Source organism: Anguilla anguilla, chromosome 6 (assembly GCF_013347855.1).
Source record: "Anguilla anguilla isolate fAngAng1 chromosome 6, fAngAng1.pri, whole genome shotgun sequence".
In the NCBI taxonomy this organism is placed as follows: Eukaryota; Metazoa; Chordata; class Actinopteri; order Anguilliformes; family Anguillidae; genus Anguilla; species Anguilla anguilla.
Window position 1 is genome coordinate 30,068,882 of NC_049206.1, and position 144,179 is coordinate 30,213,060.

Below are 144,179 nucleotides of genomic sequence, written 5' to 3' on the forward strand. Positions count from 1 at the left end.
GAAGAGCTTGAAAATGAATATGATAGTGTGTCCAAAAAGGCCTGTGAATTTTCATCAGAAAAGAGTGCATCAACACCTCACCATGCATACGCAGGACCCGATGCCACAGGGTACCAAGATGCATTGAGGCCTACCGCTCCATCACGCTATAAAAATGAAGAAACACAAGAAGAAGATGATGATCCAGTCTACAACAGCTACTACGATATAGACAAGCCTCCAGTAAATTACAGAGAAAAGAGAGCCACTGCTAGACGAGATAAGAAGGCACACAAGAAGCTGCAAAAAGAAAATAGTGAAGGTCATAAAGAAAGACGCACAGTACAAGAGACATTAACAGGCACTCTACGCGTCAAAGTGAATGACCATGATCCAGATCCTCCCAGCCACTCTGAAGGAGAATCAAGTGATGAGCACTTTGAGTGGGAGAAAAACAAAACATTTTCCCATCCCCAGCTGCGTACACTAAGACCAAGCTACACCTCAAGTGGGTCCAGTCATAATCCTAAGTACTGAAAAGGTAGCAGAAGCTGAAGCCCTCCACCGAAATGCTTTAGAAAATTTGGGTGTGCCCCTCGAAGAACTTATGAGCCTAAAGCAATGAAAAGACAATGTTGTGAGCGTACACGATGCCCTTCTCGAATCAGTCAAGAAAGGACAGCTCCGCAGAAGCCACCGCCAGAGACACTCTCCAGACCGATACGATGTCTTCATGTACCCCTTACAAGTTGTGCCCCAAACAGGGGGCGAACCATCACTCACCAGATACATCCCATGGACTGCCATGGATATGGAAAACATGGTTAAGGATCTACCCAGAATCACTGAAGGGGCAAGCCCCTGGATTGCAAAGGTCGAAAGCCAGACAACTCATCTTGCCCTATGCCTGGGAGACATCAAACAGTTGCTGGCCAGATGCTGTGGATTGCAGACCAAAGACTTGTTTGAGGAAGTGTAGCTGGCAACCATACTTACCACAAACTACTGTGATGGCGACTTAAACAGACACAGACGTGCTATCTGGAGAGCTCTCAGAACTTTGTGTCCCCACATGGCTAATCTAGGACAAGTTGTGAATTCAGAAATAAAAGACAACAAAGACATCCATGATCTCCAGAATGCAGGAAACTTGGCTCACTAATATGGGAGAGCCATTTGATTCTTCAAAGGGGTCCCAAACCCATGTTCTTCCACATGCTGGTCAAAGCCCTACCACCTTCAGTGAAGAAGGCCCTGGACCAAAAGCCCTGGGAGAAACAAAAGACACACATTATTCACCATATGCGCCTGCACAAGAATTCACTTAAGACAGCTGAGGGCAAGAATAAGAACCTCAAACAAAAATTACTCTTGTTACAAATCTCTGAGAAAGAAGGAGAAACAGAAGCACCCGCTACTCCAGCAGCAGTCATCCAGCCACCTCAACCTCAACACTCTGCCCCGATGCAGCCCCTTGGACCTCCAGCTCAACTAATGAAACCAATACCGATGCAGGCAATGACACCTGCACAGCTGATGGCTCCACAGTGGAGACCACAACAGTGGCAACAACCCCAGTGGAATATCCAAAATCAATAATGTTACACATGTGGCAAGTTTGGACATTTAGCCCGAGAATGCTGGTCTGGAGGGCAAGGAAAAAGAGGCAGAGGAAGCAGATACCAAAACCAAGGAGGGGGTGGAGGGTTCCCACCACAGCGAAGCCGCAATGGCCCACCTGCAATGCACCACAGGGAAGAGATGAAGGTTTTCCGAACTAAATGATCCAACAAACCCAAGATGGAGGGCAATGGCGTATGGGATTCGGTCCCCAATAGGGTTGCCCCGAGAGCCCTGAGACCCTAGGAACAGGGGAATCTCAGATGGTCTCTATTTCATTGTAACACCCTCTAATTGAGCCACGCGTCAACATTAATATTGGAGGAAAACAGTGCAGTTTTCTCATTGACACCAGTGCTACATGCTCTTACATTTGCTTGGATGGTACACACCTGCCATTGACTGAACAACACATCAAAACAAGGGGTTTCTCAGGGGTTACCCAAACTGTTCCATTTATAGCACCACGGACCATAACTACTAGAGACAGTTCAATCGAGGCAAGACTACTGTTCACTCCAAAGACACCTGTCAACCTACTAGGAAGAGACTTAAGGCTGTTTTATACTTCTGCGGAGTCTGCGTAGTTCACATAGTTCACGTAGTTTGCGTTGTGTGCAGCACTCGCGAACGTGCAGATCATTCATACTTGTGCGGCAAGTTGTACGGTCTGCGCAACCTGCACCTGTACACGGTGGCGTATTGAATGAAGTCCATTGAGTCATAGGCTATTGATGAAAGTTCATTTAAACGCCGATTTAGTTTTCCCAAATCGGGTAGAGAACGACTGCTTATACAATGGGAAGTTTAGAGGCGATTGATGATGAGAAGGAGGAAGCACTGTGCTTAATGTTGCTTCGGAGAAATAGAGAGAAGAGCCGCAGGAGATGGTCCATGAGGCCCCTCAACACTTCAAGGGACAATGAGGGAGAATACAATATCTTAGTGAAACAAATGCGGGGCCTGGATGAGGAGATACATTTCAGATATTTTCGCATGTCTGCGACAGCCGCATATCAAGCACCAAACGACCCACAGTGCTCCCATCGACGTCTCCCACAGATTGGCGATCACACTGCACACCTTGGCCTCCAGTGGTTCTCAAAGCAGTGTTGCGGCGAGCTATAAGATGGGATCTTCAACCGTTTCTTGTATCGTTTTGGAGGTCTGCAGAGCTATATGGGGTGCGCTGAAAGCCGATTTTGTCTCCCTTCAGCATCTCAATGGGCGGATATTGCGCAAGACTACTGGTGCCTGTGGAACTTTCCAAACTGTGTCGGGGGTGTGGATGGAAAGCATGTTCAGATAAAATCCCCCCCTTCTGCAGGCGGTGATTTTTTTAATTACAAGGGCACACACTCTATTGTTCTCATGGCCGTGTGTGATGCCTGGTTTACTATGGTGGATGTGGGAGCATACGGCTGTGAGAGCGATGAAGGGGTGTTTCAGGCCAGCCGATTCGGAATGTGTTTGCTTCAGGGAAAACTTGATTTTCCACAACCTGCGAAGCTGCCTGGCACAGAAATTACAGTTCCGTATGTAATTGTTGGAGATGCTGCTTTCCCCCTCCTTGAGAACTTGATGCGCCCCTATCCAGGTAAAACTGTCATGGTTCTGTGTTTCTGTCTCTGTTTTTCCTTGTTGGGCTGCCAGATGGCGGCACTTCTCTTTTGTGTCCTGCTCGTTCCCCTGTTAATTGTATTATTGCTTTCAATTAGTTTATTATTGTTTCTGATTGTGCCTCGTTGTTCCCACCCTGTCCTGGTTTGATTGTTAATTGTGCCCTCCTGTGTCTTGTTGGTTTTCAGTCTATTTAAGTTCTTTGTCCCCTTGACTCGGGTGCTGGTTCCTTGTGTTTGCCACCGACTTGTGTGTTCCTGAATACGTTTTATTTGTATTTCTGACTTTGTTTCTGCCTGTGGTTCTATATGTCTTTCTGCCTTTTGTGTATATGCCTGTGTGTTCCACCTGCCTGAATTCTGCCTGTCTGTGTTCTGTTCTGTGTTTTTTTAGTTAAGAATTTGAGTTTGTTGTTTTGCCCACTGTGGCCTTTTCTGTTCCCTGTTTGTGTTTGCCCTTTTTTGTAGTAAAGTCTTTTATTTCCCTTTACATTACATTACATTACATTACAGGCATTTGGCAGACGCTCTTATCCAGAGCGACGTACAACAAAGTGTATAACCATAACCAGGAACAAGTATGACGAAACCCCTAGAGAGAAGTACCGGTCCAAGTGCAGGGAACAACCGCATAGATCAACTTGGACCCTGAAGGTTAAACTGATTAACACTAACAACCTTTACCTCTTGAGTTCCTGTGTTATTTTTCCACTCCGCGTCTGGGTCCTACCTTCCCGTACATGACGAAAACAAGATCGAAAAGGTGGCAGTTTAATGGGAAATGGACGCTATCCTGATAGGTAGAAACGGGGAGTGACATCGAATCAGCTGTCTGTCCGCTACCCGTAGACTACATGGCTCCTTTTACATCATGCATATCATTACATTACATTACATTACAGGCATTTAGCAGACTCTCTTATCCAGAGCGACTTACACAACTTTTACATAGCATTTTACATTGTATCCATTTATACAGCTGGATATATACTGAAGCAATTTCGGTTAAGTACCTTGCTCAAGGGTACAACGGCAGTGTCCTACCCGGGAATCGAACCTGCGACCTTTCGGTTACAAGTCCAGTTCCTTACCCACTGTGCTACACTCCTACACCCTGTGCTACACTGTACATATCAATGTACAAATGCATGTTTATTCCACAAAGCATATTTTGACCGATTTTGAGACCACACATTAGGGATGGGTATCATATAGATTTTGCGGATACAATGCTAAAATGATTTTTAAAATGGTACCGGTGCCTTAATAGTGCCTGAATCCATGTCTTCTTTGAAGTAAAGAGCAAACAATGACATTAAAGTACGTCTTCTATTGCAAAGGCAAGGAAATGTAATGATTTATTACTTATATTTTTGTGAATTATACTTTATGCTTGTAATTTATATAATTTATAACATAATTTTGACTTAATGTAACGTCAGGTTGCTTGCTAACACTACCTGCTGTCCCTCGACAGAGCAAATTGTTAGTTAACGTGTGTGGCACCCAAATAATGCAACAAAGTCTGCATTGCAATGATTATTAATGTTTAGAATTTACACTTGCAGGCATCAACCTTGATGAGGGTCGAAAGATCTACAACTACCGCCATTCTCGGGCCAGGAGTGTTAGAGAAAATGCTTTTGGAATCTTGGCAGCCAGATGGAGAGTTCGGAGACGGCCATTGGAATTCCATGCTGGCAAAGCGGTCAATGTTGTGAAGGCATGCATCGCCCTACAAAATTTCCTTGCCCACACAGGTGCTACCAGTGCGCACGCTGCAAGGTATATTCCGCCAAACTTTACTGATTATACCTCAGCATCTGGTGAGCCACACCCAGGGGAGTGGAGAAGTCAGGTGGCAGGGGATAGAAACCTGCTGGACACAGGCCGTCTGTCAGCAGGCAGAGCAACACGAGCTGCCATTGGAGCCTGGAATGACCTCATGGCTTTCTTTCGGTGTCCACAAGGACTTGTGCCTTGGCAGGATGCTATGATCAGAAGAGGTCAGCTGAACTGAACCTAGCTGAACCATGTCCTATTTGGAAACCTTTTTTAAACACCCATTGTAGTTCCCGTTTATTTTTTTGAACTGCCAGATTAAATAAATGTTAATTTCTCTATTCTAGTTGCTCACTCATTAAGGTTGACCTTTAGAATGGTTTTATTAAATGAACTGACAAACAAGAATAATGGTTCAGAGGTTTTTATTTTGTAAATGTAAATAAGTATTTCAAGCCCTTAAAGGAGTACCCTGGTGATTTTCACACTTTCTCGATTTTATGTGCTATTTGCACAAGAGGCATTGAAGAAACACAATGAGTAAAGTATTAAATATGTCCGTTCTGTATTTTTGGAGAAATATGCGTTTTAAATTTATCATATTTTCTTTCCTATTTTCAACCGGTTGAGAAAGTTGTCAACTTGGTGCGTCACGAATACAGTAACCACTACCCTTTCCACGCCCCGTAAACCCATGGATAACTCGAGACCCATAGTTTGTGCCGCTGGCTTACAGGCAAGACAATGCAAATATTTGACTAATGTTAGGTTCACTTAAATTAGAGTGACTTTTAAGGACTATTCGATTATTTCTGGTTATATTCATTTAGCTAGCTAGCTAACGTTAGCTAGCTAGGTAGTTTGCTTTCATAAGGCAATGTTATCGATAACGTTAGATAGCTAGTTTGATTTTATGAGGAGGTTATAGTTGTGCTTTTATCTTAACTTGGCTAGCTAGATGGCAAAAATTATAATTGGATATAAGTCAACGTCCTTACCTTAGCTATCTATCGATACTTGATATACTACTAAGCTAGCTAGCTTGTGAAAATTCAGTCTCTCAAAAAGAGCGCGTATCATGGGGGTAGCTATGGTAACAGGGCACGGTCTGTCAATCATAGCTGACAGTTCTCATTACCACCCCCAACCGGTTCGGGTGAACTTTTATAGTGGGAAATTTAGGCTTAGAAAAATACGTTTTAAAGTACATTGAAATGACTGAATAATAAAAAAATAATGTACATTTGTTTTGTTGTTGCCTAAAGACAACTGGGAAGTGTCACGTTCAACCACCATGTTACTCCTTTAAGAAAAATGTTTTTCACGCATTCAAACAACATTCTTAATGTCTAAATTATTTTTTTAAACTATTTATTTATAATGTATCTGATTATAATATATATTATTTATAATATATTTAATTAGAACACAATATTGTATATTACAATTAGGAAAATGTTTTCAAAACTAAACATTCTTACTGTCTAAAGAATATAGTGTTTTATATTTGCATATTTATTGATTAAGTATTTAATTATAATTCATTACATTTTTGTATGTATGTGTGTACTGCATGTGCGTGTTTGCCGTGTGTGTAGAGAGAGACAGCTGCTAAATGTGCTTGAGTGGATGGTGTGTTGTTTACTGGTCTTCAACAGTCTGCTCCATCTCAAAAAGGATTTGGTGAATTTTAAACTTGGCCACAGATTTCTGACGTTGTGGCAGTTTTCTAAGCATATTGGCAACCATCTGCGCAAATCTGAAATCCTCATCGTTCTGTGCAAGCCTTTCCTCCCGACGCCTATCAATCGCCTATCTTGCAGACGACGCGCAATTTCATCATCATCTTTGGACATGAGGAGGTTGACTGTGTTATGTTCTTTCTCTGAGGAGTTCTGGTTTGACTGGAGACAGGATGGTTAGATGGTTGTGGTGCCGGCTGGAACGGGGAGCAAGGTGACAGAATGTTGGCCAGGTCCTCCTCTGATATGGTAACCAGCAAGCTTTCTGCATCATATGTCTCTGTGGTTATTCAATCTCGGCCTGCTCCTGACTCGCTTTTGCTCTCGCACGATTGGCCTGCAAATTAGCCAGCTATTCTTCTGTGTGTTCCGGCTCGAATCGCTAGGGCACAACAAATCCCATGATCAAAAACAAAATATCCTTCTTCCTCAGACATTTTCGGTTTCGCTAGCTAGTACAACACTATTTCTACCATAGACATATATATGTATATATATCTATGATTTCTACGACCAACCTAATGTTATTGTCTGCAGGTACGCCCACATTAGAATATTGTATTATATATGTATAATATATTATTATTTATTATTATTATTATTATTATTATTATTATTATTATTATTATTAATAATTAAAAAAAATAATAATAATAATACCTCAGATTTATATAGCGCTTTTCTAAGTACTCAAAGTCGCTTTACATGGGGGGAAAAAGAAAGAGAAATAAAAAACTTTATTAGGTTGAAGGATAAAAGAAATTGTATCAAAAAGTTTAAAAAAATATAAGTAAAAATAAAACCAGTAAAAACAACACAGGGGGTGGGGGGTTAGCTGGGGAAAGCAAGTCTGAAGAGGTGGGTTTTGAGGGCCGTTTTGAAGGATGGGAGGTTGGGGGCATCTTTGATGTGGTTAGGGAGTGTGTTCCATAGGGAGGGGGCAGCAACTGAAAAGGCCCTATCACCCCAGGTTCGGCGCTTGGTTCTGGGGGTTTGCAGGAGGTTGGCATTACTGGCCCTAAGGGATCGGGAGGGGACATGATGGTGGAGGAGGTCAGAGAGGTAGGGGGGAGCTAGGTTGTTGAGGGCCTTGTAGGTGGTGAGGAGTATTTTGAACTCAATTCTTTGTTTGACCGGGAGCCAGTGAAGGTCTTGGAGGACAGGTGAGATGTGGTCTCTGGAGCGGGTACTGGTGAGCAAGCGGGCAGCTGTGTTTTGTATGTATTGGAGTTTATTGAGAACTTTAGTGGTGATGGCATGGAGGATGCTATTGCAGTAGTCAAGCCTGGATGTAATAAATGCGTGAATGAGTGTTTCAGCAGCGGAGAAAGACAGAGAGGGCCGGAGGCGGGAAATATTCCTTAGGTGGAAAAAGGCAGTTTTAGTGATCTGGTTTATGTGGGGCAGAAATGAGAGGGTGGGGTCGAGGATGATTCCGAGGTTGCGGACATGGGTGGAGGGGATGAAAATGGAGCCGTCGACATCGCACAATAGCTTTTCATAGTTTCATATGTGCATTTTCATTGCCACATACTTGAAAAGATAGCGCTCTGAAAAAACTATTTCCATCACTTTTGATTGATTTGGTGACACAATGACTGCTCATATTGATTGGTGTTATTGGTGGTAAGTGCATTGCATTCACCATTTCCATTACACATGTTCAGCTGACTATACAATGACCTCTGCTTTGCATATGAGATGGGCTTAAAAGTGAATGGTGTCTGTTGGATATTACCAATAACAACCTCCTTCTCAATGTCATCACATTCTTCCATTTTGTCATCACCGTCTTTCATCTGTGCTTCATGTAGTTCAGCATTATGAACATGCGACCTAGGGGTGTAACGGTACACAGGAGTCACGGTTTGGTTCACACCACGGTTTGAACGAGTTTGGTACGAGTACGGTACAACGGGAAAAAAGCAACAAAAAACCCCAAATGCATAAGGCTAGGTTTCTTTTCATTTATTTTGAACAGGCAGTAGTGCAAGTTACAGTTTGTTCCACCTAGTGTCGTACAGTCCCCCTGAGGTAGTTGGTACAGCCTGTAGTGTATTAAGCAGTAAAATGTAAACAGTGAACATACACTCTCATATAGGTCATATTTTTATGTAGGGCTGATAAAAAAAACAAAATGCAATAGGTCACAATCGGCTACAAAACTCTCTCTTAAGCATCTCTTATGTTATGAAAATACTACAAAATAAATAAGGTTTTTTTGCCTCGCTCCGGTGATTGGCACAACTGGGTGATGCCGTCGAATATGCGTTAGCATGTTCAATGTGTTTCCACACACATACCCTACAACTGTCGAACAACGCCGACACACCATCCTTGTCCGATCCACCACTCGCTCTCCGTTGCTGTCATAGTTCACTGGGAACCCGAAATATTCCCACACAGCTGATTTGAAAGAAGCAGGCAGGTCTTCTAGCTCCTGTGTGTCATTTGCACTCGCCATAGTGTGACTGACTCAGTCAGACTCCAATCAGCTTGAGCTAAGCTTAGCATGGCATGTTGCTAACTTGCTAACGACTTACAGCTTAAGGTTTCCAGGTGGAACTCGCGCTTGTGGAATTTGGTTCTGCATTACGTTCATCAGTCTTCACACATAGGCTACCGCATATTCTCCGTACATCGGCATGCACTGAACTGTAACATCCGTACCGTGATGGTTCGGGACTAATACACATACCGTTACACCCCTATCCTCGTCATCACCGTCTTTCATCTGTGCTTCATGTTGTTCAGCATTATGAACATGCTCCTCATCATCACCATCTTTCATCTGTGCTTCATATAGTTCAGCATTATGAACATGCTCTTCGTCATCACTGTCTTTCATCTGTGCTTCATGTAGTTCAGCATTATGAACATGCTCTTCATTAACAAAAGGCAGGCTGGAACTACACTGCCTGGCCAAAAAAAAAGTTGCACACTCTAATATTCCGTTGGACTGCCTTTAGCTTTGATTACGGCACGCATTCGTCGTGGCATTGTTTCGACAACCTTATGCAACATCACAACATTTATTTCTGTCCAGAATTGCATTATCTTGTATTGACGACAGGAGAGGCAAACCACTCCGTAAAGTCTTCTCCAGCATATCCCAAAGACTTTCAATGGGGTTAAGGTCAGGACTCTGTGGTGGCCAATTCATGTGTGAAAATGATTCCTTGTTCTCCCAGAACCACTCTTTCACAATTTGAGCCCAATGAATCTTGGCATTGTCGTCCTGGAATATGCCCGTGCCATCAGGGAAGAAAAAATCCATTGATGGGATAACCTGGTCATTCAGTACATTCAGGTACTCAGCTGACTTCATTTTATTGCTGCATGACGTTGCTGAGCCTAGACCTGACCAACCGAAGCAACCCCAGATCATAACGCTGCCTCCAGAGGCTTGTACAGTGAGCACTGTCCAAAAAATCCAAACGGCGACTTTTATTTTGGCCAGGCAGTGTATATTTTGACTGTCCTGAAATATATCTATAAGTAGACAATGTGTCATTTGTAGGTACTATAACAGTTGTGTCAACATTATGATCAACATGTGGGGCTGCATTGTGCTGCATTTTTTTGCCATCACACTGTGATTTCATCAGGCTCTTTGTACTTGCATTTTCATTGGCCTTAGAACAGGGGTCCATGCACATCTGTGTCCCCTGCATTGGAGAAGCATTCAGAATGCATTCCCTTCTGTCTGTCTGCAATTTTAACCCTGTAAATTCAAAATACTGGCCATGTGCAAAGATTGAGGCTGCAAGGCAACATAGGTGATCATACAATTGCTTAATGTCTGCATGCCAAATGACCACACATTTCCTATTCTCATCACGAGTGCCATTTTTATTTTTGCTGTGTGAATCAAACAGTTCAAATCCATTACTGCTTCATGATTGCACAGGTTCTCCCATGGACTGTTAGAAAGCATGAATCGTACTCCAACAACATTCTATGTAGAGTTATGCCAAAGGGTGATAGAACATTATTCTCATCTTCAGCATCATTGCCAATTATGCCCAACAAAGAGTTTCCAATGTGGACCTCAAATGTCGCACCACCTATAACATGACTTTGTGGCAATTCAGTGTGACCAAAATATGTCCATATTGTACCAGCAGTGCACAGTTTGTCATACAATTGTTTCCTTCATCTAGAATCTTATCAAGGTCAGCTTTTTGCCACAGTGCAGCAGGTTTCATTTGGTTTGTCATCATAGCTGTCAGACTATTAGCAACACACTGGCGCCGTGCATGTTCTCCAAATCGTTGTACATCTCCTTGATGAGTTGATGCCTGAATACAATGACTAGAACCCAGAGAGGCTGGAGTTACATCATGTTTCGGATGAGAACATCTGTCCTGTTCTTTTATGCCACCATTGCACTGCATGGATTGACACTGTGTCTTACATTTGTGTTAAATTTCACATCATCACTGTGACTACTACACTCATTCGTGAAAATGGTAGGGTCAGGATGACCAGAGGTGTCACGTTTTTCATGTTTGCAATGCTTATCAACAGTGCCAAGTTTGCCAAGGTCATTGTCAAGTTTACCAACAGTCCCACTTGACAGAGAGTGGGACAATAGAGGAGAAAAGTCAGAGGAGGTCAGAGAGGGGACGGGGCTTGGAGATGGGGGATTGACATAGGGAGAGGAAGGTGATAGAGGGGACAAAAGGAAAGACACATCAGCTGGTTTGCAATCACTCTTGCGTCCTTTTCGCCAGTAGCGCTTTCGTGGCATCGTGAACTCGCAAACAAAACAAAGACATGCCATATATTATAGTTACATGACTTGTTTTTTGTAAAGTTTCAAATTATAGACCTAACTATATAGACATCTTACAATTAATACCGCCATCAAACATTTCATGTTTACTAAACCAAATACATTTAGTAGAAAAAAGAAGGACAGGAAGTACTTGTGGGACACATTTCTTGGATACACATAGTAAAACAGGGTTTTACTATGTGTATGTGTATAAACATGTTAGGCAGGTGCCTCTAGCTGACTACTACAAGGGCTCTTGTCCTTATGGTATTTTCATTTTTTTTTTTTTTTTGGTTGATTGACCCTTTCATATCCAAGGATATCGGTCGAGTGGCCACTCACTCTACACGTTAGGGTCTATTCAGTCTACTAGTTCCTCTCATTTATACGCTTGGCAATTTTCTAGTTACCCATAATCCCTGATGAAGGCATGTGGCTGAAACACATCAGTCTTTTTCACATGTTCATTACAATCATGAAGCATTCTTATCTAAAGGGAAGAGTGCCTAGGTCTTCTTATTTTTTACATACCACATTCATTTTCACATAAGTATACGGCATCACAATTAGCCTATCACCAATCTTTCAGTGGCACATGCATACATTGTCTCTAAATTAATCAAGACTTCTCTTTATACACACTCTCATTTCACTCACTCCCTGCCAACAGTGCACGTACAGTGAGCTGTAAAGCTGACAGTCTGCACTTCAACCTCATTGTCATTGTATCCTGTCAAACTCAAAGTGCTAGAGTGCAGAACCAAAATAACAAAAAATGTGTCACTGTCCAATGAATTATGGTGCTCTCTGTATGTGCCCAGGGCTCCCCAGACTGTTGTCTTACACACACACACACACACACACACACTCACACCCCAATTCTGTCTCCTTCCCAGTGATGAACAATTGAGAAATACATGTCATATATTAGGATGGTTCGGATATTTGGACATGACATGGCATGAAATACTTGCCAGCAGTGCAATCAATGCATAGCCATTAGCTTACTTACCGAGACTTGTGGTCCAAGTTCCGGACAGATTCTGAGTGAGCCACGTAGCTTCAGACAGGCAGAACACATGGTTCGGGACCAAAAAAGCTGCAATCCACACCACAACATGCAAAAAAAATTAACCCATCCACAACAGAATACTGAGCCCTACTGTATTTCCACTGCTGGATTCTTCTCTCAGACCAACGTGATGTCTTGGAACTATTTTGTTTTTTGGGGAAGCCAAGCTAGTTCCAAGACATCACGTCGGTCTGAGAGGGAATCAAGCACCGAAATGCATGAGGACTGCTGTTTTCTGTTGTGAATAGTTAAAACTTTTGTCCACGTGGTGTGGTGTGGACTCACACTTTTTTGTTTCCGGACCCTATGTCTGAGGCTTCCCGGTTCGCTCGGAACCTGGTCAGGACTCTGTAAGTAAGCTAATGGCTAATGCATACCACGTAAAAGGCTAAGGTGTAATTTCATTTTTTAAATTGTTAACATAACCTACGAAAAGACAAAAACAAACAATGCATTTCTTCTACTTACAAGAATGGTCCATCTAGCCAACACCAGATTATAGCCCATATTCAGAAGTCATAGAACTTCTGAATTGTTATCCAAAAGCCATTTAAACACATCACATCACTGCAGGATTTAATCATTTTTACAAGACTAAGGGCACAAATTCAGAGGAAATAGTGGCCGTTTTGAGCAAAGCTCCTAAAAACGCCTTTTTTTCAAATTCGAGTCATATTCAATAGCAAAAGGGAGTCAGCCTGCTTTTGCTAGCCTTAGCCCAATGTGCAGTAGTAGGTGGTATTGAGTCTGAGCGGTCGTGATTTAGTGAGTTGGTCTTTTTAAAGTAGTTTTATATTGCATTTCACCATTTATCATCATGGTCAATTATTGTGTTTGTGCAGGTTGCACAAACTCCAGCCTGTCAGGACATCGAGTGCAACGGTGCTAGCTTTCGTGCCTGGGTGCATCTCTCTCTCTCTCTCTCTCTCCCTCCTCCCTCTATTTCTTGTAAAAATGATTGAATCCTGCATTAACTTTTCAAATGGTCATTTTCAGACAAGGTTAAGTATACATTTCGTAAAAATGATTACACTACTAACTAACGCTTACATTACAGTGTGAAATATACATTATATAATACTACTAACCTATTTAAAGACTCCATTTCAAAAATAACGTAGGCTATATAACCGAAATATTTTTAGCAGTAATACTTACATAGCAATGATGAAATTTTACCTGTGTTCAGCAGATGGAGACAGAGACAGTAAATCAACGATATAGTTCAATCGGCTTCTGTTTTCTCCAGAAAACGATGTCAGCTAGGTCTATCAGCAAACATATGGCTTAGCTATGCCCAGAAGTCCTCAATAATAATAGTATTTTCCAAGAAATTACGAAATATCGCTGAAAACGTTTTTGTCAGGTGCATCGTCTGCTACCACAGAGTGAATGCGTAAGTGAATGCGAGGGTGAGAAAACTTTCAATTACTCTGACCTATAAAATGCTATTCCAAAAGCAAAATTAGACATGTTAGGGGAGAACCGAGATGAAAGAAATCACTTTCATCCCGTTTACTCGAAAGTTAATAGAGATAGCGATGCCATTATTCATGACAAACAACTTGTATGTGTCCTTTACTAATAGCAACTGGAATTCTTTCATCCCTGCTGCGGCGGACGTTCCTGCAAAAGAGCTTCCGTACTCAGTGAACCTACCCTGGGCAAATAAAGGTTAAATAAAAAATAAATAATACCAGGATATACCCATGTATACTCATTCGAGCTAAATCCAGTTCCAATTTACATTCTTGAATGGTAATTTTTAGATGTGAAGCACCTTTATGACTGGCAATATCACTAACTCACTCAGTCAGTAATTCAGTCGGTTAATTAATGGTTCTTGAGGCAAGTTTGTAGAGTGAGGATAAATGGATGTCTGTAGCAAGTTTTGTGTAAATCGGACTCACGGCGTAGGAGTTATGACCTTCAACCTTTGCCCTTAGACTGGTGGCACCCCCTATTGGGTGATTTCAAAATAGTTTTACACACATGGTGCAACAATGTTATGAAACATATCCTGCGAGTTTTGTAATGATTGGACAAACAATTTTTGATTTATATTCTTATTTGTGTTATGCGACACCCATTTTTTTGCATTTATAGCGCCCTCTAGTGGTCTATTTGAATTAAATTTTCAGGGTATGTTGCAGGTACTTACGTGGACATATCCTGCAAGTTTTATGATGATTGGCCCAACGATTGTTGACTTTGGTCTATTTAAGTGCTGAGCCACGCCCTTTTGAAGTTCATTGGTCAATATCTTCAAAGCGCAATAAGATATCAACAAGCTTTTGATAGGTTTTGATAAGCTTGGTCCAGTAATGATCCACAGAACATTTGGTACAGTTTAGGAGATGTCAAAAATGTTTTTCAAAAAATTCTAAATGGTGGAAAATCTAGTTACACAGACTTTAGTGGTTCTTGAGGCAAATTTGTAATGAGGATAGATGGATGTATGTAGCAAGTTTCGTGTAAATCGGACTCACTGCGTAGGAGTTATGACTTTTCAAAGTTTAAAATTTTGACCTTTAATTATAGCGCCCCCATCAGGCTGATTGAGGTCATATTCCTTGGGCAGCACTTGCACACAACTTCCAATCAATGGGAAGAATTTCATGTCTCTATCATTTACCATCTCACAGGAATTTGCGCAAACATTTCTGAAGAAGATTAATAATAAACCAGCACAAAAGCCCTTTAGGCTTGAACGCCTAATAATGGGAATATCAGCAATTACAATAGGGTTCCCTGCTTCACAGTGGAACCCTAATTATTATTTCATTTATTTGATGAAAAAGTTATCAAATACCCATATCACCCATGTGAATAAGTAATTGCCCCCTTCAACAAATTAACCAAATTTAATTGGTAAATTCAGCCAACTCTGTGGAATCGCAACCTAACTCATATTGAACCTTACAATCAGAGTGAAATAGTCTGGAAAGGGTTACAAAGCCATTCAGGTCCAAGACTCCACCAAAACCACAGTGAGAATATCCAAATGGAGACCACTTGGAACAGTGCTGAATCTTCCTGCATGTCGAAATATCTACAAGGGCGCAGCAGTCACTCATCCAAGAGATCACAAAAGGTCCCAGAAGAACATCCAAAGAACTGCAGGCCTCTCTAGCCTCAATTAGGATCAGTGTTCATGACTCCACAATAAGAAAGAGACTGTGGAAAGATGGGATTAATGGAAGAGTATCAAGGCGGAAAGCACTGCTAACCAAGAGGAACATCAGTACTCACCTCACATTTGCAAAAAAGCACATGGATGATCCCCAAGCCTTTTGGGATTATGTATAATGTCCTATGGACAGATGAGTCAAAGGTGGAGCTTTTTAGATTACAGAGGTCCCATTATGTCTGGCATAAAGCAAATACAGTCAATCAAGGTGGTGGTAGTGTGATGGTGTGGGGATGCTTTGCTACAGCAGGACCTGGATGACCTGCCATGATTGAAGGAACCATGAATTGTACTCTGTACCAAAAAATGCTTAGGAAGAGTGTCCGGTCATCTGTCCTTGAGCTAAATCTGAAGCATAATTAGGTTATGCAAAACAGTGATCCAAAACACAAAAGTAAGTCCACATCTGAATGGCTGAAAAGAAACAAAATTTAAGTTTTGGAGTGGCCTTGTCTAAGTCCTGACCTGGGGCCTCATTTATAAAAATGTCCTTAGATTTACTTGAACTTAGTCTTAAGATCATTTCCGACGGTGTGCTTACATTCGATTCATAAAAGATACTGAGCATAAAAAACCTTGCTTACGCAGGTTCTAAAAATCCCATTTGTAACTTACGCACCTGTGATCTATAAATCTCAAATTAACTTAAAATTGACAGCACCTGAACGTGCCTTACAATCAGCGATTTCCCCATAATGCTAGCGCAAATGAGGGTTTAGTCAGGAATAACCATGGACCAAAAGAGAAAAGCAAAATTTTTTGGAAGATCATGACGATGGTAGAGGAGATTGAAGACAGGCAACACGTATTATTCAGTGGACTAAATAGTGGGTTGACAAACAAAGCCAAACAGGTAGCTTTGGAGTGTGTCGCCGCTGCAGTGAACGACGTGGGTCAGCAAGACAGAACTGTGGCTGATCTGAAAAAGAAATGGTCTGACAAAGAATTGATCATCAAGTCTTCCTGTTTGCGGTTTCCTGTCTGTGGTTGAAAGAGCGAGGAGTTTGAAAAACTTTGTTACAGGCTAATATCGTGCTTTCAAGTGTGCATCGACACTATCTTTGTGTTTAAACAAAACCTAAGTAAGCATCATAAGCACCTTACTACTTTCTCCGGATTACTCGCCAAAGTAAATTGTAAACCGAACGACGCGAACAACTGAAGAAAATACGGTAAGAGCGCATCATGGCTTCCATTCCCTGCATAGTTTGTTGCATGGTTAGTCTTAGCTCTGCTGCCAATTTTACTAGTAATTGTACTTGTTCTAAGTGTCAGCTTAATTTAGAATTGGCACAGAAAATAGCTGAGTTAGAGACGCGCATCCGGACTTTATATCAGATTCAGGAGAGTGAGACTTTCTTAGACTCCCTTTTACCCGAGCCGGATGCTAGTTTAGATGCAAGTGTTTCTCCGCTGCTAGTGTCCTCGCTGCAGGACGATTTTATCACGGTACCAAAGAAACATAGTTGCCGGCCCAGGGCCGCCCGCCGAGCACCACCCAACTCGCGTTTCCAACCGATATTCCCCACTCAGTAACACACCTACTGAGAAAGCCCTGATCATAGGAGATAGTATTTTGAGAAATGTGAGATTAGAGACACCAGGGACCATAGTACAGTGTATTCCTGGGGCCAGAGCCACCGACATTGAGGCAAATTTAAAAGTGCTGGCTAAAAGTAAACGTAAATACTCTAGAATTGTTATCTACGTCGGCACAAACGACATCCGATTGAGGCAATCGGAGGTAACCAAAAATAATTTTATATCGGTGTGTGCAGTGGCTAAAAAGATGTGTCGGGAAGTAATTTGCTCTGGCCCGCTTCCAGCTCGTAGGAGCGATGAGGTCTACAGTAGGCTATCTTCGCTAAATCTCTGGCTGTCGGAGTGGTGCTTATCTAGTGACATAGGCTTTATTAACAATTGGCCTGATTTCTGGGGAAGGCCTGGCCTATTGAAGAGAGACGGACTCCACCCGAGCTGGAGAGGTTCTCGTGTCCTATCGAACAACATAGCTGCTAGTCTTAATAAGGCCAGATCCTGACACTCCATCAGGGCACCGGCCAGGCCGCAGGCTTCTAACCTTATGTTTTTGCCTGCTCGTTTCTTTATACCTGTGTCCCAGACATATGGCCCTACGCCTGTCTGCAAGGTGCGTTTCAGAGCTAGCTAACAGAAATAGTATTTCAAAAGCCCCTTTAATGAATACTCTTAAATTAGAATCTGATATCTGTTATATTGTCTGTTCCACGCATCTATGCCATCAGAGTTTTCATCTTATCCCTCCAATCTTAGCAGCAATGACTTCATGAACTTCTTCGATCAGAAAATTGAGGCTATTAGAGACCAGATTTCCAAACTGTCTCCATCATGCACTATTTCTGTTCATGTTAATAAACAGCCCCGCACCTGGTTACAACAGGAAGATTTACAGACAGCAGTACTAAGCTGTTTTACGCCCATTAGCATGGTTGAATTATCTGAATTAGTTATGTCTTCAAAACCGACGACCTGTATACTCGATCCTATTCCTTCAAACTGGATTAAAGAACTATTTCCAGTACTAGGCCAGAATATACTAAAAATCGTTAACACATCCCTAGTCACAGGATACGTACCTGAGTCACTAAAAGTGGCAGTCATTAAGCCATTATTGAAGAAACCAAACCTAGAACCCAATAAATTGGAAAATTATAGACCTATTTCAAACCTTCCATTTCTTTCAAAATTATTGGAGAAAATTGTTGCTAAGCAACTAAGTGCATACCTTAGCTCTAACGGTATCCTTGAAGTATTCCAATCTGGGTTTAGACCCCACCACAGCACAGAAACCGCACTTATCAAGGTTACAAATGATTTACTACTGTCAGCTGTAACCGTAACTCTGTGTCGGTTCTTGTGCTCCTCGACCTGAGTGCAGCTTTTGATACAATTGACCATGGAATTCTTCTGGACAGACTCCAGGCCTGTGTTGGACTTCATGGACAGGCACTCGCATGGTTTGGATCATACCTATGTGACAGGAAACAGTTTGTCAAATTAAAAGAAGATGAGTCCACCTCAATAATGAAATACGGTATTCCACAAGGATCAGTACTAGGACCAGTACTCTTCTCGCTATATATGCTACCACTTGGCAATATTATCCGGGCACATGGCGTAGAGTTCCACTGTTATGTGGACGATACCCAGATTTATATTTCAATGAAACCTGGCGAAGCACTGCCGCTTTCATGGTTAGAGGCCTGTATTGTAGATATCAAGGTTTGGATGCTTTCAAATTTTCTGCTCCTAAATTCAGACAAGACTGAAATGTTGGTTTTAGGTCCCAAAATATTAAGGGAGAAATTGTCTACTCTCACCTTAAACTGTGATGGTTGTTTGGCTGAACCTAATATGGTCGTTAAAGACCTTGGTGTCACCATTGATCCTGATCTATCTTTTGACACCCATGTAAAAAACATATCCAGAATTGCCTTCTTTCAGCTGCGCAACATAGCTAAAATTAGACATTTCCTGTCAGTCGGGGATGCTGAAAAATTGATCCATGCGTTTGTTACGTCTAGGTTAGACTACTGTAATGCCCTGCTTTCTGGCTGCCCTAATAACTTGTTAAAGAGTCTCCAGCTTGTGCAGAATGCAGCTGCTCATATCTTGAGCAGAACTAAGAAGTATGAGCACATTACACCAGTACTAGCGTCGCTTCACTGGCTACCCATTAAGCATAGGATAGACTTCAAGGTTTTGCTCCTGACTTTTAAAGCTCTGCATGGTCGTGCACCTGTGTACGTATCGAACCTGCTCCTACCTTATAAGCCCACAAGGTCACTCCGATCTCAAGACGCAGGCTACTTGGTAGTCCCAAGAATTTCCAAGAACCTAAAAGGTGGTAGGGCTTTCTCCTACAGGGCCCCACTACTGTGGAACCAGCTTCCAAAATTTATAAAGGAGTCAGACACAGTCTCAATATTTAAATCTAGATTAAAAACGCACCTCTGCGCTCAGGCTTACAATCAGTTGTAGTCTGGAGACAGGGTGCGAGAAGCCTGTAGTCATAGAGCTTTGTAGGTGGCAATCCTTTCCTTACTGTCACCTGTCAATCAGCTGTGACCCGACTTTACATGGGCTGGCTCTTGATAGGCGGGTATGGTTGTCTACCCCTCATGACTGCATGGGCTCTCCATCCCTGTCCTAGTAGATATGCAGCCATATTCTACTCCTGGCGGGGTCCCCCCAATAAATACCACTGGCACTTTACTCACTGTCTGCTATATTGAAAATTCCCTAATTGCCGTTTCCACCCTCTTCCCCACGCTGCCGGCGGGGCTCTTGCCCCAACCCTTCGAGAGTGCTTCGAGAGTCATCTGGTCTCCCCCACCTCTGCGGTCCAGCCCCTCCTTCGTCATTGCCTCCACCCTGCCCACATCTGCCGCCACCTGCTGTTCCCCATCACCGCCACCCGGTGCATAAACTGGCTGACATGCTGGTCACCAGTCGGCACCCTGAGCCGACCAGAGGAGGATGGGTTTCCCCCTTGAGCCTGGTTCCTTCCAAGGTTTCTCCCCATCTGCCACAGGGAGTTTTTCCTTGCCACTGTTGCCTTAGGCTTGCTCCTGTGGGGGTTTAGGCTAGGGTTGTCTGTAAAGCGTATTGTGACAACTGTTGTAAAATACGCTACATAAATAAAATTTGATTGATTGATTGATGATTGATTGATCTTAAACTGCAAGGGAAAAAAATAGCCATACATAACTGGCAGGAAAATTACTTACATCAAGTCTAGACTTTGCATAGAGATAAGATCATTTCCACGTCAAAGTAAGGTTTTATAAATAACTACTTATACGTGGTTTTCTGCGTAAGTCATACTTAAGATCAAAATTGATCCGTTTTATAAATGAGGCCCCTGAACCCAATAGAGATGCTGTGGCAGGACCTGAAATGACGAGTTCATGCTCGAAAACCTACCAATTTGTCTGAATAAAAGTAGTTCTACAAAGAAGAATGGGCTAAAATTCCTCAAGCGATGTGACAGACTGGTGTCAAATTACAGGAAATTATAGGTTTTGTTATAGTTATTGCTGCTAAAGGTGGTGCAACCAGTTATTAGGTTTAAGGGGGGCATTACCTTTTCACATGCGTGATATGAGTTTTTGTTCATTTTTATTCAATAAATAAAGGAAATAATGATTTCAAATGTATTTTGTGTTTAAACGTGTTTGTTTAACCCCTTTGCGCACATGCCAAATCTGCCCAATCCTTGCCCTTTTAGTGGGTACCTTATTTAAAGCTTTTTAACTCCAGATGTGAGCATCACAGAGATTTGAAAAATAGCTTAAATAAAGCAGTACATTTGTACGATTTACAATACAATTCACAATTACAATTCATAATTTTGCAAGAAATAAAGTGCCAAAAATGCAATTGTCTAGGCAAAAAATCTAAAATGAATTTGTTCTTTTTTAGTTTGCAATGAAATACTGAGAGATCACATATATAAAACTCCTAGACACAAGTGTGTAAAATCTAAGGGAGGATATGTGGAACTACTAAAGATCTATGAAGCAAAAAGTAAGCAGTGTTTCCAAATCTGTCCAAAATGTCTAAATTATGCATAGCCGTAAATCACAACATGATCATGTATTTCACTACAAATCAACTGTTTTGACTCAAGAAACTCACTTTTGCATCATTTTCAAGTGGGAATTACAAGCTTTCCGTCAGTACAGTAGTCTAAAATATCTAGAGGTCCAGAAACATCCAAAATCTCTCCAAAAATGAATAAAATGCTTTTTGTCCTTTATAAAGCATATAAATGTGCCTCTTATGAAGGTTTAAGATGAAGCATTGATATTTTAAAATAATGCCAAAACATTATCACACACATCATCATACAAACAGTATGTTTTCCTGTATGGGGATGGGTGACATTAGTTAACGCGATAATAATGCGTTAACGCAGATTTGTTTTAACGTCACTCATTTTTTTAACGTGCGTTAACGCACGTTCTGTTATGATGAACATTTGCCCGACCCTTATGCTGCGTTCAAGACAACTCAGAACTAGTAAAAAACGAGGTCCAACTTGTGAAAAAAGCAACTGAATGGTCGTAGAACTCGGAATTATAGGTCGGATATTCAAGCATCATTTCTGAGCTCCGACTTTGTGACGTCACAGTAAGATAAATGGCGGCATTTGTAATTCGTGGTAAGAAAGAAAAATGATGTTTTTAGGCTTTTCATGCATTTTCATTTGGGTGTGTGATTATGTGATATACGTTAGTATCGTTTATGTTTCCCATTCATTATACCAATATGTGAAATTTAAAAGTTACAATATCCATCAGCAACTTTTTTCGCTAGCCAGCTTAGCTAGAAAATGTTATTTTGCTCAGAAATAAATGCTGCAAATTATATAATGAAACACCTGACAGTGATACCATATTTACATTTCAGTACTACTGCAGCCTAACTAGTTTCGCGGTTTCACTCTATTTACTCATTTAATATACTCCTTAACAATAAAATAAAGTAACTTTTTCTGTGGGAATCCATGTTTTCCTGAGTAAAACAGCGTGAACACAGTTTTTCATTGTCTGGACATATTGTTCAGAAGAAGGGAGCTGCCCTGTCGTCCAACAATGTGAACAGGCTTGTCTGTTTAAGCAACTGGCTTGGTGCAAAGAAACAGAAGTATACTCTAACTGTTTCCTGCTCATTTTATTTATTGTTTGTTTTATTTTGTATCATCCTGTTTTGATCCCACATAGTAGAAGGGGATGTTTTTGTGAGCCTTTATTTTCCCCATGTGAGGTTGGACACAATTACATTGTGTGATTTTCTTTAGAAGTGCAAGGGATCCAGGGAATGATCTTTGAGTAATGGAAAATTTAGCTGACCAATGTATCTGTTGTACAATGTGTCTGTTGTTGCGATGCATTGAGGTCCATCGTTTTGTGTTAATGCTTAAAAAAACGGGATGTTTTAGTGAACCTTTATAAGTGTAAAGTTGGACGCACTACATTGTGTGAGTACTCATATTACGAAGTAATGTTAAATTCAGCAGGTCAATATGCCCATCTGTTGTTGCCTGTTGGGCTTGAGTTTGCTATGTTATGATTTGAGCATATTTTGTTATGCTAAATACAGTACCTTTAAGGGTTTCTGGTCAATATTTGTCATTGATTGGGTTGTTAATAGACACTATTGTCCAGCGTGTCATGCGTGGGGGTGTAGTAACAGATGAAACTGCAGGGAGGGGGCGCTTGTTAAATGAATGATCGGCGCAACAATGGTGGTGCTGCAAAACTCCGTATTTGGCATAGTCGTCGAGTATCGTCTACTAATGAATCTACAACACAGAGTTTCTGTTTTCAACCCATAGTTCGGTTGCAGGAGTAATGAATGTCTGAGTTGAGCAATCTAGGCGCGCTGGCACGCCGACCACTAGGGGGATTACGCAAAGAGATTAATTCATTTATAGCAGTGCATTAATATTACTCATAAATCACTGTGAAACCACGATTATCACGCCATCACAAACTCATACTGTGACATCCCTAAACAAACATAAATGAAATGAAAATGCAACATAAATGAAAAACAAGTAACAAACAGCATTAATGTTGGATGTGCTGTATGCTAGTTTACTATGCTTTATTAGCCTCATCCTTAAAAGTGAAGAGATGCCTTATGAACTCATGTGAGGCACCACTGAGCACAGTGCATGAAATTCGCAGAAAATTCGCAGAGAAAGTTTGGTCAGGAAACTCTTGATGCAGCTGACCATTGGTCAGCAACTACATGCTGTCATATTCAGCCAGTCATATACACACATAACTACATGATCTCTTAGACAACCAATCACATGCATACATCACTAATGGAGTGCCTTTTTTAACCCGACAGTCCCTATACGCTCACTACGCAAGTTGCATAGGGCCCCGCAAATTACGCAAGGGCCCCGCCTCCCCCTCGTGTCAAAGCAGGTATCAATGTTTACAACTTAGATGAGATGATGACGCGAAACTATCCTTCTGGTCACGAAAAAAGAAAAAAAACACACCATGAGAGTGAATTGCGGGAACAGCAATCAGGTAAACTTGCGTTCTCTCCTCTCCAAGTTTGATGTCAGCAAATAACAGTAACGTTAAGTTGATGTGCTAGCTTGCAGTGCATCTCTAGCTAACTATTAATTCTATTCAAAGCAGCGGTTAATATTTAATGCAATCGTTTACAAAGATACGGATGAAAATGCGTCCCGTAGCCATGACTTAAATACGGAACGCCTATTCTACTGTCAAAATAAAGGACGATTGTGTATTTTGCAGTATGGTTGGCATTCCTAAATAAAGCCAGTAACTGGCCTACAACCGTGATTCAACGTTGCCATCAATTGCGAAATTGGACATTGAAAAGGGGAGGGTAACAAAAGGTTTCCCTTTATAATTAATTAATCACGGCTGGAAGTGAGCTGTTGCTTTTATAAAACGGTCACCAAGTATGGCAATATGAAAGTAATAGACACACTCCAATTTAGATTTAGATTTTTTAAAACGTTTTTTTTTCCTCAGATGCAGAGTGATACTGAATTGTGCAAAGGAATTAGTCATACGTGGTATGGTTAATATACCACGGCTATGAACCAATCAGATTGCTTGAATTGAGCTACCCGTTTTATAATGCTTAATTATTACGTCTGATAAATGCCAACGGGCAACTGTGTTTATAAACTGCAGCTCAGAAAAGATAACTGCGTCACGCATGAACATGCATTCATATGCGCATGCACGAAATTAAACTCGCGCTTTCCAGCAGCAACTCTGTGGGGAGCTCTGTGGGGTCCAGTTCAGACAATATATGGGCATGATAGCACTCCTCATAGGCACACATAATTTTAAAACAAGACAATGATTATCTAGTCTCTCAGTCAAGGTTTAGTTACAACTCTGGACTAATGCAAGATGGAAAGCAATGGACTGACATTGACTACTGATTAAATATTCTTATTCTTAGACTGACAGATAGAGCAAACTGTTTTAAAGGAGGGAGGACTGTAGTGGGAGCACTGGGGTGTCAGGTGGGACTGTGTGGAAATTGAAAATGGTTTACATGGCTCACGGGTCAGGTAGGAGGGCCCCTTAGCAGAATTTTGCTTAGGGCCCCAGGGAGGTCAGGACCGGCTCTGCAACAGTCAGACCTCTCCAGTACTGTACATTGACGGTACTGCTCTTTGCATGCTTCGCTTGCTGCTGCACATTGACGGTACTGCTCTTTGCATGCTTCGCTTGCTGCTGCACACAGAATTGTGCTTACTGTCCACCACCCCATGATCTAAATGGGACAGGGGAAATAAATCAGGGAAACTTGCATAGTGCCCTGCCACAGGACAAGCATGTGATACATTGATACATTTGAAATAGATGTTTTTGGCAGTTCTGTTTATTATTTACAAGTTTCAGATTTGCAGTATGCACAAACCACAGTATACTTAAACCTATACTGTAATTTAACAATGTGGACCATGGTGATTGTACATTTCAGTAGAACCTAAGGAGAACTGTATAATGTCTCAGTCTGCAAAGGCCATTTGATAGGCCTCTCTAATTGAATTTTTCTGTATTTTAATGCTTTCACATTCCTGGTGCCCTGTTCTTGAGGCCACTGTCCCATTCATGACCAGAAGCCCAACAAATCAGCAATATTCAGAAGTCATTGTCCCAGCCAGATGTTTCTTCTTCTGCTTGTGTCTTGTCAAAGGGGAATCTGTCAAAGTTGATGTAGCAAGGGCCCTGCAATTGAATGAAGTAAAAATGCCACAAATTAATTAAATATAACAATTTCACCTCTGAACTCACTTCAGTCTAGAAGTCAAACACTGTCCATCACAATACAGGTAACTACAAAAATAAAATTTTATACAAAAGAAGCATAAAACCTGGACCCCTTAGAAAAAAAATATTACAGTCTGATGAGTCATCTTTTACTCTTTTTGGACTCTTCTACTTCTCCATCTGGATATGTTTACTTTTGGAGAAAGCCGAAGGAGGTCTTTTAACCCACAATTGTGTGTATATCCCAGGTGTATCAGATCTAAAAATAAAAAAAAGTTACTCATGCATACAAAGCACTTTATTATTCATTAATTAAAATTTGCTAAATTTAGGCCTGCCATTGAAAGTATTGATATCAAAATGAGGCTAATTTACAACAAACCATATTGGCATCTTAGCTTGCACAAATGTAACAAGCTATGCTACCCAATGTTTCTTAAATTACTTCAAGTAACTGTTTTTTTTATTTTTATTTTACGATTTGAAGAGAATATGTTTCAATGGAAGGCCTAGATTTTGCAAGTTTTAATTAATGACGTATAGACAGTGCTTTGTATGCCTGAGTAATATGGTAATGGTATCTTTTTACTTTGAGTAGTAGCGCTGCAGTGTCCTATATGCTCTTACAGGAGGGCGGTGCCTCCTGTAGCATTGTCAGAGCCAGACTTGGTGCAATTGGACGCTTCTGAGGAGTAATGACCGGATGTCATTCCCCATAGGTGGATCTCAAAACGAGATGATGAAAGAGAACAATCACTTATTTCTCTCCAAATCAACTGTTTAAACTCATGAAACTAACATCATTAGCATCATTTTCAAGAGGGAATAACTATCTTTTCATCAATATAGGGGTCTAAGATATGTAGGGGTCCAAAACCCTATCCAAAACCTTTCCAATGATGAATAAAATGCTTTTTATCTGTTATTCTTATCCATCCACAAAAGCATTGTGACACACTATTGTACATTTAAATTATTTACGTTGTAATATTTTTATATGGTTATATTTGCATTGATCATGCCAAATATAATGATATAAAAAATGTAAATAACTGAAATGTCTTCATATGTATCCTGGCTAGACTTCATGCTTCCTCCTCTTCTGACCCACTCCCAAGATAATTTTTTTAGCCATGTTGATGAGATGGAAAAACTAGTAAAATCTTCTAAAATGCAAAGGTAAAAAAATATTACTGCACAACATTATGGTCCACTGCACAACGTTGTGATGTAGCAACAGTTCAAGCTGTTGCACACATGTCTAAGCCCTTCTAAAAACATGTAAAATGAGACATGCGATACAGTGATGGAAAGCTGATACTGTACTACTGTCTACCGTCTACTGGATAAAAGAGGTATCAATCAAACCAGAACGAACTAAACAGAGTTACAGCAATCGTAATTGAAAGTGGTGTTTTGCACACGGCTGTTGTAAATACCCACTTTCTATTTGCGGGTTTATTTCTCAAACGGATTGGTTTAGACAATAAATGACCCCTGAAAGGGACATCTTTACGTGTAAAACCGATGGTATGATTGTATATTTATTCCAAATTTAGTCATAGACGTTGAGAGTAAAATGACATGGTATAATTACACAAAATTTCTCTCGTTTATTTTGCTATTCAGTGAGCAGCATTTTTCCACTCATGTACTGTCATACCTTCAGGCTATTGTTGAGCTTACCTTGTCACTATGATGGAATATGAATTTTTGGTGATTAAAGAATATTTGGATGCACTCTGAGATAGACTCTATTTTCAATTGTGTCCTTTGGGGGTGTAGTTGCAGATGAGACTGCAGGGAGGGGGTGCTTGTTAAATGGACGACTTATGTGACATTGGTGGCATTTAGAAACTTTGTATTTGGCATAGTGATTGGCATTGTTGTTGTAGTGAGGCTAGAATACAGAATTTGTTGTTTCCACTCATAGTTTGTTTGCAGGAGTACTGAATGTCTCAGGACGCCGGTATCCTGGACACTAGGGAGCTTGCGCAAAGGGGTTAAAATGTGAACTACTATTTTCACATGTGAAAACAAAACATGCAATTTGAAAAAGCATAGGTTACACTTTTCTGCTCTCATCTTAGAAATGTGATTATTTATATGGTTATGTGTACTCTTCGCTTGTTGGGTGTTCACGTGGTTTTTGAACGCATATGTTTTTTTAATGTGATTTTTTCGTAAAGGAAATGCAAATTTTTTTCTTTTTAATTAAAAAAAAAATGAACTAAAACTTAGTTTAACTATAGAACTCTTCAGTTTTCAATAAAATGTTGAGTTTTAGAGAATGTAAGCCTAACAAAAATAGGACATAGAAAGGGTGTGAATACTTTTGAAAGACACTGTATTCTGTTTCAGAGCGTGTTCAGGGTGCGTATATTAGATCGTTCAGAAAACTTGTAGATTTATATATTGTTTTTGTTCATATAAAAATGAATTTGAATAAGCCATTAAATAAGAAATAAGAAATTCCGGCATATGCAAAGAATTTGCAAATAATGCATTATTATATGTGAAGAATAAATCATGCAGTACATAAATCATACAGTTCCTTGTGCCTTGAGATGTACAGAGGAGATGTTACTGTAATAGTACTAGTACTGTTGATGGCAACAAAGGCACACACTCAATCATGCAAAATAAAGAATGAAAAGAAATCAGTGTGGAAAACAGAAATGTATTCTAGTTGCATCCATGCTGTTTAGAACACAGTCTGCTGTAAATGATAACAAAGAGCAATCAAGTACAAGATAAAAATTAATGTGCTAAATTTATAGATTTAATAATACCAGTATTGTAAGAACATCGCCGGACTTTCCTCTTTTTTTAACAGGCATTTGCCTATAATTCTCTTAACTCATCGATGTGAATGAAGATGGTCTCACCTTTCGTATAAGTCGCAATGTTGGTGCCTCTACCTGCCCAACTCGTAGCTTGTGCCAGTTTATACTGCTGAACCACCTGCATGAAAGAGATCCTCAATCTTAATATTGTAATATTGCACCAGTTAGAATTTTACACTTTCTGACTAGTGCTCAGCCATGCTCTTGCTGATATTTCAGTATGTACAGTTCAATTCCAGTTCCAGTTTACTATGCCAACATTCTAACACTCCCATACATAATGTCACATACATGTCACAACACAAGGTCTGAAAAGTGAAGTACCTCTATGTTGGAACAAACAGCTTGGCAAAAGTGGGAAATAATACCAAATGTAATCAAAGTACAGAAAGAGTTTTGTAAGACAATAGCAGACTGTAACCAAACCCCAAATCAGTAGCTTTCTGTATCTTATTATTTGGGGCCCAAATTGCAAAGCGACTGGAACCCTATTGTTTTTGTTCCATTTTTTTATTTTTATAAAAAATATATTATTATTATTATTATTATTATTATTATTATTATTATTATTCCTTAAAGCGGAATGGGCAGCAAAAAACTGTAAATCATAGAGCTATGAAACTTGGCAGGTATGTTTCTATGCCCCCCCCCCCCACCCCCACCACTACTCAGGTTGTCACAGTGATGCCTAGTGGCCAGATGGTCGTGCAGTAATGCAACCATTTATGTTTTGACCCATAACTCCTGAACTGTGTGGTATAGGATCAAAAATCTTTTTTTGCCCAAGTTCCATGGCTAATGCCAAACAGAACATATACTGTATTCCCAATTTAATGAGAATACACTAACCCTAACCCAATAGGTGGTGCTGTAAGTATCAAATAAGTTAAATGGCAATAACTCTCCAACCATTTGACCAATCAGGCTGGAAATTTTATTGGCTACATCTCCGTGAAAAACCCTTCCAGTGAACATCTATTGCATCAAGAATGAACATCGGCAACTATTTAGATTTTCTGCTATTTTGAAATTTTTGACACAACCAACTTTCAAAACTATATGGCCACCATATGCAAATTATCAGTTGTGGATATGGCCATTTTTACTAAAACAGCTGTAACTTGTGAATGCTTTTCGATAATCATGGAACTTGGCGTACAAATGCAGTGATTTTTCCAATAGGTGGCACTGTAATTAAAAAAAATAAATAAAAATGCCACATCAAAGCACCTCAATTTATAAACCAATCAAGTTGAATCTTTGCATGCTAAAGAAATTTTGGGACAGAGACTGAACTTTTTTTTTTTACAATTCATTCAATGTGTTCTTACAGCTTAAAAATTCATAACTGCCACATGCTGGATAGAATCCATTAATTACCACAGTTGCAGTTATATTTATTAGTAATTATTAAATAATTTAGCTTTAGCTATATTATTATTTATTTAATATTATTATTCTGCATTATTACAAGACATAATGAGGCTTTGAGATGACATTCAGCAATCTCTTGCAGAGCATATGCTGGCGCTATTACCTGTGGTGCCTGACGTCCTTAATCCCATTTTTAGTATTCCCCAGCCTCTGACCTGGGCGTGGTCTGTCAGAACCAAAGCATGATGTGAAATAATATTCAGCACAGCCTTCAATGTAATTGCATTAATATGGTTTCTACATGTTTTTGAATTATTTTTCTATGAGCCTCTGATCACACCTCGCACACAACTTGAGATGACTTCAAATTTAGGCTATGGACTTCAATTAAATTGTTTGCACAACATAAAACAGTAGAGATAGCAGGGCTGGATTAGCCTATCCCTGACCTATGATTCCAACTGTCACAGTTCATGCACCTGAAAGCCTGGCCAGTGAGAAGTGAGGGGGGAAAAGGGTAAGCACACCTGCACAATTTGCTTATGAGAGATTTGGCACCCTCGCCCATGTATGGGGGAAACTTCATCACACCATCCAAGATCTTTGCGTATATCTTCTGGGGCTCTGAGCTGGAGAAAGGGGGGCTGTAAAACAAGGAAAGGAAGTCCCTGATCTATCATACTGTTAACATGTTTACTGCATTCAGTAATCAACAGGGAAAACATAATTGCCTTGTCTCCACCAGGTTTTGAATGAGCCAGGGCTGCCTGATAGTTCATTTATTTCCCCAATCATATTAATCAGTGCTCATTGCTACAACCTCTGCTAATAATTTGGGAGAGCGTAGATGAGCATGTGATTTCCTTGAAAGTACATGATGTCAGCCACCACCGGAGTTTGTAAATCAGGCTTGCACAGATGACTCACAGGAAGATGGTTCAAGTGCAGTTCATCAAGTGTACTTGTGGGCATCCTTTTGAGCACAGTTAGCAAGGGTCACTGCTGTGCAATGAGAAGCTGTCATCCCAGCCAACTGAAACCCTCCCATCCCTGGGCAACATTAAAGCCAATTGAGCGTCACCTGTTGGGCACAGTCAGTCCTGGGTACAGTCCAGATTTGAAACCATACTTAGACTGAGCTCATCCACGCACCAGAACACTCCCTTAATAGGGCGAGTCAGCTGCAGTACAAGCCCCACATTGGTAAAATGTAATAATTGAGATAAAAAAACTATTGTATAATAATTTACGGAGCTATTGAGATCTGGTTTTAGTGTGTCAACATTGCAACTCAAGCATGTATGATTGAGCCAAAGGAATGCTTTTCCCACTGCTCTTTCAGTTTACAATATATTTCCTGCTATTGCCTACTTATCAGTTTGAATTGATATGATATAATAACACTCATCCAAGCAACAGTATCTCCATCTGAAAGCACCATCATGGAGGCCTGCCTGTTGTTGGCTTTTCACTGACATTTTAATGCAGACTGTTTATCATTCCCATGATTAAGTTTGTGAATTGGACGAAGATGTGTGAAAGCAAGAGAGTCGGCATAAGACTCAGTTTAGAATAAGCTGTGTACATACCATTTGAGCTGAAACTTCCCTCTTATATGATTGTCTCCACAGTGGACAGTTTGTCTTTCTGTACACAGAATGTGTTTTGACCATGGAATCCTGCCCATTCAAATTCTGGTGCATGAAACTCGTGCAGCAGTAGAATACGGGTCACACTACAAAGGCCATGTGCTTTTAACATATGAATAATGAATATAACCAACCACACAGGCCTCATAGAATTATAATAGGTCAAATCAATAGTATATTTATCCCATCTCCCAGGGCATTTAGTAGATAGATAGATTTAGTAAATTCAGTTATGAGAATAAACACTACATCCTGTTCTAGGGTAAATGAAATCATCACTGTGGACATAAAACAAATGCATTCCTTTGCAGTTTCAGTTCATATTTTTTTTCAGAGCTGGCGCAAACATATGGCTGTGCAAATGGCTCAGAGTTGGAAGAGCTGGTCATAGCGTTGCCCAAAGAGGATGGGGTATGGGATATCACATGCAGGAAAGCTTATTTTTTTGAGTACCAGTACCTGCTTTCAATTGTGCTGAATAGGGACTAACCACTTGTGGCCACATCCAGAAAAGGCGCAGCAGCTGGTGTCTTTATTTGGACCCTCTACCTTTTTTGTCTGGCTACTCTGAGTGCCCAGAGTTGAAATCACCTCAACTTTTCTGAAATGTGCTGCATTCGTCAATGTCCCTTTTCAAGAACTGAAATACTTGGAATCATAGCACAGACATTTAAAGGCCAGGACTTTTAAACTGCATGACATAGAAATTACACCATGAAAAAATTTGGCGAGACCATTCTCACCAAAACTACCTCAACAAACCTCGGAAATATGATTTGCGTATGGTTCTTCCACCTGCTACTGAGGCTCCTGACTGTTTGTGAATGAATAAATGAATAAAGCGTAAAATTACCTATATGTCTTGTTTGTTCCTTGTTACTGATAGAGAGTTCAATCATCCAATCCCCCAAACAACTCAAAACAATAGAGTCAATACCAACAGGAGAATACACTGTTTGACATTGGCAGGGAAATTTGCCACATTTCACTTGGGACCCCACCCACATAATCAGCTGTGCTGCTCATCCCACAAATGCATGATCCTTACAAATGGGTCATCATTGTAAAGGGAAATGAACAGGCTTTCCAATGATATAACATACAATAATACAGTGACAACAGAGATATGATCGACCAAACACAAATTTCCAAACTTTTTTTGAGAAGTTTAGATACTTTGGTATCTATTGCCTCCAACTCCATCACAAATTCCTTTGTTGTTGTCTTGGGGTTCAGTTGAATCTTTTGGACCAGTTCATTCAGCCCTGGGAGTTAATTTGTGCCTCCTTCCTGAATGTCTGTTTGGTCCCAAGATTTTTATTTTTGCATACAATTGTTTGTACACATGCTTGTGGTACCTTCCATTGTTTGGAAATTGCTCCTAAGGAGGAACCAGACTTGTGGAGGTCCACAATTTTCTTGGCTGAGTTGCTTGGGTTTTCCCATGGTATCAAGGGCAAAAAGGCAGTGGCACTAAAGGTAGGCCCTTAAATACAGCCACAGATGCCAATTAATTCAAATTTTATTCATAACTATGAGACTTGGCCAATCAGAAGCTTCTAAAAAGTCATTACATCAATTTCTGGAATCATGCATGACTGTTTAAAGAGACAGTCAACTTGGTGTATGTAAACTTTTGACCCACTGGAATTATGATATAGTGAATTAAAGCTGAAATAAATCTTTCTGTAATCAATTGTTTTAAAATGACCTCTGATGTGAATAAAGTAGATGTCCTAATTGACTTGACAAAAGAAATGTATGGTAACATGAAATGTGTGGAGTTGTGAAAAATTGAGTTTGAATATCTTTAGCCTAGGTGTACATAAACTTTTGGCCTCAACTGTAAGACCACGTTAGCAGCCACGCGTGTTATGAGAAAGACAAAAAAATAAAATAAAACTATAGTGGTTCAAATGTTAATGACAAAGTTAAGCATTAATGAGCAGCATTAATAAACAAAAATGTTTTGTCATCATCGCAGTGGTAGTTAAATAATAAAAATTATTTTAAGCTTATCTGTTTATCATTAATCGATTAATGGTCGACAATGATCAATTAAAAGAATTGCACAAAATTTGCATCCCTAGTTCTGAGTTCAAACTATTCAGCGAGCAAGCTAGTTCTAGTTAACAGAAAGAGAGATATAAGATATAACTGGCCTTCCATTTATCAAGCTCACATTTAAGACAAATAAGTAGGAGCAGTAAACGTTAATGTTCCTGCACTATAGCGCAAACCCAGCAAACTTTTTGCCATGAATACAGTTACATAACCCACATGCGGCACCTTTTTCCAGTGCATCAAAGGGCTTTTTTCAGGTGCTCACGCCCAGTGCGTCTCAGTGCTCCTCCAGTGATTTTCTGCCAGAAAAGGGCACTTAGTGAACACACACCTCGTGCATTCCTTTCATACGAGTAGGACTGCTTCCTCTGTTGTTAAAACTTGACTCCTTAACTTTTTTTTTCCTTTTTACAGCAAAATCTTTTTGTCACAAATTTGGAATAAATGCAAACCTCTGTCACTTTGTGTCCCCACCCTGTTCTACCTGGGGAATACCAGACCAACCTGCCTGCCAGAAGCTCATACACCAGGATTCCCAGGGACCAGAAGTCTGCGGCAAAGTCATGACCCTGGTTCTGAATGATCTCAGGGGCCATATACTCAGGGGTCCCAAGGAAGGAGTAAGTCTTGTCCCCCTTCATCAGCTCCTTAGCAAAGCCAAAGTCCACCTGTCAACACATAGGGAAGGCAAGGAATTCCAGAGAGGCAAAGCTCTGCCACACAAATAAACATGACCAAAGCAGAGACTGTAAAAAATATGGACAAAGCTACTGTGACATCACCCATTGACTCTCCATGGGTCTTGAAAACATGTTTTGAAGCTCAATGGCGGGCGCGGCCATGTTGTCGTTTTGGAGCCAAAACCATAGAGTTGAGTGGTTCTGTGATTTTACACAGTGTGATTGACAGTCCGATTGACAGTCCGGGGCGGAAAAGCCCATCAACCTGAACAAACTCGAGGTAAGCCGACTGACTGCCGTTATGTTTTAAAATATATTATCAAATGTTTACGGAGTTTAATTTCCATCCATGACTGTAATGTGTCATGTAATCACGGTATATGTATAGCATTAATAATAAAATTATGTTCAATTATCTTCAATTTATGTTTCTCAGCAAAACATCACTGAATATGCTTAGCTAGTATATCAGCTTGCCAGTGAGCTAGGTAGGCTATCCGTGGTTAGCTCACGCATTAGGACTATGAACCACAGGGAAAGAACATCGACTGATGGTCAATCAATCAGAGATGTGTGCTGGTGATTTTTGACTAGGCTAATTTTCATATAACTGTCTGGTAGACCTGCTGTTAACCGAGCAAGTTATCACCGTAGGTTTTCGCCACAGTCAGTTAATGAGCCAATAGCCTAACTGTTACTCCACCGCTGTTTGTGGTGTTCACTCTCTGGGTGACGCTAGCTGACCGATCGTTCGGAAGTCACTTTTAAACTAGTAAAAATTAACACTGTCAATGGTGATTAACAAATCTACCAAGTATTTTAATAATTGATCTGCAGGTGTGTAAATATGACAACGCACTTTGTATAGCAAGTTTTCCACCTGGTGCATGAAGACAAAAATAATGTACATTGGATTTATAATTATTTGTTTTTTCTTGTAGATCATCAAAACCAATGGAGAAAAGCCTAAAAACCCCCGGGATCGATTCTGAGAACCACTGGCTTAAATACTCTTGTCGATCTCTTAATGCTAAAAACATGTTCCTTTCTAAATGCCACTTAAAATGATGGTTAATGTCGTTAAATTCTGTGCGTGTGATTTCACTGTGTGTTGTATGTTATCCAGCAAATTAAATCATAAACCTTAAGACTCTTAATTCGCTTTGAAAATTCTGCAGTTTATCCCAAAATTGGGATTATAGTACAGTAGCTCTGTTACATCCGTGAAGCATAGCCCAGGTAGACATTTACGGAATGTACACGACTGACAAGCCGTCAAACACATTTGACAGATTGAATATTTGCCGGATAGGGTTAGTTAGCTAGCCTGCTAGTCAAATGGCTTGGTAGCCGAAGTTGCAAACTGTTTTAGCATACTGGACTACCAAATATAGCAAATAAGCCTTAGCTGATTGCGCTTTCTGCCAACTAGCCTAATTATTTGGTTCAGTAGGCTAAAGGAAATAGTAAAAATGACTTGGCTACCAAAAAAACTTCAGAGGAGGATTATTTTATAGTCGATCAGTGCAGCTGTAAATAGCACACGCCATAATGAAATCACTACAAAATGGGATGTCTGCATTTTCTGACTTCCCACAGGTGGACCGTGGACGATGAGTCGGAGCCACAATGTCAAGGCCAAGACCACCCCAGTGACCATAGACTGTAGCCCCTACTGTAGCTTAGTCCTCCGCAGTAATCAGGAAGTGACGCAAACTGTACCTCATTGGTCCACAACAAATATTATAACAGTGCCCAAATGACACAATAAATCATGAATTTGGCCCATGAACAGGCATAAGACGAATGAAATACACATATTGTGACTATTATTGTGTGAAAAAATTATTGACTTTGTATTTTGACCGCATTTGTACCGTAGACTTACATGGAAACCGGATATGGAAACACCTATACTGGAGCCAACCGCAGTGGCGCTAGTGAGCAACGTCTCTCAACAAGACCAGGAAGTGAGCTTCAAAAACGAAGTCTGGTTTTGGCCACTTCGACCAAAGTATATTTCATCCCTGAATTTTGCAATAAAGAAAACCATCAACTCAATAACAATGAAATGCTTTCAGGACTGGGCTATTTCCTGATGTCATACTAAATAAATTTCCATTTATGGACCCACCAGTTTGACATATCCACGCCTGTCCAGCATCAGGTTCTCTGGTTTCAGATCACGGTACATGATCCCCTTCTTGTGGAGATAAGCATAAGCCTCAACCACACAGGCAGCACAGAACACTGCAATTGGCTCCTCAAAACGACCACTGGCAAAAAAAATAAGAAAAGTGGTTTAATTGCATTGCAAAAACACATCTCACTGTTGTAACACTTCAGCTTGTTTGTTTTAAAATTTCCAGAGTTAGAATTTAGTTTCTGCTTATGCTGCCAGTCATTTTATCTAAAACAATTTTCTGAATATCTTACATTTCTTTCAGTTTAGTCCAGAGTTCCCCTCCAGAGCAGAACTCCATTATCATGTAGATATAGCGGGTGTCTTTAAAGGCAGCGTGGAGTCTGCAGAGAATGAGATTAAGAATCAATAGTATACAAGTCATATCAAATCTGGTTCATGGTTCAGTCACACACAATTCATGCATTTTAAATTGGTCAGTCTGCAGCAATATGGATTAAAGTATAATGTAGATATGTAGAATGCCAGGTAATCAATTTACATTTATATATAAACAGTAATAGGCCTGGATTCAATCACATGTCCTTGACTTAGCATCAATATTGTTTAAAATAAAAGTTAAGGTCAAATTCTGATTTAATCTAGGCCATAATATTAACACAGTCGTGTAGCCCCCTATCCAAAGACCCACCTGACAATGAAGTCACTCTGTATCTCCTGAAGGATGCGCTTTTCAAACTTAATATGCTCTTCCTGTCGCTTGGCAACAATGTGTTTCTTACTGACCTTCTTCAGTGCATAGTACTTCCCATGATGCAGTGTGGTGACCTGGATAGACAAAGAGCACAGCTGAAGACACCGATGAGCCCTCTGAAGAGAGATGTCTGCATCACAACTAAATCTTTGGAGAACAAACATGATAGTCTGGAATATCAGGGAAATGACAAAGAGGAGCAGAAGATGCCGGCGCAGGTTTAGGAAGCCAAATGTATGGGAGACAAGGAGGAGAATATAGACCAGCAGTAAAACCACAGAAAACTGACCAATGGGAAACCTCCCAGATCTGTACACCTGGTGCACAAGAGGCAATGAAGACCAATTAGTACTGAACACAATATGAAGGCCCCCAAACAATGATAACTGTACATTACAGCAAATTACACCTTAGATAACATAATTCAGTTGCAGGAAATGCTCATGGAATGCTCAGGAAATGGGGAGCCTTTATTTTTTTTAAACATCCAGTATATAAATATTTTTTTAATTATATTTTTAATTTGGCACTTTTCACGCAGTGAAAAGTAGAAACAATGATGGTAATAACAATAAGAGGTAAAAGTCAGACAAAAGTACAGTAAAATCTATACAAAATTCATTATAAAAATAACCTAATAAATATAAAGGGCCAGATTTACTAAAGGATTAAGACAGCTTTTTTGATGGGTCAAAATTGCTATTAGGATGCAGTTTGCAGGGATTATGTCACTCTGCAACTTTCCTTTTGATGCATAGTTAAAATGTGTTCATGCATATGTGTACCTGGAGTGAAGGAAAAACAGGGTAGAGATTATGTTAATTAGGCCAATTAAGTATTCCGTCTAATTTTCTAAAGCATGAATTAGCTCCTGAAAGCAGGCGGTAATTGGTCTGCGCTGATATAGCCTATAGCTGTATGCACATCCTCAAATTACTTTCCATTGTGGGCTGCATGGGGTGGAGATGAACAATTGCATCATATGATGCATAAGACTCTGGAAAGGAGACAGGATTTAAAATTTGTTTCACACGTTTCTACTTATCACTTCTAATTAATTTAATAATATATCTGAAGATAATCTTTGTAACAACACAAGACTTCTATTGACGTCATCAGCAAGAAGTTAATATAAAAACGCAGTTCTGAATTTAAACCATTTAAACAGTTGTTTTCCGTATGCGTTCAGTAGGGTGGGGGAAAGTAGTTATAAATGTAACAGTTTTTGGATTTTGCTAATTCAATCAGAAACTGTTTAGCCTAGCACTATGAAATATAACTTCAAACAGCTTTGATATGTCAGTGGTCATTACCCCTTTCAATTATGTCCATAATCCAAGTTCGTACAAGCAGTCTGATGTTACATTTATATGACCTAGTTGGTATAATTGTAACAGAGGGGCACAATAATTGTAACAGTAAATGAAAACACCCTATAATGCACGTATGGGGATTTTTTTCTGCACATAGGTCTACTAATGTTAATCATAGAAACACATTTCCAATGGTAATGCGAGACCAGCTACCTCCTCTGATTATGAAGCCTGGGTCTTTATTAATGTGAAAAAGACTGTGCAAACATTGACGCACAAGCAACTTCATAATTCACTGTGAAGTGAGTTGTGGTAATGTCCAAATTGATGAGGAAAGCTTCTTTTGTTTCTTAACACCCAGGAAAGCTTTAACAAAACAAATAGCCTACTATACGGGCCAATCTAGTGTTATGACCTGGTCTAGAGTCAGACCGTAACAGGGTAAATGATAAGGGAAATGGGTAGGGAAACATACTGCAAACCAACCAGTAACTCTGATCCCTATCTGCCTATCCAAATCTACCTGAACCCTGGCTAATCCTTGAAGCATATTGGGCACAGGGCGGCTTTGAACGATGAACCTTGGACAGTTAGCTGATAGTCGGAAACTAAAAGCCCGAATTGTGTACCCCCTGTGGAGTGAAATCCAACAAAATCCAATCATCAAACAAAGCAGAGGGGCTAAGCTAGAATCAGAATCGAATACGAGAGTGAATGGGCAGAAACACAAAATCACGGGGCAAACAAGCTAGAAGGGCTAGGCGGGAATCGGAGTCCAATAAAAATAGGGTCAAATACGCAAATCCAATGAGGTAATCATTAAAAACAACACACCAACCACGAGTTCGAAGAGCTAGTCTCCTCTGGTAGGTGGTAAACGGTGTCTTTTCTAAGCCGAGTAACCGGAAACGGCCATTTCCATTAATCACCCAGAAGATGATGCCATGTCAATGTAGAAGCAAATTAGCTGAACATATTAAACATTAAACACTGAAGTCAAACATTTTGATGAGTAAATTATATTTGATTAATTTCTTTAACAAATATTAAACATCATTAAAAATGCCGAAGATCCAAAATGTCATTACATGTACAGTAGATGGTTTTAAACACCATCTAGTGTCCCTAATCTGAAAATCTGAAGCCCTTTCCATGACCTCCTTGGGTACCAACCCTCATTTTCTCTTTAGATGGCATTCTGTTTTATTTGTCACCTAGCAAATAATTCCTGCAAAAAATTTACTCAGGAAACCCTTCTAACCTTTCAAGGACAGATGACTGCTTAAATTGATGTATGATTTGATTTATTGCAAATAAAAGTAATGCCTCATATCCAAAAATTACATCCGGAACAGATTTTTACATACCATGTTCAACAACAGTTTTTTTCCGTTCAAATTGCTCCATTCTTTTTGCGTACGCTAGAGGATTGAATTGCATGAATACAAACTTGAAACTGCTATTGTAGCAGCTGTGTACAAAAAGTTATTGACCATGTTACATTTATGATGCGTTAAATTTATACTAACTCTATATAATGAATTGTGCATACAGTTTTACCTCCCTGCTATCTTACTTAGTGTCTATAACCCTTAGAGTTTTCTCATTTTGCAGGGATTTTTTCCACCTGTTCTTCTATCCATGCTAATATTGTTTCCTTTGTTGGGCCACCACCCATCTTTTGCCCTCATAGGGCTTTTTTGATAACATCATGCCATCTTTTCTTTTCTTAGTGCCTCGTAATCTGGAAGTGTAAGAACTCTATATTTTTTCTGACATGGGCGTCCTCGTAATGTAAAATTTCAGGTGAGGGCATTTAATTTATTTTACTGCGTAAACAGAAACACACAAAAGTATAGAGTCTTTGTAAATCGGTCATTAATGTGTCGATATCTGTGACCGCAACAGAGCCGCAATACAGAAAATGTTTTTGTGCTGCAACTGTTTCCTTAGTAAATATGTCCACAGCGTACTTAATTAAATATAACACTTAAAAACTATCCTAAACAGTTAGTTCTGATTCTGGTAGAGTACTTCATAACTTTGAGCCATGAACACGGAAGGCTGCCTTGCCTCACCACAAAACATACCAGCTCAACACGGCCAAACCCTCCCACTCCCAGGGTGACTGGCTCCCCCTGATAGCGCCCCTCCTGGTAGAGAACAGGTATAAGATCCTTTAGCTGCAGCAAGGTTTGGTGGCTGAGGCAGGTGGGAACAAGCAGAGGGAAAATATCACAGGACAGCAAGCAATAGTTTCTTTTCAAGATAGATTATCTACAGACAGCCTCAAGACTCCAGTTCTGGAGGGCCACAGGGACCAGCTGACAAAACAGCTCTCCTGTACTTGAGTTTCATATCCCTTATCTACAGTAAGACAGCAAAATATTCAGTGTAAAATCAACTCTGATAGACTAGTTTTAACTTTATTAGAGTGAATGTGGTCCATACTGGATTCACATAAACTCTGTCAGAGTAGATTTAATCTGAGAATTATGTTGTGTACAGTTGATGATGCACATTCATATAAATTTTTGCTTTGGTGAATTATGCTGGTGTGTGGTCATGCAAATAAGATGTATTTGAATGTGAGTGTACATTTTGGCAAATGCAGCCCATTGCAACTGTTTTTGGAGTTGCAATAAGAAAAAACATGGTTTAAATGAATACTTTCCATACATGGCTTATGCGCATATACTGTAATGCACTTTCACAACAATTCTATGCTAAATTCTTTGTGATGCTTCATGAATTCATTACATGTCATGTCATTTGGCCTGGCTGTGTTACAGTGGAAACTGACTGAGAACGGCTTTTTTATGTGGTCTCCTCACCTTTTTTTCTCCGGAACTGTCCTGTCCTCTAAGAAATTTGAGCTTTTTTATGAAAAAAATGAAAGAAAATGTTTTAGCCTCAATGTCAGCATTGATAAGCATTTTGTCATAATTATATCACATCTCTAAAAAAAGAAAAGGTTAGAAATGTGGGTGACAGTGTATCAGAGGGAAGTCTGAGTTACACTTACTCATCAGGGAGCTCAAGGTGCTCAATTGGTATGGTCTCCTCAAAAACCCTGAAAAATGAGACTGGGTTAAAGAGTGAGAGTGCACCCACCCTGACTGGTTCCCAACTGACATTTATGTGCGTAATCTAATTGTGGAAGGAAAGCAGTGTTCTGCTATGTCGAATGGGGACTCACTCTTTGTCAATGCAGAAACAGGTGACGTGGCCCACTGCTGTGCATGTGGCTGTCCTGAGCATCTCACTGAATATGCAAAGCAAATATGGCATATTTCAACTTGAATTCAGCTTTGTACACTTGGTTGAAAACAGTGAAAATCATAAAAAAGAGAATTGTATGGCTCAGTACTCACTTATTTTCATATTAAATTTCTTCAATAGTTTCAATGGTAGTACCCTTAAAACAACACCCATGATCACTGAAAACCTAAATTCCTAATGTTAATAAGTACACAGGTAGACGGTATACAAATTTCATAATTTGAGCTGTTTTTATGTATTTGCTCATTTGTTCTTCAAAGAAGAAAAACAAGTCTCAAATAGCATAGCATAGATATAGGCACAATGGTAAAATCTAATTCACACATTCCTTATAAGACTGTGCTTAACCCTCCTGTTCTGTTCATTTTTTAGGTACAGCAAAAATGTTCCCGGGTCAATCCCCATACAGGGGGGGTTTGCAAATACATGAAATGAACCATTTTCATTTAAAATGTTGATTACACTAATTAAGGCCAGTAGAAGAAGTTTCATACTGAAAAAATAATTTTAAGTATTTTTCCTAGATTTTCAAACTTTAAAAAGGGTCAATTTGACCCGCAACATAACAGGAGGGTTAAAAAACTGTCTGAATCGAAAACTTAAGGCAACTAGACCCCTGAAACAAGCAGGAGCTTGGCTGCAGTACAGGCCGAGAAGATACTCAGCATCTGGTGATGTCTATTGGTCACAGGCTTGCATGCAAAGGACATGTGACAAAGTACAAAACATGATTACTTTCATTTACTTTCATAACCTGGTGCCCTAAAATGGGGGAGTTATGTATATATTAAAATTGCTGTAATTTCGACATGGTGAAACCAAAATGAAATATTTTGTAAAAAATGAGAATTTACACTTTAATCACAGGTGAATTGTTTTGACAAATTGAGTACAAAGACAAATGGCAAAAAATATGTCTTTATGACCCAATCCTAATAGAGCCATTATGCTAGAACCATAAATAGTATTAATAACATTAAAATACTGATTAGAAATGTGGCAATGTTGGTTATTTGCAATAATATTATATTGTCCCTCTTTCATCTTATTAGTAGGCCATTAGTTTGTATTCACTAATTTTCTCACATGTACTTCAGTACTCCACCCACAAAAGATTGATATCTTTCAAAAAGCCACATGTCAAACAATTATCTATATTGGTAATGCAATTACCACTAATTAAGCACAGACACTGATTAACTAGCGATGTTTATAAGCAACACTCATATCAAATTCAGTCCAGGCATAAAATTTCGTACAAAGTTTTTTGTTGAAGCAGTGGGACCAATCGCCTGTTTTGATGGATTTTCCTTAAAGAACAAATACAATCTGTTAAATATAACTGTCCTATCTGATAAATGTGTGATTGTCTGTAGTTTTTTTTTTTTTTATTAATTTGCACAAAGTAAAACAGGCAGTGCAATGAAAATAATAGAAGGTTATAAAAATGAATGAGCAAGTGAGGTGAAAATACCAGAGGGGCTTATAAACTTAACTATGAGTGTATTAAGTGAAAAGATCAGGATCTAAAGCAAATGAATTGAATGTACAATGTAAACTCAAACCAACTTTCAACAAAACTAAAATATAATAAAAAAAGGTGAACGTACATGTGAACTTAGTGAAAAAATAACAAACAAAAAAAACAAAGCACAATGGAGGTGTGTGGGAGTGTGTGTATGTGTGTATGCATGCGCTACTAAGGGACCATATTATTAGCAGTTTGGTTCATCAGACCGATCGGAAGCCTATATTTAAAATTACTGATGGATGCAAGTTCTTTGACAACAGGAATATAATAATTCCACAACCTTGGTCCTGTGTATGTGGTTAAGCATTGGCTTTTTTGTGGTAGAGCTGAGCAGGTGCAAGTTATGAGTGTGTCTTATCAATGAACTTGAAACATTAATTGTCATGCTATATAAGGTTTGGGAAGGGAGTCACAGGGTGATACATTTATTTATCGATAAAAGTGTATGATGTATATTTCTACGGATACTTCTGTAAAATATCTCTTCTATGGAGACTGGAGGCATAATTAGCACCCCACAGGATGTTACAATAAGTGTGTTATGGATAAATCAAACCAGAATATAATGCTAAGACAGGTCTGATGAACCAAATCACTGATTTTCCACCAAGACTTGGTCACTTTTCATTGTAGGGCTGCAACAACTAATCGATGATGTTGACAAAACCGACAATACAAATTTGTTGGCAACAAATTTCTTAATCAGTTGGATCTACTTTTTAAAAGTTTAGTAGGACTCTGTTCCAAATTGTATAGCTGTGTCCTATTTAGAGCTTAATAGACTGAACCACGCTGGTCAGGATAGAACACAGGTCTTGCATGTTGACCCCATAGTTACTACGTTACATCCCCGAGAGAATGGAAATGCATTTGAAAGATAGCGGAGATGGAGGTGGCAGCTCTACTGATGGAAAGTAAGGGAGCACTTTACATTGAAGAATTCAAAAAGCTGAACTTGCATGGCACGGGAGCACAATAGCGTTGCGGGAGCACCTGAAGTGAAAGCACATTGGAATTATAATAGAGGACGAAGAGGGCTAATCACAATAAGTTAATACAAAATCCTCTTCAAAAGAAACAAGCGAGTCATCGACTGCTTTTCAACAAGCTCCGTTTATCACAAATAAGCAAGTTTAGCTTCAGTGCTTGAGTTTCATTTAGAAAACTTTTGTGGTTGAACTGTATGACGGTACCACGATTGTTTTAGTAGGGGATGTATATGTTTATTGTAGTAGGGATGTAATCATAGTGATCAGTGATCAGTATTTTGCCTTTGCATTAGCAACCCTAAACCAAAACAATGGTTCTTAACCACAGTCCTTAATGGGTACCACGGTATATGCAAATTTTCGTGCCGAACACAATTGCAATCCCAGAATTTTAACAAGTCGTATATTTTTCTTACTTAGGTGATCTTCATGTTTAGAGGGATTCTTTTCCCTCATTTGCTACATTATGTCAGAGATAGCTATGCATGCAGTGAAGAATAAAAGTCCCATATTCACATTGTAGTATATTGCAAACAATTTACATAAGAGAAGTTTTTTAACAGATCAAATAAACGACTTTGAATCAATAGGCTCCTAATTGGTTAAAGCATGGACACATGGTCACTAAAACTATCCATTTGTAAATAATGAAGAATTAAAAAGACAAAGCAAATGATAATAAGCCAAACCATTAAGAAAAAAAATTGAGCCAGCCTTAGCTCAGAGCTTGTGGACATGCTAACATTTCTGCAATGTAATGCTGTGGAACAACTCTACGTTCATAGTCCAGCATTGGCCTCTTGTTAAAACCATTAGATGTGTTGAAGGCATTCAATGTAGCAAAGCCTGTTAACATTTTGTGTTTTATGTTTTTATCTTCATTATTCATCTAAACAGATGAGCTCTTTTTAAACCACAGACTTCAAATAACGTTTTTGTCTTTGAACATTATAAAGACATGCTGCACTAGGCATTTTATTAAAACCTTTATCATTATGAACATATGCTTTGTAGCATAAATTTTCATGTTTTTGTCTCAACTTTTCATCTTCTTACAGTAGTTGCTGAATATTCATTTTTCGAATATTCCCAGAAACAAAAGTAAACATCAATTAATCGGGAAAATTATCGACAGATGAATCGATTATAAATATTGTTGTTAGCTGCAGCCCTACTTTATTCCAAACAAAATTAGCAGACTCTCAGGTTAATGACTCTGGCAGTTTTTTTAAAAAAAAGAAAACTTCTTATTTTTTCCTCTATTTTTTTTTTTTTACTGTTTTTTTATATGATTTAATTGGATGATTAAATTTGTCAATCTTTTCCTAGCCAGTGTTTGCCTCAGTGATAAGTGAAATTAAACTTTTAAGGGGATATTATCAAAACAAGCATAATATAATCTATATATTGTATTTAATTATATTATTATAAGTAATATGATCAATGTGTATATGAGCGAACAGTACAGGAAGCAAAGTTTGACATGCACCAGCCCAGTGACTGATGTAGATAAGGAACAATAAAGGCCCAAGGATGGAATCCCGTGGCACACCCTAGCCACCCTAGCCAAAGACTTAATGTGAAGGTCACACCAATTTCACTACAGATAATCTAATCTCGGGCAGCATGGTGGTCACTTCACAGCAAAAAGGTACCAAGTTTGAATCCTGACCACGGATATTTCCTGGAGATCTACTATCATGTAGGTTTTCATTTCAACCCTAAATAGGCACTCTTGATTCTATTCATTAGCAGCTCAAAGAGATCACTAGCTGTTGAATGGGGTGTGAAAGGTTGGAGTGAAAACCTACAGGATGGTAATCTTCAGGAATACGATTGGGCAGCCCTGGTGGCTCAATGGAACCAGGGTAGAAGATCCCTGTGTTACATGAATGTGCAGAGAATGCTAGAAAGTGACAACTAACATTTACCGAATCAGTGCAAGCTCCCCAAAGTGCTCCCCTTTACCCATCCTGCGGATCTCTCTCTGGTGGCCATTCACCTTTTTGGTCACCTGGACCTGGGGCATGGGCACAAATACACTGTCGGTGAGGGAAGGAGCACTCAGTATAACAGCACTCAGTCAGCAGAATGCTGAATTACATTACATTTCATTCATTCAGCAATTACCCCAGGCTAGAATGCAATAGAACATAGGTACATACACCTATAAGCGACAGTTACACAGTTATAACAGTTAAATGCGCAGCAGTTTGAGAAGCAGTACTGTGGGGGATGTGCACGGCACTATGATATGCATACAGCTGCTTTGATGAGATAAAACATTTGAATTCCTTATACTGAGTGTGTCAAGCTATAGTTGGGGGGGCAGGTCACAGAAAGGTATTTTTGTACCTAGTGTGACGTATAAATGAATCCCCTTACCTCGCCTTTCAGGATGATGTAGAAAGTGTTCCCCTCTGTTCCCTCTCGTACGATTACATCTTTGTTCTGGAATTTCACCTGAAACATCAAACCATTATTATTATAAAATAATAGTAATAACAACAAAAATAGTATCACAATAAGGTACTTTTAAACATATTTATACCAATAAAAGCTAATATAGACCAATATCAATAATATTTTCCAATAGTATGATAGTACATGCTGCAGTTACAGCACATTCTTACAATGGAAAGAGATATCTCTTGGTGCAATACATTATAGCTGATCGTATAATATTATTGTTGTTGTTGTTGTTGACGTTATTATTATTAATTTATTATTATTAATGTGTGTTGTGTTCAAGTATTTGAGACAGCTAGATTGTGGCTGTCTATCCCTGTTCTGGAGGGACACAAACCTCTTCCATGGAGTCAATGATCTTCGAGAGCTGAACATCACTCAGGTCCTTCAGCGTCCGTGCCCTGGGGAGCCACACAGGGGTAATGAAGGGGAGGCAAATATTCTATTTTTGTTGCAGTAGAATGTGCAACATTTCACACACTGCATTGCAACATCTTTTTCCTTTAAATTAATCCCTTCAAAATGCCTCATGCAATTTTAACATTTTACAATAAAAAACCTGACTATTCATTTGATTTGTCTACTTATACAATAAATGATATGCTACAGAATAATAATCTAAATACAGTGAGCACCATAATTGGACAGTGAAGCATTTTTTGTTATTTTGGTTCTGTATTCTAGCATTTTGAGTTTGAAGAGATACAATGACAATGAGGTTGAAGTGCAGACTGTCAGCTTTAATTTGAGGGTATTTTCATACATATCAGATGAACCGTTCAGAAATTATAGAACCTTTTGTACACAGTCCCGCCCATTTTCGGGCATCAAAAAATATTGGACAGTTTAATATAATGTAGAATAAATTATTAATCATTTTCAATATTTGGTCGCATATCCTTTGCATGCAATGACTGCTTGAAGTCTGCGACGCATAGACATCACCAGATGCTGGGTATCTTCCCTGGTGATGCTCTGCCAGGCCTGTACTGCAGCCATCTTCAGTTCCTGCTTGTTTCAGGGACTTTTGCCTTCAGTCTCCTCTTCAGCATGTAAAATGCATGTTAAATTGGATTTAGATCCGGTGATTGACTCGGCCAGTCAAGGATTTACCACTTTTTGTTCGTCAAAAACCCCTTCGTTGCTCTAGCAGTATGTTTCGGGTCATTGCCTTGTTGCATGATGAAGTGCCGTCCAATGAGTTTGGAGGCATTTGGTTTCATCTGAGCAGATAAAATATTTCTGTAGACTTCAGAATTCATTGTTTTACTTCTGTCTGCAGTCACATCATTGGTGAAGTCAAGTGGCACAAGACAAGACAAGTGGCACAAGTTCCACTGGCAGCCATACAGGCCCAAGACATAACACCCCCTCCACCATGTTTCACAGATGAGGTGGTATGCTTTGGATCATGGGCATTTCCTTTTTTTCTCCACACTTTCCTCTTTCCATCACTCTGGTACATGTTAATCTTTGTCTCATCTGTCCACAAGACTTTGTTCCAGAACTCTTTAGGTGCTTTTTAGCAAACTGTAATCTCGCCTTTCTGTTCTTCAGGCTTATCAGTGGTTTGCATCTTGTAGTGTACCCTCTGTGTAGTCCTGCTGGTGTAGTCTTCTACATATGGTAGACTTTGACACATCTAAACCTGCATCCAGGAGAGTGTTTTTGATCTGTTGGGCTGTTGTCAGGGGGGTTTTCCACTACAGTGGTCTGCCTCGGACTACCGGGTCTTTTGAAATAATTGAGTTCACCAGTTGTTTTTTTCTTGTTAATGATGAACCAAACTGTTGACTTGGGCATGCCCAGGGTTTTTGCAATGTTCCTGATTAATTGATTTTCATTTCTGAGCCTTATGACGGCCAGCTTAATTTGCATCGACACTGCTGTCTTCCTTATGTTGTCACACCCCAACAACAATCTCCAAAGACAATTGCAAAGTCTAGAATCAAGACTAGACATCAACAGCTCTCTTCTGCATTCACTAACAACACAAATGAATACACCTGCATAACGAAACACATCTGTGAAGCCAATTCAACAAATACTTGTAGTGGAAAGAGATATCTCCTGGTCCAATACATTATAGCTGATCGTATAATATTATTATTGTTGTTGTTGATGTTATTATTATTAATTTATTATTATTATACTGTGTAAAATTATTATACTGTACCTTAAAATGGGGTTGACCATGTACAAAAGATGCTGTCATTTCTAAACAGTTCATCCAATATGGATGAAAATACCCTCAAATTAAAGCTGACAGTCTGCACTTCAACCTCATTGTCATTGCATCCTTTCAAACTCAAAGTGCTAGAGTACAGAACCAAAATAACAAAAAATGTGTCACTGTCCAATGACTTATGGTGCTCACTGTATGTTTGCGAAACACACTTGGCTCATGCATTAGGCATACACTCAAGTAAGCAAACGGATTATTAATGATTTTTGCAAGTCTAATGAATGAGATTTTAAATAGTATTTTGTAACTTTTGTAACAAATAGCCGTAAGGATAAATCAGTATTTGATAAACTGCCATTTAGCACCCACGTCTTTAAGAAGCCAATAATCTGCTCTCGTTTCTTCTTGGACTTATTGGTCATGATTGTGCGGTACGTCTGCCTCTCGATGCGCCATAGTCTGACTTTAGTGAGAGCTACAAAGAGAATATTAGTTACAGCATTACTATAGTGACAGCAAGAAAGACAACATTACAGTGAAAGTGGTATTTTAAGTGAGAGCTCAAGGAGAATATCATAGTGATTGTGTTATTTCATTGTAGGCGACAAATGAAATATTACCATTTCAGTGTGCATAGATAATATCACAATGACACTGTTGTTTATGTTTGAGCTGCAGAAAATATCATACTGACACCGTTGCTTCAGTTTGAGCTGCAGAGAGAATATCACACTGACACTGTTGCTTCAGTTTGAGCTGCAGAGAGAATATGACACTGACACTGTAGCTTCAGTTCGAGCTGCACAGAGAATATCACTCTGACACTGTTGTTCACATTTGAGCTGCACAGAGAGTATCACACTGACACCATTGTTTCAGTTTGAGCTGCAGAGAGAATATCACACTGACACTGTTGCATCAGTAAACGTGCAGAGAGATAATCACAGAAAACATGCCACTTAAGGCTAAGGCTACCAATAATTACCACCAGCATTGTAAACGTATGAATGTGTGCACTTGTTCCTTTTGCAGACTGTTCATGTTAATGAAGACTGGCTGAAGACATTGATTAAAGTTTTGCATTCAGCCTATAATTTTCTTGCAATTAGGTCAGGCCTTGATAAATCACCCTTTGCAGTTTGTATGTATTTGTCTGCATAATCTCCACCAAATTCTCAAGGTCTCATAAAAGTCTGTCCAAAACCTTCCACTAGTTCCCACTGGTGTATGCTTCAGTTGCATAGTCAGTGTGTTTGGGGTCATTGAATTTCTTTGTACATAGCCAGACAAAATCAGTCTGTACACATCCAAATTCATCCAGCTACTGCCATCTTCCATTACATCATCAGCAAAGATGAGTGAGCAGCCATACATGCCCAAGCCATGACACTACTTCCTCCATATTTCACATCTGGGAGGACGAGGTGCTTTGGAGCATAGGTTGTTTCTTCCTTTCACCTCTCTTTCAGCTTTCCATTGTTTCCAAGGCATATTTTGGTCTCATCTGCCCATAAAACTTTGTTCCAGTTTTGCTCTGCAGTTTTTTTAAATTTAATCTGGCCTTTCAATTCTTGCTGTGGATGAGGTTTGCATCTTACAGTATAGCCTGTATTGCCCTGAAAGTCTTCTGCGTGTGGTGGTTTTTGATATTTTCACCCCTGCCCTCTGAAGATGCTGGTGATGTCAATGACTATTGTTTTGGGGTTTTTCTTCACCGCTCTTAGGATGTGTCTGTCGTCAACTGCCGTTGTCTTCCTTGGCCGACCTGTAAGGTGTTTATTTCCACCAGTGGTTTCTATCTTTTTCAAGACTTTCCAAACTGCTGTACTTGATATCCCCAGTTTTTGTGCTATCCTTCTTAATGAATTTGTCTATCCTCCCAGACTTGGCGGACCACGGAAGACCTCTGTGGTTGACTGAAGAATACTTTCAATTGTGAAGAAAAACCCCTTTTCAACTGTTGAACAGATCAAGAACACTCTCCAGGATGTAGGCATAGATGTGTCAAAGACTACCAAGAAGAGAAGACTACACATGCATAAGCTCAGAGGGTACACCGGAAGATGCACTGATAGGCCTCAAGAAGAAATGGCCAGGTGTGAGTTTGCTGAAAAGTACATAAAATATGTAGTGTTCTGGAACAAAGACTTATGGGCAGATCAGAAAATTATTAATCTGTAACAAAGTGATGGAAATAGGAAAAGGTGGAGAAAGAAAGGAACTTCTCATGATCGAAAGCATACCACCTCATCTGTGAAACATAACAGAGGTAGTGTTACGGCTTGAGAATGTATGGCTGCTACTCAAACTGGCTCAGTTATCCTTATTGATGATATAACTGTAGATTTTAGCAGCTGGATGATTTCTCAAGTGTACAGAACCATCCTATCTGCACAGATCCAAACAAATGCCTTTGGAACTCTTTGGACAGCACTTCACCTTGCAGTAGGACCATTACCCCAGACCACTAAAGCAACCAAGGAGTTTTTCTGTGGAATGATCTTGACTGTCTAAGTCAATCACCCAACCTGAATCCAACTGAACTGAAGACTGAAGGTAAACAGACCCCCCAGACAAACACAGAAATGAAGATGAGTGCAGTACAGTACAGGCCTGGTAGAGCATCATGTCACTGTCTGGTGATGTCTACGGGTCACAGATTCCAGGCAGTCATCGGATGCAAAGGATTTGCAACCAAGTACTAAATATGACAACTTTATTTAAGATTATGTTAATCTGTGAAAATATTTTTGGTCTCCTAAAATGCGGGGAGAATATGCATACAAGTGCTGTAACTGCTACATAGATCATCTAGTATGGATGTAAATGCCCTTGTGGCATTCGGTCCGCCTTAGAAGCGGATTTGTCTCAGCTGTGCCAGCTGGTGGAGACAGCACATGCACCTGGGTTGCATTAGCTAATCAGCCCAGGTGATTAAAAGTGTCCTCCTCTCCACAGTTCGGAGCAAACACTGAGAGAGTGAGTTTTGAGCTGAAAAGCGGGCTAGCTATAAATGGTGAGCTGAAAGGCTGCCGCTGAGTTTTGCTTTCTTTTGTCTTTGTGGCTTTAATTTGTTGTTTCACCTGGAACCCATGAAAGGGAAAGGTTACGTTTGTTTATTTGATTTTGTGTTTGTGCTCTCTCTCTCTCCACGTGGCAACCAACAGTGTTCCCCAGAACTGCCGCATCTCCCTCTCAGTGGGGTCACGCTGGCGTGCGACAGCCCTCAAATTAAAGCTGACCATCTGCACTTTGAACTCCTTTCTATTGTTTCATTTCAAATCCAATGTGCCACAATACAGAGCCAAAACAACAAAAATTGTGTCACTGTCCAACAAATTCTGGTCCTCAATGTACACAAGGGTCTTCAGAACATGCTAATTATTCAACAGAACTATAGCCTGAAGGTCACAGACAAGCCACAACCTGAAATGTTCAGCAGTGACATTCTCAGTAGGCAGAATGTACTGGCAGAGGAATGTGTCTACTAGTGATATGTCATCTGCCTCCTGCAGCAGGAGCCCAAAGCAGACTGCACACTTACAAGGATAACTGTTCATAGTCACTGAGATATATGGTTCTCAAAGGCAGCCCAGATGTGGAAGAAGATACACCTCACATTACACAATAATATTGGCATTGGCAATGTCTGTTGGCACAAAAAATGGCATCTTGTTCTCGAGGTAGAAAGATATTGTCCCCAAAACACTACATGCAGAGATGCTCTGCCCAAATACATTCAAGTCACATCAGAGGAGAGGCATGCTACAGGCAAACTGAAGAAACGCTGTATTGACCCAACATGCAAGCAGGAATAAAAGACCTTTTCAGCAGCTGCTCAACTTCCTATGAGGATGCTCAAAAACCACAAGAAGACAATGCTCAACAAACAAACTCCCCACCAGGTCATGGCAGATTGTAAGCTTGGACCTGTTCAGCCACAGACAGAAGGACTATCTCCTCATTAACTCAGCAACATTACATATGCATCTGTCATCATTCTCGGCCAAAATATGTGTGAAACAATAGCAGAAGTCTACTATATTTTTAAATACAAAAATCAAACATTGACACATACTTTCTCACATATGTCATATTCTGTCGTTGGGTCTGTGCAAACTAAAAACCTTGGCATCTTAGTACTTTTCGGGCTTCTTAAATGCCCAACAAAATATTACATTTCCCAGTTAAATGCCATGAAAAATGTGTCACAAATTTGAATGCATGGGGGTTGAAATTTAGGTAGCCTACAGCATTTATTAATAAATATCTAATAGCCCATCCTACTGAATGCTCATTTAGCTAATAATTTAGCTCATTTAGCATTCAGTCAATATTTGTCATTATATCTGAGCCATGATTACATTTCATTTGGTGAAACTCCATCTGTGAAGAAGAAATTTACACTTACATGAAACTATAAGTTAAATTTAGATCGAATTCAGACCTAATAATAATAATAATCCTGTTAGAAAATTCTGTTGCCTTTAAATCCTTTCTCTGTCCAGCATAGTAGTGATCATAGCCACTCTGAATAAGATTTAAATGTTGCCATCCTCAAAGGATGCAACAGAATGATTCACCTTGGACTGATGCGGTGCGTTTGCAGTTATAAAGGATGGCCAGCTCTCCAAACACATCTCCAGAGGTCAATGTGCGTAAATCTCGCCCAGCCTGGGTGACCTGCAGCTCTCCCGCTGTTAAAAAGGCACAGACAATGATGATAGAGAAAGTCTGAGAATCTGATGGACAATTTTTGTCTTAATAATAATTGAAACAATTAAAGCAGTCACAACTAGACAGGCTGTGAAAAGAAACATAAACACTTGTGCTAACCTGATTATTTATGTTGAAAGGTACAATATTAATATTATATATTTTTATTATGGGAAATATTATTTGTGAAAAAACAACTGGAAACACATAGTGACTTAATGGGGAACTGTTACTGAAGAAACTGGATGCTTTTCTTCCCGGTTGACATTTTTTCACAGCTGATCTGTGACCGCTGGCTTTGTTTTGCCTTTAAATGCAAGGACATTGTTGCCTGGAAGTATGCTTCATTTCATTTTACTGGTGATAAACTTCCCGTGATCATCAGCAAGTTGAGACTGCTGAAGCCCCTACCTGCCAAACATGCCCTAACAGCCAACCCACTTTGCCTGCACTGCTGACCATAATTGTAGCCATTTTTATACATACTGGGATTGCTTAATAAATTGAGAAGACTTACCTGAGTGGTGGCCTCTCGATTATATATATTTGTTGTCCCTAATTTACCAAATTCTTTTTTCATTTTTGACAACCTATATGGAAGCTATCATATGATATTGGGGTGAAGCATTACAATGTGATAAATTGTGTAATTTTGTTGCTAATTCCAATTAATCTAAATTATGATAAGAAAATTCTAAATCTATAAAGATGAAACTTTATCTAAGGTAAACAAAGACAAAAAATTGAATCCTGTCTTGGTATCATTACTAGTTACATTTTAGCATATTGATCCAAACATAGTCATTGAGACATCAAAAGGATTTAAAATCAACAAATTCAACATATGGTGAGTGTCAATTTAATACTGCACCTTTTAGACCAGAGGCAAAATTGCAGGCTGTGATATTTACATTATTTTCTCATACTGTGATTGTTCACTGTTCATGTAACTTCATGTAAAGGTAATGTTTCCTCATCCTGTTCATGCCCCCAAAATCATGTATTGCAATCTTTGTTACCACAATGTTTTCTCTAATTCTGTATTCCTTAATGCAATTTCTCATATAGTTTCTAAGACAATGTATAAGGTTTAATGTTCTGTATCTGTATGGCTTGCTTTGTGTTATCTTAAATGGTTGAGTGTTTGTTTTTTGTGTAATACTGTTGCATGCTATATTCCAGTGTGTTTCTCACCATACTTGTTTGTTTGTTTGTATGTTTGTACAGTATAACAATAAAAATGTAAAAAATACTTTTAAGTTGACAGGTTCTTTGAAATTAAAATAACATAGGCGTGCTGTAGCCTGCAGAGAAGTCACTATCTCAGTACTGCCAGAAAAATAATAATTAAATAAATTATAAAAATAATAATTGTTCATACACAAGTGAGTAAGATATTTTAAAAAAGTTATTAAAGTCACCTGCTACAATGTACATGCTGTCACCCTCCGAGCCCTCAGTGATGACCACCTCACCCGGGTTCTTATCTATTGCAACCAGTAACTCCACCATCATTGTGATCTGCTCGTCATCTAGCCGGCTCAGGAAGTCATTCTTCTGGATGGCCTTGACAATCAGACTGGTTTCACTGGGAATAAAAAGTGAGATGGAGTGGTGGGGAGGTGAGGAGTGGTGGGGAAAAGTAGAATGGTGGGGAGGTGACATTCAAACACTGATTCATGGGCGGCCAACCTGTAATCCTGTCTTCATCTCAAAATCAGCCTTCAGATTTGACTGTGAGATGAGCTAAATGTGCAATTAATTTGTTTCATTGATCAAATGAGTTCTAACAAACAGCTTGTTCTAACAAGTCCAGAATATGTGGTGGCTCTCCAGGACCAATATTGGCCAACCCTGGGTTAGTTGATCATTAATATTCAGTAAACATTCTCAAACTAATATCTGACCCCAGAGAAAACAATTGTGCTGTTTTGCCTCAAGGGGTCATTTTTAACATTATTCATGACTGACTGTAAAACTCAGATAGGCCATTTTTGACTTCTCCAAAAAATCTCTGCACCTTGCTCCATATCGGGAGGTGTTAGTGGAGAGGTATACAGTGCCCTCAAAAAGTATGGGAACAGCAGAGTGAAATTTGTCATTTTTTGCTATACTCTAGACATTTGGGTTTGAAATCAAAAAATTAATAAGACAAAAGTACATACAGTCAACTGTTTATACATTGGGATTGGGATGGCAGGTATGCCATCCCGCCAAGTTATGCCTTGGCGGGGGCATGCCCCATACCTATACAGCACCGAGAGTTTGGCACTTTTCAGGGTTCCCCACAGAAATAACCACAACAGCCACAGACACTCAGCCCTTAAAAACATTGAATTCTGTACATTCTGACCCCATTTCAACAGACAGATTTCATAAACAACTTCACATGTCCACACAATAAAGCCCCAAACTAAGGGGATTTTGCGTTTTCTCCTTCTTCTTCTTCTTCTCTTTCTTCTTCTTCTTCTTCTCATTCTTATTTTTCCTGTCGCCTATCCCACTAACAACATGTCTCCCCATTGGACATTTTACCGACATCAGCCAAATCCTCACCCTCACGACCCAATCAAAAACTTGCATACACACGCAAAATACCCATACCTTCTTACTCTTAAACATTCCACTTCAAACAGCTAATCTGCCTGTGGCCTAGTGAGTAGGGTTACAGTCTTGGGACCATGGGGTCTTAGGTTCAAACCCAGCTAGGGACATGTTTCTTTAACCTGCTTTTACCCTCACTAATAATTGTCTACTACTTCTTCATTATTAATTTTTTATTGCACCATATCTACCCGCCGTTCACCGAACGTATACACTGCATTATGACGTACCGTCTGCATGTTCAGTTATTAACCGACTATAATATTGCAAAGCCATATGGATTCAACAGGAGCTCTTCTGTGCTTACTGGCCTGTGTTCTTCTTTAAAACCACGGACAGGTTTGCTAATGATATTTCAGGCATTGCATAGCTATGTCATGGTGCTGCACTAACAAAGTCACAGACTGGTAAACCTCCGGTTTAAGGATTGAGTCCCGCCTCGCCCTCAGGCAGATAATTTCCTCCTTTACACTAACGTTTTCTTACGCTTTTATATTTTCTTTACCAAAACTCACTCACGGCCACCCATATGCATTTCATGACGGAAAATGTATTCATTTTATTAAAAAGTTACACCGGTTCACCACTGTGCCATTTCTACTAACTATATTTCTTCACTTGGCTACCGTATAAAACCTTCTTATCAGCAAACGCCACGTTTCTACATTCATGTTACCTCGCTCTGTTCGCTATCTAGCCACATACAAACAATTACTACGTATGTACGTTCTGCAACTCCCCATTAAAACATTACATTTAAAATCATGACACACTCATAATTATAACTACTACTACTGAACATGAGAAAAGCACATCAGTGCAATAAATTTCACACGTTACTTAACCCTCCACTTTAACAACTAATGCTTCATACAGACTGTTATATATACCGTTCGATAAGGAAACTAAGCTCGCTCATGGTTACTTTATTTACTCCGCACTATAGTCTGTGATCATCTCAACCTTCACCTACATACCCATTCTGCTAAAAACATATTGTTTCAACTACGCAATTTCATCATTTCGTCCTAATTTCTCTCACACTGTTGTTATTTTCTCATATGCAAAGCCTGCTGGGACATATGCGTCTGCTCGTATTCTCGTTTTCCAGTTCTAGCTTAGCAAAACAGCGAGCAGGATTTCCCACCTGCAGATAAGCCTATCAAAATGCCTTATAAACCTTACAAACACTAAAAGTGCATCTCCACGAAATAACAGACAATGGAGCAGGACAGCAGGGTACACAAGTTGCGACCTAGGCAGCTCTAATTCTACGGGCTTGCTGATTCTTTTCTCAATCAAGGCTCGTTGGATGGCCGTCAAATCCGTGAGTACATACATACACTGGCCATATTTCACCTGCGTTTCTGTTGCGTTTATGCTTACGCCACTGCACCCTTTGTCACAGCCACTGTTTTACACATATAGCAAACCGAAACTGCTAAACAGTGCACGCTCATCACACTGTACAAATTCACACAAGGATAGCCATAATCCACAACCGTTTCTTACAGGGTCACTTCGCATTTCTCACTCTCATAATAAAACGCTTTGCAAAAAGAAATGATATCTCATAAAAAACACGTTTTCAATGTACAAAAATGCCAAGTTACTCAAAAGTATTTATATCAAAATGACGCCAAGTTACGGTACTACAAACAATATAGGCTATCTTGCCTCACCGAAATTACATAAGATGTATTTCAAAGCAATGCTACCCAATTCTTTCAAGTCACTTGGCCCTGTGTTTTGTAATCTTACCATTTTACATGCAAACTTTTTGTCAGATCAAAGAGTCAAATATTTCGAATTGCCTCATAGAACACATTGAAATTCATGTACAAAACTGCTGCTGAGTAATTACAGGAAGCATATTTCTCCAGAAAACATGTTTATACTTGCTTCTGAACTGAATTTGAGTACATGTACAAGTGATTGTATATTTGCTACGTACAATAAATACTGCATGTAAAATACATATTGTACATACATACATAGAGAACTTCTTTATCCCCATGGGGACATTTCCCTCGCAGCATGTTACATTCACATTTACGAACACCCACTTATACCAAGAAACATACTATCATTCACGCAACAAAAAGGCTGGGCGGCGAAATACATACATACCAATACAAATTGGACATTTACACGCCTATTCAATCAATCTTGACTGTGAGAGAGCCATCCACACATATGTTTGGCCTGTCCATGTAGTGCATGCTTATACACACAGGGCCAAGTGACTTGAAAGAATTGAGGAAATATTGGGTAGCATTGCTTTGAAATACATCTTATGTAATTTCGGTCAGGCAAGATAGCCTATATTGTTTGTAGTACCGTAACTTGGCTTCATTTTGATATCAATACTTTTGAGTAACTTGGAATTTTTGTACGTTGAAAACGTGTTTTTTATGAGATGGTATTTACATGTATAAGTGTTTTACCATTTTACAGAAACAGCTGTTTTTCTGTTGGCTCCCCTCACTTAGAGCTGGGCAAAAGTATGTTAACAGATGAGCTTAAAAGTAAAAGAAATAAATTCAAGTATTTGCTTCCATAGCACTTAATCCTTTCGCCCCTAGTGGCCAGGATGCCAACTTCCTGAGGTTGCACAACTCAGACATTCAGTGCTGCTATGAGTGGAAACAACAAACTCTGTGTTCAAGCTTTATTAGTAAATGATACACAACAGCTATCTGAAATACAAAGTTTCTAAGTGTCATGTAGTTTGGTTTTACATGTAAAGATTTCATGATTCAATGGTCATTTATTGTCTTGAACTATTCATTTGAGAAATAAACATGCAAATAGAAAGCGGGGGTAGGCATTTACATCGGCCACAAAACCACACTTGCTTTTTACACTGCTGTAACTCTTTTCAGTTCATTCCAGTTTGACTGACAACTCTTATCTAGTACAGCAGTGGTTCCCAACCTCGGTCCTGGAGTACCCTTACGTGTATGCTAAAATTAATTCCAACTACAACTGCAAACCCAGAAAGTTGTTATTTTTCTTAATTATGTGCTTTTCATAGTTAGAGGGATTATTTATGCTCTTAACCCACATTATATCACAAATAGGTATGTGTGCTAGTCTTTCAATTGGTCAAATTTTCCTACCTCTTTTATTTAATTGTTTGCAAGATAGCACAATTAGCAAAAATTAACATTGGGAATTTTATTGTTCATGGATCTTTTTTGACATAATGTGGCGTAAGTGGGTCATTATTATAAGACACTTGACGTTGCTTTTTCCTTTAATTTGTCATCCGTCTGTATACATGCTATAATTTACAAGTATTTTATTCATTTTTGGTGAGGATTTGGATAGGTTTTTGGTTTTTGGTAGATGTCATAGACCACTATACTGATGAAAAGATCAGAGGTGGAAAATCCAGGTTCAGAAAGCAAAAGTCTTCCACAGTATTTTGAACCAGTTCTCCGAATTTGCTAATTAGCACAATTCTTCAGCCAGGTGGTAAAACTAATTAGTGAAATTAGCTGGCTGAGGTTCATGGGTGGAATAAAAACATGGCAGGACTTTTATTTTCTGACCCCTGGACTTTCTACCTCTGGAAAAGATGTACACTTGAAAATGATGCAAAAGTGAGTCAAAATGGTTGATTTGTAGTGAATGATTTTATGAAGTTACGATTTACAGCAATGCTCAGTTTAGACATTTTGGATATATCTGGCAGGGCATACTGCTTCCTTTTTCTTTAGTAGTTCCACATTTCACTGTTGTGTCCTTACGGACAGGGTGGGGTTCAGTTCAGGAAGTGGAGGCTGACAATTTAATGCACTTTACTTTTGCTTTTATTGACAACGACATATCCTTTACATGGGTCTCAAGAACAACGTGACAGAAAACTTTCAGTACGTGATGCCAATTTTTATACCATCACATTACTGATAACCATTAAGCTCTTTACCACATGAATCCCCACTTGGGTCAAAATACCTCAGTGTGTCTCAGTGTTTTTCTTTAATACACCACGATCACCTTAAGATTTTGCACACTTGTAGTCAAGGTGTTTATGACCTGTATAGTTATCTCCGCCAGGCGAGAGGCTGGAGGGGATTATGCATTTGTGCGTCCTGGCAGCAGGCCAAGGACCTGAATTCTCAAATATTTTGCAAATCGGTCAACAACAAGTATTTTATTTGAATTAATTTCCATCATTGTCCATTGAAATACATTGACTGCTAACTCCTCACTCCTCCTAACCGGCTGGTAGGGGCCACAAGTGATCAACAACTGCTTCCATTTGGAATGAAAGACCAGCAATGTAAAATGTCCATTTCAACGTTAAAATGGCAACAAAATAATCCGCCAACTAACAGGGTACGTTAATGTTTGAATATGTGGCTATTATTTTGTTGGGATTTTCACATTGAAATTGATATTTTACATCGCTGGTCTTTTGGAATTGTTCCCGTCCAGATTGTTCCTGTCCGGATTTGAAATGAAAGTGCCAGACTATAACGTCAACGTTAGCTCTGTCTAACACATCGTGGCTGATATGAATTAAATTAGCTAACATGTCACCACCTTTAGTGTTACTTCACTGAATCAGCGTTTTTGGGATTTTCAGTGGCACATGGTAAAAACTTGTATTTTTGTATTTGTCTGGTTGCATTGATTGTGTAGCCTCTATTGCTGCATCAGCAAAACTAACATGCCTGGCGGAGATCTGCGCTCTACTGAGTGCACTCTTCTACTTTTACCTGTTTTATATTAGTGATCTCTCCGTATTTAATTTCAAACTAAAGGAGGACAACATCATTTTTGAATTTTCACCATGATACCTGCATTTGTGGCACTTTATTTCTACCTAAATTATGAATATATACTAATCTAGTATTGTAAATGGTACAAGTGTCACTTAAGCCATTTCAAGGCCTCTGTGATTCTCACATCTGGAGTTGTAAAGCTTTAAATAGAACACCCCCTAAATGGGTGAGGATCTTCAGTTTCCTCTTCAGCAAGTGAAATGTATGCTTTGTTGGATTTAAATCAGGTGATTGACTTTGCCAGTCAAAACACTATTTCCAACTGATGAATGCTTTAGTTGCATAGGCAGTGTGTTTGTGGTCATTGCCTTGCTGTAGGATGAAACACTGGCCAATGAAGTAAGAGGAATTTTATTTGTACATAATCAGAAATAATATGACTGTACACTTCCAAATTCGCCCCACTGCTGCCATCCTCCATTACATCATAAATAAAGACAAATGAGCTTGTTTCAGAAGCAGCCATACATGCCCAAGGCATGGCACTACCAACTCCATATTTCACAGATTGGATCATGATTCTTCATTTCTGCACACCTTTGGCTTTCCTTCACTTTGGTAAAGGTTTATTTTGGTCTCATCAGTCCATAACACTTTGTTATGGCTTGTGTCTGTATTTTTTTTGTGAATTCTAGCCTGGCCTTTTAATTCTTGCTGTGGATGAGATGATTGCATCTTGCAGTAAAGCCTGTATTCTGCTTACCAAGTCCACCAGTGGTCTCTTTCTTCTTCAAGGCTTTCCAAACTGCAGTACTTGATATACCCAATTTCAGTCCTGTCCGTCTTAATTAATTCTCACCTTACAGATTATTTGTTTTTCAGCCGTAGTTAGGCCTCTGGTCTTCATGACGGTGTATGCCTTCTAACTCCAAATGCAATCTCCACAAATTTAAACAAAGGCTAAATTCAAGACTCAAAACTCACTGCTCTTTTGTGTGACCAATCCATGCAAAACGAAACACCTGAGCAACGGATAACACCTGTCAGTCATCCATTAAATTACTTTTGAACAACTGAAAATGGGGGAACTCAAAAGCTACATTTCTCATAGTAATCTTTTGTTTTCAAAATCCAAATGCCTTATACCATGTAGTGTATAGCAAAAGTAACAAATTTCACTCTACCGTTCCAATGCTTTCGGAGGGCATTGTACATCCCACTGGTTTCTGCCTCACCAGAACTGCTAAATAGCCCCAGTCAAAAATGATCTCCGATATCTCAACTGCACAGTGCCCACACAACACCCTTGGTAGGGATGGGAAAAATTTACCACATTTCCAACGGTATGTGGACACCTGAACATCACACCCACATGTACTTCATGCATTAGGGGCGACATAGCTCAGGAGGTAAAAGCGGTTGTCTGGCAGTCGGAGGGTTGCCGGTTCGATCTCCTGCCCAGGGCGTGTCAAAGTGTCCCTGAGCAAGACACCTAACCCCTATTTGCTCCCAACAAGCTGACTGGTACCTTGCATGGCAGCCTTTCACCGTTGGTGTGTAAGTGTGTGCGTGAATGGGTGAATGTGAGGCATCAATTGTAAAGTGCTTCGGATGCAGTCCATTTACCATTTACTTGTTGAACATCTCATTCTAAAACCAAGGGCATTAGTATAGATTTGGACTCCCAGCTTTGCTGTTATAACTGCCTCCACTATTCTGGGAAGGCTTTCCATTAGATTTTGGAACATGGCTGCGGGGATTCGCTTCCATTCAGCCACATGAGCATTAGTGAGGTTGGGCACTGATGTTGGACGTAAGGCATGGCTCACAGTTGGCATTCCAATTCATCCCAAAGGTGTTTGATGAGGTAGAGGTCAGGGCACTGTGCATCCCGCCAAACCCAGATTTGTCTGTCAGACTACCAGATAGTGAAGTGTGATTCATAACATCAGAGAATGGGTTTCTACTGCTCCAGAGTCCAATGGTGGTGTGCCTTACACCACTCTAGCCGATGCTTGGCATTGCGCATGGTGATCTTAGGCTTGCATGCGGTTGCTTGGCCATGAAAACATATTTCATGAAGCTCTTGATGAACAGTTCTTGTGCTGATGTTGTTTCCAGGGGTAGTTTAGAACTCTGTAGTGAGTGTTGCAACCGAAGACAGATGATTATTACATGCTACACGCTTCAGCACTAGGCGGTCCCGTTCTGTGGCCTACCGCTTCACGGTTGAGCTGTTTTTGCTCTCATACAGTAAGTGTCCACTTTGAAATAACAGCACTTACAGTCGACTGGGGCAGCTCTTGCAGGGCAAAAATTTGACAAACAGACTTGTTAGAAAAGTGGCATTCTATGACAGCGCCACGTTGAAAGTCACTGTGCTCTCCAGTACGACCCATTCTACTGCCAATGTTTGCCTATGTAGATTGCATGGCTGTACACTTTATTTTATTTTTATTTTATGTACCTGTTAGCAATGGGTGTGACTGAAATAGCCAAAAAAACTAATTGAAGGGGTGTCCACATACTTTGGAAATGTATTGTATTTTGATGTCTCACAGAAAATGTATCTTTAAGTAAATATCAAAATTGTGAAGGCATATGTTGCACATGAAATAAATAATGCATGAACTGCCTATCCATAACCCGAGCACACAGTTGACAGACTCCAGTGTAGTGGTTCATTTTAGGTCAATGATTGGCTAAAGAATCTAGACACCTTGATCTGAAGACCGTGACTGAAAGGCAGATGACTGAAAGGAAACCACAAAAACTTTAAATACGGCAGCCCCATGGGACTTGACCACCCCTGCTCTAGCTATACCAAACCACTGGCGATAGGAAGTGAAACTGTGAAATCAGTTTCACTGTTAAACCAGTAAAACTTCTAAACCCATTTATCATAGATGAATGATAAATGTGGGAAGCATTAAATGCTATAAAGCATAAGAACAAAAAGTATGAACAAAGTGTACAATGCAAAAAAAGGACAAGCCATTCAGCCAATTGCCATTTATCTACAGAATTCAATGGCACTGCATCAAGCCTGGCCTTAACATTTAAGGGTATTTACCTGTACTACAGTATATGACCATACAAACTGTCCTATGCATTGCAATCTCTGTATAAAAACTAAATTTCTGAAAAAGCTCAAAATTTGCCAGTAATTTCTGCCCATGCAACATATGTTTCTTCAATCTGATTACTATTACTATGCTACACTTAAACTCCTTTTATTAATCTTGAATAGATGCAGTGGCTTCAATCTTTCCTCATAACTTTTACATTTCTGTACTTCTCTGAACATTTTAGAGAGCTTCTCCTGAGCTTCATATTGTTGTATAATGTGGTTTTGTATAACGCCCCCAGTTATCCATAATAGTGGGGTCATGTCATATTTTCTACATGTATGTTAAGCCCTGAATGTGGCTTTTGGTACCTGATAGTCTTCTTGACCTGTGCCTCTGTGATCTCTAGGTCCTCAGGAAGAGGCTCTGGTGCAATGACAGCCGCCCGACTCTTCCTCACTTCTGGCTCACTGTCATTACTGCTCCTCTCAGGAGGGCAATCTGGGACAGGTACAGGAGAGGGGACCACAGGTGTCAAAAAATGGTATGACTCATACAGGGGGTGTCTGATTAACCATCAACAGCAACTGAGCCCTCATGCTGAAAATATCTAAAATAGAGAGGAAACCCATACAAAAATCATTATTTGGTATGTTCTGTCTCACCGTCAGAATAAAGGGTGACTTTTATGTCTTATTTAAGTGTAGATGTCTTTTGAATGGGAAAATACTGTGCAAAGGCAACAAATCTAGTAGGGGAGTCATTATACCTGGGTTTGTACATATTGGGCCTCATTCACGAAACGTGCACGATCACATTTGATCATAAACTGCATGTAAGAACGTTTCCAAGAACATTTTCGGCATTCATCATTTTTTTATCTGTATTTGTTCATTACAGTTTAATTATGCAAATCACATGAACAGGATTGCGCATAAAATTTACAAACAGCCAGCATTCATCATCTCATACACCTGGGATATGCACAAAAACAAAAGTCTGCACACGTGTCATGAATCTCGAAAATGTTCCATTTTGCGTCTGAGCATTTTTAAGAACAAAAGAAAGAATAATTTAAGAAGGTTTTCTGAATGAGGCCCATTTTCTGTTGTGGACTAAAGTATTATATGTGGTACATCAGAAAAGAAAAAAACATTATTCTGAATGTGGGCAACACAATGAATAGTTATACTGGCTGGAGGAGTGGCCTTTTAAGTGTTGGTGGAGAGCAACAGGATGTTGTCAGCAGTGCCAATGATGTACTACACCAGGGGTCTGTGACCCTGGTCCTGGAGAGCCACAGGTTGCGCTTTGTTACGCAGCATTTACTCAACACTGATAGATCAATTAAAGCAGTTGGGCACACAGTAATCACACCTCACCTAGTTTCTTGTGTCTGAATTGGTTGCTCATTTTAAGGGTGAAAACAAAAATCAGCCAAGACTGCAGCACAACAGGACCAGTGGTTTGAAACCCATGGGTTACACCCATATGTCATATATTCCTTTGAACTCATTTTGTAATTACCCTTACCCAGCTGGTCAAACCGACTCTGTAGGTTTTTGAGCAACCATTCTTTCTCCTCTAAACGTTTCTCTGGGGAAAGAGAGCAGTTTAAGTTAATATTTTCTAATTCCACAATGAATGATATGGCCAAACACAGCAAACTCGAGCATAATGTTATTGAAATTAAATAATGTTCTTCAGCTACAGTTTAATTAATATCAGCCCAAATTCACAGTCTCATTAATGGATTTTTTTTAGTGAGGTGGGAGCATAACTAGTGGATACCAGTAATGACAAAGGTGATATCTGATGCTGTGTTAGGATTAAATTATGAAACTATGATGTACTGTGGCTTTACATGCAGATGCTAACCACACACATGTGCTGGCGTGGTAAATCAGAAAAAGATAATTTACAATATACATCATAAAACAAATATTTCTTCATTTGAGACCACTGCCGGAACTTGGAATCCTTTGGATGATTTATGTTTTATGAAGACATGAATGTATATGTATGTTATGAAGTATAAAGTACATAAATGCGAATATTTAATTTTATATTATGGGAAATAGTGGCAGTGAAAAAAACAATTCATGTCAGGGTGTTGGACCATCACTGTTTTTAACATAAGACTTTAAAAAAAAAACTGAGATGAAGAGTGCTAGTGTAATGATATTGTGCTTCAGGACAGCAGAAGAGGTGGGACAGTGAGGGGCTGCCTTACCCAGATCCTGATTTTGACTATGCAGCTCCTTATTCAGTGCACACTGCTTCTCCAGCTGCAGTCGCAGGTTCTGTACGAGTTCCTCCATGACTGGAGCGACAGAGAGCAGTTACACACACATGCGCACACAGATACGCATACCCACACACATAGCTTCTCCAGCTGCAGCAGCAGGTACACACTTGGACATACAAGCATACAAACAATGCTGTCTAATAGAGCTACTTATATGTGCACCATGCAGGGGTTGGGGGAGGCATTTTATGGATACATGAGAAAGCCATTTACATAGAAATTGTAGAAAATAACTGCAATAAAAATAATACCCACTTCAATGTCAGTATAGAGTATGTAGTTATTTAATATGTAAAGTTATTTAATAAGTGCGAGCACACACACACACACACACACACACACACACACACACTCACAGTAACCACTGAAAAACTATTTTTATGTCTGTTGGAAATTCTTACTTTTAAAATCAGAAAACACACAATTTGCACATTGAGGCATTACTAGATTTCCCATCATGAGTCTGAAGGAAGCAGTACAGTGAAGCTTTCAGATAAATGTGTGTTGCCCTGCTCAGTGGGGTCTCTCAATGAATAATGCAAATCAACCAAGACTGCTGGAGATACCATGCATATTGACACATTTGTTTCTACAAAGACTGCCTAACCACAGGCCAAATGTGATGCAACCCAACACGGAAATAATTAGATCCTATGACTCTACAGGGAGCAGTAACCCTCCTGCGTACTGTTTAGACTGATGCAATATTAAAATAAACTATAGCCAGACACATCCTCTCATTTACATTTGTTTACCAGGTCTTAAAATGCTTTTAAAATGCAGTTTAACTATATGTATTAACCCAGACATTTTTAACAGGACAGAGAAAAATGAATGTGAACACTCAGATCAGCAAAAGTGGTGGTCTTTGATCACGAAAAGAAGGCATCCTGCTTAACACCTCTTTGTGATCTCTAATTATATTCACTGCATGTTTTCATGTTAGATGTGAATAAATGAACAAATAGTTTTTGGCTGCCTTTTAGTGTAGATGGACATACAAATAGTTTCCAGAATGTTCAGATGGAGATTTTACAAATATATAGACTGATTAGACTAATAGATTATAGACTAATAGATCACGCTGTATAAAATGTTGCCTCTATTAGAAATGGTATTTTAAAGTCTTTGTGACTCATTATCCATTTTTTTGACTGGCATACAGACTAAAATCAAACCACTGATGGGTACTGGCAGTAACTATGGTACATTAGTTAACATACAGATTCCCTCAGCAATCCTAAATGTAGCATCCAGTAACAATACCAAGTCTTTCTGATTTCAAAATTTGTGTAATAGCCAGGATCTACAGAGCAAGGCACCACTGTTGACAAACCCAGACCAGACCATACTTCCTGTTTCACACGTGATGCCAATTACTGTCCTTTCACCCTGAACATTGAACACTGCACAGATTACTCGCAAAATCAAGGGAGGTCACAAAGTCCCTGCTGCAATCCAAAGAAAATAAAAGGATGGTGTTTGTAAGAGGCAGCCTCAGCTCAGCATAATAGAGCTGAGCACTAGAGCTGCTAGTTTCAAACATAATTGTCAGTTGCCATATTGTATAATATGTAGTTAAGAATATAATTATTTCCTAAATAAAATTTTGAGGGTAGGTACACCATCTGCTAAAAGTATAGCTATACAGAACCAAGATTTGGCACAACAAATTTTCAACAGAAATAACGACCTGACTCTCACTCCTTAGCAATATTAACTTGTGTACTCTCTGACCTTGCATAAACACGCAGATACACAGGTATAGCAAACAAAAAGTTATATCTCCTGTGCAATGCCACAGTGCTCAAAAACGGCAAACTAAAAACAAATTAAAAAAACATTCCCTTGTATATATTCAGAGGGTAATATCAGCTTCTCATTCAGGGTATTCAGGACTCTTTCCTAAAATACACACCAGAAGAGGTTAGAATAAAAGCCAACCATAGCTCACAATGGCTTCTGAAATTACATGAATTTTTCTGCAAGCCAAACATGACAAGGACAGACTCCTGCAGACCAAAACCAGCTGTAGCTCACCTGATCCGAAAAGGCAGGTCACCTTTGGACTTCAAGAATCCAAACGCCAGGGAGTGAAGTCTGAAGGCAATGGAGGTTTGTGTTCGCACTCACCTGGCCAAGTTAGACAGGGAATCGAGAGGAGGGGGGGGAAGAGGGAAAATCTGATGATGGCAGTATTCACATGGGGCTGTGGATCTCCACTATACACCTGGCCACGCAAGGTAGGTAAGAATGTAGACTGTAATCCCAACGCAGCTGAGTAGAGCCAACAATATGATACTGGTCCTTGTATGTCCTCCAGCTATCAGTTACACACAGCTCAGACACACATGCTCTGTTTCTGTCTTTCTCTCTCTCACACGCACACACACAGTATCAGACTTTACCTCCTCTTTTTAATGGCCCAGTTCCGTCTATCGTTTTTCCCGTCGTCCTCTGAAACCAATGGAATATTAACCAGCCCAGCCTCCCCAGCCCCTCCCACTTCACCAGGTGGGAATGAAGGAGTCGGGAGGTCACCAGAGAGGGGGAATGGGGGTGGGGTCCCTTTAACAACTGTTTGATCTCCAAGTCTTGCCTTGAACAGCATCACATGTATCGTTGTAGGTTTTGGGGGGGGGGGGGGGGGGACACAGTTGAGACCTGTGTTGAAATTTTGCTCCTCCCTGTCAGTCCTGATCTATGTATTTTGTGCTTTTCCAGACTCCAATCTCTCAAGCTATACCATATATCTCTCTTACTTTCTCGTACAACTTTCGTTGTATTTTCTGCAAGAGACAGACCTTATGATAAATGAGAGCTGTGCTGGGTAGAAATTGACATGGTTGCCATCCAGTATTTGCAAGATTATTTTCTTTAAATTGGTTACAAAGACTTTACTGAGGGGCAGTAATAAAATGCTTAATCTGGGAGATTCATCTTTCTGCACAATGCATGGGTGACAGAGATGAATATGTCCAAAAATAATTTCTATTATTACTTTTGAACTTGAACTTATTACTTACTTTTACGAATGACATAATGCTAAACACTGCTCCGTAACAGACAAAATAAAGGTTAATTATTTTGTTTTTAAGTGACGAAGTTGCTAGTGCTACTTCACAATGGAAGTAATAACGTCAAAAGGTTAAAATAGTGCCAGAGAATGTGTTTTATTACTTTAGTTAATTGTTAATTCCTCTGAGGTTAATCAATGTCCAACTAAATTATTATGCATGGGCTGCATGTTGAGTTTTGTCTCACACTAAGAAACAAGACAGACAATTGCAGTGTTCAGTTTAATAAACAATGTCAATTATAAGTGAATAATTATATGGAAAATGTTGAATTTCTCATTAAAGTATCAATGCCTAATACATATGAATATCATAAGGAGTTCAATTTTGAGAGAATGCAAGAAAAAAAAAAAGAATCCGAAGTTAAACCCTTAGCTCACACCTCAACAATTCATTTCAAAATGTGAATATGAAGCAGTCCTCAGAAGCTTTAAAAAGTAAGCCCTTACCTAGCTAGAGTACCTGCCGTAGAGCACAATAGTCGCATAGCAGATCTGGGAGACAAAACAGAGTCAAACAGTCAAGGCCAAAGGAAAGGTCATGCTGGAGAGCTGCTTTGCATATTGAATATTTTGCTTCCCCTCCAATGATTTCATCTCAGAATTTCATGACACAGGCCTCCCAGCTTATCCCAGCAGGTGTGAAGAAACTGGCTGATCACGGTGGGTGTCCATGTGATCGTGAAATCTTATTTTAGATCTAAAATACGCAAACCCGGTTATGGAGTGCCAGAAATGTTAACATTTTTGGACCAGTCCAAGGATGATTGTGGCTTGCCATTTTGATGACAAAATTCTTTGACAACCTCTGGCTTATGTTTTTGGTGGTGTCTTTTATAAAATCATGTAGAGATACTGCCAGTTTAATTATTTGTGCTCTAGTAATGTATTCATTTTTAATACGATCAAATTATTCTTCTTATGGTAAGTGAGAGATACGAATCTGAGCAGTGCAGCACATGGCCGCCTGCATTCATTAAGCCTAATTATTAATTCTAGTATGTGGTTTGGATAGAACAAAAACTGTAGACATTTCGGGCACTGCAGGGCCATGACTGCCTACCCTTTTCAGGTAATCTGCAATGCGGTAAGCTCAGCTCGGCAGCAGTGCAGCAGGTTGCGCAACCCACTATCAGAACGGAGATTACAGCAGGGCACCCTGACCTTTGCTCCCCCCTCAGGTTTTCCCCACCTGCAGTTCTGCCTTTGTTTCCGAAGCTCCATAAAAACCCACTAATGTCCACACCCCAGAGTCAAACTGGTGTCAGTCTGAAGCTAAACAGACCTGCACTACGTCTCTTGGTGTGTACGTCATTGTTTTTCGTCACATTTTCTTCAAAGGTATCTTTTCTCCAACTAAAAATGTGGTTGCAATTGAAAATAATTTTTAATTTTATAGGATGTGTGTACATGTAGGTCTCTTAAAGGGGATTCTGGGGGTTTTAAGTTTAGAGGGAAGTGCATTTTTGGGAGACTTTAAAAAATATTTTTTTCTAACAAAAGGCCTTACCAAAAGAAATACTGCAAGGTAAAAAAATGCACAAACTGTATATCAGAGAGGGATGGACCAGGAATCAAAGCCCCTGTTGTAATTGAAAATAAAGGCATGCAAGATCCACAACTGAATAGCCTACATGTTATGTGGGTGTTGTTGCTCATCATCATCCACTGCAAAGGAAGCTTTGGTCAATTTTGCACTTACAGTGCATAATGTAATAGTGTTAAGCACACATTAATTACCTCCCACCACTCATGAAGCCTGGCAGGAAGCTTGCTGAGCCCTGGTGGACAGATGCAGGCAGTGCAGGATGAAGGGTTGGAGAGGGACAGAGGTGGAAAATACAAGTTCAGAAAGAAAAAGTCCTATCCAGTATTTTGTTCCAATCACCTAAGTTTTCCACCTCTGGAGAGGGGTCGCCACAGATTGTAATGCCATGTATAATATAATTTTGTTTTAATACAAGGCACGTGATTGTTGTAAACTCTTCATATGCAAACAAACATACACATTAATTTGAGTATGTATTTCGTTTTTAAATTATTGTGCTGATTTACACTCATTCACCAAAGAAAAAATACACACTGAATGCATTTGATTGTTGTTATCTGTTTTTCCTGTATTGTAGTACAGTTTGTTTTTAGTTATATTTTACAGTGTAAAATGAAGGCAAACTAATTAAAATGTTAATTAAACTCAGAACTCAGACTGGAAAGTTCAATATTTGTTTATAAATGGATTACTACCACTACACAGAACCAGACAGTAATAGTGGTCAGTATCAGAGTGAATGTCTTTGCAGTGTCATTTAAACATTTGTAGTGCAGTCATTTTGTTCCAAAAACATCACATACAACTTTCAACAATTACAGCGTATTGGTATATTATGTGGGACAATCCGTTCCCAGGCTATTAATGGCCTTTATGCCCAAATTAAGGTTAAAAAATTGAAGTGTACTTGCCAATACAAGGCATAAGCATTGTTAGATCATCATAATCAGTAGACACGCACAATCAATTTCAACACAAAAAATAGCATTTCAGTCAATACTTCAATCTAGTCTTTAATTTTTTTAAACAGCAAAATCATTAATTCCTTTTGAACTAAGCAAGGAAAAATAGACGCAAATGAAATTACAATCAACAAAAGTGTGAAATGTTTGGAAGAATGGTCCCCATAAGCTGGAAGCTGTTCTGCAAGGAATTAAGTGTTAGTATCCTATATCACCACTAGGTGGCAGTCAAACCTTTGCATCAGCATCACCCTAAACTAAAACCTGTCCACTTCTCTTTACTGCTTTTTCAAAGTCATAGTACAAGTGTTAGATTACTTCTGACATTTATTCTATCCAAAAACTTCTATCCATCAACGGGATGTACACGTCTGTAAATGAACAATATTAAGTGATCTAGCTTACATCCGATGAGGCCTTTCTTGTCAAGTCTGCTAACAAAACTAATTTGATGTATTTCATGTTCTTTACTGAGCTTAAAATGAAGTACATCAATTTTGAATGCAGCATCAAGGAAATACAACACTGTTAATCCAGTTTACACTGTTGTTCAAGATTAATGCTGCTGGTTTGCTGGAAAATACCCTTGGCATGTGGAAACAAACTGCAAAAGTTGAATTTTAAAATATATTTTCAATTAACAGAACACTGTAATTTTCAACAGAATCATGATTGCATGATTCCTTATATTCTCAATGTGAATTTTTGCCTGGGTATGCATCCATCCATTTTCAGAGCTAGAATCAGCCATCGAATAAAATGCTGAAAATACTAATGCATGTTTACTTCAGTCAGTCAACCATGACAAATATGTACTCATGTAGATATTCTTAAAAATGAGAAAAGAAAAAATAATTTAAAAAAAAAACATTTTAAAAACCTTAATAGGGCTTAAACTACACAATACAAATATATAATATCATGTACAGTAGAGTAAGTTTAAACTTGAGTGAATACTGTGCCTCCATAAGGCATTGTACATCTGATGAAAAAATAAACATTAAAGTTGACAACTGGTATTTGTGCATATGTTTCACATACTTAAAAACATCACTGTAAGTTTGATTTTTTTTAAAACTGCATCTCACCATCATTATTGTCATGCAGCAGCAGTCCCATTTAACAGAATTCATTTCAGTGGTATTGGTACAATAAAAATATATAAGCCAAGCTCAAATAACAAATTGGACCACAACAGCAAAACACAGTATGTATCTTTTACAATAGTTTGTTAACAGCTTCAATATGAAATTTGAACATTTGTCCATGGGCATTTCCACCATGGGTATAAATATTTCCTTTAGGCTTTTCATAGTTCATAGCCATGTAGCAATCACTGATTGTTTTTCAACATTAATAATAATTACTTCAGAAATTATGCAACCCTGTTTATGCCATTCAGCATTGGGGTGATCACCTCTTGTTGAAAACACACTTACAATCAGAAAGTATCATAGCTGAAATTCTAAATGTGGCCATTTTTACCCGGTGGACAAAAAAGAAGTCTGTAATGCCACAAAAAGAAGCTGGTGAGACCACGTTTTGGAGGAGAACCATGGTTATCCCCCAAATCGGCAGTGGAGTGAACACAACTGCACTTGCAGACAACTGGCTACTCAAAATTTGGGTGGGAATTGGACATGTTTAACCCTATGCTGGGCACCAAATAAATAAATAAATCAATCAATCAATTTTGGAGAGCAGAAAAAAACTCTAAGCTTAACACAGTAGTTCCAAGTCTGTCCAGTAATCATCAGCCACACCACAGTTTCAACCATTTCCAAATCTGGATTCAATCAATGTCTGCCCTTAATATTAACTGACAAATAAATATAATTTGGTAAAATCATTTTAGATTGAATAATTTAGATTTAGAACCCAACAAACTATTCTGTTAAATCTGCATTTATTTCTGTAAGTTAAAGTCAAATGTTGATTGAATCCAGAATTTGATCCCATCACACACACTCAATTACATACACATTCTTATCAACCATCATAAAAGGGTCTACATTGTCCTTAGTAATTTACAAAAACACCAAACACTCTAAATACAACACGGTAAGAGTCCAATCATAATCCAGTGTCTGATTTGTCTCTGGGACCCACTAACAGTCCCCATTCCTCTCCTGCTCTGTCATAAGTAGGGCCACCAGTTTGTCTCCCTTGTTGTCCCGCATGGTAACTTCAGTCCTCCACCAGCTAGAGGTTGTGACAGCTTATTTGTCTAGCGCCTTCTCAAACAATTATTCTATTTGCACCACCTCAATAATCTATGTTGATAAAGTAATTGCCACTAATTAAACACAGACGATAAGTGACAGGATTGTTTACAAGTGAGACACGTTAAATTCAGTTTGATTACTTACACCCGTACCACAGCTGTAGTACTTCTAAAAGCTGAACAGGGGTATAAGTTTTGTTAGAAGCAGTGGGAAATGCCCACATTAAAAATGAGAGCAGTTATATAACATTTAACTTGCAAAAAATAGTTCAATGAAAAAACTTAATTAATGATTGAACTAATTAACTAATCAGCAAGACGTCAAGCAGAATCAGGTGTCGTAGTGCTGGCCTAAAACAAAAACCTGCACCCACACCATCACTTTTGGATAAGAAATAAGACCAGGTCAAAATCTAGTATATGGCTGGACATATTCACATCATTCAGTCACTCAGTCACAGACATTCGCTGTTGCAGTCCAGCCAAAAATACTTTATATGATGCATTTTTCTTTTTACAGCAGTCATACTCAATTCTGGTCCTGGACAGCCAGAGTCTGATGTTTTGTTCCTTAAAGGTGCAGTATCTATGTTTGGAGAAATGAGCAAGAGACAGTTAGATTCTGAAAAAAAGTTCACCCCCTACCCTTTGCTCCCTCCGTAGCCCCGCCCTCCAAACAAATGCAGGTGCGTTGCCTATCATTTGAGTACTAGAGAGAGGACAAGAGCTTTGAAAAGTAAAGTAGAGAGAGTTAAGCACAACATGCCTCATTCACAGGTAGAAAAATAAAAGACAAAATGTCACCATAATGAATGTAAACAATGAGCACAAGCTTTTGCTTGTTTGAGACCCAGATGAAGTTACAGGCAAAATAAACATTGCTAAATGCATCTGGAACTGGAGTGTGCAATATTTTTTTTTTTTTTTTGCTTGAACAGCATAGGCAGCTTTAAACATAGCTAGCTTGCTACAGATAAGCTACAAGATAACACCTAATGTACAGCATAGCTGTAACAGGGGGCTAAATAAATCATCGAACATTTTCTAGCTACGCTGGCTACACAGTTTAGGGCGATAACAAATTCCAACAGAAACAAAACAAGCAAGATAATGACCTGTCCAGCAGAAATACTGCAAGCTCAGCATAATTTTTGAAATCCTTAAAGTCCCTCAGTTCTCGCTGAAAAGCCGAACTGATGTTCACTTGAGTCTTGGTCTCTCACTTGGTTTAATTCCTTTTTTTTCCCCTTCTTTTCTTCGATAGTCTTTCTTTTCTCAGTTTTTTAAAGGAGTAACATGGTGGTTTTCACACTTTCTCAGTTTTATGTGCTATTTGCACAAGAGGCATTGAAGAAACACGATGAGTAAAGTATTAAATATGTCAGTTCTTTATTTTTGGAGAAATATGCGTTTTAAATTTGTCATCCTATTTTCAACCGGTTGAGAATATTCTCGACTTGGTGCGTCACACGTACAGTAACCACTCCCCTTTCCATGCCCCGTAAAGAAATCTGACTGGACCAAGCGGCCAAAACCAGACATCGTTTTTGAAGCTCATTTACTGGTCTTGTTGTTCCTGGTTGCTCGCGTGAACTTTTAAAGTGGGAAATTTAGGCTTAGAAAAATATGTTTTAAAATACATTTAAATGACTGAATAATAAAAAAAAATATGCACATTTGTTTTGGTGTTGCCTAAAGACAACTGGCAAGTGTCACATTCAACCACCATGTTAATCCTTTAAATCAGCATACGCCACTGTAGACAAAGGCGAAACTGGTCATTCTGGCAGATTTTTCTCCGCCATTTTTGCTTCGTTTTTCAGGGAACTAGCTAGTCATAGAGATATACACCATCTCTGTATATCTCTGCTCCGACAGCGCTGTGAACATGCAACATTAACAGGCAGAGAGCTGTCCTGATTGGCCTCCTTGTAGAAAGTTGTCCTGATTGATTGTTAAGATTGAGGCATTGTGAAATTTAAAGCCTGGGGCAGTCAGAGAGACCAGATTTTTTTCTTAGAGCTTATACTTTATTGATATTTGTTGGGATGTGAAAAAATGTAACCAAATGTGAACAAAAGAGATCCAAAATAAACTTGCATATTGCACCTTTAAGGTCAGCGACAAATTCAGACCCAAGAAACCAGATGACCCAAGTCAATTGTGTAAGCAGCTGCTTTAACTGATCAATTGCTGTGCTGCTAATCAAGTTCTGAGTAACAACAAAAGCTGTCAGACCCTGCAGCTCTCCAGGACCAAAGGTTAGGACAACTGGCCTAAAGACATGCTTTTCATAGCATTTAAACTTCCATCCATGTTCACTTTCCTTCCTGACACTCTCCATATTAGACCAACTAGTTTATAAATGTCTCAATCAGAAACTCTAGAAATTGTATGAATAATCACTTAATTGTGCCATCGTAGTGCCTATGGGGAACCCTAGAGGATAATTATTGAAATACAAGTTTAAATCCTTGTAGGTCACATGGTGGAGACAAACTGGTGGCAGGAGGCGTTACTGATAATTTAGCAATTAAAAAACTACGCTGTACCAAAGCTCCAATAAGCCAATTATAATTTAATCAATTATCATATAGACTAATACTCTGTATGTACACCATTAGTTTACAGAAAGTCTACTATTTTGGGGCATTGAATTTGTGTCCCAAATTGCTTCATGATCCCTAGGATAGTTCAATCTTAGGATCTCATAGGCAGGACCAATTATTACATTCTTGTGTAGCACCCTTAATAGAATCATCACACAATAATCTGATGTACATTACATCGGAATATACTTCATGATTCACACTGCACCAAACAAAAAAAACAAGCACTTTAACTTCAAAAATCTCTTCAAAACCTCTTCATAAATGTGTCTACATATTGTAGCTTCTAAGCAGGGCCCCTAGTTTTGGCACCAGAAACCCTTTTGCACTGGCACATTTGACCAGTGCAGGACATGCTGGACTTTTTTCACATGTTCAAATCTGACCCGAGCTGGCAAGGCCTGGTCTATAAAAAGACCCATTTCATTTCTGGTGCTAGCACGATTAAAATCAAACTGCAGGCTAATCATTACATCAGCAACTATCACTTCAGAATTTGACCACAAAGACATTCCAGTAAACCACAGAATAGACAAATGCAGGGAACCCTGTCAACAAATAGGCCTAACTGCATAAAATGTATATTGAAGATGAAAATGTATGTATAATGCACTCAACATGAAAGGCTGGCCAGCTATGAGCAGTGAGCTGAAAAGCTGAAAAGCTGTACTTTCTTTTGTCTGTTGTTTTAGTCTATTGTTTTCTCCTCGAACCTGTGACGAGGAAGGGTGAAGGTGCTGGTTTATTTTTTTGTTTTTATGTTTTCTTGCTGGTGTGGGTTCGCTCTCTCTCTTTCTGCAGCAAATGACGGTGCTACCATTTAGCAAACAGTAATATAACCAAAAGAAGAAAAACAGAAACAGACCTGTGCTGTTATTAAAATCTTACCATGAATTCTTTAACCATGAAAATATTTATTATATTTACCCCTGATTAATCTTGAACTGATCATTAATTCCACAAGATTAGGCTATATTTATGTGCTTTTAATTCATGTCTGTATTGTTAAACACAAAGCAAGAAATAATGTTATATCATTAAAATCCATGTTTTATCCTGTTTGTAAACCAGTCATCGCCTACATTCATTAATGCTGCATATCTGTGCCACCAAATATATGCTTCTTTTTGAAGGAAAAAATTAAATGCCAGCATCAGAAATAAAATCCACTCCTCATAGCCTCTCATGTTTGCCGCATCTAAAGTGCTAACGGTACCCATTGCAATGTTAATGATGGTATTTGATATGCCCTGAGTTGCAAGAGGCCAACAGAGCTCAATATAAAAGCAAATCGAGCCATGCCTGCCAGCTTGAATTTGCACAGGTTGAATATGGATCAGCTCAAAAGATTAATTCCAGACTGTGGGTCCAGATTATACCAAGTACCAGGCAAGGACTAATAGACTATAACATTGCCTGGGCAGGGAAGCCTTCACACAGCAGAGTGTCTCCCATCTCATGGCTCAGTAGTGCAACGTGCAACAATCCATAGTGGTATAGGAGACACTTTTGTTTGTGTAAGGGAACACAGTAAATGCTAATAAGTTGTTCAGCATTCACTCTAGCATTTTAGCTTGTCCCCTTCATAGGACAATGAATAAGGAATAAACTTCGGACGGATAAAAAACCTAAGTGACAATAATCGGTGTACTATTGTTTCTCTTGGAACAACAATCAGAACAAGCCTTTGCCAGAACTACATACAGGGTGACATGACATTCAATCTCTGAGCCAAAACATTCTCCACCCCAAAGGGAGAAATGACAAAATGGTTTCCCATCAGACAAATGCCTTAATGATAATTGGAGGTCAGTAAATCTAACATAAAAAATAAGGCATTGGTCAAAATTAATTTGTAAGTTATGAGGTCAGATTATGTATAGGCATCATCTACAACCCTTTTTTAGCCCTTTTCAAGGGTTTTGTTAAAGTTAAGGGGTTGAGATGAGAGGTGATGTGGTTACAGTGGTACAAAATCTCTGTATGTCCGTAATAGAAGTTAGAGTGGGTGGGTCACCGGTTAGGAGACCTTGGTGGAAGTGGTCAATCGGCGGGGTTGTCCGTGATCCCACAGGCCCACTTCAGATCCCGTGGATGTTCAAACACTGCCTGGATGAACTGGCCAAACAACCGGTCCATGTAGCCCTCCCCTCGAGGGTAAAGGCCCTCCAGGAAACCAATGTGGCCGCCATGGGCTGTAACCAGCAGCGCAACATTGGGCAAGCGCTGGGCTAAGGCAACGGGGAGAGCTGAGGATGACAGGAGGAGGACAATGAGGGAGACCAGGAGTCTGCAGTCACCATAATTTACCCAACCCAGATATATAAGCATTTCATTCCAAAGAGACCAAACCAGAGCACCAAAGCAAAGTCAAAAAAGGGGGAAAAATGGTTAAGAATGGACACTTAAAAGAATAACAGACACCTGGACACTTAAAATGAATCAAAGCAAGGCATGATGGGATATTAAGTGTATTGAACAGAGAAGAGATAAAACGACATCTCCACTTGACTCTCCAAGTAATGTCACCTTGAAACATTTTTGCATCACATTAGTTTGTTCACACCCTGTTAAAAGCACTGCACTGTGAAGATTATCCCATAAACCCTTTATATTTATAACAAATCTCAAAAGGCCGCAATCAAGTGTCCGGTTGGACATGGGGAACTTTCCAAAGCCCAAGTGGGTGTACATCAATCGATACAGGTTCCATATTAATGTTCCACTTCTTCCCATTTGACTTTTTCTTCATTTGAGATTAACAACCTAGACAGCTTTTACACCAGTTGCGCTTTTACAAAGGTAAAAATAGCAAAAATGTCTGTCAAAGTCTCTCAAGAGGAAAACAAATGCAAAGAATCATGTTTTCAACAAATAATTCACCGAAAAGTACATATTACCATCATTCAGAAAAGCTCACCCAATCTATCCGATTTGCACTGAAACGGTCACTGTCATAAAAGACTATGTTAAGTGCCATTATCTCCAGAAGCAGAGGACGCTCAGTGAATTGTATCAACTAGTCTGAGGCACGGAGCAGAAAAATTGAGGCCTTGAAAGCAAGCTATGATCACAGCATGAAAATACTAACTTGTTCACTCAGCCAACAAGAGCGAGCTACAAGTGCTTCCCTTCAAGTGAGCTACAAGTGGTTAAATTCTTTTTAATTCTCATCAATCTACACACAATACCCCATAATGACAAAATGAAAACACGTTTTTAGAAATTTTTGCAGGCGCTGTAGGCTGTCCATTTTTATTACAGCATTTCATAATCTGAAAACTAATATGCATTTTTAAATTTGATTTTATTCATCTTGATAGGATGAAAGGCCAGCGGGACATATATATAGGGAGGGATAGACTGAAAAACAAACTGGCTTACCCAGACAAGTCAACTTATGTTCTGTTAAACTTCAGTAAGTGTCAGTAAGTTTTGCACGAGCCTGTTTATTTTATTTCTTATCAAAAACAATGGGACCAATAATGCGAAGCACTGCTAATCAGTGCACTCTGCACTACCTCATTTTTTTGATAATATGGTGTCTACATTTCAGTTGTCATTGGTGGTAGGACAATGTTCAATGCTTTGCCCTCTATTTAAAACAAACTGCAAATAACTGAAAAAAGGTCTCAGACTTTTATTCTACTTCACATTTGGTGTTTGAGAGGATGGTGGGGCCAAAGAAAACTTGCTGCTAATTGATGACCTTGGATCTATAATCATCCACACTCAAACCTGCCCCAACCAAGCCTAAATAATGTCACAATAACTTCAGTTCTTCTTCTTTGGCTATAGTCAAGTATAGGCAAGTCAAGTTTATTTATAAAGCACATTTAAAAACAACAGAAGTTGACCAAAGTGCTGTACAATGAACAACAAAAAGATGCATTAAATAAATAAATAAATAAATAAATAAATAAATAAAATAAAAGGTATAAAATACAATATACAAAGACAACACATGCCAAGCATTAAGACTTATATGCCAAGGTGTGTCTTAATACGGGATTTAAAAGAGTCAATGGAGGGGGAAGACCTAATAAAAAATGGTAGAATATTCCAGAGCCTTGGGGCAGCATTGGAGAAGGCACGGTCGCCCTTAGTTTTTAACCGGGACCGAATGCCAATGCAAGTGGAATCTGTGTGTGTTTGAATCAATGGTTCAAATAATATTTTAACTTAACCATTTTCCAAAGCAAAAATTTTCCCTGAATGTCTATCGAACAGGACTTCTTTTTATTTAACCACTATAAAGTATCACACTACAAACAATTCCATCTCATAGGGACATCAGTCCTATTGCAAGTGTGATTTTATGGACTCACTGTTTGCAAGCAATCTGTTGGGAGAAGTGATGTCTGCACATAGAGGACATACCCATTGATGGGACCGAGTCCACAGAAACCGGAATACAGAATAGCAATTTACTTGATTTTAGGTGTGATAACTTTTTCACTCCAAAAACTGTTGTATACACCTGTTCACACCTACATCAAATATCAATAATAAAGTTCACCAGGGATACCTGCACAACTCTCTAGATGTAGCCCATGACTTCGTATAAAGCATGTTTGAAGGAAATCCTCACCATGTTTCGGGGAAAAGGGGTCATCAGCCGCATTCAGGCACAGAACAGGAACAGCAGTTTGGGCCAGTTTGTACCCAGGGCTGGCATCCTGGTAGTAGTCCTGCCAGGACTTGTAGCCAAACATCACTGAGGTGTAACGTTCGTCAAACTCCCGGATGGTCTGTGCCTGGCAGAGGTGAAGGGGGAGATGTTTACCCTGATGAAATTTGGCTGGATATCTCAATACTCTTTCTGGAGGGCAGAGATCAAAGAATGGGGTGCAGGGTCAATGGCCTACCTTCAGCACATGCTCCACATCCACCACAGTCTCCAGCATCTTCCTGTGTCTGCAGAGATGGCACAAGCCATTGAATTTTACAGATAAAAGCTTAAAGACTTCAAAAACAGGAAAGCCACCCAAGAAATAATTACTTAATATGATGGCTTACATACCCCAAAAATAATGCATACACTACAATGAATTAATTTTGGCCGCCTTCCCAAATAGATTTTGCCCTGCCCAAAAATATTTTTCTCTATTTAGTTGCTTATTTCTGTATGAAACACACTATACTTTTGAATTCGTTATTTTTTCTTTCAAATGTCAAAGTGACACACAGCTGACTGCCCCTCCTTTTCTTAACTCAAAGCAGGCGTGTGTAAAGTTGAGCAGCCACACATCAGTGAGTAAACATAATTTGAAGGACAGTTGTGCGCCTACATCTGTGCCAGGCAACGAAAGGTTTTTCCAAAATCGGTGAAAAGTTTGCAGTTTTCATGCATCATTTCCTCAGAAGAAAGTGTCCTCTGCCCTAAGCAAGACTGCAAAGTTATCAACATTATTTGGATTAATGATAGTTAGCATTTAGCAAGCATTAGCTAATGAAAAAGCTAACTTCACGTTTGACAGATGTAAAAAATAAAAAAGAAGGCTAGTATATAGTAGGTTATAGTAGCAGCAGTAATGTTAACAGTTACTACTTCAATTGAAATTTATGAAAACCATTGTGTTGTCTAGAAATTAGGATATTTTATATATCAGGCACCAATGACTTTAAAGCCCCTAAATTATTTTTTTTAATTATATGTGATTATATGATTATATTATCTTCTGAATCATTCGGATAGTGTAATGTAACTGAGAACATTACTGCAAAAATGATTAATCTGAGGCAAAACGGGCCATGCAGACTTCATTTTCATCTAGATATGGCCACAAGTAAAATAAATGAAAAAGTGCCCTAACACATTTTTTGGTGCAAACCCCCCCCCCCCCCCCCCCCCCAAAAAAAAATAAAACACACACACATTAACCTATGGGAAGCAGTGACAATGCATCTAATTTCTACAGTGTGACATTTAATACCTTATCCCAAAAACAGAAAATGGACAGAGCTCACCAAAACAAAGAAACCCCCCCTGTATAAAACCACCACTTCTGCATTGTATGGAATTCAGATTCAGTGGTTACAGTTTGGATCAAACTAAACCAAGACCTTGATATGCCACTGATATGTTGACATTGTGACTCCACAGATATACAATTATTCCTTGTCAACTCTGCTGTGCCCCGACGTGACTCTGATGCAGGCTTGCAATGGATATTGGTCTTTATGCTCTCAGTTGTAACTAGCTATGTTCATGGCTCTGGATAACTGATACATTATGAGAATTGTACTATGTCTGGCCTATGTTCTGTAGTTGTTCCAACGATCTTCGGTATACACTCATTTTGGATAAAAGCGTTTGCCAAATAAAATATAACATAAATATAATGTTTTGAAAACATATTGCGATCAATTATGGTTGAAGAAATGGCAGTGGCTGTTTTTTTGAGAACAGTCACTGCCATTTCTTCAACCAAAATTGATCACACCATGTTTTCAAAATGCCTGGATACTGTCTGTGGAAAAGACTCTTTGTGAAACACCTGCAAACTCTTCTCCATCAGTGTGCTGCCTCTCCTTTGCGTTCATTATGTTTTGTTTTCCTTGTTGATTATTTGTCTGCGTACATTTTAATTTTCACTAAATCTAAAAAACAGAAAGGAGAAACAAGACATAACAGTGCCAGACAGGAGGCCTAGAGGCAGTGCTGGTCCAGTCCTACATGGACATCTTCCTCTCTGCCGGTAAGGGGGAGGGGACTGCCTTGGCAGTATTTTGTTTATGTTTTCTTTTGTTTCATTTATACACACACTTTACACCACACACCCTATACCAGGTTAGGGTACAAATCTAAAACCATAAGAATGTAGCTTTAATTATAGGTCTAGCTTTCAGGTTATAGCTAGGCAGCTGGCCAGGTTTACTCTGCACCTGTAGATTTGTAACTCGTAACAAATGCAATTATTGTAGTCAAGCAAAACTACTGAATGTTAAAAGGGCTTGCCATATGTGACCATTTTATTTTGATTACAGTCATAACTCCAGTTCAAGATATCTATAATTGTATTTTGACTAGTAATATCTTAGTTTCAGATATCTTAAAGTGACAATCTTGAAGATTTCAGTTTCGTTCTCTATGGCGGTGCCAATGGCGAGAAGCGGTAATTGCAGGTGTGTTTTTGGACCTCACTTCCCACAGATCCAACCGGATCCAACCAGTGTCGCCTGTGTGACGTCAGTCAGTTGGCACGCCAACTATAACACTTACTATTTACTGAATAAAAAACGGTTGTTATAAAAGTAACGACATACTCATTCGTTGTCTAACATTAGGCTAACTCAAGATGTCTTTACACTGCCGAGCCGGATTAAAATGCCATAGCAAAGGGGTAGAATTAGTGATGATCAATTTCTGCAAACTTTCTTTATCCATCTTTTGCCCGGTATGTACGTCTTTACACTGCAGAGAAGAATTTGCGGGATTCACTGTGGCTCGTGCAATTATGTATCTCGTGCACAATAAGCAGTCTTTCTCGTGAATGATTGTTGTGTGGTAGAGAATAAAGCTGAGCTGGGTGTTAAATTAGCAATCAGAACAAGAAGAATAAAACAAAAACAAAGGAGATTTCATCAAAAAGGGCATAAAGGCTGAAGGAACATATGAGGAAGCGTAATAAAATAATAACAATGCTAATCCATACTGCCATATTCTTTTACTTAGTTTTCTCCTGCATGACGTCTTCAGAAATCAGACCCGGCTCTGCTCCACATACCCCGGCTTTATTCCGATCATTATAATATATTGATGAACTCGATGGCAATGTAAATAACGGTAACGTTAAGGCCAGTTCAGATCAATGATTCGCAATGAGGCGAAACGGTTTTAGAATGTTGCAGAGAAAATTGCAGCGGTGTGAACTGGCTAGTAGCAGAGCCGTTGCCTGCCCTAAAAAAAGAACGTCCTTGTCAAATCGCCAAGTGCAGTTTTAGAACGTTTACAATCAGACGTCTTGGAATTTTGCAAGTTGCACCCAGTCTCGTTGCGAAACATTGATCTGAACTGGCCTTAAGTTAGCTACACTGCAACGTTGCAACAAGGTAGCACTGCATTCGAGAGACGGTTTGCGAGGTCGGTACCGGTTGGTAGCGTTAGCTAGCGTTTTTTTCTAATTGTTAGCCGACAGTAGATTGTGTTAATTACATTAGCTAGCTAGCTAACACAACGTTACCTGATATGAGAGATGGATACTGTGCGCAACGTTGTCTAAACTAATGTTGTCTTTCTTGACATGGTCCGGTAGCCAGCGTTAGCTGTGCAAATAGCTATGTAATTTAGTAAAGTTACATTGTCATTAAATGTAATACGAAATCTACATCAACAAATAATATGATCTCTCATGTTACACAAAAACTTTTTAGGGTTCCATAACTCCCCCAACCCCCCCTTTCTCTGTTATTGTAACGCATACAGACACCGGAAAAAACAGTACGCCGCTCACACACAAGTGAGTTGAAGAGCGAGCATGTTGAGTTTGTTCCGCCTACCCTCTCTGGCGGACCAACCACTGATGGGTGATGAAAAACGCGTCACTAACTGTGCGCCGCTTGTGATTTTTTCCCGGGAATGTCGCCACAGACACCAAGTTTTTTAATCATGAATTATGATAATAATAATAGTATAAATTAATATAAAAATAGGCTCAATCACCATTGTGTTACCCAATGTAGCGATAGATAGTGACTTAAAAGACATTTATTTAAATGAAAATCTTTGAGGTTATTACTTTAAATCACAAGGAATTAAATATATCTTTAATTGAAATTATGACTAGTCAGAACTAATGTGGGGACATCTTTAATTTGAGTTATTATTCATAATTTCAATGGAGATACCTGGAATACACATTTTTGATAGTCAAAACACATTAATTAAAAATAGAATAATCCGATTTTCATCCTACAGAAGAGAGCTATAAGAATTGTAAATCGAACAGATTATTACAAACCAACTAACGCACTATTTATTAACTTACATGCTTTAAAATTTTGTTTCTAGTTGATCTAGAAACAAAATGGCACAGATAATGTACAAAGCACAAAATAATTTGCTTCCTAACTGTATTCAGAGGTTGTTTGAAATTAGAGAGAACTAGTATGAATTTAGGGGAATAGGTATGATTAAAAAAACAAGGGTAAGGACAAATATAAAAATTAGATGTATACCTGTCAAAGGGGTTAACTTGTGGAATAGACAAGGAATTAAGAATGTGTAGTTCACTTTGCAAATTTAAAAAAATGTTTAAAAATAATGTGGTAAACAAATATAAAACTGAGTTATGATCATTATTGTGTATGAAACGTTGGGAACTTTTGTTTTTGTTTCTGTTTTGTTTTGTTTTTGTATAGCCTAAACCTAGTAGTGAAAGGGTTGCCTATTAGAATATGTTATGTAAAAATGATAGGTATAATAAGCTAAAGCTTCAGCCTACACCTTTTCGGTCAATATTTTTTGTTTTCCTTTTAATTTAATGCCTTATTGTTCTTTATTTATTTCTATGTGCATTCTTTTTGGAAAATTGTTAATAAGGACCGAAATAAATTACTACTACTACTAAAAACACACCCACAAGTGAGATTGTGGGAGACTAGAGGAACTCATAATTTGCTCTCACTTCCCACAATAGCGCTCCGTGGCGGAGCTACTTTTAGCTCTTCAACGTAACTTCCGGTGACACTCAACAACCGGAAGTCAGACAACAAAGCAGTCGCATTAGTACACACGTCTATGGAGAAGGCGCCAGAATCGGTAACGTTACAAGCTTTCAGTAAGAAATCTTGTAAGAAATCATGGTTTATATTAAACATTGCTGTTACGCGACATGCAATAGTGACAGTCGGTACACAGACCGATCATTTATGGTGGTTGATGATTTAATTTGACAGATTTATGAAAGTGTGAGATGTTTATGTGACTAATGCCCAACTAGAATAATTGTGAAACAACACCGAAAGTCATTGATGCTGTTTAATCCTAAAACCAAAAGATTGAGAGTTGTCAGTCACTCTCCCTCAACCAGCGGCGACTGGTGAACTGAAAATTGGTGGGGCGCAAAACTTTCCTATTTTATTACAAGACCGGTTAATTTGTTTATTACAAACTTAACCATTAATTAGCAGCATTAATAAACAATATATTTTGTCAGCATCACAGTAGCAGTTCAGCCAGCTTGTACTAAAATGTCAGCAGTCCCTCCTGTCCTGTGCAGATTTCTCAGTCCGTGAATCTGTGTTTGTATAATTTTGTTTCATAATTTGTTGTTATGCCTTTAATACACAATTCAAATCCTGTTTTAATGATTATTTGAGCATGTCTTAGTATAACCTCTCTGACATAAGCTATAGGCTACAACTAATTAATCGGTAGTCCTATTTTGAGTTATTCTTTTTAAAAGCCATTTATACTCAGTTAATGGGCTGTGAGAATAGACTAAAAATGTTGTATGAAATGTGCATGCCTAGTCAGAATGCTATGTGACGATGCTGGTGAAAAGAAAGGTCAGAATGATTGCCACTGCCTAGATACAGACATATGTGCAAAATTAGGTTCAAGGCAAGTCTTTCGATGCACTAAGGAACAAGGAACAAAATAACTAGCTATCTAGTTACATTACTGGTATCTCTTGCTGTTTTGGTGAAATGCCGTTTGGCTGTTTGCATTGCACCTAAAATGGCAAAAAAAAAAAAACTGGGGTGAGTAATGGTGTATTTTAATTAATTATTCTTTCCTCTTCCACTAGCTAGCCTTTCTACAGTTGAGGATCCTATATACTGTATACTGGATCCTATACCCACAAAACTAGTTAAAGAGCTTCTACCATTGATTGGCAAGCCACTATTAAATGTTATAAATGTGTCTTTGACTGCTGGATATATACCAAAGTTGTTTAAGCTGGCTGTAATTCAGCCTCTTCTCAAAAAACCTAATCTGGACCCAGAGGATAAATTATAGACTTCCAATATAAGATCTCCAATCTTTATTTTTTGTCCAAAATATTAGAGAAATCTTTAGCACAGTAACTCTGTTCACTTCTACATAGTGTTTATGAAATCTTTCAGTCTGGTTTCAGACCATACCATAGCACAGAAACAGTCTTAATTAAGGTAACAAATGATCTTCTCCTTGCCACTGATCGTAACTACATTTCTTACTTGTGCTGCTGGATCTCAGTGCTGCGTTTGATACTATAAACCATCGCACTCATAAACAGACTCGAAAACCTTGTTGGTATAAGCGGTAAAGCACTCTCATGGTTCAGATCCTATCTAACAGATTGCTACCAATTTGTGCTAATAAACAAGGAGTCTTCCAGCTATTCCAGAGTGAGATACGGTGTTCCCCAGGGTTCAGTGCTTGGGCCACTCCTTCTCTCTTTGTATATGCTCCCCATTGGAAATGTTATCCATAGACATGGTGTCAATTTCCACTGTTATGCTGATGACACACAGCTTTATTTCTCGGTCAGACCAGATAAGTTATTGCAACTTTCTAAATTGGAGGCCTGTCTCAGGGATATTAAGGACTGGATGACATGTAACTTCCTCCTCTTGAACTCTGATAAAACTGAAGTACTGGTTCTAGGCACCAAGGCTGTTAAAAGTAAGATGGCCAATTACACCCTAAACCTCGACGACTATATTTTGAACCTCGATGCTTTCTCTGCTACTACTCGTGCAGCTATTAAGAATCTAGGCACAATCTTTGATCAAGATCTTTCATTCAATACTCACATCAAAAACATATCCTGAGTGGCTTTCTATCATCTTTGTAGGATTGCTAAACTTAGAAATATGATGTCACTGCACGATGCGGAAAAGCTAGTTCATGCCTTTATAACTTCGAGGCTGGACTATTGTAATGCGCTACTATCTGGGTGTTCTAAAACATCATTAAATAGTCTCCAGATGGTTCAAAACGCAGCAGCTAGGGTCCTTACTAGGAAGAGAAAATACGACCATTTCATCCCAGTGCGGGCCTCTCTACACTGGCTACCTGTCAAAAAGAAAATTGATTTTAAAGTGATTTTGCTTGTTTTTAAAGTCCTGAACGGGCTTGCACCACAATATTTGAGCAATCGTATTGTCCCGTATAGAGCTTGTCGCTCATTGCGCTGGCAAAACTCCGATGCTCTTGTGGTTCCAAGAATCAACAAAGTTACTGCAGGTGGTAGAGCCTTTTCCTGCAGAGCTCCACTGCTTTGGAACAAACTCCCAATCGACGTTCGGACTGCGGAGACTGTAGCCAGTTTTAAATCTAAACTTAAAACTCAAATTTTTATCAGTTAGGGGGGGAGTGACTCTTGTTTTAATTTATTATTATGATTATTATTATGATTATTATCTTTTTTATCTCTCTCTCTTATTAAGCTTTAGCCAGATGTATGTTTCTAAAATACTTATTTTAAACCACAATAAAATGTTTTTTCTTTTACTATACTTATATGTACACATGGGTATTTCTCAACCTGTGTGTACATGTCAATGTCTGTTAAGCACTTTGTACTGACTCGGTCAGAAAAAGTGCTATATAAATCTGAATGACTTGACTTGACTACATAAGTATTCAGACCCTTTACTCAGTACTTAGTCTAAGCACCTTTGGCAGCGATTACAGCCTCGAGTCTTCTTAGGTATGACGCTACAAGCTTGGCACACCTGTATTTGGGTTAATTCTTCCATTTGCCAGCAGCCATACCACCATGCACTCTGCTCCTGCCGACTGGCTGAAGCTAAGCAGGTGTGGGCTTGGTCAGTACTTGGATGGGAGACCACCAGGGAATACCAGGGAGTTGCTGCTGGAAGTGGTGTTGGTGGGCCAGCACGGGGCAATCTTCCCTCTGGTCAAATAAACCCCAATGCCCCAGTGCAGTGACGGGGACACTGTGCTGTAGGAGATGCCGTCTTTCGGATGAGACGTTAAACCTAGGTCCTGACTCACTGTGGTCATTAAAGATCTCATGACACTATTTGCAAAGAATAGGGGGTTCCCCGTTGTCCTGGCTATAAAATCCCAGATCTGGCTCTCACAAAAACTTGCCACCTAATCATCCCCTGATTTAATTGGCTAAAAAAAAAAAAAAAAGTTCCCTCCCTCCAGTGGAGCTGCTCAGTGGCCAACAATAGAGGATTGTGGTTGTACTGGGCAGCTCCCAGGTGTGTATGTGTATGAGTGTGAAGCAGGGCGTTCCTGCAAAAGAGCATCCGTGCTCAGTGAACCTACCCTGGGTAAATAGGTTTTAAAAAGGTTAAAAATAAAAAATTATTCTCCGCAGATCCTCTCAAGCTCTATCAGGTTGGATGGGGAGCGTTGTTGCACAGCTATTTTCAGGTGTCTGCAGAGATGTTAGATCGGGTTCAAGTCCGGGCTCTGGCTGGGCCACTCAAGGACATTCACAGACTTCAACAGGACAACGACCCTAAGCACACAGCCACTCCTGCATTGTCTTGGCTGTGTGCTTAGGGTCGTTGTCCTGTTGGAAGGTGAACCATCGCCCCAGTTTGAGGTCCGGAGCGTTCTGGCGCAGGTTTTCATCAAGGATCTCTCTGTAATTTGCTCCGTTCATCTTTCCCTCAATCCTGTCTAGTCTCCCAGTCCCTGCCACTGAAAAACATCCCGACAGCATGATGTTGCCACCACCATGCTTCACTCTAGGAATGGTACTGCCCAGGTGATGAGCAGTGCCTGGTTTCCTCCAGATGTGACGCTTGGCATTGTGGCCAAAAAGTTTAATCTTGGTTTCATCAGACCAGAATCTTGTTTCCCATGGTCTGAGAGTTCTTTAGGTGCCTTCTGACAAACTCCAAGCGGGCTGTCATGAACCTTTTACTGAGGAGTGGCATCCGTTTTTTGTACCCTTCCCCAGATCTGTACCTGGACACAATCCTGTCTTGGAGGTCTACAGACAATTCCTTCAACTCCATGGCTTGCTTTTTGCTCTGACATTCACTGTCAACTGTGGGACCTTATATAGACAGGTGTGTGCCTTTCCAAATCGTACTTTCCGAGGGCACTGTACACCTAGGCTAAAGCTATTCAAACTCAGTTTTTCACAACGCACTTTTCATGTTACATACACAACTAATCTAAATGGGGAAACTGCAAAATATGAGAAGATAGGGGTTCGTGTGCGTTTGTGCCAAGCGGCCAAAACCAGACTTCGTTTTTGAAGCTCATTTCCTGGTGTTGTAGTTCCTGGTTGCTCACTAGCGCCACTACGGATGGCTCCAGTATAGGTGTTTTCATATCCGGTTTCCATGTAAGTCTACGGTACAAATGCGATCAAAATACAAAGTCACTAATTTTTTCTCACAAGAACAAATAGTCATAATAGGTGTATTTTATTCGTCTTATGACTGTCCATGGGTCGATTTCATGATTTATTGCGTCATTTGGGCACAGTGCCAATATTTGTTCTGGACCAATGAGGTACAGCTTGCGTCACTTCCGGATTACTGCAGAGGACTGAGCTACAGTAGGGGCTACAATCTGTGGTCACTGGGGTGGGAGGTGGCGTCTCTTGGCCTTGACATTGCGGCTCCGACCACGGTCCACCTGTGCGAAGTCAGAAAATGCAGGTATCCCATTTTGTAGTGTTTTCATTATAGCGTATGCTATTTACAGCTGCACTAGACGACCATAAAACTTCCTCTGAAGTTTTGCGGTAGCCAAGTCATTTTTACTATTTCCTTTAGCCCACTTAACCAAATAATTAGTTGGCAGAAAGCGTAATCAGCTAACGCTTATTTGCTATATGTGGTAGTCCAGTAGCCTATGCTAAAACAGTTCGCAACTTCGGCTACCAAGCCATTTGACTAGCTAGCTAACCCTAACCGACAAATATTCCATCTGTCAAACGTGTTTGACGGCTTGTCAGTCGTGTACATTCCGTAAATGTCTACCTGGGCTATGCTGCACGAATGTGACAAAGCTAGAAGCTAGCAAGAAAATAATAATAATTAGAAATTCAATGTACATTATTTTTGTCTTTATGCAACAGGTGGAAAACTTGCTGTACAAAGTGCGTTGTCATATTTACACGCCTGTAAATCAGTTATTAAAATACTTGGTAGATTTGTTAATCACCGCTGACAGTGTTAATTTTTATTCGGTAAAAAGTGACTTGCGAACGATCGGTCAGCTAGCGTCACCCAGCAAGTAAACACCACAAACGGCGAAGGAGTAGTAGCAGTTAATGGTTCATTAACTGACTGTGGCGAAACCCTACGACGATAACTTGCTTGGTTAACAGCAGGTCTACCAGACAGTTATATGAAAATTAGCCTAGTCAAATCACCAGTAGTCTACACATCTCTGATTGATTGACCATCAGTGCAGTCGATGTTCCTCCCCTGTAGTTCATATTGCTAATGCGTGAGCTAACCACGGATAGCTTACCTAGCTCACTGGCAAGCTGATATGCTAGCTAAGCATATTCGTTTTGCCGAGAAACATAAATTGAAGATAACTGAACATAATTGTATTATTAATGTCATACATACAACATGATTACATGACACAGTACAGTCACGGATGGAAATTAAACTCAGTCAGCTAGCCTCAAGTTCGTTCTGCAATCGTTCGTTCAGGTTGATGGGCTTTTCCGCCCCGGACTGTCAATCACATTGTAAAAATCACAAGACCGCTTAACTCTATGGTTTTGGCTCCAAATCGAGAACATGGCCGCGCCCGCCATTGAGCTTCAAAACGTGTTTTACAGACCCACGGAGAGGCAATGGGTGACGTCACAGTAGCTTTGTCCATATTTTTTAGTCTCTGGTTTGTGCGCACGTGTCCCTTTGTCTGTGGACGGCGGGTTAGTCACGTAGGTGTGGGATACAGTGTAACCGGCGTAGCTGAATAACTGAACTCAGCTTTGAAGGAATATTGCTCCCGGTAATGCCGGAGAGTGAAGCGCAACAGCTCAGATGCACTGCATGTTCTTAAAGAAAATAATTTCCATTTGGACGGCACAGACTGACCAAGTGTACCTGCACCATGTTTCTTTTGGCAAGTCAATTGGGGCCTCTACCTTGTCCACATCAGATGTAATTTTAAATAGATCAGAGACAGATTTATTTCAGCTTTAATTCACTATATCAGAATTCCAGTGGGTCAAAAGTTTACATACACCAAGTTGACTGTATCTTTAAACAGTCTGGAAGATTCCAAAAATTGATGCAATGACTTTTTAGAAGCCTCTGATTGGCCAGTTGTCATAATAATGAGTTAATTGGAACCTATGACTGTATTTAAGGGCCTACCTTTAGAGTCACTGCCTTTTTGCCCTTGATACCATGGGAAAATCCAAGCAACTCAGCCAAGACCTGAGAAAAAAAATTGTGTATCTCCACAAGTCCGGTTCCTCCTTAGGAGAAATTTCCAAACAACTGAAGGCACCACGAGCATCTGTACAAACATTGGCAAAAATTCCGGCAAAGTATTGTGAGAAGCTTGTGGAAGGCTATCCCAAGCGTTTGATTCAAGTTGAGAAATTAAAAGGCAATGCCACCAAATACTATACATGTATACAAACTTTTGACCCACTGAAAATCTGATATAGTACATAAAAGCTGAAATAAATCTGTCCCTTAGCTATTATTTTATTATTTTGAAATGACCTCTTATGGAAATAAAGTAGATACCCTAAATTGACTTAACACAGGAAACGTATGGTAACATGAAATGTGTGGAGTTGTGAAAAATTGAGTTGGAATGTCTTTAGCCTAGGTGTATGTACACTTTTGGCCTCAACTGCAGCTATAATAGCAGTACACCTTGCTGTAAATCTGTGGTTACTCGTGTTGTTTCTGTTGTGGGTCCCGTCCCATCCCTGCCAGCTGTAGTGAGTGCACTGTGTCACCGAATTGGACTGTCAGTCTGTCCAGAGACAGTTTTAGCATTATCAAAGTATTGGTAGTCTGTCACGGTAGCACGCCAATTCACTCATTATATTACAAAATGGAAAAATTGCAGTGTCTGAATTAGATAAAAGGAGCTAGAAGGCACACCGTGTTGTTTTTCCTATTCCTATCGATACCTGTTAGTAGTGGAGGCCTGGCTACTAGGCTATCTGTAGCCAGCTTACTGCTACTATGTACGTGTTTATCCCAGCAGCTGTGCTATCTCCTGTCAGCAGGATAGTGCTGACTCATCAATAATCTGTGTGTGCTATACTACAATTTAGCATGATTGTGCTATTTGTAAAATGGACATTATTGGTATTGCCGCCTACTATTAATGTTTTACAAGATACTGATGCAGTTGTATTGTCTTTAGTCAACCAATAACTCATTGGGAAACAAGCACATTTAAGCTCAGAAATCGCTGTGTGAGGACATCAGAGGCCATGATGCTACATTTACAATCTTTTTTTAAGGCACAACTAGCCACCTCCGACAGACATGTCTGGTTGCACGCCTGCTACGGTGTTGTATGCTGACCTGCTGATGGCTCGGCACAGGTTCCCAGTGAGGTGGCGATTAAAGAGCAGCCGGTTGATAGGCTTTTCCAAGGAGGCACATGACTCCATGGTGTCCCAGCTGACGGACATGGTGAGGCCTGCCAGAAGCCCAGCCTCGCTGCCTTTTCTGGCCAGGTAGTTCAGCAGCAGCATCCTGAGATAGGGGAAGGGAAAAGCAAAAGCAAAAATGCAGGGAGAAGCAAATACCAAAAAAGTAACTTATTCAGAACTCCTAACAGACAACCATTTTTGAAAATGTTTTTATTCAGGGAGGAGTCTGACCAATACATAGATATAGATACCTCAACAGAGAGAGGCAAGAGTCCAGACAATTGTGATTGGATGCAAAGAGTCGGAGAAAGAGTTTGTGTCAAAATAATAATAATTATTACCATTATTATTATTATTATTATTATACCACCTTTTATCATTTAGCAGATGCATTTTATACAAAGTAACTTGCAGCAAGTGCATAAGTTCAAACTAATAGAGTGCAGATCTCCGCCAGGCGTGTCTGTCCGTTTGGAAGCAGTTGTTGATCACTTGCGGCCCCTACCGGCTGGTTAGGAGGAGTGAGGAGTTAGCACTTAATCTATTTCAATGGACAACAATGATGGAAATTAATTCAAATAAAATACTTTTCGTTGACCGATTTGCTAAATATTTGAGAATTCAGGTCCTTGGCCTGCTGTCAGCATGCACAACAAATATTAGGCTGATCTGCCCAGTAGTATGCGAGATTATCTCCAGACAGGGACACATATGCACAAACACACACACGCACAAACATACACACACACACACACACAACCAAACGCATGATCCCCTCCAGGCTCACGCCTGGCGGAGATAAATGCAAAAGCATCAAATCTGTAAATTAAGACCACATGTAGCAGTGTATAAAAAATAAAAACAAAAAATAAAAACTGCCATTGCAAGTGCATTAGAAAGTGAATTTTTTATTTTTTTTTTATTTTTTTATTTGAATAGAAGGATATGGGGAACAAGGAGTATGGGAAGTGTGTGGTTCAGAAGGAAGCACTGAGGTACAGTCTGCAAAAGGGGTTCAACTGTACTGAAAGAGGTAACATAGACTCACGGTGTTCCAAAGAATACATGGGGAGGCGCTGCATCCTGAGAAATCTGATGTTAATTCAATGGCAGTTTTTCTCCAGATGAATGAGGTTTATGATTGTGGCTGCTGATTGGCTCACCGAGACACAAAAACGCTTTGACATGAATAGGACCAATAATTATGTAGAAAAAGACAAAACAACTCCCTAACATCCCTGTGTTCAGAATACCAAATAATCTCAAATTATGGATCTTTAGAACGTAGACAGGTAAACCACGTTATATCAACCCACCTTCACGTGTGCGTAAACATGTTATTTGATGCTGTAACGTTTTACCATTTTCCCATAACAGGCATCCCAAAATTTAGATCACAGAAAAACCAAAACGTAGATTAAATATTAAAATCTTTCAACTGCATTGTATGTGTTTAAGAAAACACAATACTGAATTCATAAATATTTTATTTTCTACAATTTATAAATATGTTTACGTCAAATCTTTATTTGTTTAATTAGTTTAAAAGATACCCTCAAGTCCTAGAAATGACACAGTAATGAGATTTTGGGTGAAAATGAAAAATATTTATATAAATGAAGATACTGATGAAAATACTTTCATTTTCATACATATAATTTTTTAATATACTAACCATGGTGATTTCATGAGTGCCTGAGAATGGCCCAGCAGTTGTGCACATGAGCACGACAAATTTGAAAACAATCTACATAAATTTAACTATTTTTTTCATATATTAACCTTGAACTTGTGATTTCATGAGTGCATGAGAATGACCCAGCAGTTTTGCACATGAGCAGGACAATACATTTCTCACAGAAATTGTAGTTTGTTGACTATTTTAACTTCACTGCAGTGGTGATCAAACTTACACAAAGCAAGTGCTAGTGTTAGCCATTGATTGCAATTCCATGAAACCATGTGATGTAGGCTAGCTAGCACAAGCCAATAGCACTATTCCAAAAAATAGATTTTTCACGTTACTTGTTCAATCGAACATTCAAAGTGAAACTCTATATATTCAGAATAACTGTTTGGTTATCCTGAAGAGTTTTGAGTTATTTCAAAAGTTCTACAGCAGCTCATGAAGAAAGGGAAAGGGTTAGGCTAGTTTTTACTTTCCAACTTCTACATTAAATAAAATGGCAATAAGAGAAAAGAAAATCAAGTTTGAATATTGCATAATTTTTTTCTGTCATGTCTTTTATACCACCACCCCTAAACTCATTCATATTCCCTCCAAAACCTTTGTCCCAAACATTATGGAGCTCACTGATTGTACAGTCGCAGGATTTAAAAGCCTGGCATACCTGGCTTTTCATTCAAATTAACTTATTGGTTTGTCGGTTAAAATCTTCTAGTTAACCATGAAAATGAAACCATTTTATCCTGAAAATCTGTTCACATGTTAAGCTGGTGAAAATATGCTCATATTTTTTGCATGTTTGTGATAGCACTTACCCTCCCAGAGAGACTCCGGTCCCAAGGAGTGGTGCTTGTGGGAAGAGCTCCTTCACGTGCTGGACCACACGCTCCAGATCTGAGGTATCAGCTGCAGAGAACGTCAGGGGGGTCTGGGGGGAGAGTGCATGGAATGAATGGGAAAGGCACAATGACTTCAGGGGGGGAAATGTAATACAGAGACCAACAGTAAGTCGAATTTTCTGTAAAATGGGAACATCAACAACCTCAGCGTAATGTACCCAGTGTCTCCAAATCTATCCAAAATGTCTAATGCACCCCCTCCCTGCAGTCACATCTGTAACTACACGACACACTGGATAATAGTGTCTATTTGGGCATACAAGAAAACATTTTTTTACCACTAAAAATTTATATTCCGTTGTAGCAACAAGATATAGCCAACCGTTACGGTCTCAAAAACCACTGGCTCTACCAGAGGCAGGAACATATTTATAGGACGCCACACCGAGTTAGAATAAACAAGCAAATGAATTTATTTAACAAAACACAAAAATACTCACAAATGATGAAACAATAAGAGCAGGGAGGTCTGGCCAAAAAGAACAAAAGGAAGGAGAAGCCTGGGCCAACCATGCAGTGGGCCATCGGACCCAGGACTTCTCCCTAAACTAACAAAAGAGAAAAAACTAAACAACAATAAAGCCACGATAACTAAACTACCACACCTCCCTCCCCAAAAGAAAAAGGAAAAGTAGGAAACTTAGACAAAAACACTAAAGGGGAAGAGGGACCAAACACAAGGGAATGCTCCCAGCCAGGAGTCTCACTCTCCACTCTCCACTGAGCCCTTTTGAAGGGAGGGGCACTACAGGTGCAATCGGCCCCTAATCATAGGCACCTGAGAGATGAGCGAGGGACAGACAGACAAAGGGGAATAAAGCAGAACAGGGGGGAGCGCGTAACACCAACAATAGCCGAAGGTCTGCCAGTACAGCTGTGAAAAACTATGCTCACTGAACACTGAAATAAACAAGAGGAATTTTTCAAAAATTATATCATGTCATTCTACTGTCAATATCTGCGACTAAATATGGAATAAATATACAACCTTACCATTGGTTTTACGCATAGAGATGTCCCTTTCGAGACTAAGTGGTCATATATTGTCTAGGAAAATCCGTTTGTGAAATATACGCTCATGTGTGACGCCTGGGTACCTTCCAAAATAGCTGTGCGTAATACCACACTTGTTTACGATGTTGTCGTCCTTTGTAGTACAATCTGACTTGATCGACAATTAACCCCTTTGTGCACATGTCAAATCTGGCCAATCCTTGCCCATTTAAGGATACCCTATTTAAAGCTTTATAATTCCCGATGTGAGCATTACAGAGACTTGAAAAATGGCTTAAATGAAGCAAGACATTAGTACCATTTACAATACTAACTTAGATTAGTTTATATTCATAATTTAGGAAGGAATAAAGTGCCACAAATGCAATTGCCTAGGCAAAAAATCAAAAATGAATTTGTTCTTTTTTAGTTTGCAATGAAATACTGAGATTGCAAATATACAGCAGGTTAAACAATACATGTCCTGGATCAAAAACTCCTTGACCACAAGTGCATTTGCATTGTCCAAATGTAAGTGTTACCGCTGAAAGTGTGTTAGTAGGGTGTTGAGCCACCGCGAGCCGCCTGAACAGCTCCAATGCGCCTTGACATAGATTCTACAAGTCTCTGGAACTCTACTGAAGGGATGGAACACCATTCTTCCAAAAGATATTCACTCAGTTCGTGTTTTGATGGTGGTGGTGGAGGGTGCTGTAACACCATGATCCAGAATCTCTCACGTTCAATTGGGTTGAGATCTGATGACTGCGATGGCCACAGCAAATGATTCACATAATTTGCATACTCATCAAACTATTCAGGGACCCCTCACGCCCTGTGGATGGGGCCATGGTCATCCTAGAAGAGACCACTCCCATCAGGATAGAAATGTTTCATCATCGGATAAAGGTGATCACGCAGAATAACAGCATCGATTTGCAGTGACCCTTTCCTCTAAGGGGACAAGTGGACCCAAACCATGCCAGGAAATGTCCCCCACAGCAGAACAGAGCCACCGGACCCCCTCACTGAAAGGGTCAAGCATTCAGGCCTGTACCGTTCTCTTGGTGTACGCCACACATGTACTCACCCACTTGTCAAGAATATGGTGAAGAATGACTGATCTGACCATATCACTTTTTTACACACCTCTGCAGACCAGTGTGCCTATGGTTTTTGCACCACTGAACTCTCAAATGGGCATTTGTGTCACGACACGGGTAGGGACTCAAGCGCAGACCACAGCAGAATTCTCTGTTCAAAACAGTTTATTAAAGGTCAGTCCAAAACAGCAGGCAGAGACAAAATCCAGGGACAGGCAGAGATCAAGCACGGGTACAGACAAAGCAGGCCGGCAAACGATCCAAAATCCGTAAGGCGAAACCGAGGTCGGAATAATCGGGCAGAAGTCATACAAGCAAAAACTATCATATAAAACAGGCTGGGATGACACACAGGAGCAATCTGGGACGAACTGACAAACTAAGGTGAGACATGCAGTCTTAAATAGGCAGAGGGTAATGAGGGAACAAGGAACAGGTGAGTGGGATAAGGGGTAACAGGTGGGGGGCGGTGTCCAGAGCACATGGTGAAGAAAACAAAAGCCAACCCACATGTGACAATACACACTGACAGGTAGGGGGAGACAAAAACACAAAGTCCATGAGGGAGTACTGACAATTTGTCCTTGTAATTAGGGATTTATGCACTGCAACCCTACTACAATATTCCTCTCTTTCTAGTTGTCGGCAGACTGTTCTAGCTGACACAGTCTGGTCACATCCTCCATTGACATTGTCAGTCTCGCAAGGAAGAGTTTCTCATCTGTTTTTCCTAGCATATCGCACTATTGCACAAGCATCACGGTCATCAAATGCACTTTCAACCACAATTTCCAACCCTATTTACTGATGTCTTTCCCATAGATCCAAATGCAGATGTCACTTTAGTCACTGCTCGTATTGAAACACTCACCAGTTGAACAGACTGTGACTAAAGCTCCTGCCACCCATGCCCCAATAATGAACCCTCTTTCAAAGTCACTTAGATCTTTTCCTCTTGCCATCTTGCTCCAAAAGGTCAACTGGGTCTGCTCAGCATTTTTATACATGCCATAGAGCATGCCAGTAATTTAATTGCTTAATTGTATCATGCAGTACACCTGTATGGAAGCATCTGCATTTGTAATGTTTCTCCACTCATTTACTTTACTCATAAGGGTTTTCCTTTAATTTGTCACCTGTCTGTATATTGTTATATACAGCTCATCAAGAAAACTTGATTTCATATATTCTAAATACTATTGGACTGTTTGGCAAGCTTTCTGGATGTAAGATAAACTTTAATAAATCTAATGCTTGTCTTTTTCACTCACAGCCAACAGCCAGCCTTTATTCACTCTGCCCCATTTCCTGGACACCAAATGGCTTTAAATATTTGGGCATTAATGTTACACAGGTACTACAAGGTCTTATTAATGAGACCTTGTAGCACAAAACCTTTCTTATATTATTCTTACTTCTGTTCTTAAAACTGTTCCTATGAAAAACCAATATAAGATTCTAGACGCATGTGCAGACCTTTGTTTTTGTGTATATCCCAGGTGTATGAGATCATCAGTCTGAACTGTTTGTAAATTCTATATGCAATCCTGTTCATGTGATTATCATAAGGAAACAGCCATGTACAAATACAGATAAGAAAACAAGACCAGGTTAAAACCTAGTATATGGCTGGACCTAACAGTGTTTCCTCTAGGATTTTTTTCATTAGCGGGGGAAAAGGTTTTTGTTGTACCTGGGTGGTGCGCGCGTGCCACCGGCATCGGAGTGAATATTAATAGGTCATTTAAAAATATGAAATAAAAAAAGCACTTGACTGCAAAACAAATTTTAGAACATATTTATTGACATCTATTTATTCATACATAATGCCTCTTTGACCCAGTACTTACAGAGGGCACTATTATTAGCCTCGGTGGCAAAGTTAGCAGCCTGGCTCTTGTCTACCCATTTAGGGTCCCAGCCTGATAGCCTGTGCTTAGTCTTCGTTTTCTCTCCTCTCTCCTGCCCTCTTCCACTCTCCTCTCCACTCATCTCTTTCTGCCCTCTCTCCTGTTTCACTCTGCTCTCCTGCTCCACTTACTACTCCTGCCTGTCTACTTGTCTAATAAGGTTACATTTGAGAATGAGTAACGTTAGATAATTCTGTCACATCACAAATATTTGATCACGCAACCAGTAAGAACATTAAAATATTGTAGTAGCCACCACTAACGTTACATATTTTAGAACTAGAAAGCATTTCTTTTCCTTCAAAACTTTGGGAACCTTGAGCCCCTCCCTAGCGAAAGTAACATTAGAGCGAGAGCACATTATCGACCACCCGACGGGCGGGACGTGTACCGACCACCTGAACCGCTAGTGTACTTATTAGAGGGAACAGGACATCGTTACCTATTAAAATGTAAGTCCTGTAAAAATACACATAATAAATTGTCTAAATGTAAAAAACCAACTTCATACATATAGGCTACATTTAGTTATATTAATACAGCCTTATTCAGTATATCAACTTTAAGACAAGCAACACACTCGGAATTATCTCATCGCGACCCATTAAACCCAATGGCGCAGACGTTGCTTCATAATTTCAAACTGCTTTCCTAATGGCTGTTTAGCATCCTGCGACTTGGGTTACAACTGTGAATATGTACGGATTCCTGCACGTGCTGATGGCGATACCCTTTCTCATATTAATCTTAAATACGCAAGACAGGACACTTATACAGTATGCTAGTAGATTTATGTCAAGTTCCATTCATTTATATGGGGTGGTCGATACACGTCCCCTTAGCAACCAAAAGCTAGCACTGGGCCACTTCTGACTTATTTGCCCGCACTGAAAAAAATCGCGAAAGTACTGAAAAAATAACCACTGGTGATAACAAGGACATTTTTTCCTACATAACTAGATACAGGTTGATACTGATATTTTGTCTATTTCATATATAGTTGCAAATCTGTTTACGTTACCTAGCTAATGTTAGCTGGAACATTATTTCACGATATATTATTAATATTAATAATTAATTAGCCATGAACATCACTAGAGAATACATTGCAAATGTTTATTTAAACTGTAAAATCTATCTAACTTAACGTTAGCTAGTTAAATCTACCTTTTTTTCTTGTTCTCTGGTAACGTAATCTTAACCTCTGGACTGTTTTTCACTCTGCCTGAGGAGAAAATGCTGTACCCGCGCTGTTGTTTATTTGATAGTTATGACACACGTGATCCGGCCGACCAATGGTTTAACTTCATCACTCAGTCACTCACAGACATTCGCGTTTGTAGGGCTGGCTCCGCCGTTGCGGTCCAGCCAAAAATGATGAATTCCAAAATGTTCCACACACAGTTTATGATAAAAATAAAAAAAAGTGATCATACAAATGATTCATGAATGAGGCCCAATGTTCTTTCCAGATTTGATTTTCTTTTTCAGATGTTGCCTTGTTACCCATCGTGAACATTTTTTAACATATAAATAAGTATATATTAAAATTAATATGGTATAATAAAAACCCTAGAGTTAAATATTCCACTCTGGTAAAACCTGACCATGAGCCTGTACACCTTTTGGTGATGCTGGCTGGCAGACACACCAAGACTTCAATTCATATATTTTCACATGCATAGACGACAATGAGAGAAAGCGTGTACATGTGGCCATGTGTATATATGCAGATGTTTGTGTATATGTATTGATGTGTGTTCATGTGTGTGAGATTGGGGAGGGTTAGGATGTTCATACACAAATGGATGGGATTTTTTTGTATCTACCCCACACCTATGTCCTAAATAATGTATTGAGCTTGTGCTCTATAGTTGGATGATAAATGTTTTTACTTGTTTTTTTAATGAAATTAAATACATGTTTAAATATATATAAATACCACTCACAGGCTAAACCTCCTAACAGACTACATGTCAATGGAGAAATGATCCACCTCACTTAAAAATCAAACCTCACATTTGAAAGAAATTTGGGCTCTTTTTATAAGTACTCTAAACTTGCAAAGCCAACTTGCCAGGTAATGAATGCTGAGGCCACACACACACTATCACAAATACACATACACACACACACCACAACAGAATCCTGCATTCCTATTTTTCCCCATTTCTTTTGTTTCCTTTTCAATTCCCTCCCACCGTCTCACACTCCCTCAGTACCCATGACACAATCCCTGACCCATTCACTTCCTCATTTCCAGTTATATCCCTATGTACCATGCTAATGTTTGTGGTGTGAAAGTCTTTATCACTATTTGTTATCCTAAATTCTTGCTGGTCTGTTTCTCTTAATAAATTTGGTTGTGGCATTAGCTTGTATGAACATTTTATTATGTGCAATCACCCCAAAACCCCTTACCCCTTACTCACCAGTAACTCTTCACCTCCAAATCCCCTGTTATTAAAGACCACAGATCTAGAGAGAGAGAGAGAGAGAGGGGCAATCTCAAGTCAATTGTGATCCCAATTCAAAGCAAAACCCCGTCTTTCCCTTGATCACGCGTTATCTTCGCTTCCTGATGCTCATCTTAGCTTCTCCAGGCAGAACTTTCTCAGTGAACTGTTCACATTCTTTTGTCAAGAACAAAACTTTTTTTTCATGGGAAAGTTTACAGAAATAGCCAGCTTAAAAAGGACAGTAAAAGAAATGCATAAATACTGTGAATAAAAAAAAGTGTCAAGCGAGACAGAAATGGAGAGGTACACAAATCTTGTATCATGTCAATACAGATTGCACATGATAATAACATATATAATATACAGAAGCAGTACAGATACAGGAACAGTAATACAAAATATTATCAAATATAAAATATCAAAAATGAATTACAAATATATTTATTCATTTCCACATGATTTGGGCCTTACCACTATAGAGATCAGGCAGCAGGATGAGAAACACTGGACTAGTGACACACCTGTATCCTCTGCGTGTGGCCTGGTTCACTGCATGCAAAACATACGTCTGCTGGCTGTTCCCCGTCAGACCCGGCAAGATCAGCACTGTGGGTCGAGACAGGCAGTCAGGATAGGCAGCACTGCCTGCATTGTCCACCCAGTCCAGTGAGATCTGACCTCCGTCCCCCGTCCTGATCAGCTCACTGGGAACACAAAAGGGTGTGATTTTGACCCACAAACCACAGAAACAGAAGTTCATCTATCCTCTGCAGTTTAGTCACTAACCACATGTGAAATGTTATATCTTATTGTAAAAAGGTGGACGGTTTGGCTCAAAAAGAAGGAAAGTAGTTTCTTTTTCTCCTAATTCAGAATGTCCAGAAGCAATAATTGGCTTTTTTCCCACTCTTCAGGTGAGACCATAAAAAGGAAAATAATATCAAAAGCATTTAACGCTCACAGAGTGAGTACCTGCACCATAAATAGAAACTTTTGTCCAAGTAGGTCTTTTAATATTACAAATTAAAGATTATCCGAAGGATGCATAAACTCTCGCTTCCTCTGTCATTTAAAGACACAAACACAGCAGGCACTTTCCATGAATTGAAGGCAGTGGAACAGTAAGACTGCCCTTACTTCCTGTAGGTGACAGCCGGGCTGGATTTGATAAATACACGGACCAGGGTCTGCAGCCGGCCGCCCCAGCACCAGGGCGTGGGCCGGAACTGCTCAACCACCATGGGACAGTGGCGTTGCAGGAAGACACGAAACCCATCGCTGCACACCAGAATTGGTGTCTGTGGTGAGTGGGGGAGGGGAAAGGACAATTATTAATACCCTAAAGTGTCACTTTTTTTTATTTTGCAGTTGACATGGCATTGGAGAAAAGGGGACACAGACAAGCATTCACACACATACAAATAGGCTTTTACACAGTGCATTTATTAGAAGCCTGTGTGTCCTTAATCAATCCAGTCTAGTGAAATCTTGCTTGGTACCCAACTCTATACAAGAGCAATGAATGATTCTTTACACTTTTTCTGTAATAAAGCATAAAGAGGATGTGCACAAGAAAACTGAGCAATTTAAATTCAGTTAAAGTATTGAAATGGCACTAAAAAGGGGCATGAAGGATGATGGTGGGTTACACACCGTATTAGTCATTGCCCATATCCTACAGGTGTGTGAAATGCTTGCAGTATAAATCAAGCTCTTGTATTTCAAACAGCAAACAAAAAATATTAGTTATTAAATAACTTACAAGAATATGATTATTTGTATCCCTGTATGGATTAAGTACAAACCAATGAACAGTCATGGATGGGGTAAAAGAGGAAGAATTCTACAGCTAAACTAAAGTTGCAATGGAACTATATAGAGACAGGCTAGTGCAGTGGTTCCCAAACTCATTCCTGGGGCCACCCTGTGTATGATGGTTTTCATTCCAATCACAATTGCAATCCCATAATTTTAACAAGCTGCTAATTTTCCTTAGTATTTTTTCTAAAATATATATCTTTACATTCCATAAAGAATAAACTTCCCATGATGATATTGTGCTTATTGTGCTACTTTGCATACAATTACCTAGATGTAACTTTCTCGATCAAATGAAAGCCAGAGGTAAATCAATAGCCATCTAATTAGGTTGTTGAACACGCTTAATTTCTTTCTGAATTTTTTCCTTGAACTTAACACAAAGCAGGTTTGACTCTCTATCATTTTCTTTTTCTTTGGAGTCATTATCTTCCAGATGGTTAATTTTCAGTGGCCAGGTGTCACCAATTAGGAAAGTCTTTAAAGCCTTATTCGCAGGGGACGAGTATTACCTGGGGACCTCATGTGATTTAGAAATTTTTTCGTGCGGCGCATTCGCACGGGATAAGCGAAGTCTGTATTTTACTCGAATTTACTCATAGACGCCGCATTGACTGCTTCGGCCAGTTGCTGCGATACGTCAACATCGCCGTCATATTGGACCAGGCATGACTGGCCTGACAACAAATACAAGTGAACGGGGGAGCTGCGGTTTTTCTGGATAAAAAGCCCTATAACGTTTACATTTCTCAACCAATTTCAATGAGTCGTTTTTATATTCAAGGGTTTATGATCTACGTGGAGTACAAAAAAAGTTGTATCTCCAGTTACTTAGAATCTCGATAGTTAGGCTATAATCGCTGCTAGACGCTCGAGAGGAGTGTGTAGGCAGGCAACAAGCAAAGCTAGCCTTACAATCAATGTTATTTGATGCTTACAATCCTACTCAAGTTAGCTAGCAATGCATTTATTACTTTCTAGCCAGCTTGCCAGGTTAAAATGAACTGTGGCAATTCCTTATGACAATGAATTATTTTCCACCACGTAAGTAATTCAGTTCATGTAAACCTAACGTTGATACACACTCCTCTCTTGAGCGTCTAGCAGCGATTATAGATTGTTTCCAGGCCAGTCTTGCCTGGTCCAATATGGCGGCGACCTTGACTTACGATCCAAAAGCCAATGCGGCGTCTATGTAGTCTATGAATTTACTGACATTATCCCCCCGGATATGATTGAAAATGTCAAGGCTCTGCTCCGCTTAACAGTCAAATACGACCCCAAATCACCGAGATGCCGATTCACACGGAACTAATATTATCACATGACCTCTGTGTTTGGCGAAATATGGTAGGTAATTTGCGGTGAAATTTTTACTTTACAAATTAGGGACAGGGCAGATTCGCACGGGATTAAGATCACAGACGACCTCCGCAATTATTACAAATTGCCTGAGGTCCCCAGGTAATACTAGTCCCGTGCGAAAAGGGCATAACTTGAGGTTTTACCTCTTTTTATGCAATATACCACAATAAGCGCAGTATGAACACAAGAATTTTATTCTTTATGGCATGCATAGCTATCTGACAATGTGGCTTAAGGGGGTAAATAATCCCTCTAAAGGTGAAAAACACCTAATGCAGAAATAACATCTTGTAATAATTCTTGAATTGTGACTGGTTGGAACAAAAACCAGCGAATACGGGGGGACCCAGGACCGAGTTTGGGAAGCCCGGGGCTGGTGTAAGCAGCTTTCAGTTAAAAACATGTGCTCATCAAAGCCTTGGCCTCCATGAAGTGACTGACCTGACCCTCACATCCCCAGAGGTAATAAACGACGGCCGTGACGGTGCCGACTACCATAGTATAGGGTCTGAAGATGTAATCCACGCATACTTTCCACACTTCGGAATGCGACAGGAGCATAGCAAACTGGTGACAGTCAAGTGAACCACAAAATCAAATGACACCTGCCTCACTTTCAATAAAGTGATTAGTTTGAGATCTGATCACAGGGGGAAGTCTAGTTTTCAGCCAACCCAATTCACAGAAATGTTAACGCTATCGGATGTTAACAAGCGATAATCAATCAATTTAGAAATGCAAAGATTGCCATAGAACCACAGAAGAACCGGCGCTAGCTTCTGATGAATGGTGGCTCACGGTTAATTAGCGATACGCCTACGTAAAAGTGTTTTTATAGGAAAACTAAACGATTCTGGTATAATAAAACATGGTTTATCATAATACTACATTAAATTCAGTGCAAATATTAGTTTAAAAAATACGTTTCTTATGCTGCTTAAGTGCTTAAAATAAAAGTTCGTAAACACATTAATGAACACAAACGTTGGACGTAAACAAGTGCAATTAACGTTACCCCACAGAGAGCAGCGCGCCTTTTATCAAGTAATTATCACAATAAACACGTTGGCCATTAACACTGTTACATTGAATACGTGTTGTTTTGAACTGATTACTATAAGGAACAAAAATGCAAAACAAAACAATCAATTCGAGAGGACAACATGGAGTCGCTAAGGTCAACGTCCGGCTACCAAAAAGCGAACCAAGAGTCTGAACAGGACCCATAACATAGCTGTCTTCAAACCTGCCTTAATTAGAAACATCCGTTCTAATATAGCGATGTTACTCTGTTCGCTCTTCCTCAGCTCGGATCCTACGATTGCATCAAAAGCACAGCGCCTTCTATACTCGATAATGATTAGCGCTTCAAGTATAAGCGTTTAATAAGGTTTTTGTCTCCGTTCCACCAACGCCGGCCGGCGAAATTAAAACCTAGATTTGTTTGGGGCAATCATGAATATTAATGAGTACGCGAGTTCAAATGCGTCCTCATTGGCCTAGCTGGTGGGTTATTACATCACAACTATACAGACACATTTCTGTGGTTAGACTACCGCTGTTGTATTGCTTAGAAGCGACATCAAGCAGTTTGCGATCGGGTTGTGACAATATTGCGTTAATCTGCATCCAGTCACATTGTTCTCATGTTTTCAGTGGCTATATTCATCTTCAGATCGCCTACATTAAGTTTGCTTCCAACGTCTGTTTGCCCAGCCCACGCACTGTTTACGATATGCTGATTAACTCAACGATACGGCCTAGTAACTGTTTGTTACTACCCCACAATTGAAGAGAAATTCAGCTAATAACGGTGAAGCTAATGGTTATTTATAGCGATGATTATATCCAGATAGTAATTTACTTATTGGCTACACAGACTAACACCGCGTCAAATTGAAACCCGCATTTACATTACCACATTACGTAGCCTACATGAACGATAAAATACTCGCTGGAAAAAACGAACTTAGCGAAAAAAATAAACCATACAGTTGTCGAATATGGATGGAATTCCTTACTGGAATGTTAGCCTACTTAGAAAGATGCCAAAACCTGAAATATGCAAACACGATTACAATCGGCTACATCATTCGCTCTCCGCTTTGTAGGTGTAGGTGTAGTGAACCGATAAAGTGCAAAATGTCATTCAAAAATGAGCTGTGAAATCAAATTTAACTGCTTCATAATGTGCAGCAGTTCAACCCCATAGACAATGCAGCATGCCTGATGACAGGCAGCCAGTGCTCACATTCTGTGTATGCTCTTCCAGGAAGCCCGCGATTGATCCCCTGAGGTAGAGCTGCTGTCTGCGAGTGAGGAGACGCAGTCCCAAATCTCGATTTCTAGATTTTGTGTTCATTTGTGACCAAAGGAAGTTATTTAAGTTTAGTGAGTTACCTTTTCGAGTAGTGTACATTTGTATTTCTTGTTGTATTTCTAGTTGCTAGAATGAATGTCATCAATATTATTTAATAAAAAAAAAATATGGACAAAGCTACTGTGACGTCACCCATTGCCTCTCCGTGGGTCTCTAAAACACGTTTTGAAACCAGAGACTGTAAAAAATATGGACAAAGCTACTGTGACGTCACCCATTGCCTCTCCGTGGGTCTGTAAAACCAAACGGCCAAAACCAGACTTCGTTTTTGAAGCTCATTTCCTGGTGTTGTAGTTCCTGGTTGCTCACTAGCGCCACTACGGATGGCTCCAGTATAGGTGTTTTCATATCCGGTTTCCATGTAGTTCTACGGTACAAATGCGATCAAAATACAAAGTCAATAATTTTTTCTCACAAGAACAAATAGTCATAATAGGTGTATTTTATTCGTCTTATGACTGTCCATGGGTCGATTTCATGATTTATTGCGTCATTTGGGCACAGTGCCAATATTTGTTCTGGACCAATGAGGTACAGCTTGCGTCACTTCCGGATTACTGCAGAGGACTGAGCTACAGTAGGGGCTACAATCTGTGGTCACTGGGGTGGGAGGTGGCGTCTCTTGGCCTTGACATTGCGGCTCCGACCATGGTCCACCTGTGCGAAGTCAGAAAATGCAGGCATCCCATTTTGTAGTGGTTTCATTATAGCGTGTGCTATTTACAGCTGCACTAGACGACCATAAAATAATCCTCCTCTGAAGTTTTGCGGTAGCCAAGTCATTTTTACTATTTCCTTTAGCCCATTTAACCAAATAATTAGTTGGCAGAAAGCTTAATCAGCTAACGCTTATTTGCTATATGTGGTAGTCCAGTAGCCTATGCTAAAACAGTTCGCAACTTCGGCTACCAAGCCATTTGACTAGCTAGCTAACCCTAACCGGCAAATATTCCATCTGTCAAACGTGTTTGACGGCTTGTCAGTCGTGTACATCCCGTAAATGTCTACCTGGGCCATGCTTGACGCATGTGACAAAGCTACTATAATCCCGATTTTGGGATAAACATTTTTTCAGTTTCACGAAGCGAATTAAGAGTCTCAAGGTTCATTTTCTGAATAACATACAACACACGATGAAATCACACACACAGAATTTAACGAAATTAACCATCTTGGCATTTAGAAAGGAACATGTTTTTTAGCATTTAAGAGACCGACAAGCTAGGCATTTAAGACAGTGGTTCTCAGAATCGGTCCTGGGGGCTCCTTGCGTATATTGGCTTTTCTCCATTGGTTTTGATGATTTACAAGAAAAAAATAAAAGCCTAATAATAATTAGAAATTCAGTGTAGGACACATTATTTTTGTCTTCGTGCACCAGTTGGAAAACTTGCTGTACAAAGTGCGTTGTCATATTTACACGCCTGCAGATCAGTTATTAAAATACTTGGTAGATTTGTTAATCACCGCTGACAGTGTTAATTTTTATTCGGTAGAAAGTGATTTGCGAACGATCGGTCGGCTAGCGTCACCCAGCAAGTGAACACCACAAACGGCGATGGAGTAGCTAGTAGCAGTTACTGGCTCATTAACTGACTGTGGCGAAAACCTACGACGATAACTTGCTCGGTTAACAGCAGGTCTACCAGACAGTTATACGAAAATTAGCCTAGTCAAATCACCAGTAGCCTACACATCTCTGATTGATTGACCATCAGTGTAGTCAATGTTCTTCCCCTGTGGTTCATATTGCTAATGCGTGAGCTAACCACGGATAGCCTACCTAGCTCACTGGCAAGCTGATATGCTAGCTACGCATATTCGTTTTGCTGAGAAACATAAATTGAAGATAACTGAACATAATTGTATTTTTAATGTCATACATATAACGTGATTACATGACACAGTACAGTCACGGATGGAAATTAAACTCCGTAAACATCTGATAATATATTTTAAAACATAACGGCAGACAGTCAGCTAGCCTCAAGTTCGTTCTGCAATTGTTCGTTCAGGTTGATGGGCTTTTCCGCACCGGACTGTCAATCACATTGTAAAATCACAAGACCGCTTAACTCTATGGTTTTGGCTCCAAATCGACAACATGGCCGTGCCCGCCATTGAGCTTCAAAACGTGTTTTACAGACCCAGGGAGAGTCAATGGGTGACGTCACAGTAGCTTTGTCCATATTTTTTACGATCTCTGCACGAGACACGCAAAACAGAGACAGGCAGGGAATACAACAACAGTATTGGCTAATTGACTAATGACAGAAACATGACGGTGCAAATAATAAACCCGAGGGCTGCTAGCGCTACGGAACCGATTCCTAGCAGGCTACACACATTCAAAATAACGAGTATTTACACGATCGCGGAGCGGGACAAGTTAACCGCTAACAAGCTAACAATTTAGTTACACACAGGCAAGATCGCCACAATATTGCTAATGCGTGAGCTAACCACGGATAGCCTACCTAGCTCACTGGCAAGCTGATATGCTAGCTAAGCATATTCGTTTTGCTGAGAAACATTAATTGAAGATAACTGAACATAATTGTATTTTTAATGTCATACATATAACGTGATTACATGACACAGTACAGTCACGGATGGAAATTAAACTCCGTAAACATCTGATAATATATTTTAAAACATAACGGCAGACAGTCAGCTAGCCTCAGGTTCGTTCTGCAATCGTTCGTTCAGGTTGATGGGCTTTTCCGCACCGGACTGTCAATCACATTGGAAAAATCACAAGAGCTACTTAACTCTATGGTTTTGGCTCCAAATCGACAACACGGCCGCGCCCGCCATTGAGCTTCAAAACGTGTTTTAGAGACCCACGGAGAGTCAATGGGTGACGTCACAGTAGCTTTGTCCATATTTTTTACAGTCTCTGGGTCGGAGCCACAATGTCAAGGCCAAGAGGCGCCACCTCCCACCCCAGTGACCATCGACTGTAGCCCCTACTGTAGCTTAGTCCTTTGCAGTAATCAGGAAGTGACGCAAACTGTACCTCATTGGTCCATAACAAATATTATAACAGTGCCCAAATGACACAATAAATCATGAAATAGACCCATGGACAGTCATAAGTCGAATAAAATACACATATTGTGACTATTTGTACTCATGAGAAAAAATTATTGACTTTGTATTTTGACCGCATTTGTACCGTAGACTTACATGGAAACCGGATATGAAAAGACCTATACTGGAACCAACCGTAGTGGCGCTAGTGAGCAACCAGGAACAACAAGACCAGGAAATGAGCTTCAAAAACGAAGTCTGGTTTTGGCCGCTTGGTCATGACCAACGTCCATGTCAAATTTCAGGCTCCTGGGGCGAAAACTGTGGCCGCTACGGGGTGGGACACTTTTTGCGGACCGACCGACCGACAGACAGAGCTATAGAGCTGCGGTCGCAGCTAAAAAGTGAGGTAAAAAAAAATTGATGGTTGCGATTCATATTTTGAGGCGAAGTATTACGATGAAGCGCATTAAAAATGGGTTAAGATAATAGTTCAAATATAAAAAAGTAACTAGTGTGTTTTTCAGTTCTGGAAGGAGCCACGAGTATTGGATGATGTGAAATCTGCCAAAAAGATAGTGCAGCCAGTCATGTGGATACACTGGAGCATCTTAAGATCAGGTTTAAACAGAAACGGCTTGCTTCCTATCTCCTATGGTATTTTATGCTTTTTGGATTGATGCTCTCTGTCTAAACTTGTCAGAATACCGCCTCCACTTTTCCAGATAAACTCCCAGACTGAGCAAGCTAGCTAATTTATCTTTACCTATTATCATTAACTAACATTATTTCTTCTCATTCCCCACAGTCAGTTTTCCCATCAGTAAAATACCAGAGGTATTCAATGGCTGAGCTGACTCACCTAAACAATTCATGTTTGATCTCATTAGAAAGAGATTGAAACCATTGATCTATTGATGGTTGATCTATTGATCTATATCATGGTGCTTAACCCTGCTTTCAACAGGGTAAGGTCACTTTAATAAGTAAATTGTTAGCTTTTAAATTGGCCAGGCTTTGTCATAAATGAGCCTGACCCCCTTCCACACCTTAACTCAGCATCACCCAATCAGGGCAAGAATCATCAAGCATTATTGGGTAAAGTATTTATGATGGCTGCAGGAAAAAAGTTTTCATTTGGTTTTTGGAGTCTTGGAGGACAAGGGTTTTTCTTTTTTTGTTGGTTCCTTGGTTGTGTACTTACAACATCTGAGTTTTTCTGGCTCATTTATAAAAGTAAAAAAATTGGGAAGTATTAAGTCTACATTCAATAATGAATGTATGATTTCAATTCATTATTCTAATTGACCGTTTCTCAGTTAATAAAATTGTTTAATCTGAAGACCTGATATAGTTTATTTCTGGTTTATTCCATGAGGTTACTGTTCGACTGACCTAACAATGAATTTATAATTGTCATTGTCAATAAATTGTAGGTCAAGTAAGGGGTTCTAGCACGCAATACCACTTGTGTTCAGTATTCAGAGAACTGAACATTTTAGCAAGGGCATTGACTGTTGTAACCACTGGATTCAGAAAATAAACATTTTTACTTAATCCTCACTTCTATGCCAATATTTTGATATGAATCATTTTGTTTGTAAGGAGATTAATATATGATACAATTTAATAGTAAAGACATTTTGCTGCACTTGAAATGCAATGTAATTGAATATCATTAAATGTAATGCCATTTTATTCAAAATAAAAATGGAACATTAGGCTACATAAAATTGCTATATAATGTTAGGAATACAAGAACAAAATGCACTGGAAAAGTACATATATCCCGTTGTGTATTTATTTGAAGATAGATATTGTAGGACGGTTTACAGAAGTGTGCCCCTTATCAGACCCCCAAAGGAAAACAGAATGTGTTTACGGAGCTGACCGGAAGTCCGTAGGGTTTGATAAAATAGACTGGATCAGCATTATGTAAACCTTATTAGTGTCTTGGATGATGTGGTCAGCTACAAAGGTGAACCCAGTGTGATAAACTTCCAGATCTTGGACAAGCAGAATCAATAATGTCACCGTTTTGTTATGAATCGATCTTGGGGTTTTCCTTTGATCCTTGGGGATATAAGGGGAAAAGTGGAATGGTTTGAGGAGACTTGTCAATACGACCTCCTGCATGCCATTCATGTATAGCCATTCCACTTTTCACTTTTTGCACCATTTTATATTGCCATCATTAAATGCAGTATTATAAGTTGCATTCACCGTAACCTGGCATTCCTCTTGGACTCTTACCGCTGCACACCTTACAGTTTTAAGATCCTAACATGAACATAGACCTCAGGATACCTGTACCCCATAGTCATTTGCAGTCTCCTATGTAAAACTGTTAGCATAGAAGTTAAAAAATTATATTGGGAGTCAGATTACCAAAATATCATCAAATGAATCCCATTCCAGTAGCACCGGGTAAGGCTCCTTATTGTAAATGTATGTATGCAATTACATATAGTATTTTTGTTTATGATAAAAATAAAACTATTTACTTCCTTTATCCCAAAGCTTTGCTGGATACTCGATGCTGATTGGTCAATGAGTGGTCATTATTTCTGTATGAAAATTGCCGTTTCACACCAGAGTATATCCCTCCATACATTTTACATACCTAAATAGTCCAGTCATAATGTGCCTTTTTGTATCAGTATCAGATATTACAGAGGCCATTGGTTCATGTCAAAAATCTGAACTTTTCATTTTGGTTAACTAGATAGTTCAGGGTGGGATTATTTGAAAATGCTAGGGCAATATTTCATCCAAGTTGTCAGAGCTATGATAGGATCTGTTCGGTCATAAAAAAAAGTATGACATTTTTACCTTCTAATTTGGGGGGAGAAATTCTATTCCAAGTTTTCACTTTTTTCCAGTAGGCCTGTATAGATTTACATAGAATATCTGGAGTGGGATTACTTGGAAATGCTAGAGCAATATTTCACCCAACTTGGGTCAGACACAGATCCGGACCCATGCTGTGAAAAACAAAAATTAAAATTTTTTCCATAAGGCCTGTATAGGTTAACATTGAAAGTTAGGAGAAGGATTATTTGAAAATGGTACAGTAATATTTCACACAATTTAGGTCAAATGTAGACCAGGACCTGAGCCTTGTCTCAAGTGTCAACTTTTGAGAATAATTTTCACCTTTTTCAGTTGGCCTGTACTGGGATACATGTTTTTTTTTGTCATGGTGCATCCCATTCAGGGGGTCTTGCCATTCTTTTAAAGAAAAGTATTGAAAGTATTACATCATATAAATCATATTGATATAGAATGTGACTGGCTAACACATTTCAAGGTTTACATTGTATTATAATAAACATTTAAGGATAGAAGGCTAAAATCTGACTGATACGGCCTTCACTGTCCTCTCATACACATTTACAAAAATATGTGGACATCCCTTCTAATTAGCGCTTTAGGAAATTTCAGCCACACCCACTGCCAACAGGTGCATAAAATCAAACATACAGCCATGCAATATCCACAGACAAACATTGGCAGTTGAATGGGTTGCACTGAAGAGCTCAGTCAACATGGCACGGTCATAGGATGCCACCTTTCCAACAAGTCAGTTAGTCAAATCTCTGCCCCACTAGAGCTCTGTTAGTCAACAGTAAGTACTGTTATTGTGAAGTGGAAATGTATAGGAGCAAGAACAGCTCAGCCGCAAATCAGTAACCCACAGAATGGGACCACTGAGTTCTGAAGCGTGTAGCGCGTAAAAATGATCTGTCCTTGGTTAAAGCGCTCACCGAGTTCCGAACTGCCTCTGAAACAACGTTAGCACAAGAACTGTTCAAGAGCTTCATGAAATGGGTTTCCATGGCCAAGCAACCGTACACAAGCCTAAGACCACCATGTGCAAAGCCAAGCGCCAGCTGGGGTCATGTAAATTACACCGCCATTGGACGCTGTAGCAGTGGAAACACGTTCTCTGGAGTAATGAATTGTGACTCACGATCTGGCAGTCTGACGGATGAATTTGAGTTTAGCGGAATGGATAGTGCCGACTGTACTGACCCAAATAGTTTAAAGTGTGGCAGAGGAAGAATAATGGTTTGGGCTAGGTAAATTAATTCCAGCAAAAGGAAAACCTAATGCTACACTATACAATGACATTCTAGAGAATTCTGTGCTTTCAACTTTGTGGCAACAGTTTGGGGAAGGCCCTTTCCCGTTTCACCATGACAATGCCTTTTTGCACACAAAGCAAGGTTTATTAAAATGGTTTGCGGAGTTTGGTGGGGGAAGACCTTGACACGCCTGCACAGAGCCCTGAACTCCACCATCAAACACCTTTGGGATGAATTGGGATGCTGACTGCCAGCCAGGCCTTACACCCAACCTCAATAATGCTTGTGACTCAATGGCAGACAATTCCTGCAGTCATGTTCCAAAATCTACTGGAAAGCCTTCACAGAATAGTGGAGGCCGTTACAGCTGCAAAGGAAGGTCCAACTCCATATTAATGCCCATGAATTTGGAATGAGATGTTCAAAGTACATATGGTTGTGATGTTCAGGTGTCCACATACACACTTATATGCACACTCGCACTTGTACAAAAACTGACCTATTTTACACATACTAATTACCATTCAATAGTAAGCATCATCATTAGTACTTTTAGGATTCCCCCCCCCCCCCCCACAACCAGGTGAACTTGATCCAAAGTATTCATTACTAGAACACCAAGTTCAGGACCTCTGGGGTCCAGCCACCACCTAAATGAACTCCTAAAACCAATTTACTCCTTTTTCCTAGGGACATGTTCAGAAGGATTAAAGGAAAGGAAAATGGATTAGGAAAACTTTAAATGTAAACAGCCAATGCATCCTTTTCAGAAGGAATTTGGGCTATACAAGACAGTCAATGAAAGTCAAATAAATATTCACTTTAAACAAATGATTAAAAGGAAAAAGTAGGCACTTAAAGGAAAAACGTTTGTACACGTAAAAGTCACTGACTACAGGTCACAGAGCCCCACTGTATGTGATACACCCAATGATACCAATTCAATCATTAAAGCTCAATTTTTAATAGCATGATCATGTACCCAAGAAAGTTGTACTTTTAATTGAAGTCTGTTCAAAACAAGAGTTGGGTACATGACTCATTGAGACAATGATACAAGCACAGTCAGAAATATTACCAAATCTGTGCTTTAATTTAATTTAAACAAATTAAGATTCCATGAGCAAGCAAGGAAAGTATGGTAAGGAAATAAAATTCTTTAAGAATTTAGCCTCCATCTCCCAGTTAAAGTAGTGGAAATCAGAATCTTTCCATTCTGCTTTGGACAAGTGTATTCCTGAACATACAGTAGAGGCTACATTAAGCACACACACAGACTGGGCATGCCAAACTGGAAAACGAAGGAAAGAGAAACCCAAGACCATTCAAGTGTGAAGCATTGGTGCTATGAGCATGAAGAGCCAATTTTACCACAGGCGTCACATTCAGGGTTTATTTTACTTTGCCTTTTGTTGAGGTATGCACAGATCATGGCAAGGCAGAATAGCAAATAATTCACATTACACTTAATTTCAAAATTTATTTAGCTTTGAAAAACCATAAAAGACAACCAAACGGTACAATGTCATCAACAATAAGAAAACTACACAATTATAGAAAACATTTAAAAACTGATTTCTAGTGCATTGTTCTAAAATTTAACAAGTTACTGGCTTTGTGATTGTTCTCATGGCAGGCATAGGGGGTGGGGGCTCCTTGGTAGATTGTCTGAATGTTGGAGCTCTGAAGGCAAACCCAGAGCTTCCAACCATCAGAAACATCCTACACCTTTACTGACCAAGGATCACCTTGGACAAACTCATGAAAAGCCCCAGTCACGCTCATAAAATCAAAAGCTGAAATTTTTTTAAACCCAATTTTCTCAATGATCTAGCAGCAGAAAGTGGTCAGCATATAGCTCAGCTATGGAATTCAGATACTACAGTTTTAGAGTGGAGGGCATCAAGTGATCAAATGACCCTTGCCAGAAAAAGGGAGGCTCTTATACACACTTGAAGACAAAGAACCACTGCAAGAAGCTTCTCTAGTTCTTAGGGATTCCAGCAACAACTTCCGACTCAATGCCACAGTGGTCTTCCCCACGCAGGATTTTGAAGAACCCTGAAACAGAATACCAATTTAAACATCCCACTCAAAACTCCTCACAGAATCTGAACATTGTTTAGTGCATCAAGTTGCCTGTATTCTTATGTGGTTGATGCCTCATCCCAAAGTTGATACTTGTATCAATGCCAAAAAAAAAAAAAAAAAAAAATTTTCCAATTACTCTGAAAAACAATTAGTATGGTACAAAGTTAGATGCCCATCAGAAGTGACCAGTGCTTACCATTGTCACCCCAGTCAGTGTTCCAGGAGTTAGCAGCCAGCCAGTAGGGGGTGCCATTTTCCTCACCCCAGCCCAGGACTTTGATGGCATGGCCACCTAGAGGTGAACCAGTGACGTGCTGATAGACACCTGCAACAAGAAAATTGAGTAAGTATAGGTCCCATTCCCATCTAGAAGTCTGCTTTTCAGATGGGGGGGGGAGGGGGGGGCAATACAAGCACTCAATGGTTCTGTACGTATATGGACACTCGCCAGTCTTGTACAACAGGAAGTCCTCATAGACAGTGAAGGCAGCCTCAACAGGACCGTTCTTGTACAGCTCACTCATGATCTGCTGCTGTTCAGAGGGAACACTGTAGGAATGCTTTCCTGCAGGAGGAATCAAAAGTGAAGAGGACCAAATATGATTGCCACATGAACAGGAGGAAAGATTAGTAAAACTAGAAATTCAATTTAGCAAGTATACTGTAGAACACTTTCATACCTGCTCAAGAGAAAGCAGATACTGCTGAAAGCAGATTTGTGTTTCAGGCCTCTCTAGCACCAGTTATAAGATCCGTGAAGATTGAATGTTTCATCTCAGGTGCTGATGAGCTCAGAAACAAGAACCTGCATACACACATCTTTCATTCCTGCCCAAATGGAGTCACTCACCAAAGTGTTTGTCCTGTTTGTAGGAGGGGCTGTACCCAGCCTCACACTGAGCCACACACTGGGGCGTGTCCCCACCCTCACCAGTGCAGGGTGGGCGTGTCCCATTCACATGATGTTCACATGGAGGGATGGAATAGGGCCGGCAACCTAAAACCAAAAACACAAAATGATCAAGGAAAAGACTGCATTCCAATACGTATTTTTTTCCCCCCAACTGGGAACCTCTGTACTGTTTTTCCTCTTCTATAGCCACTATTGACCAATTGTTTAAAAGGAGTAAATTCTAGAATTTCTCCAGTTTCAATAATGCAGGTTTGGCTCATTACCATTGGCTTAACACCTGGAGTGTCCCAGAAACTGATACTGGCTTCCTTTATCTCATGCCAACGTCAGCCTTTAATCTTTTAATTAGCTAAATCAAATCAGAAATTCAGACAGCAGCTGACGACTGTTCCGGTGTTCTCATTGTTAAACCAGCACAAGCCAATTAGGTACTTTAGTAAGTGTAACTGGTGACAACAAAAACCTGCATTTACACCAGCCCTGCAGGAATCGAAATGGTCACCCCATCCCTAAAGAAATGGTTTGCCCAATAGCAGGGGTCCTCAATCTTATGCATTAATGGCCAAGGTAGGTGCAGGCTTTTGTTCCAACCAAGCAGTTGCATGCATGACTCAACCAATCAACTAGTCTTTGCCAAGGGCCTTGATTAGTAGAACCAGGTGTTGCTTCTTGAAATAAGCCTGCACCCTCACCGGTCATTTCTGGATAAGATTGAGGACCCCTTCCCTAGGGTCACCATTTCCCAACCCCCACCCCAATCAGTTCAGTTTGCAACTTGTGGTCCAGTGGGGTGGTGCCAGCTAGAGGTGGCTAGTGACCTGCTACATACCAAAGGACACCCTGTTGATAAAACCAGACCATAGACTTTTTTTTTTTTGTAAAAGTCAATCTTATTGTGTCTGCTTACAAGGATAATTTCAAAATAAAGAATTTAATCAGTCTGAGTGCAGTACAGGTGCACTCAGTCACCTGTTAATATTCTGTCTTAACATCTCGGTCTTAACTCCTCTCAAATGCTAGGAAAATTGTGACTCTCCTAAAAGCAGTTAACCACTTGGTTTAATTATGTTATTGGGCCAACTTAGCACCTATGCAGTCCCCACAAGGATACAGACTGTAACAGGTGAAATCAATGTATTATTTTTTTTTTTATACATATGAAACAGTTGACCTGTTAATATAGGACACATTCTCCATAGCAAGCATAGCCTGACATTCAGTATATATTATTTATTTATTTTATTTTTTTAATGAATAGCCTGCTTCAAGTAAGGTGGCAACTGTGGTTAGAATGAAAGTCTGCATGTGCCCAAGACCACCCCTATTGTTGAATATTCATCACGTCGTGTACACAATCCTTACCAATGTGAGAGTCATACAGCCCTCCAGACACCAGTCCCTCTGAGGTCCAGAACTCCCAGGCAGCAGAGGGGTAGCCTCCATTGCACCTAGACAAGTAACATCAGTAAGATACTGCAATCTGGCAAATCAGGAGCCAGAACAGAGCTGAACTGCTTCACATTGGGTACAAGATACAGCCGTGGAACAGCTTTTCACTTGAACTAAATGTGCCTTCATTGCAATCAATATACTCAATCCATCAATTTCATAATATTAATTTTGCTATTCAAGGGACTTCAATTTAGTTTTAGTTCAGCAGCCACACATTCAAAATCAGATGCTCAAAATTAAGAACTTAGGGGGTTGAAAAGGCTTTCGATTTGGTGAGAGGGCAGCACACAGACACGGAACATTCAGAGGGGAAGGAGGGAAGAGTCCCATTTTTCACAGTACTATTTACAAACTGATAAAAACTTCAGAACAGCTTTCCACACCTGACCCTATTCTTACATAAAACAATTCACTTAAAATGGAAGAGACTGGGAAGGACAGATGACACCTGCAGCATTGTTGAGGTCTACAAATAAGCCACTCAACAGAAAGCTTACCCCATGCCACACTCGGAGCAGCAGGTCAGCAGGTCCTCGGAAGAGATTTCCACACTGACCTTACTATTGCTGTGGATACACAGACGGTCAGAGATGGCCTCTGCTGCACCAAAAGCCTGCAATCCAAACAGCATGAAGTCAGCATTATACAGCTACGGCAGGGAAACAAGCACTTAACGAGTCATAACTTGGCTATACCAAAGATGTCATGGGGTCCCCAAACCTCAGAATGAGGGACACAGGGAATAAAATTATACAAATACAGTAAGGAACAATTTTATTTGCAAAGTTTCCTTAAAATGTTCTTGGATGACATTTATAACCATCCATTTAGTCTGTTCATTAGCGTGACAATGGCCATGGTTCCAGTAATAGGACAGGAATGTTAACTATCATGAAGGGTCCTCCAAATGAACACACTACAGCAACAGCACACCTGTGCACTGTGATCATTCATTGTGTTAAACTGCACTGGACTGGAAACAAAATGCAAGTCTGCACAAGCCAGTTCTCAAACATGTAAATTCGGGCCAAGAAGGTCTGTGGCATCATCAGTATGATCTCACGCATAGTGCAATGTCATGGTATTAAGCAAGCATAGGTAATACAGCAAGTGGGCTGAACCCGTCCTTCTGGTCCTGCCCCCATCCCCAGCAGCAGTGGAGAGATTCACAGCCTTACCCAGCAGGAGCCACAGGAGCCCTGGTCCCGGATCTCCTGGAGGGTTGGGCAGTTGGGCCAGTGCTCCCTGGGGTCAAAGTTCTTGGGCAGCTTAAGATCTCCAGCATACTGGACCCTGGAGAGCAAGTGGATTTAAACTAAACACCTTTTACTGCAGCTTGTTCACATTTCTCCTTTCTTTGAATGTGCACACATTGCACACTTTGAAAATGCATCACATGGACAGATAAGCATCTCTTAACCGTACCATAACCAATGTGTATTACAAGCTTACCTGAGGACAGGCACTTCGAATCAGCAACTGATAAACGGTAAAACCCATACACAACACCAGCATAAACTAATGTCCTCATGAAATAAAATTGTTATTTAGGCAGGGCAAGCGACCATACAGTCTCCGACAGCCAATGACCACCCTTGTGTCCAAGAGACACCAACATTTATTTTCAACAGCCATTAATTTCTCCTCTCCTTAAACTCCACCACCAACACTAAAGCGGTTACTCAGTCATGTAGGGGAGACTCACATGACTGGGAGCTTGGGACCCTTCAGAAGAGTTCCACACAGCCGCTTTACGTAGCTGTAGTCAACATTGTGGAAGTTGTGTCCAGCCTAGAGGAATGGGGGGGGGGGGGGGGGGGGGGGGGGGAGAAGAGAAACACACACACACACACACACACACACACACACACACACACACACACACACACACACACACACACGGCGTCGATAAAGCAAGTATATCCCTTCAGTGTCAGCTCAATTTACCAAAGACTAATATTACAACATGCGGAAATGTAGAACTGGGCTTGCAACTTAAGGTTCCATTCAAAATCGGGATGCTGCAATTGTACCCTTGAATAGGGAACAAATGGAATTGCTTCAGTAAAAAACATCCCCCTGTAAGAGAGGATTGTAAGCAAACAGAATCTGTGCAAGTTGGTCAGGATAAGTACTAAAAAGCCAATTCAGACATCACTCTTGTACATTGTAAATCTGTGTGCAAACAGTAACAAGCTGGTCACAGCACTGCATGTCTTCAGCTAGCCAACAGTCCATAACCTAGGCAGAGAGCCCAACCTTGATTGTATATTTTGCTATAATTGTGTCTGTAAACCATGGCTTATGTCCAATACCTATTCAGTTGCAGTTTAAGCAGAACAAAACAGCAGGCAGGCCAGAAAACTTACAGGATACGACAGCTACAGTAGGTTTTGAATTATAGTGGAGAGCTTGTGAATGTAGACATACCATTCTGCTTGACTAATGTTCCACAAGCTTGGCTCAGACATTAAAGCTTACTGGAGAGAGGCAGAAGTGTAAAGCAGAGTAACAAACTTCAGGGGAGGAGGATCTTATTTCAATGGCAGCAAAACCAGATATTTTCAGTAATTGCCAAATACCAAGCAAAGAGCAGAAGTCCAGCAGATTCAATTACCTTTGGATTTGTGACCATGTCCAACACCAGTGGTCTCAAACTCAGTGTCATGGAGGGCCATGTGTATGCTGGTTTATTCCAGCCTCAGATCTTGATTATATAAATTAGTTCAAATATTTGCTGAATTAAGGATGCAGGTTTGCACATAATGGTGACCTGCATTGTCTAAATAAAAAACTTGCTTATATAATGTACTTCAATGCAGTTAAATGCATATGGTTGAATGAGTAATTGGACTCAATTAAAGCAGCATTAATTGGCTGGAATGAAAACCTGCATACACACAGCCCTCCATGGCAACAAGTTTTGCCTTTTCAGTGCCCCCTAAAGGGGGGTCCATCTCTCAGAAATTCTACTGCAAGAAGCCTGTTCCACCAACAGCAAGAATAAGTTTTGGCAGGCTTACCTTCCATGTGGTATTGATCTTGTTGATATAGTTGACCATTTCATGTGACAGGGGAGGGAGGCGTGGCCTCGCCCAGCTGACTGACAGGGCTGAGAGCACACAGAGGAAGGCAAATCGCCACATTCTGCAAGACAAAATGAGCCAAAATAAGAACCAGGTCATCACTTTCCATTTCAAAAGGGAAATTGCACCCATCTCAAGCCTTCACTTCACAGAATACACTTTTTTTTTTAAGCCTCATGTCACATTTGGGTTTTTTTGAAAGAGCATTTCCCCATATCAGTTAACTCATGACCCAGTCATGCTGAGAACTTACAACCCTAAGCAAGAGGTGCAGCGAGAGAGAGAGAAGAGAAAGAGAGAAAAAAAAAAAAAAAAAAAAAAAAAGAAAAAAAAAAAGCCCATCTGGAGAGGGGGAAATCCAGTCTAGATGTTAGGGCTGGGCAATATATTAATATTATATCGATATTGTGATATGAAACTACATACATAGGGATTTTGTATATCATAATGGCATAAGTGTTGTCTTTCCCTGGCTTTAAAGGCAGCATTACAGTAAAGTGATGTAATTTTCTGAACTTACCTGACTGTTCTATTATTTGCCTCTACCCACTTAGTTATTACATAGGCATTACTGATGATTATCTATCAAAATCTCATTGTGTAATTTTGTGAAAGTACCAATAGTCATCCCCACAATAGAGAGGTATTTGGTAAAAAATATTGTGATTTGATTTTGTCCATATTGCCCAGCCCTACTAGATGTACAAAGAGGATCACATTTCACTGGCTTTTAAAAGTACCATCACTCAGTGAGTCAACATCCCATGCTGATTTAAGTGAATCAAGAGGGCAGAGAAAAGAGCATGACTGAATAAATGAGGACCATCAAACCCCCAGATACTCATGATGCAGGAGACTAATTAGACCAGTTTTTTTTTTTTTTTTTGGACATTTCAATTTTAGCACACCATTGCAATGAAGGATATTTTATTTACTTAAGCAAGTATGACAACCTTCTGGCTTTACAATGGTTGGTATATACAGGCATTTTAGCGAGTTTCTCATTTGAAGCAAGAAAATGCACTTCAAGTAACTTTTCAGGTTTAGTTTTCATAAGTTTCCAGAGGTTGTGCATTTGCACAGACTGGGCCAACTGAACAAAGACCAAAACTTAAATATCACACTACTTTCACCAAGCACTTGCCACCTCTAAAGTATACCATTTTAGGCACCCACTGGCTGACTCACACACTAACCTGACAATTTAAGTACATACTGTTCTAAAAACAATACCCTGGATCACATGTTCAACCACTGACAAGGAAATGGGAAGTGAAAATGCTGCTTCACATAAATTTTATTCAAAGTGCTGCTCCAAGCTATGGAGAACATAAGCACCCTCTGCCAACCAGCATTTTATTTTTCCAACAATGCCCCACCACTTGCCATCAGTAACAAGAAAGCACTCCCCTTTAGAAACATTAGAGGACTAGAACAAATTACAGGAGCACCTTCTAGTGCTTTGCATTCAATTAGGAAAGCATCTCAGCGCAATGTTCATATATGTACTGCATCGTTGGGATGAGACGTTATCCGTGGTGCCAACACAACGTGTCCAGCAAAAATTCCCTGGCACTCAGGGCAATGAAGTAGACGGGTTCCCGGTACACTATCCTGATAAAATTCCCCAAGAAGAGCCAGACAGTAGTCCAGTTACAAACAACATTCACAAAATGTTAGTAACATTAACGAACTGTAGTTCAACTACGATCAAAGAATGTAAATAGATTTTTCTAGATTGATAATCTACACCCAATAAACCAGTGCCGTTTCGTTACAAAGGCAGTGTGATGCATTGCGCAAAACACAGTTAACCGACATTAGACTACTGAATACAATTAATCAATAGTAATCGCTACAAAAATATATACATTTACAAAAAATATATATATATATATATATATACATACACACACACACTTTTTTTTTTTTTAAACCTTCCTGTACATAACCACAAGAAACACCTTACATTTTAAAGACACTCAAGTCATGCGATGACTTGCATAAGTGGTCACCGAGCATTAGCTATCGTTAGCGGAAATGGAAAAATCGTTCACTTCGCAAGAACCCAACCTACCTTACTTTCCTGCAACTTACAGCTTTTCTATATGTTAAGTTATGTTGGTTATGACATTCTGCGGCAAGACAATATCCGGCTGTCTGAGTCACGCTCTAGGCCATCATACATTTTACAAAGTTAGCGATTACCGCCTTGGATTTATGGTTTAGTGTACATTAACTAACACGAACACAGCGTTGAACCAACCAACATTTCTTCTGTTCACGAGGTTTGTGGCTCGCTTTCGCATACACGATTTAGCATAGGCCTATTACTGACCAAACAATATCAGAGCAGTTGGCAAGTTATATTTTAAAAAAAAGTTTTACCATTTTGCATTTAACTAGCGTTAGCTAAACTTGCTAAGCTATCAACTTGATTTCAGCAAACGAGCATTCCCCAATATCATAGCATGCAATGACACGTTTAGTTATATCAGCTAGCCAGTTAACTCAGCCTCAAAAATCTCCCCTAACTAGCAAGTTAATCTTCAATAATGGTACCTTAAATCTGTATTCGGGATCAGACGAGTCGACAACCTATCCCCTCTGTTGCCTCAGCTGCCGAGTTAGACTCAGTTGTTGGGCACCTTCGGCTGGTTTTATGGCTGTTCTCCAACCAGTGGCTGAGCGCCTTTAGATTTTCTGCATACACCACAGGTCACATGACTAATCATGTGAGTACTGCCCTTATGACTCTCACGTGATTGCGCTGGGTCGCGGCCACACAAGTTTTAAATCAATGACCTTTTTCCAATTAAGTAGTTGATATATTTGCTTTTCTTTTTGTCCATTTTTTGTTAAAACCATTATCTTAGTGTATCACAGTAGAAATTAGCTAAGAGGGTTAGGCCTTCGTAATAACTACATGGTGGTGAACCCTGTTCCCGAGGTGGCGTATCAGTGTGTTTCTTGATTTCGGGCAGTCTGGTATTTAATTAACGTTAGCCATTTACGTCAGTGGTGGGCAATTGCATTCCTGCATTACCATATGGCCTCGAATTCGAAGGCTCATTCCAGTGGCGAAAGGTTACATGCCTTTTAAGTGCGGCGAATGGTGGGTGTATAGCCCAAAAACGGGGAATGTTCGTTGCGGACCTAAGACGCTTCGAAAAGCAATAGCTTGAATTACTTCTGTCTCGTTTTGTGTGCATTGTAGGTGGCGATGTGACCGGAGGCGACGTGGTTATTTACTTTCGAAGCGGATATGGGTCACTTTAAAAAGTAATTGTGAACAGGAGTTCAAAAAATAGGATATTGGCAAAAAAATCGGAACTGGGCATCAAGACCTGCGGTGTAAACGTAGCCTTAATTACAGTGGCCAAATGAACGAATTAGCAACTGGTTCAACCACAGATTAGACAACAAAAACTTCCCTTATGCAACTTGTACACTCAATAGCAGGCAAACTTATTTGGGCATGGTGTTTCATGTTGGGACACAGAAGACAGTTTTCAGCTGTCATTAATTGATTTATCAAGGAATGCAGCTAAAATATCATGAAATGATTGAGCTAATTAAATCATTAGAAGTAGAAGCTGGCATGAAATCCAGAAAGACCCCTGATTTACATGATATGGCATAGGCCTGTATCTCGAGGTATAAGCAAATGCATGGCATCTGAAGGTGTTTCCTGTATCTCTATTATGTTTTACTAGGCTGAATCTTCGAATTAACCAGAGTTGTTGTATACCACTAATTAGCTAAATGAGCCAGGGTAAATGGTGGAAACAAAAACCTGTTATATGGTAGGCTGCTTAAGGAGCCTGTGGTTCCCCATGCCAATACTGTTTTAAATCTGCATTGTTCCATGCTGTTGTGCCATGTTTACAGGTTAAACAGCCAGTGCAAAGCGGTTACTATCAAGAATGCATGCCCAATTATCACTGCTGGCTGTGGTGGGTGCTTATTGGGCTGTTGATTTCGAAAAGTTTAAGGAAATTCACATTTTAAAAGTGGCTGGACTAATAACCATGTAGAAGATGATCTATACAAACATGAATCAGTGAACTGATTTGATTTCATTGGTTTGGGAATATTCAAACAGTTCGTGAATTACACATTTATTCTCAAATGGGGTAGCTCAGCGGTTTACTGAACGTACAGAAAAAAGGAACAAACATCAAGAACAATATTGCAATGTGGCATGATCAAGCATCTTAGATAAGCAAAGAGGGCAGAGATAGTCTTCTTTTGGTTTTACCACAAGCAAGCAGTGGAACCAGTGCAGTCTACCTAATGTATGATTGTAGTCATATTGTCAAGCAAAATTCACTGTTCATGTTTAATTCTAATTTAACACCACCTGCCAAGAAAAGTCTAAACACATTTTTGGAAAGAGTTTTTTCATGTTATGTTTTACTGTTTTAATGTAGTCTGCTGTAGTGACATTAGATAGGAAAGCTTGAGAAGTTTCAGCATATTTCTTGTATTTGTTTATTGAGTTATGTACAAATTAAGATCTCATATTACAAATGTTAATTTGTCACCCTGATTTTGTACAAAGGACAATTCTGCTTGCACAACAAAGCATTGTGATAGACACTTATCAGCCATGTGGGCTGCAGTTCTTCTACCTGGTTCAAGATTAAAGTGTTTGTATTTGTAGGCATATCTAAAAATTGATATGTCCCTAATCTTACAGTTTTTTAGGTATGCATACTGGAAAGCAAGTAACTGCTTCTCCCTGTTCTTTTCCTTCCAGATTTTGCAGCTCTGGCATCAGCACATGACCCCACCCATCACTATACACTGATGAGTGTGCAAGTTGATATATAAATGACTGCTGCAAGTGATTCTCCTTTTCTGACAACCCCAACAGCCTTTACAGCATGTATGCATAGCTGCTCTGAAACATTTGAGTCTTTATAAATCAAAATGCTGGTGCTGTAAGACAACTGTCCTGCCAAAATGGATGCACATTAAAATGCACAAATCTGCATACAATGCAGACTGTGCATACACCTTGGTAGAGTGTCAGAGCATTTTAGAGAATTTAAATAAAAGAACATCATTAAAGAATCTGCCGATGTTATTTGCTTCAATCCACAGTGAAAGGTGGAGCAATGCATTCTGATCATCTGAAGATGTTCCAAATCCAAAAAAGATTTAAAATAGCTTCTAATTGCTATTTAAACACCCATTTATGCACCTGAAACACCCAAAGAGCTTCTTGATAAACACCTGCTACAGAAAAAGAAAGGTACAAGGATATATTTCAATGTACTGGAAGCTGTCCTTCAACTCTTATCTTTGGAACTCAACATTGTAAGGACACCTAGGGCAGGAACATGTTTAGCAATTTACCTTATACCTGTAATTGCTGGTCTCAAACACATATTTCTCTGTCCATTTTCTTTTTTTAATTTGAAAGGATTTGGTATGTATTTCAAAAAATAACCCCTGGGAACATGTTAATCTGGACATTCTATGCATCAAGTACTGTACAATAGCACTTTCAAAGGCTGATTTATAAATGTTTGGTGCAAACAACCAAATGCTTCTCCTAGGCTTTGCCTTCTTATATTCCCAGGTCTGGTGCCTTTCACTGTATGACGCAACAGTGATGGTAACAGAAGTTCCCAGAAAACATTGTTTACACACTGTACATCTTAAAGTTGAACTAAACAGTCTTTGTACAACATCCCCAGTGTCTTTGAAAACCAATGGTGCATTCAAACTTCACTCTGCTTAAGCACTAGATTATATCTTCTTACTTTGAAAAATGTTGCCACAATTAGCCTCCAACCTACTTTCATTAAAACAAAACTTAAATGACAATCAATAATAATGTCAAATTTAAAGGGGTGACACTGCACATCCTTTCTGTCATTCTCCTAGGAACTGACCTCGAGTGCAGGAGCTATAAACAGATCAGAACTGTGGCTGTTCACAAAACGCAGAGGCCAAACACAGAAGAATGTCCAGGTTGACAAGGGGCTAACTTGTATGAAGTGAAGAAGGAACAGTATTACAGAAAGCAAAGGAGACTATTGCAAACTGCTATTCACCACAAGTCCCTCAATTAGAACCTATTTATCAGGCTGATATTGACTTAAGTGGATATATTAAAGCTGTTCTATGCTTTTTTCCCCAGGTGGTGCATGAACTTCTGAGAATGGCTGGCAAGCCATCCATGAGATTCAGAGCATTTATGCCCATTGTGCTTACTAGAAGACTACGTCATCACATTCCAGAATCTAGTGAAAAAATGTTTTCATGCTCAATTTTTAGCACCTGAAAAGACGTTTCTCAGGTATGCAGATAGCACTTTTAAGCATTACATTCCAGAAGAACTTAGCTGTATACACCAGGTATCAAACATGTCCAATGCATTAGTGAGAATGACACTGAATGACACAGAATATACCAATTATTCAGAGATGGAAATTAGGTAATTACTCATCAATTAGTCATACAATAATACACTCTGTTGCAGATTCTGTTTAAAAATTTGTGCATAAAGCTCACTACCTTTGAATGTGACCAATGCCCACTTCTGTTTCCATTCACACTTCATGCAAAAAAGCATAAAACAGCTTTTAGACTGATAAAGCAGAGAGCTTCTCAGGGGCAGTCTCCAGAGGACCATCTCAGTCTGGGGGTTTCCTGGCTCCCTCTAGTGGCCCTGCATGTCCGCACCCCCTGCGGCTTGCCCGGCTGTGGCACTCAGATACTGCCAGCTCAGGGCAGCTAGCAGCATGGCGGCTGACAGGTAGACGGGGGACAGGTGGTGTGCACGGGACGGGAGCATGTCCTGGGATAGAGTCTTTTCACGGATCAACTGCAGGATCAGCAGTGTCTTGTCCCGAGATGGGTCAGTGAGGGACACCTTCTGTAGAATCTGCAACAGGATAAATAATAACAACAGTAATAGAACTACATTTATAAAGCACTTTTAATATATTACGTTCAAAGCGCTTTTCAAATAAGAGGTAGAAAAGCTGAGTTATAAAAATACATTTTTACAAATGTCACAAGGCAGTTAAACTTAATAATGAATTCTGTTAAAAGCAAGCTAATGTGAAATTATTACAAGACAACAGCAAATACAGGTGATGACATGCCTTTAAGAAGCATATACATTTAAAAAGGACTGACCAAAGAATGAAGAGTGTATTTCTGTAGACAAAATTACAACACATGCCTGGCTTTATAAGATGAAACTCCTGAAAGTTGAACAAATGACTCCTAATGACTAAATTGGAGAATTCCTGTTTAATATGAAAATTCTCAATACGGAAAAAATATATAATCAATCATTTATACATGTGTGCGTACCTGTCCTTGTCAATTAAGCAAGTAGTATAAAGTGGTGTAAAATCATAATCACCAAGCTTGAAGATTCCAATAAGATAAAAAAATAAATAAGTCAGCATACTCCTTCAAATGGTGTTTCTTATCAAATACATTGTATTGTAAGAAACTCTGCTAATGTTGCCCCTTGAAATACTGGCAATGCAAATATTGCAAGTAGCCGTACAGCTGCATTTGGATTCCACTTTGCATATGTTCCACACAGCAGACCTCATAGCAGATACCTGTCTCGTTTTATAAACAACTGCTTCATTCACGGTGGGAAATGGATGGTCCTTGTTCATGGGAGTAACAGTGCATTCAGGCAATTGAAGAAAACAAAGTAAACAAAAGGAGTCAGAAAGTACAGCGGGGAAGCTTTGCTATAGTCAAGAATTAGTATGCATATTAAGTGCTGTAGTGTCAGACAGGATCGGATTCAGAATGGGCGTGTCCTAGCCGACACCACCATATTCTGTGGATTGGGTATCAGGAGCCAATACCAATCCATGGTTCAGATTGGGACATCCCTATCTACTTCTATTAACAACAACCACAATAATTGTGGCCCAGTTCACACCCACCTCCTGGCTGTACTGAGAGATGATGGACCGTACAGCACCCATGTTGGTTGCCTGCATCATGAGCGTTACAGCCTGGCCCTTCCGAATCTTCACCACTCCTTGGAAAACCTGTGGGTTGTTGTAACATGCGGACAGTGTGGCTATGGCCATGACCTAGGCGGGGGCGGAAACAAAACACAAAATGACTCCAAAAATTATTACTGCAGAGAGAAATATACTGTCAGCAATTCTCCTTGTGTCTCATTTGTTTCTGAGCCAAGATTCATATCGATGTTGGAAATTTCTACAAAACACTGCATTTGGATATAGTGATTATTCGGGCAGATTACCAGTGCAACTAACAAGTTCACAAATTGCTTGGTTGGAAGACTTCCAGAAAAACTACCTGAGGGATGGCACAAAAGTTAAAGACGCTCTGGTTACGGAGGCGTGTCAGGTAGCTGATGACATCTGGAACGTGTCGGAGGGCATCAGTCACCAGCAGGTTCAGGCAGGCGAGAGCGGAGTCCAGATGCCGTGGCTTGGCAAAGTCTTCCAGGTGATTGGCAAACTGGCTCCAAGCCTAAAGCATAGACATCATGGAGCCAACAATTCAGGATTAATACATGTCCATCATTGCATGCCAGGCTTAACCTCATGACTGTAAACACAGCAAAAACAACACAGTTAAGAACCTTACCAATAGTGTCAAATCTGTCATAACTGAGTGAAGGAAAGCTGGTATTACATTACATTACATTATAGGCATTTAGCAGACGCTCTTATCCAGAGCGACGTACAACAAGTGCATAGGTTTCATGATGTAGAGGCGCAAAAGAAACACTAGAGTGAAGTAAGGATCGTAGTGCCAGAAGTGACCACATCGATCAGGACTCCAACCCTGTAGAGTAAGCTTGTTCAGCAAGCAAGAATCCTACCAAGTACAAACTAGCACTGGAATCACACCTAATCATACAAAAACAATCCTGCCAGATACACTAACATAATCAAATTATCCTAGCTAGATACAGTGAGCTGAACTATAGGCTAGAGAGGGGTGGGGAGAGGTGCAGCCTGAAGAGATGAGTCTTCAGTCTGCGTTTGAAAGTGGTGAGATTCTCTGCTGTTCTGACCGTCACGGGGAGGTCATTCCACCAGCGAGGGGCCAGGACAGACAGCAGACGGGAGCGGGAAGTGCAGACGCGAAGAGGGGGAGGTGCCAAGCGTCCAGAGGTGGCCGAACGGAGAGGTCTGGCTGGTGTGTAGGGTCTGATGATCCTCTGAATGTACCCTGGTGCTGACCCCTTAGCTGCCTGGTATGCAAGCACCAAGGACTTAAATTTGATGCGAGCCATAACAGGCAGCCAGTGGAGGTCAGTGAGCAGGGGGGTGACATGGGAATGTCTGGGGAGGTTGTAGACCAGACGCGCTGCAGCATTCTGGATGAGCTGCAGGGGTCTGATGGCGGATGCTGGCAGACCAGCCAGTAGCGAGTTGCAGTAGTCCAAGCGGGACAGGACCATCGCTTGAACCAGGAGCTGGGTTGCGTAGGTGGTGAGGAAGGGGCGGATTCTCCGGATGTTGTACAGGAAGAACCTGCACGTTCGACTCACCGCCGTGATGTTCTGGGAGAGGGACAGTCTGTTGTCCATCACCACTCCAAGGTTTTTTGCGGTGGGTGATGATGACACCACAGTGTCCCCCAGGGAAATAGAAAAGTCGAGAAGGTTAGAGGATGGAGCAGGGATGAAGATCATCTCCGTCTTGCCTGGGTTCAGCTTAAGATGGTGGTTATCCATCCAGCTCTGGATGTCCCTCAGGCAAGCAGAGATGCGAGCAGAGACCCGAGTGTCAGAGGGCGGGAAGGAGAGAAAGAGTTGGGTGTCATCGGCATAACAATGATAGGACAACCCATGGGCAGAGATTACAGGACCAAGAGATTGGGTGTACAGGGAGAATAGGAGGGGACCAAGGACAGAGCCCTGGGGAACTCCTGTGGCAAGGGGGCGAGGTGCTGATACTGCACCAGCCCAGGCGACTTGGAAGGAGCGACCGGAGAGGTAGGACTCAATCCAGTCAAGTGCTGTGCCACAGATCCCCATAGCTGCCAGGGAGGACAGGAGGATGGGATGGTTGACGGTGTCAAAGGCAGCAGAAAGGTCTAGGAGGATCAGGACAGATGAATGGGAGGCTGCTTGTGCGGCGTGAAGCGACTCATTGACCGAGAGGAGTGCGGTCTCTGGTATAAGAACTAAGGTGAAGGCAGTAATTCAAACATAAACTATGAGAAACGGAACTGTCTCAACAGCAAAAAAAGCCATTTGTCAAAGCCACCACACTACCGCAAAACATCCCAAGTCTGACCAATGTCGCTGGCATGTGGCATACCTATTGCTGCTACAATACTCTTCCTAGATAGTAAGTCAAGGTGTTCAGAGTTCTCCGCATCTGGTCGTCTGGGTTCCGAGACTAATGTGCATCTAATCAAGAGAACACTGACTGTATTTACAAAATATTCAAGATTTGCAGGGAAAACCAGGGATATCAAAGATTGTACAGACAAGAATGTTAAATAACCTACAAAATACAGATGTTGCATTTCTCTTGTAAAAAATAATCAAAACCCAGAGTTGAAAAAGAAAGTCTAAATATTCTACGTATTCAAAAACTCTGGTATACTTCTACAAGCCTTCACTCTGGTGAGAGAAACACAGCATAGAATGATGGTCATCAGAATGAAGGCTTATACGGTTCCACTGGAGTACCTGGATCTTCATCTTTACAAATATCAAAAATATACTGAAGAATTGTTACAGTATGGCAACACTTCACAATATATTGGAAAACATACTACACTGCCGGGCCAAAAAAAAAAGTCGCGCACACTAATATTTCGCTGGACCGCCTTTATCTTTGATTACGGTGCGCATTTGTTGTGGCATTGTTTTGACAACCTTATGCAACGTCACATTTATTTCCGTCCAGAATTGCATTAATTTTTGGCCGAGATCTTGTATTGATGACGGGAGAGTCAAACCACTCTGTAAAGCCTTCTCCAGCACAAAGACTTTCAATGGAATTAAGGTCAGGACTCTGTGGTGGCCAATTCATGTGTGAAAATGATTGAATGATGATCATGCTCCCAGAACCACTCTTTTACAATTTGAGCCCGATGAATCTTGGCATTGTCGTCCTGGAATATGCCCGTGCCGCCAGGGAAGAAAAAGTCCATTGATGGGATAACCTGGTCATTCAGTACATTCAGGTACTCAGCTGACTTCATTTTATTGCCGCATAACGTTGCTGAGCCAAGCGCTATATATAAATGCAGTCCATTTACCATTTACCTGACGAATTGATGCAACCCCAGATCATAACACTGCCTCCAGAGGCTTGTACAGTGGGCACTATGCATGACGGGTGCATCGCTTCATGCGCTTCCCTTCTTACCCTGATGCGCCCATCGCTCTGGAATAGGGTAAATCTGGACTCATCGGACCACATGACCTTTCTCCATTGCTCCACAGTCCAATCTTTATGCTCTCTAGCAAATTGAAGTCATTTTTTCCGATTAGCCTCAGTAACAAGTGGTTTTCTTGTGGCCACACAGCTGTTTAGTCCCAATCCTGTACGTTCTTGCCGCATTGTGCGTGTGGAAATGCCCTTACTTTGACTATTAAACATAGCCGTGAGTTCTACTGTCGATTTTTTACGATGTGACTTCACCAAGCGTTTTAGTGACCTCCGATCACGACCATTCAAGATTTTCTTCCGACCACATTTCTTCCGCGAAGTTGACGGTTCACCACTATCCTTCCAGGTTTTAATAACGTGTTGGACAGTTCTTAACCCAATTTCAGTGACTTCAGCCATCTCCTTAGTTGTTTTCTTTGCTTGATGCAGGCCAATAATTTGCCCCTTCTGAAACACAGTAACGTCTTTTCCATGACCACAGGATACGTCTTTCGACATGGTTATTTAAGAAATGAGAAGCTACACACTGCATCAGTAGGGTTAAAAGAATTGTTGCCAGCTGAAACATATTAATCACTGCAATAATGATCCAATCATAGGCTCTTAAGTATTTGCTTATTTAAATCTAAACGGCGACTTTTTTTGGCCAGGCAGTGTATTTATTGCTTCTTTTAGAAATGCCAATATATATTTTTTAAATGGCTGTAAAATATATTACCACAGGATGTTCCAAACAGTACAAAGACTTATGTTATAGTGCATTCCACTTCCATAAAGCTATGTTTTACTCTGCCCAAGTTTAAGTATGTTTTTCTATAGTTTTTTGACAAAACAATTAATGCCCATTATTTTCCATGATCATCTTTTATGTCTTCGAAGGCTCTGTCCTTGCACTGTCTATTGCCTGCTTGCATTCATCCATTTGAAAATTTATTCATATTAAGTCTAAGTATCATACTAAGTTTCTCTAAGCTAGAAGAATTTTCAATCAACACTTGATGCTAAGAAAGCAGAGAATGTCTTCTAAATTAATGCATATACTTACACGCATTACACAACATAGGTCTAATTTTGCATTTATTTTTATTGATTTTCTTTTATCAAGACTAATATCAGTTATGTATGACACTAGGAAAAAAGTTGTACCGCTGTACACAAAGTTGACAGCCGTACACACTTCTTTTAGGAACATTCTGCAACATTATTGCATTTTGTATGCATTAGGTCTCAAAATCCAGTCTTTGGGGGTTGAACTGTTTGCAGCTTTTTGTGAATTGTGAAGTCAATTTAGGCTTTGGAAACAATGTGTCTGGACCCTTTAGCCAAACAGTGACTTATATTTAGCACAAAATGACTGAAACATGCTGAAAACCAGCAGACACTGCTGCCCTCCAGGACATGAGTTTGAGATTGTAGTACTGTGGTCTCAAGACTGTAATGGCCCAAAGCAGCCTTCATGGCCATCTTGCCCTAAAGCCAGCCCTGACTGGCTCTGGCAAAGACGTTAACACAGACCAGGCTGTTTCTAAACCATGGATCAAATTTAGGATGTGAGACATACCTCCTTTGGCCAGAAGGCCCGTCCATCCTGCTGGTCTTCCAGGTAGTCTCGAATAATGTTGGTCTTTTGCAGAAAGAGGCCCATGGAGTTGGCCAACTCAGTGTCCTGCCCAACTTCAGGATCCTCCAGCTGGGAGGCCGAAAAGAGCCGGGACAGCCCAATGCCCACCAGCCCAGCCACATAGTGACAGTACTGCAAACCACAACATAAGACCACACACTCATTAGAGCAATAAACACTGCTGTGCAGGAAACAAAGAACACACAAACTAAAGATTATACATTGGGCTTCCGAGTCATCTCGCAACTTCTACATGCGGAAATCACACTGCACAAGCATCACCCAACACAAATGCAAAATTACAGGGATGAAGGACAGCACTAAATATGTCAAGATGGCCACAAAGTCCATTTAAAGGAATTGTTTACACTAAAATTATTTGTGAATGGCAGTCTATTATTATTCTTTGTGTCTGTTTGGATTTGTTGTAACCTATACAAAATAAAGTGCTTCCATCAATGTGCAATGTGGGCTACCAGGAGTGTACTGTTGTACCCGGTCACTCAAAGAATTGTAACTCCATGTCATTCCTTCCTCTTGCCTGGTATAGCCTGTTACCTCGACTAATATCTTTTTATGAGCATCAGAGTTAATCACTAATTCTATGATTATTCAGGTGATAGCAACAATCCAGTGACTACATGACTGCACTGGCATTTAGATGGAAATGCAAGTTGAAAACAATTTGGGTCACATGCCATGGCTCTACCTGGATGGACAGAAAAGGCAACGTTTCTTAAAAATGGTGTTAAAGGGCACAAAGCAATCACATTTAAGCTGGTATAATTTATTACATTGATTAATACTCATATATTTGCATTAAAAGTGGGTCATTCAGGCCTCTGTTTGGTGAGATAAGTGTCAATCTCTGATGTGGGAATAGCACATTGCCTCCCTGGGAACTCAAATACAAGATTCCTGGATTTCAGGCCTTCGTGCCCAAGGGTGTCAGATTTAAAAGGCTAAATGAGCTTGTTGATTACCTTGTCCCACTCCTTCATTGAGCCTACTTTCTTTTCCAGGAACTCAGCCATTCCTACTCCCATGCAGTGGCAGATATCAGATATCACCTCCCGATACTCCTGGCCCAGATTGCGGAACTCAACCGAAATCTGTGACAAGAAGAAGTGAGCTGTGAATCAATTTTCTGTGTCTCCAATGCAAAGCATAAACTGAATAAGAAGGAATGAAACAAAATGCTGGTGTGCAGCGGCAGGGACTGCTGATTAAGTGAAAAACCTCCTTTCATAAAAGCATCAGTTCAGATTATGTTTGAAGCACATTGTGTGGTGAGTCAGAACACTTAGCTGTGATCACATGCATGTGGTAACGGAGTAGGACAAAAAATGAGGAAGAAGAAAAGAATAGATAGAAGGAATATGAAAAAAGAATGAAAAGGAAATTAAAAAGTTGCTTGTAATTTCTCAATGCATGTTTCCCTATCCAATGCAACCATGAAATGTTTTATCACTCAGATATGATGCCTATTATGATGTGCATCAAAAGCAAGCAGATTATGCAAGCAACCTTGTGCAGAGGCAAAACACTGGTCATGCACATTCAAACATCAAACCAGAATGAAATGGTGAAAAAGTGTATGTGTAGCCTTCTCTGATAATGACTATGTACTGTGTTTCCCAACGCTGCTTTCAACGCAAGAGTTGAACAATTCAATTCAGCATTCAATATGAAAAAGATTTTCTTAGTTTGCCTTTAGTACTGCACTTATTCTAAAACCAGCATTGGTGTCAATTCAGCAATGACCTGAAATTTAACTTGTGTTCATCATGATTTATGAGACGTTTTCTAATAATTAATTGAATTTCTATTTATTGCCTGAATTGAACTTAAATACAGCTCTATTCTAAACCGTTTAGTGTTCTGTAACATTTTCTCTTATTTGATGGGTGTGCCAGGGGTGATACAGCATAACCACAAGCAGCATGCATACCATGTTTTCATAACTGATGTTACACTGTACACCAGTAATTCTCAATCCTGGACTCCACAAAGTCTGCTGGTTATTGTTTTTTCCATAAGATCAACAGATTCAGACCCAAGAAACCAAGTGACCTGAGTTAGCTGTGTAATCAAATGGTTTACCTGATCAATTTCTGCGCTACTCAAGTGCCGAGTAACAACAAAAGTCAAAAGGTCCAGTGGCTTTTCAGGACTAGGATTGAGGACCATGCTGTACTCAATCACTCTATCAGCAATCATAGTAGCAGCGCTACTATGTACATTATAATTTCAGTTTGAAATCTCAAATGCACTCCTGGTCTGAAGCTGTGAGGCACTGACCGTGGGGAAGTCCTCCAGCACTTGTCGGTCCTTTTCCTGGCTCTCTGTGAAGTTCCACTCCGGATCATACAGGAAGTTGTGGAAGTTGTGCAGCAGGGGCACCTTCTTCTCGAGTGGGATACTCATGTCATCTTCCACTGTGTCCAGAGCCCGTAGGACCAGGTAGAAAATACACACTGCATGACTGAAACAGGGGAACAATGGGAAGCCAAAATGTCTTAGTGAGTTTGATGTCACCAAGGTCTTGGTATCAAATAAATAAAATCAATATTATTGACTGTGTTTTTGTGTGCAAAATCTATGTGTGTGATTCACAAACTACCTGTTGTGACAAAATTACAAACGACGATAAGAAGATCCCCTAAAAAACATACTCGCCTTATCCATTAACAGTCCCCTTCTTCCTTGCGGTTTCAATTTCACGAATAATAATTTGATCTTCTTTGGAAGATCGAAACTTAACTGGCCATGGGAAATTCCATTAGTTACGATTTGTGCTTGAAAACTGCTGCTTTTTTTTATTTAACCCAATGGTTATATCATTCCGGTAAGCAGTGTGTAGCTATAGGCTACGTTGGGTGTATGAACAGAAACGACTATCTGTAGTTAGGTCATACAAGTTCAACAAGACTCCAAATATGAAGTAGCCTACACACACGTTGTTTCATTTTTAAAAAGTAAATGTAGTAATTACACGACGCAACGTCCACATGTTAAGGTAAAGTTAATTCAAGGTCAACGACAAAAATATCTACATTACACAAAAATGTGGGGAGCCTTTAAAAGTGTAACAATGTTACGAGCGTTATAGCTAGCACAACATATATGCTCTTGGAAATAGAACAGACAATGTCATTCATTTCCCATTACTTGCATTGATAATTTCTGCTGAACATCTCCTAACAGAGACAGCCATTACGCTATTAGAAAAATTCATCAAGGCAATTGAGAAAAGTTACTGCATGCTAACTTACCGTAACTCTCCGTCCAACGCTTGAATTACGGCTGCGAAACTCCGGCTTGTCTGATTCAAATAAATATAACATGTTCGCAGGCTCTCGCTCATAGATTCCTGGCAGGAGAAACACAGAAATACGGGGTGTCGGTAAGAACCAGCCGTTCTGAGGGCATTCGGACGGGCGGCCCAACACCCTTCCTGGACACCTCGCTCGCCCAGCCTGCCAGCGGAGAGCGTAGGTCGCGCAGCAGTTACGGAGCTTCGGGGAGGGACCGAGAGACTACGCTTCAACACTAAAAAGTACACCGTACTCTTGCAACAAGGTCCAGCCATGTGGTCACCCTCCCACAGGCAACACTACTGAAAATGTGTTTTTAAATTCCCGTCATTTACAAAATGGTGCAGTACGTAAACCCTGTTCGCCCGCAGCGCACGCCACACGTGAGTTAAGTTGAAAACAACTTTTTGGCCTCGCCTACTTTCCCCTCTCCAGTTGAACCATAGAGTGCGTCCCATTTTTTTTCACTTCTCACCTAGCCTCCACTTCCCACCATAGAGCGTATGTAGGAACTGGCGAGGGGGAGCTATTATCTGCCTATTTGCTGTGGAGGACTAAATGTGGAAAAAAAATGAAATAAATAATTAAACACAGGAATATAGAAATAAATATACAATTAAATTGGTTATTAATTAAATAAATTAAATTTCGAAATAATTAAATAATTTCGAAATAAAATGAAGTATTTATTTAACTGGCATAATTAATTTGTTTTTTTCTCTTTCTTTTTTTATCTCATGTTAAGGAAAAAAAATATCCATAGTATTAGAATAAATTGTAAATCCTTGAGGGGAGGTTTTTATTATAAGCCCTTTGGGGTTTCTTACCTCTTCTGCACAATCCCTGCTATGTTTGTTTTTATATACTTTTGTTTTATCACTTACTTTGTGTGAATAAAAATAAATAAATAAAAATAAATAAATAAATATTGGCCTATTTATTCATTTCTATATTTATTTATGTATTTCTATATTTATTTAATTCATTATTTATTTCATTCCAAATGGCGTTTTTATTTCCAAACACCCTTTTTCATTTCATAATGACAAGTTTCAAAATGGAAAGACTTCCTGTCAATCAAATCCAGTGGGGCTGGACCTGCCCACTGATTTGGCAATCGTTTATGAACATGGGAGTTTTATTCTTCATGGCACGCATAACTGTTTCTGGCATAATGTGTTTTAAGAGAGTAAATAATCCCTCTAAAGCATGAAATGCAGCCAATGAAGAAAAATGAACAGCTTGTTAAAATTCTGGGATTGCAATTGTGGTTGGAACGAAAACCAGCATACACAGGGGCCTCCAGAACCAAGTTTGAGAACCACTGCCCTAGACTTTAGAAACTGAGGTGACCTGACATGGCACAATCCCACCATCTTGTTGGTCCAACACAAAAGGGTTCCCAAACGGAGCCCTGTGGAATCTCTGGGGGTCGAGTATTAGGTAGGTCCAACGTGGGAGACCTCTGCCAAATGTTATTTTTTCAAAATTTGTTTTTTTACAAAACTTTTGCTTATATTTTACATATATCAAATTACATGTTTGAATTTGTCATTTTATTGTAATGTCTTACAATTGTGTTTTGTACAGAATTAAATTTGAAAAATACACAGGCTGCCACAGTGTGTATGCAATCGTTTTTAGACATGTTCATTTACAGAAGTATAGGCATAATGCTGTTTTGAATAATTACTGGGTTGTAAAGCAAGAAATATTTTAAACATTAATCATACTATTGAGATGGGATGGGGGTCCTTATCCAGAGGATGGAACATTTATGGGGTCCGGCTAACGGCTAACAGGTGAAGAATGACCTTATTCACGTAAACCAGAGGGGAACAGCCTTATCCAAAAATGGCTGATGTGATGCTGGGTTTTTGGTTTATATTTTGACCAGCGCAGACACCTGATCCAACCAATCAACTAATCATGGTCTTCAATGTAGCCATGCATAGGTAAAATCACATACAATTCAATTTTTCAAAATATTGCCTGATACTGATTCAATTCCAAAAAGTTATTTTATATTTTGCCTTATTTTGTTGTGCTTTTTTCCCTACCGTTACATCTGTAATTTTAGCCAAGCATATTAATAAAGACATATTAGATTATAGTTGTGTCCACATATTTGATCAAAAACATACACTCAAAACAATTTGGCATATTGACAAGCTTTAATGTCAATGTAAGAACATTTGATTAAAAGTGTTAATGTTCCTCATTCACTTTGGTTGAGCGCTTTCCTGTCTGGGTATGCAGATCTATGATCCAAATTGAGCGCACCCACTGAATTGTACGATATATCTACGCTCTATGTGCGCATCCAATGTTAAGGCCGCTGTGTATGACGCTGTCCACTAACGTAGGGTTCTTATGCCGGTGATATGGTCAACAGTAGTGCTGTTCTTTCAGCACTAAGCAAAGACTGCACTGAACGTTAAAGTTTAAAACAAAATTCTCCTGAAAATTCCCTCCTGAAAAATGAGTTATTCCACGTTTTAATTTAATATCTTAACTCGTTTATGAACTATATCTATAGGGTATGGATACAGTAAATAGCTAAATATGTAGGCTGATTAAGGTGGGTATTCATAATAAAATAAGACCGTGAATGAAAATCCCAATGCCTGTCTAGAATTTTGTACATTTCCTTGAAAAATGGCAAGCAAAGGTCAAACAGGTATTTAAAAGCAGGACTCAGGGATCAACCAGTCAAACATGCGCACAACGTAGTTTCCTAGACTGAACCTACAAAGCATTACATAACGTAAATCCTGGAAATCCTTTTCTTGACCATGTATCGTTCTGTTTATTAAAATTAAGTGCATCTGCTAAACACACACACACACACACATTTAGCAAAGGAACATAATAAATATGTATATAACAAACATGGCAATACATAGTTTAAATAGGAATGTACCTGTCAACATGTATCTTAAGTTCCCATTTTGGTATGAAAGGAACGCCATACTATAATTGTGTGCTACTGTTTCTAGCCTAATTGACTTCTTTTTGTTGTTGCATTTCACTGTTGCACTTCACGATATATCTGCCTTTGTGTTGTCGAACTAAAACATGATTCCTCAGTTAGGCTACTCCATTTCAGAAAACAAACCGCAGTTCTAGGAAATATCACGTCGGAAAAATACAGAAAACATTTTCACAGACCGCTAGCTACTTACATAGTCCAACTTGGGCATGACAGAACGACAGCCGCCCATTTTAAATCTGAAAAGGTTCAATATTTCCTCTGGATGGCCTAATGATTTGAGAATATCCATTTTTCCGTTTAATGTTTGCAGTTAGTTTGCTCCGATGTGTTTTCTTGAAGGTACCTACAGCATATTCTTTACAAGCAACCAATTTGGACTGTTTCATTCAAACAACATCACAGTGTATGAGGAAGCTCCTGCTAGATCTCATAACAAAATCCTCTTCACTCGAAAGAGAACGTCACATCGACTGACGCTGATTATTGGCCACAAAGTCATGGGCTCAGCAGACAGCCGCCAATGAATGACTAGAAAAGCTGGTGTGATGCTCCGCCTCGTGGGAAGTGGGTTGGCTTTGCAGCTGCAGACTCGTATGATTGGGCCCGTCCACTCGCTCTTTCGGGGCTAGAATGTTGTTAAAGTACGATACCCATTGGTAGGCTGCTTAATTTTGTAAACTGACCGAGGGAGCACAGAACGCACAAATTCTCCACTGGGGCTTGTTATGCTATGCTGTCTTCGTAGTTTGCAGAACTGCTAGTAAAACAATTACTTGTCAAAATTCAAGTTAATATAAATGCACTTGTCAACTGCAATACAATTGTTTTTTGTGAGATTATTTCTTTTTCGACAGAGAACTAAAAAGCCTTAATTCTAAGAAGCAATAGCCTGCCCTACAATTTTGCCTAAAGGTAACTCACATTAAGTCAAGTCTGAAGAATCTCAGGAAGATGCCATGCTATGGTATCCAGGATCAAAATTTCGCTGGTCATATGCAGGGCTGCTGTATGGAGGGGAAACGTTTGGATGATTTCAAGGGCCCTGATTGACAGGGATCCACAATTTTTTTTTACTACAGTTGTGCAGGAGTGCTGTGGGTGTGATCCAATATGAGGTCTTTTTATGGAGCCCAAAATCCCTGGTGATATGGAACCAAATACACAATTACATTTAGCCAGTTTCCAAATATAATGTTCCCAAGCTCATGTAAAATTAAATTTACCATGTTCAAGTACTGGATGTCATTGTGGTGTGAAGTTTTTCTATAGTGTGTTTGTTAAAAGATCTTGAAACCACTTGAAAGATTGA

At 39.8% G+C, this 144,179-nt stretch overlaps 5 protein-coding genes across 14 annotated transcripts; all 5 read right to left on the reverse strand.

Annotated features, from left to right (window-relative positions):
* Positions 1 to 7,573: 7,573 nt before the first annotated feature.
* On the reverse strand, positions 7,574 to 9,206 carry LOC118229684. The gene is made up of 3 exons (XM_035421891.1): positions 9,046 to 9,206; positions 8,491 to 8,578; positions 7,574 to 8,236 (listed from the first exon to the last, which is right to left on the reverse strand). The coding sequence occupies exons 1-3, from the start codon at positions 9,204 to 9,206 to the stop codon at positions 7,574 to 7,576; spliced, it is 912 nt and encodes a 303-aa protein (XP_035277782.1).
* A 15,998-nt stretch (positions 9,207 to 25,204) lies between these two features.
* prkg3 (protein kinase cGMP-dependent 3) lies at positions 25,205 to 68,725 on the reverse strand. 3 transcript variants are annotated; one of them, XM_035421062.1, is made up of 22 exons: positions 68,459 to 68,725; positions 66,251 to 66,340; positions 65,551 to 65,613; positions 64,389 to 64,518; positions 55,031 to 55,197; positions 53,477 to 53,590; positions 49,263 to 49,368; positions 47,046 to 47,109; positions 46,625 to 46,702; positions 46,171 to 46,259; positions 41,637 to 41,702; positions 41,463 to 41,510; positions 41,272 to 41,313; positions 40,528 to 40,639; positions 37,062 to 37,198; positions 36,664 to 36,753; positions 36,362 to 36,503; positions 34,052 to 34,215; positions 30,362 to 30,478; positions 29,998 to 30,060; positions 28,503 to 28,578; positions 25,205 to 25,572 (listed from the first exon to the last, which is right to left on the reverse strand). In XM_035421062.1, exons 2-22 carry the CDS (start codon positions 66,336 to 66,338, stop codon positions 25,486 to 25,488), a joined length of 2,043 nt encoding a protein of 680 aa, XP_035276953.1. In that variant the 5' UTR covers positions 66,339 to 66,340; positions 68,459 to 68,725; the 3' UTR covers positions 25,205 to 25,485. The 3 variants fall into 3 exon arrangements, 2 of the variants coding, with proteins under 2 accessions (XP_035276953.1, XP_035276952.1); XM_035421061.1 differs by having other exon boundaries at positions 68,366 to 68,725; XR_004765633.1 differs by lacking the exon at positions 25,205 to 25,572 and having other exon boundaries at positions 34,056 to 34,215; positions 68,366 to 68,725.
* Positions 68,726 to 71,932: 3,207 nt separating this feature from the next.
* Positions 71,933 to 109,023, reverse strand: LOC118229874 (phospholipase ABHD3-like). Of its 7 annotated transcripts, none has more exons than XM_035422340.1 (11): positions 107,755 to 108,689; positions 106,946 to 107,071; positions 104,459 to 104,619; positions 103,843 to 104,025; positions 103,295 to 103,340; positions 97,297 to 97,404; positions 96,773 to 96,885; positions 94,200 to 94,373; positions 81,614 to 81,662; positions 81,337 to 81,502; positions 71,933 to 78,994 (listed from the first exon to the last, which is right to left on the reverse strand). In XM_035422340.1, exons 1-11 carry the CDS (start codon positions 107,767 to 107,769, stop codon positions 78,789 to 78,791), a joined length of 1,347 nt encoding a protein of 448 aa, XP_035278231.1. In that variant the 5' UTR covers positions 107,770 to 108,689; the 3' UTR covers positions 71,933 to 78,788. The 7 variants fall into 7 exon arrangements, with proteins under 7 accessions (XP_035278231.1, XP_035278232.1, XP_035278237.1 ...); XM_035422341.1 differs by lacking the exon at positions 107,755 to 108,689 and adding an exon at positions 107,520 to 107,747; XM_035422346.1 differs by lacking the exons at positions 106,946 to 107,071; positions 107,755 to 108,689 and adding an exon at positions 108,905 to 109,023.
* An 8,442-nt stretch (positions 109,024 to 117,465) lies between these two features.
* On the reverse strand, positions 117,466 to 126,270 carry ctsba (cathepsin Ba). The gene is made up of 10 exons (XM_035423242.1): positions 126,110 to 126,270; positions 123,485 to 123,608; positions 122,167 to 122,252; positions 121,640 to 121,754; positions 120,959 to 121,074; positions 120,372 to 120,457; positions 118,947 to 119,093; positions 118,545 to 118,661; positions 118,293 to 118,421; positions 117,466 to 118,066 (listed from the first exon to the last, which is right to left on the reverse strand). Exons 2-10 carry the CDS (start codon positions 123,605 to 123,607, stop codon positions 117,990 to 117,992), a joined length of 996 nt encoding a protein of 331 aa, XP_035279133.1. The 5' UTR covers position 123,608; positions 126,110 to 126,270; the 3' UTR covers positions 117,466 to 117,989.
* Positions 126,271 to 128,013: 1,743 nt separating this feature from the next.
* On the reverse strand, positions 128,014 to 143,311 carry fdft1 (farnesyl-diphosphate farnesyltransferase 1). Of its 2 annotated transcripts, XM_035422825.1 has the most exons (8): positions 143,061 to 143,311; positions 139,834 to 139,931; positions 138,860 to 139,043; positions 137,542 to 137,670; positions 136,499 to 136,690; positions 131,870 to 132,046; positions 131,485 to 131,637; positions 130,224 to 130,448 (listed from the first exon to the last, which is right to left on the reverse strand). In XM_035422825.1, the coding sequence occupies exons 1-8, from the start codon at positions 143,157 to 143,159 to the stop codon at positions 130,224 to 130,226; spliced, it is 1,257 nt and encodes a 418-aa protein (XP_035278716.1). In that variant the 5' UTR covers positions 143,160 to 143,311. The 2 variants fall into 2 exon arrangements, with proteins under 2 accessions (XP_035278715.1, XP_035278716.1); XM_035422824.1 differs by lacking the exon at positions 143,061 to 143,311 and having other exon boundaries at positions 128,014 to 130,448; positions 139,834 to 140,150.
* Positions 143,312 to 144,179: the final 868 nt, after the last annotated feature.

Excerpts from the sequence above, each read along its gene's own strand:
- LOC118229684 (XM_035421891.1), bottom strand. The coding sequence starts at position 9,206 with ATGGCGAGTGCAAATGACACACAGGAGCTAGAAGACCTGCCTGCTTCT. Across the intron at positions 8,579-9,045 it reads CGTTGTTCGACAGTTGTAGG|GTCGCATGTTCATAATGCTG; the intron begins GTATGTGTGTGG and ends TTACACCCCTAG. Across the intron at positions 8,237-8,490 it reads GTGATGACATTGAGAAGGAG|CTATTGTGCGATGTCGACGG; the intron begins GTTGTTATTGGT and ends AACTATGAAAAG.
- prkg3 (XM_035421062.1), bottom strand. The coding sequence starts at position 66,338 with ATGGAGGAACTCGTACAGAACCTGCGACTGCAGCTGGAGAAGCAGTGT. Across the intron at positions 47,110-49,262 it reads ATTATTGGCTTCTTAAAGAC|GGCACGGACGCTGAAGGACC; the intron begins GTGGGTGCTAAA and ends GTGGCTCCCCAG. Across the intron at positions 28,579-29,997 it reads AAGGACGTCAGGCACCACAG|GTGGTTCAGCAGTATAAACT; the intron begins GTAATAGCGCCA and ends TCTTTCATGCAG.
- LOC118229874 (XM_035422340.1), bottom strand. Across the intron at positions 104,026-104,458 it reads CCGGCTGTCACCTACAGGAA|TGAGCTGATCAGGACGGGGG; the intron begins GTAAGGGCAGTC and ends TTGTGTTCCCAG. Across the intron at positions 96,886-97,296 it reads CTCTTATTGTTTCATCATTT|ACCCCCCTGACGTTCTCTGC; the intron begins GTGAGTATTTTT and ends CTCTCCCCCCAG.
- ctsba (XM_035423242.1), bottom strand. The coding sequence starts at position 123,607 with ATGTGGCGATTTGCCTTCCTCTGTGTGCTCTCAGCCCTGTCAGTCAGC. Across the intron at positions 122,253-123,484 it reads AGATCAATACCACATGGAAG|GCTGGACACAACTTCCACAA; the intron begins GTAAGCCTGCCA and ends CCATTCCTCTAG. Across the intron at positions 119,094-120,371 it reads GCTGTATGACTCTCACATTG|GTTGCCGGCCCTATTCCATC; the intron begins GTAAGGATTGTG and ends TTTTGGTTTTAG.
- fdft1 (XM_035422824.1), bottom strand. The coding sequence starts at position 140,150 with ATGGCTGGACCTTGTTGCAAGAGTACGGTGTACTTTTTAGTGTTGAAG. Across the intron at positions 132,047-136,498 it reads GGGCCTTCTGGCCAAAGGAG|GCTTGGAGCCAGTTTGCCAA; the intron begins GTATGTCTCACA and ends TCTATGCTTTAG. Across the intron at positions 131,638-131,869 it reads ACTTTTGTGCCATCCCTCAG|GTCATGGCCATAGCCACACT; the intron begins GTAGTTTTTCTG and ends GCCCCCGCCTAG.